Source organism: Vipera berus, assembly GCF_964194415.1.
Source record: "Vipera berus genome assembly, chromosome: 2".
Taxonomy (NCBI): domain Eukaryota; kingdom Metazoa; phylum Chordata; class Lepidosauria; order Squamata; family Viperidae; genus Vipera; species Vipera berus.
Window position 1 is genome coordinate 144,464,629 of NC_138203.1, and position 121,896 is coordinate 144,586,524.

The 121,896-nt window shown below is 41.5% G+C and overlaps 2 protein-coding genes across 3 annotated transcripts; both read left to right on the plus strand.

Moving 5' to 3' along the window:
• Window positions 1–51,279: 51,279 nt before the first annotated feature.
• On the plus strand, window positions 51,280–54,245 carry DNAJC22 (DnaJ heat shock protein family (Hsp40) member C22; the record flags this gene model as incomplete). The annotated part of the gene is made up of 2 exons (XM_081316304.1): window positions 51,280–52,101; window positions 54,066–54,245. 2 exons carry the CDS (start codon window positions 51,280–51,282, stop codon window positions 54,243–54,245), a joined length of 1,002 nt encoding a protein of 333 aa, XP_081172430.1.
• A 2,327-nt stretch (window positions 54,246–56,572) lies between these two features.
• On the plus strand, window positions 56,573–121,246 carry SPATS2 (spermatogenesis associated serine rich 2). 2 transcript variants are annotated; one of them, XM_081320395.1, is made up of 14 exons: window positions 56,573–56,635; window positions 70,621–70,912; window positions 98,764–98,843; window positions 99,619–99,727; window positions 101,290–101,339; window positions 103,085–103,346; window positions 104,307–104,519; window positions 106,123–106,258; window positions 113,016–113,074; window positions 115,377–115,486; window positions 116,465–116,567; window positions 117,427–117,629; window positions 118,588–119,217; window positions 120,970–121,036. In XM_081320395.1, exons 2-13 carry the CDS (start codon window positions 70,873–70,875, stop codon window positions 118,903–118,905), a joined length of 1,683 nt encoding a protein of 560 aa, XP_081176521.1. In that variant the 5' UTR covers window positions 56,573–56,635; window positions 70,621–70,872; the 3' UTR covers window positions 118,906–119,217; window positions 120,970–121,036. The 2 variants fall into 2 exon arrangements, with proteins under 2 accessions (XP_081176521.1, XP_081176522.1); XM_081320396.1 differs by lacking the exon at window positions 118,588–119,217 and having other exon boundaries at window positions 117,427–117,518; window positions 120,970–121,246.
• The last annotated feature ends 650 nt before the right edge of the window (window positions 121,247–121,896 follow it).

The window sequence follows — 121,896 nt, forward strand, 5'->3', positions numbered from 1 at the left end:
TTAAACTCTTGCACTTGGTGGTGGTGGCGGCTTTGATGTTTCCTTCTTCACCCTGTAAATAATAAAGTCATAACTAGCCATAAGTAGAAGGATGATTGCAGGATATAATAGCATTAGCACTTAGACTTATATACCATTTCATGGTGCTTTACAGCTCTCTCTGAGCAGTTTACAGACTCAGCATATTGCCCCCAACAATCTGGGTCCTCATTTTAAATAAAATAATTTCCTGTACCTTCACATTTCTTTGCTGATACCCACATATATGGGGGCCATTAGCAGAGCACTGTGATGGTACAGGAAGGGTCAACAAGTTCATTTAAATATATACACTTTTGTATTGTATTTTTGTAATGGAAGGACCAGGCTTTTGCCATCTTTATCCCCCTTAGCACTTCTCAACTTTACAGAGAACCAAAGGTATTTCTAGAAGCTTACGGACAGTTAAAAGTTCTACAGATTAGAAGGAGAGAAAGCAAGGGAGAATTCCCTTGCTTTCTTCCTTGAACATTTGAATGGTGATTCTGAATAAAGAGGAGACTTATAAGAACTAAAAGTGCTGTAAAGCCTCCTTTGGAGAGCCAGTGTAGTGATTAAGACAATGAGCTAGAAACCGGGAGACTGTGAGTTCTAACTCTGCCTTAGGCTCAAAGCCAGCTAGGAGATCTTGGGCCAGTCACTCTCTCTAAGCCCTAAGAAACATGCAATGGCAAACCACTTCTTAAAAACTTTGCCAAGAAAACTGTAGGGACTACTCCAGGCATTCTCTAGGAGTCAAGGTTGACTCAAAGGCACACACACACAGAGACACACACTCTCACACACAAAGCTGCCTTTGAAGCAGCAGAAAGTACACCATAATAAAACCTCTCTGTTACAGCATCTTTACTCTGCTAGCCTAGTAAGCAATCCTGAAATTTTGAGAGAGTGCCATGGGCTGTGCACTAAAACTGCTGCCATGGGAAGGGAATAGAGTGTTAAGAAAAGTGCCGCCATGCTTGGAATGGTTCATTGTAAAACACCCATTTCACAGAAGGGAAAACAGTCCAAGAAATCTGCAGTACGTAAAGTGGTTTCTCTGAGCCTTTCCCAAGACATTCCTGAGACTGCCTTAAGTTGTCCCTTACTATCCCATTGTTGAAGTGGTGTTTTTCTCCTCACACCAATACAGGTTTTGCTGTGGGTAGCATCTGATGGGCTTCACTGACCAGGTGGCAGGATAGCAGCCACTGGGGGGGGGCGGGGAGGGGAGAAGAATGGCTTCCAGGTGGCTCAAGGATGGCTGGTGAGCACTTTGATTCAACTCTGAGGAGGACTCCACAGACCCTATGTTGGCAACTGACGTTGACCTTCTGATGTATAGTATTGAGCATGTTAAGAACCAAGGATTGATTGATATCTCCAGTTTTGTTTCTCTCTGCTAATATTGGGCATTACCATCCAGCAGAAATGTTTATGACACCCATCACTCCCTTGCCTTAAAGCCCACTGGGTAAACTGTAGTTTTGACAGATGCCTGGACTGTTGACCTTAGCCGCTTATTTAGCCACTTATTAATTTCACTCTGATTTTTTTGCACGTGTTTTACCAGAGTGCCCTCATAGGTAGCCTGGCTATAAGCTGGTGACAGCCTGCTTCTTTTGGGTTTAAGCACTTATTCAAGAACATCAAATCTGCTTTTAGAAACAGCTGAGCACAGATCCCTGGCTACACCCATGTTCAAAACAAGCTGAACAACTGTTCTCAATTCCAAAAGATTGCTCGCCCTATCTTTAAGAGAAGTCTGAAAAGCAGCTGACAAGCCCAGGGAAGATTTGACAGCGAAGCAGCAGAGCGGGAACTGATTCTGAAGTAGCCGAAGGACCACTCGGGACGACAGGCTAATAACAACAGATTTATTTAAGAGCAAGGCAAACAAAGAATAACTTGTCCGGCTTTTATAGCCGGCAGCTGGTAGCGAGGACCAATCAGCGGTGTCCATTTTGGCGCCCTGTCAGGCAGGGACCAATCCGCGTCGTCTTTTGTTGACAGCTCCGGCTTCCGCGTGTCTTAGTGTTTTGACAGCCGCGAGCTGTCAGTGGTTGCGCCTGCGCTGTACGGTGGACGCTTTGACAGCTCAGGCTTCTTCGTAGTCCGGCGTTTGACAGCCGCGAGCTGTCAGTGGTGGCGCCTGCGCGGTGCGGGGAACTTTGACAGCTGTCAAAGTTCCCGCGTGTTTTCCTGTCAGGCTGCGTTTAGTCTATACGCTTGCTGCTGCCGCTTTGATTGAACAGTTAACATATATACATCATATCAAGGGATTGTTTACATATATAACACACCCCTTACCCCTCCCCTGGTGCGTTTCTGCCGTCTTGGATGTTTGAACCTGCCCACTGATAGTCTTTTAGGTAGGTGGGTGGTCTCCGATTCCTGGTTGAGCGGCGAAGGGGTGGAGGGTGCTCAGGTTCCGGGTCTTCGTTTTGGTGTTCTTCTTCCTGGTTTGGAATAGGCAGCATTTCCGGTGGGAGCTGTATGCTGGCATTGGTTGGTTGCCCAGAAGTGTGTGGTGGTTGTCTGGGTCTGAGCTGATCAATATGGCGGCGTATGTTGCCGTGTGCTTGCGTAGCTATAAGGTATGAGATGGGCCCCGTTTGTTTTATTACTGTCCCTTGGACCCACTTGTTTTTATCTGTGTATGATCGCGCCCAAATTAATTGACCTGGGTTGAGTGTGCGGGCGGGGTGGGGGTGCGGTTCTTCTTCTGGATACGTGTCAGGGTGCAGTCTGTCCAGACGTGTTATTAGTCTTCTCCCCCATCTTAATTCGGCTGGTGATTTGCCGGTCGTGGAACAAGGTGTTGTGTGTTGTGCTAAGAGGAACTGGCTGATGCGCCTCTGCCAGTTTCCTTTAACGAATTTTTTTAATGCTTCTTTTGTGGATCGTACCATAATTTCAGCCATCCCGTTTGACGATGGGTGGAACGGCGCCGACGTGACCAACCTAATACAATTCTTCGTAGCGAAGATCTGAAATTCACGAGAGGTGAATTGAGGTCCGTTGTCAGAAACTATGGTGTCAGGTAGGCCGTGCGTAGCGAATATTTTTCGTAAAGCTTGTATAGTGGCTTGGGACGTTGTTTTTCTAAGGGGAGTGACTTCCAGCCATTTTGAGTGGCTGTCTACTACAATTAAGAAACTTTGGCCTTGGATGGGTCCCGCAAAATCTATATGTATACGTGACCAAGGGTTCCTTGTTGTTTCCCATTTATGGATTGGAGCCTGGGGTGGTTCATTCCTGGTCCCTTGACAGGTATAACACCCACCCACGTACTTTTCTATTTGTTTATCTATGCCTGGCCACCACACATAACTTCTAGCCATCGCCTTCATTTTTACAATTCCAGGGTGTCCTTCGTGTAAGATTTGTAATGTTTGGTCTATGTTTCTTTCTGGTATGATGACCCTATTTCCCCACAGCAGGCATCCTCTATGTGTTGAGATCTCATTTTTTCTGTTATAATAGGGTTGGAATTGAGGTTGTGGATTTTGAGCTGGCCATCCTGTTGTGGCCCATTTGTGGATTCTGGCAAGTATTTTATCTTTGGCAGAATTAGTAGCTATGATGTTTGCAGTCAGGGGGCATTCTGGAAGTTGGGAGATTGCTAAAATCTGGCTGGCTGGGGCTGGGTCTGGGTCCCTGGTTTGTATGGGCAGTCTGCTGAGGCAGTCAGCATGACCCAATTCTTTACCTGGTTTATGTATTAGTTGATAGGAATAGGCTGCTAAGAAGGTTGACCATCTTAGCATTCTCGGGGAGAGAATTTGTGGAGTAGTTTTGTTCCACGTGAATATGCCTAGCAGGGGTTTGTGATCTGTAATTATAGTGAATGGTCTTCCATATAGGTAATCATGAAATTTTTTGACCCCTGCTACTATTGCTAGGGCTTCCCTGTCGATTTGGGCGTAGTTTCTTTCAGCTTTGGTTAGAGTGCGTGAATAGAAGGCTATGGGTCTTTGTGTGCCGTCCTTGAATATGTGACTTAAAACAGCCCCGATTCCATAGGGAGAGGCATCGCAAGCGATGCATATTGGGGTGTCCTCCCTGAAAAGGGTGATAGTTGAACTGTGACAGATAATCTTTTTTAATGAATGGAAGCTATTCTCATGTTCTTTGGTCCAGGACCAAGTTGTACCCTTGTCTAGGAGTCTATGCAGAGGCTCCGCAATAGTGGCCTTATGGGGGATGAAGGCATGGTAAAAATTTAACAATCCTAAAAAGGATTGCAGCTCTTGCTTATTCCTAGGACTGGGTGCGGTTTGAATAGCCTGTAGTTTTTCTGAGGTGGGGTGAATGCCCTGGCTATCTATTTTGTACCCTAGGAATTCAGTGGAGGTGACTCCAATAGAGCACTTTTCCCGCTTAAGTTTGAGGCCGGCTTCTCTGAGCCGGCTTAGCACAGCTGACAGCCTGTCAGCTAAGTTCGCTTCGTTTTCTCCGGCGATGAGAACATCGTCAAAGTAGGGGCAGACCCCGGGTATTCCTTTCAGGGTCTTCTCCATGATACCCTGAAATATACCCGGGGCCGCCGATATGCCAAATTGGAGCCTCTTTACCTTAAAGGCGCCGCGGTGGGTAACAATTGTCTGGGCCTCCGCAGTGTCCTCAGTGACAGGTAGCTGTAAGTACGCCTGTGAGAGATCGAGCTTGGCGAAAAGGGTGCCAGAGCGGATGGAAGCAAATACGTCCCTTACCGCTGGCACTGGGTAGGCATGGGGGCTGAGGGCTAAGTTGACTGTCGCCTTATAATCAGCGCACAGTCTCACCTCCCCATTAGGTTTGATTGGGGTGACGATTGGGGTCTCCCAGGTTCCCCCTTCTGTTGGCTCAAGCACCCCTAGTCCTACGAGGCGATCAAGTTCGTTTTCGATTTTTTCTTTAAGGGCAAAAGGTACCCTCCTGGCTCTTATCTTAACTGGTTGGATTGCAGGGTTTAACTGTAAGGAGATGGGGGGACCCGTGTATTTCCCTAAAGTGCCATCGAAAACGTCGGCGAACTTATCGCAAACGGCTTCTAGGCTGGGTGTTAGGATGGTGTTAACCCCTGTTAAAGCGATACCTAGTGGACTGAACCAGTTTAGTCCTATCAAATTGGTGCGGTTCCCTGGCGTAACTAAAACCTCCAGGGGACCCTTGAACCCCTTGTACTGCACTACGACCTTGGCTTTTCCTTCCACCGGAATGGGGGTTTTCTGGAAGTCCGCTAGGTGTACCTGAGTTCGTTTCAGGGAAATTTGTCCTCGGCCCTTCTGACAGATCTCCTGATAGGTTGTTAGAGAAATTAAGGAAACTGCCGACCCGGAATCTACTTCCATGTGGCAGGGCACCCCCTGAATTCTGACCCAGATCTTAACCTTGGAGCTTATGCTGTTTACCCTGTCCACAGTCTCTACCAGGGGCCCTGGGTGGGGTTCTCTGCTGGCCTGGGCGGCTGGCCTACCTGGGGGTTTTGCCTCCACCTCATTGATGTTGTCCCGGCCTTTGCTGCGGCACACCGGCTTGATGTGGCCAGTCTTCCCGCAATTGTGGCATTTCGCGTTCCTAAAACGGCAACTTCCTCGGGCATGATTGCCTCCGCAGCTGGCACAGGCGGCTCGTTGCTCGTAACGCGGTGGTGGCGGTGGAGGGTTCCTGGACCCCCGGCGGTCCGACGTCTTTCCCCTTCTTGGCTGTCTGTGCTCCATTCGGCGTTGTAGGGCTTCTCCGTCGGTGAAATCTACCGACTCTCCGCTGTCGCTGAAGGCTGCGCTTTCCTGGTAGACTGTCGCGGGGGTCTCTGGGGTCGTGTTGGTCGGCTTCTTCTTGTGGCTGTGTTCGTATGCCATGATCTCCCTGGTCAGCTCGGCCAGGTTCATGTCGGGTTTGGACGTCAGTTTTTTTTGTAGCTTCTCGTCCCTCAGACCGATCACCACCTGGTCTCTGATGCGATCTTCCAGGTCGGGGAAGCAGCAGTTCCTTGCGGCATGTCTGACCCCGGCGATGAATTCGTTGGCGGGCTCGTCCTGCCGTTGTTTCTTTTGCGCGAATTGCACCCGCCAGTATAGTTCTGATCGAGCCGGCATGTAGTATTTGCTCAGCTGGTCCACCAAGTCCGCGTATGAGACTTCAGTGATGGGCACTGGGCTGAACAACCCGACGGCTGCATCGTACACCGGGGCCCCGCTGATGTACAGCAGAGCAGCGGCCTTTGCTCGGTCGTCAGTGATCTTACTGACGAGGAGGAATCCCTCGACTTGGCCGAGGTGTGATTGCCATCTCTCGGGATGGCGTGTATCAAACTCCCTCACACGGCCGAAGTTTGCCATGTCGTCCGGTCCTGGGTTGCTCCGATGGAAGTTAAAACTTCCGTGACAGCTCTTGCCGGGAACTCCCTTCCTCGGCCGTGACTTCAGCTCCGGAGCGATCCCACCTTCGTCGCCAGTGAAGTAGCCGAAGGACCACTCGGGACGACAGGCTAATAACAACAGATTTATTTAAGAGCAAGGCAAACAAAGAATAACTTGTCCGGCTTTTATAGCCGGCAGCTGGTAGCGAGGACCAATCAGCGGTGTCCATTTTGGCGCCCTGTCAGGCAGGGACCAATCCGCGTCGTCTTTTGTTGACAGCTCCGGCTTCCGCGTGTCTTAGTGTTTTGACAGCCGCGAGCTGTCAGTGGTTGCGCCTGCGCTGTACGGTGGACGCTTTGACAGCTCAGGCTTCTTCGTAGTCCGGCGTTTGACAGCCGCGAGCTGTCAGTGGTGGCGCCTGCGCGGTGCGGGGAACTTTGACAGCTGTCAAAGTTCCCGCGTGTTTTCCTGTCAGGCTGCGTTTAGTCTATACGCTTGCTGCTGCCGCTTTGATTGAACAGTTAACATATATACATCATATCAAGGGATTGTTTACATATATAACACAGATTCTGTCTTTCCTGCTTCTTCCCCCCCTCCCCCACGGCTACCACGAATGGCTACAAGAGGAGAGCCCTGTTTGAAAGGAGCAACTTTCTTGCTTTTGAGAGCAGAATGATAAAAGTAGCCCTTGATTCATAACCATTTGTTTAGAGACCATTTGAAGTTATAACAGCACTGAAAAAAGTGACTTAGGACTGTTTTTCATGCTTAGGACTGTTGCAGCATCCCCATGGTCACATAATAAAACTCAAATGCTCAGTAATCTGGTTCATATGTATGACAGTTGCAGTGTCCCGGGGTCATGTGATCACCTTTTGCGACCTTCTGACAAGCAAAGTCAATGGGGGAAGCCACATTCACTTTACAACTGTGTTACTAATTTAACAACTGCAGTGATTCACTTAAGAACTGTGGCAAGAAAGGTCGTGAAATGGGGCGAAACTCACTTCACTGTGTCACTTAGAAATTTTGGACTCAGTTGTGGTTGTAAGTCAAGAACTACTTGTACTGGAGAACAACATCCAGAGACCAAAGAGAAGGGAGCATTTTTGCTTCAGCCTAAACCAGGGGTCTCCATTCCCGGGTCATGGACTGATGTCAGTCTGTGCGCCGGAAACCAGGCTGCACAAATGAGAGAGGCCCCGTCTGTGCACATGCGGGATACAGGGAGCACATGAAACCACACCCCCTCTCTCCCTGGAAACAGTCCCTGGCTCCCAAAGGTTTGGGGTCCGCTGGCCTAACGTCATCAACAAGTATCGTCTGAGAGAATGGCAGAGCATTTTATATCTTATAGCTGTGGTGGTGAACCTATGGTATGCGTGCCATAGATGGTATGTAGAGCCCTCTCTGTGGGCATGCGCACCGTCGTCCCAGTCCTAGGCCTTCAGCTGGGTTTTATAAAACCTGTTTGCTTTAGGCCTCCGACACTGTGTGCAAAAAAAAAAGTTTCAATCAATCAATTTCAACTTCTCGCGGGGAAAAAAAAAGATCTCGCAAAGTAGGAATTGGTTGATTGCACTTTTTAGTCCCACCCAGTCTGCCGTTACCACCACAGCCACACCCACCCAATGGGCCATGCCCACTCAATTGGCCACACCCACCCAATGGGCCACACCCACCCAATGGGCTACGCCCCATGGCACCTGAAGATACATAAGTGGGTTTTGGGTTGCAGTTTGGGCACTTGGTCTCTAAAAGGTTTGCCATCACTGTTATAGCATTATAAGATGTTGAGTCATTTTAAACCTAGCACTGTACAGGTAAGTCCTCAACTTACAACTGCTTGTTTAGTGACTGTTCAAAGTTGCAATGGCATTGGGGGGAAAAAAAGACTTATCACCAATATTCAGACTTAGGACTGTTGTAACATCCCTATGGTCACGTGATCAAAATTTGGGCACTTGGGGACTGACATGTATTTAAGGTGGTTTCATCATTTCAGGATCATGTGGTTGCTATTTGCGACCTGCTCAGCTGGCTTCTGACAAGCAAAGTCAGTGGAGGAAGCCAGATTTGTTTCACTCTTGTATGATTCTCTTAACAACTATGTCCAGAAAGGTAGTAAAATCAAACATGACAACTTGACAACTGCTTTGTTTAGCAATGGAAATGTTGGTCCTGACCGTGGTTGTAAGTCAAGGACTACCTGTATATGATGACTAGCCATACCAATCATGGTAAGGCATTTTGTTAGCAGATATACTTTCCCCTTCCCATTTCATTAACTATTATTAACTGGAACTGACCAAGCAACTACATCTTGTAGGGAACATCTGCCATGGGGTCAAGGTGGAGGACAAGTGAAAATTTGCATAGTTTTTATTTAGAGCTATGACAGCCCTTCTGTTTGGGTGTCTGGTGGCTTTTTAGTTTATTAATAAGCAATCAGAAGCTTTTGTAAGCAATAAATTAACTTTAGCCAGAGTTAATAGTTGTGCCTTTGCTTGCTAGAACACCTGCCAGCAAGAGCTAGAAGGGTTGACCACAAATACTCCCTAGGCCAAGGGTGTCAAACTCAATTTCACTGAGGGCCGCATCAGCATTGCAGTTGCCCTCAGGGGGCCGGGTGGGTATGGCCAGGGTGGGTGTGGCCTACTGGGTGGGCGTGGCCAGCTCTACCTCATTTGCATCAAGGGTGTTTATGGGGGCCTGGGCAGGAGTGGGACGGATCTGGGGGTCTCTGGCAGAAGGAGGGTCTCTGGGCCAGGGCCAAAGCAGTGGGGGCCGTTCCCTCACTGTTTCTAGGATGGCTTCGCGGGCCGCACGAAAGCACTTCGCGGGCCGGATCCAGCCCCCCCCCCATGTCTGCCCTAGGCTGACCACAGATGTCTCCTATTTAGATTAGCTTACAGGTTGTGGCTTTGACCCTTGATTAAAAGACCTGGCAAAGTGAACTGGTTACTGGAGTTAAGGAAGATGACTATGATGTTTAACTTAAGCACTGCTTAGGAGTGTCTGGACAAGGATCTGGAGGTGAGCAAAATTTATCATTAATGACATGGTAAAAAACACACCCTGAGGTAGTCAACTTACATAATAAGGAAGTAGAATTAAATAATTTGACTATTAAAGGATGGCTTTGCTTTGTGCGCATGTGGGACCAAGAGGTAAATGTGTAATCAGTCAGCAATTCTTTTTTTTCCCTGTAGAAAATTATATAAAAATAACTGTGCCTGATTTCTGGGGTGCTCCTTGGGTATGAAACCCAGAGGCATCCCCCTTTTTTGCTTCTGTACCAGAAATGACAAAAGAGCTTTGTCATTCCTCGATCCTGGATGGACACTGGCTTCCTCACACTGTGTTCCTGTACCTAGCCAGCCTTCTAGCCAGCCAAAGTCAGGTAATGCTTCTGCTCTGAAATGGCCTCCCTTTTGGAGATCAAAATCACCCTCTTCCCTCCGGCTTTGAGAAAGTGGCCAAAAACCAAACTATTCTTGACATTTTTTTTGTTTTAATGCATGGCAACATTTTTATTATTGTATTTGTTTTATTGTCATTTGTATTGGTATTTTATGGTGGATGTTTTGTTATGAGCTGTATACTTTATAAGCCATTTAGAGTCAGTGTATCGTGGTGCTGTATCAGTTCAATCAGTCAGTTAATCGATCAATTTTATTATTACACCCATGGTATTCTCTCAGAATTTCAAAATTGCCCACTGGCTTGATAAAATTGGAGACCTTTTATTTAGCCAATCCAATATGAAACAATGCCAGTTCACAGCATTGTCTTAAATGTGATGAATATCATTGTCTGAACAATGTAAGGCTATTGAATGTTTTGATTTAGGGATGAAGGACATGTTTGCAGTGTGCATTTTGCCACTTTTTGAATCTTCCCCCCAAATAAGAGCAATTTTTGTAAGACAAGCTCCACAAAATCTATTAGTGAAATTTTCTCCCTCCCCCTACTTCCAAAGTAGCTTAAATCTGCTTGATGGCAATTTGGGCAATATTAGCCAATAGTATTTGGGAATATAGGGTTTAACGCTAACATCACCATCTCTCAAACTTATCTATACCAGCCTTTTCCAACCTCCCAAATGTTTTGAACCAAAGGTATAAGTCTTTCATCAGCCAGTAGGATGTGAATTTGAAGAGACATTTGAAGGAGTGAAGAAGCTGATGTAATCCATAGGCAAGTACAGTATTTGAATCATTTTGTGTTTGTAACTAGCTGCAGATTGTTTTGTTGTTGTTGTTTAAAAAAGGATTTTGAGATTCACAGTGCCTACGGTAGATTGCCTCATGAGGACCCAGATTGTTAGGGGCAATAAGCTGACTTTGTAATAATGCTGCTTGGGGGGGGGGTGAAAGCCCTAATAAGCAGGCATATACATAGAATGAAGGCTATTGCTAAGCACATTGTGCTTTAGATTGTAAGCCGCCCTGAGTCTTTGGAGAAGGGCGGGATATAAATGGGATTAAAATAATAATAAAAAAATCTTCAGGAGTGGGGTGGACATGTTCAGAAGCCCTTGTGTTCATCTGAAAGAAAACATATTCCAAGCCATAATGCTCTGGCCAGTGCTCTATGGCAAAAAAAAATACTGACTTAAGTGATACCTTTCAGAAGCTAAGGCCAATCTTGCTTTGCGGCAATACCTTCTAGTATTTTCCCAGAAGGCCCAACCAAGCCCATAATGTTAACCAGAGCAGAAAAACGCAAGAGCTTTCAATGCAGCCAAGCTAGAAAAGCGGTTGGTTTGAAACAACTTTGGGGACCAAGCTCAGGTCTCCCTGATTAGATGGCCAGTCATTCTGGTCAGTGTGGGGGGGGGGAAAAGACGGTGCTTTCACTCTTGTTCCTGAAACAACAAAATCCAAGGAAGCTATGGGAGAGCCATTTGTCTGGAACGCTACAGTCTCCTGCTTGAGCAGGGGGTTGGACTAGAAGACCTCCAAGGTCCCTTCCAACTCTTGTCATCCAGCTCCAGAGAGTCAGACCAGACCTGCTAAACGTTGCTCGATTCCAGCTCCCATGAAGCCCAGCCGGTTTGCGGGTGATGATGGGTGTTGTAATCGGACACTCGACCCGGGGAGCCAATCTTTCCTTTCTCCCGGAAGGGCTCCCGCCACTCCAGAGTACCTGAAAACTTTTTCTCCCCTCCCTAGAAGCTTCCTCTCGGCCTCTTGCTGGCCTTGGCTTCTTCCCCTCCCCTCGGCCTTCCTCCGCCCCCTCCCGGCGCCCAGACAAACCGAGCAGAAACGCAAACATTTTGGGCCGGGGGCGTCTCTGCCATCGATCATCCCGCGGCCCGGCTCGGCCGAGAGCCGCCCCCCCCCCCGCCCGTCCCGAGACAGGTGCCGTGCTTCATTCCCGATTCGGCTCATGCCCACCTGAGCCGCGCGCTGACAAATAGACATTTAAAACAGACAATTAGCTGGCCTCCACCGCTGACATTTTTAATGTATTAATGTGCATCAACAGCTAATACATAGAAAATTCCCCAAATAACAGGGCTTGGGTAAAAGAGGTTGCTTTGCCGCGCGGGAGCTGGCAGTGATATACGACTCCGGTGGGGCGCCGGGCCCGCAGTTCGCATTAATTACCAGCCGACTGACAGGCCGACGTGACAGCGCGGAGTAGGCAGGAGCCCCCGTTATATTATCTTTAGCCCCCGGGGTGGGCGCGCTGCGCCGGCGAAAGGAGGCCGTCTACAACATTGTGCATCTGTTAACGCCAAATCTTCCTCGCCCGCGCTCGCCTGCCTGTGCGGGTGTGCATATAGTTAGTTGGCAGTCCGTAAACCCTGGACCAGCCACCCCCCACTCACCCCCGCCCGGTCCTGGGGGGTTGAAAAGAATGACATTTGCCCGGGGTGTCAAACGCACGAGGTATTTCCGAGTGGGCCTCTCAGAATTGCAACTGTTGTAACTCGGTTTAGCAAAAAGGAAGAGAGAGAGAGAGAGAGAGAGCGAGAGCCGAGGCAAAGGTGTGTAAAAGTTGTGCCGGAGTGCGTTGGGGGGGGGGGGGCAAAGAAGCATAAAGCAAGCCATCTGGTCTGCAAAAGTGAGAGAGGAATAACTGGAGCTATCTAAGGCATGTTAGGGTCAGCCAAAAGGAACATTGATGAAGGATGTACGTGCAGAGTACCGGTATGTATGAAAGAAAATTATATCGGGTGCATGGGCATAACTGTAAGAATGAAAAATATAAAAAACATATTTCCTCTCCAAAGACAGTTGCCGTGCTCAAAGCTCTCAAACACCAAAAAAGGAGGAGATAAAAACAAACAAACAATGGATCGTTAAAATCACACTAAATTGCACTGTGGTGAAGAAAAGGATCAGGTGTGTACAGAATTTATACTTAAAACTCAAGCATGGATTTTGCATACAAAAGAGGCTGTACATGCACATAAGTGATTTCCACACTGTTGTAAATACATGTTGAAGGAATCGTCAATATTGGCTTAAACTGGAATATGTTTTCATCTGCACAGGTGAATCTGTGGGCTTGGAAGGAGAGAAGCTGTAAATATCTGTGAGACCCTGAGTGTGCTTCAGGCCACACTATCCAAAATAAAATGCATAAATTTAAGGATAATTTCATTCATATAATAAAACAGTGGAAGTAAATGAGACCACATTTGCTAGCTGAGCCTTATCATTCTGGTTAATGTTTGTAAAAGCAAAACTAACAGCTAGAATGAATCTGGGAGTAATCTACAGAATAAAATGTATTTAGAAATTGTTCTTTCAAAGAAATTTATTTTAGAATCATTCTTAGAAAAGAAATAATGTGATCTTTTTGGAAAAAAGACTGGCGGGTGACAGTACAAGGTGGGCAAACCTTATAAAGATCTTTCTTTGTGTGTATATTAAAAATGAAATGGTCCATTTCTAATGCTGCTGCTTTGGTAGTTTCTTCAATTGTTATACGTGTGAGTCTGAAACCATTTGTCTTGAAAATTGCCCTTCCCTTTGGTTTTTGTCTCTTCCAATTTCAATCTTCCATTTTTTTTATCAGTCAGGGAAGATGTTTCCCTCTCAACACTACACAACTCAATATTGGAAAGTAGTTTGTTTGGCTAACAGATGCATGCTGTGGGTTGGCAAACATGGATTGCTTCTGTGCTGTGATATATTGCACATTTAGCTGAGGTTTAATAATTGCAGTACTTTGGGGTTTTCTTCTTTTATCCTATAGATGTCACCTATTGCACCAAACTGGTGGATGAATGTGTAGCTCTGCTCCCATCTCTTCCCAAGGAAATGAATGTCAAGAATGCCTCAGAATTGCTACTCTCTGAAACAGAAAAATATTGAATTTCCTTCTATCCCCTCTGACGTGTTTCTAAGTTCCCAGCAGCAGCAGCCACTGATCAGAAAGAGAGCTTGTACACGGGTGAAACAGTAGCTCAATAGCAGCGATATTTAAGAATGGGGACCCAATGCTACTGTTTTCCCTGAAGCCTTTGAAGCATTGCTGGATTGTAAGAAGTGAAGATTCAATCACAAACCATGCCTTACAGACTCATAAATATATGACCTGCAAGTGGCAGCTTTTCATTTGCGCTCCTTTGCAGAAATACGATACGCGGTAGTAGACACTCATTTGTGTATCAGCTTTCCCGCATATCCATCATGTAGCCTCCTTGTCCTGTTCTGGCCATGAATCATCCACTACTAAGACGTGGCTTGATTTGCGTAACCATAATAACTGAGTACAGAACAATTAGCTTGAATTTTTGCATCGTGCTAAAACACACCCCAGTGATTCAGCTCATAATATGCAAATTGCATTATGACCAAATGCAATGCAGTCATGATGAACTGTGGGGATCATGCCAGGGTTAAGATCTGGGTTCAAATCCTTATTGGGATATGAAAATTACTCGGTGACCTTGGATTAGACACACCGGGAAGGAACATGTATGAGCTCCCTGGAGGAAGGCTGGGAGACCCATGTAATAAATTAACATTGCTCCTAGTAGCTGTTCCACCACTGTTGTAAATTTTCCAGCAGTCGAGTTGGACAGCTTTGATGCTGACCTCGCAGCACTGCAGGGAAAAGATATCCATCACAGCCTAGGCTGGAGGAAATGTTGAGGGTGGGTGGTGGCTTTCTGTGACACTGAGAAATCCAAGTAATTGTATCTCCACAGAGCTGAGTTTAATTTGGCTGAGATCCTGCTTCATAATATGATTAACACAATGATTAATTCTGCTCAGAGACTTTGGTTGACATACCAGAGGCTTCCAGGTCCTGATTGCAAAGATGCAGATGCCACTAGGCTGTAGAAATGAAGAAAGACTTTTCTATAACTATTGGTTATTATTTAGTGGCCCTTTGAATTTTCACAGCCCAGGTCTGATTTAAAAAGTTAGGTTATCTATGTTTTAAAGGAAGTAATGGTTTCTGTATCTCTTTGCGATGGCACCTAATAGTCATCCTGAATTGTGTAGCCCAGGTCGTCTTCCATTTTTAAAAGTAATCTTAACAGAAAAATCCCAAACTAGTTTGTTTGTTTGTTTGTTTTCCACATTTTTTGTAATTAAGTTTCAGTAAAAGATAACATACAAAAAAAGCAAAATAAAAGGGGCTAAGGGAAGAAAGGTTAGATAAAAAGCAAAATCAGGAGTGCAAAACAGAACTGAATTAAAGACTGTTTAGGATACCAGTTAATTATTTACATTTTTAGGCAGTTTTTAGGTCATGTGCACTTCTAAGGCACTACGTCCTTGAGAAATTGAAATACACACACACACACACACACACCCTACCCCTCTGTGGACTTAAAGTTAAAAGAGTTAGAGGAGCAGGAGGATATGGTCAAAGCTGGTCCTGTCAGAAAGTGGAAGATGACTGTTCTGCTGGGCTGATTTTAGTTCGGGGCAGGTTGAGCCTTTATATGCTTTTGCATATCAGATGCTAAAGTTAAAATATTCTAATCAGTTTTGGCTCCTAGGCATTTTGACCTGGAGCACTGATGGTGGGGAGCTGGTTGGTGATAGTTTTCAGGCAACAGATTTTCTTTGGGAAGCTCCTGTTTGGGAGAAGAGGTCCTTCCTTCTTTTCCCTCTCTCTTTCAGCTCTTCATTGACATTGCCCGCTACGAGCAGACATGGTAAAGGTAAAGGTTCCCCCGCACATGCATGCTAGTCGTTTCCGACTCTAGGGGCCAGTGCTCATCTCCGTTTCAAAGCCGAAGAGCCAGCGCTTGTCTGAGGACGTCTCCGTGGTCATGTGGCCGGCATGACTAGACGCCAAAGGCGCACGGAACGCTGTTACCTTCCCACCGTAGTGGTCCCTATTTTTCTACTTGCATTTTTACGTGCTTTCGAACTGCTAGGTTGGCAGAAGCTGGGACGAGTAACAGGCGCTCACTCTGTTACGTGGCACTCGGGATTCGACCCGCCAAAACTGCCGACCTTCTGATTGACAAGCTCAGCGTCCTAATCCACTGAGCCACCGCATCCCTCCTACGACCAGACATAGAAAAGTGAAATTTGAAATATCTTCAGAATGATCATTTTGACAAGACAGTTCATTCTGGAGGAATAACAGGAACACAAGTGGAATAATAACAGCATATTAATCCCCTGTAAAGAAGCTGTGTCGCAGCATAATCAAATAGAACAGGGGATCCGGACATTGGAACATTTTCCCAATAATTATAAAGAAGCTGCCCCTCTTTATAGAACTGTCCAGATTAAAAAGACAGCTATTCTTTTTTTCTCTTCTTCCTGGCTGCCTGCCTTCCATGTGGCCACCCATCTTACCACTGTGACTCTGAGCAGCTAACAGCCCAAAAAATAAAACATAAGTACAATCTGAGATCCATAACATAACTTCACCCCTCAAAAGTGATCAGCCTCTGTGAATGTTTATCCTATCAGTTGCTCAGTCATAACATGTCTATTTTAGTAATTTAAGGGCTAAGCCCATTTTTCCGGGCTTAGGAGCATTTTTAATTTGTCTTAGGAAACAGAACTTGATTCATCTGCAGTCTGGGGATACGGTAGTATTGGGCTTCATGGTAGGAAGAGAAGCATCCTATCCTCCTTAACAATTTTTCCCCCTCTTCAATCAAGGAAAAAGCAAAGGGATCCTTGACTATGATACAAGCCAACCAATGAAGGCTCTCCCATGTCTTCAGCTTTGAAGAAATGCAAAATAAACAACATTCCTATGTTGGGTAGGGCCAGATACATTTCTGCATTGGATGCCTGTTAGGAGGCATAATTGGGAACATTGATCAGACGTGACCATCAGTGCTTCAAGGAATCAATTGGCAAAATCTGCTTACTAACTGAGGCATTTGTCATCTTGTCCTAACTTGGAAAGTGAATGGGAGAGAAAGGTAACGTTTCATGATCATATCACAAGTCTTGGATTCTCTTTCTTGTTGGTTTTCTATGTTATCCCCAGGCAATTCTTCCCCAATAGGTTGCCTTCTACATTATATAAGACCATGACTCCCATTGCCACATCCTGGATAGGCACTGCTCTTTCTACAGGGAATCGTAGGTCCACACACTTCGGAGGTCTCTGATTAGAGAATGCTCTTCTATTCAAGATGTCTCCTTTTCCCACTAACCTCTCCCTTTACATAGTAGCGGTTGGGATTCTTGTGCAACTGTTTGCTAATCCTCACCCTTGGTTTTTTTTTTCAGGCACAGGTTTTGTTTTGGTGGTTCACCCAGCTAGGATTTATATGGAAGTGGACAAATGGTGACTGTGGAGTAAGAGCCAGGATCTGAGGGTGAAAAGCAGTTCTGGCACTCTCCCCTTCCTGTCTTGTTAGCCTTTGCTTAATGTGAGTGTTGACAACCTGAGAGATCGATACAGCTGACCTTTTGCAGGGATGAGGATCTGATGCATGACAGGTCAGATTTGGTAGCAGAATATTGCTGAGGCCTAAAGCTCTGATCCAGAGAGAAGAATGCTGTCATGGTGTGTGGGAATGACCTTGGGAAAAATGAGCTGAGAAATACTGCCTAGGGAATGGCCAGAAAAGAGACAGCATAGCCTGCAACTGGGTAACAGGAGGGGCAAGAGGCTCAGAAGAGACCCTAGTTTCTAGGACTGTAATGGACACAGCGGGAGATTTGCACTTTCAGACTTGCAAGATTCTGACAATGTAGCTTTACAATAAAAAAAGAATTAGCTCATATTGTCATGTTTCCTGTCTGGCCAATCTAGCAAGGCTGACATCAATCTTACAAATACAATTTATAGTTGCATTTGTAGCTAAGGTCAGGTGGAATCAAAACTAGGGATATAGAAAGCGGGCAGTTTTCATTTACAGTGTCCTACCTATCTCAGGCTGCAGCTTCTGGGCACTTGGATAGTTCCCGATCACAAGTAAAGCCTAATAAAAAGGAAGGTTGGGATGAAGATAAACTAAGTCCAAACCCCACCTGACAATGTGGAAAGCACACTAGGATTGGGTTTCCTTTGTTTGCTCAGAGTTTATTCACAAACACAAGAAAGTTTAGTATTCCCTCCTTTAACAGACTAAGACAGGGGTGTCCAACCTTGGCAACTTTTAAGACTTGTAGATTTCAACCCCCAAAATTGCTTAGGCAGCCAGCAAAGCGTGGACACCCCTGGTCTAGGACAGGGGTAGGCAACCTAGGCTCTTTTCTGACTCGTGGACTTCAACTCCCAGAATTCCTGAGCCAGCCATGCTGAGGGGAAAGGGAGAGGTTTCCAAGCTGAGCCATGCTGGCTCAGGAATTCTGGGAGTTGAAGTCCACGAGTCATAAAAGAGCCAAGGTTGCCTACCCCTGGTAGGATAAGATGATAGGCAATATCATAATAAAATGATAGGCTGTCACAATAAGATAAATTAGTCCAGTATTTTCATCTCTAAGCATCCAACATTCCTCAGGTCCTTGCAAACCTACAGGGTCAGGTTGCTGTTTTGAAAGATTGGTTTTCTTTTGATAAACGTATATCTATTTCTTCGTATACTTTGGGAGGCCCAAGTTATACCCTCTAATTTTCAAGTGCACACTGGTGCATTTTTCAGTGCCTGACTTTTATTTCCAAGTTAGCTTGAAGTCATATAAGTTGACTCCATCAAAAATGGGTCTTGAGTTCTGTCAGCACTTCCTTCTTTCAGGATAGCCCATTTCATCTTTCCCATGGCATCCACCAGCTGAATTATGATATGCTCGTTGAATTTAATCAGGTACCTCAAAATGCTTTGCTGACCACCATCACTTTAGTTATATTTCTCCTGAAATATTGTTGGTATTGCCGCAAACCATGAGGCTACTACTGGTATGAGTTTGAATGAAAGGAAAAGCTTTACCTATTTGAGCACAGGCATCTTGTAATAGGGTTACAAATGCCCTTAGAATAGGCATTTAGCACATTGGGACTGGGAATTGTGGGTGACCAACTTAGGTAAACATTCCTTCAAACAAATCCTCCTCTTTTGCCTTTTTCAGGTAACAATATAACTTTTCAAGGACTAAAAATTTCTCAGGTCTACTCTTCCTCTCGTCCGTTTACATATTCTTCATCTGAAGTCTAAAAAGTTGAAGGTGTACGTTCCACAAGTGTCTTTGACTTACCTTTCGTTCATCCTAGTGTCCTTTATAATATTCCTGACAGGAGAAACTTCCTGACAGTTAGAACAATTAACCAGTGGAACAACCTGCCTCCAGAAGTGGTGAATGCTCCAACACTGGAAGTTTTTAAGAAGAGACTGGCCAGCCATTTGTCTGAAATGGTATAGGGTTTCCTGCCTGAGCAGGGGGTTGGACTAGATGACCTCCAAGGTCCCTTCCATCATCATCATCACCTCCTTCTTCTTCTTCTTCTTCTTCTTCTTCTTCTTCTTCTTCTTCTTATTATTATTATTATTATTATTATTATTATTATTATTATTATTATTATTATTCTAAATAATAGAATATTTATTTTCCTCAGATTATAGAGATGGATAGTGACAGGAAGGGGACCTTAAAGAAATGGAGTGACCCAGTTGTTGGAAAAAGCAGATGTTTGAAGCAACTTGAATCCAAAAAGATGAAGAATTTACAAACTCAGCAGAGATATAGACAGGCTGAACAAATTCAGAGTATCCAGGGTTGGCAGCAGATGAAATTGATGTTTTAAATAATTGTGAACGCTACTCATCAGTGCTATGTTATTGAACTTACTCTGATTTTATGTATAAGAAATTCGGGTTATGAAGCAAAACCTCCTGACAGCTCATTTGCTAAACATCCAGAATTATGGACTAAGTCTGCTTTCTAAACCTTTAAAAGGCTAACAGATTGCTCTTTTGTATTTTAGCCTCACACCAAGTACACTTTCAACACCCTGAATAATCAAGTGTGTAGCTGAAAAAGTCTGATCTCTTTCCTCTACAAATAAAGTGCTGTGCCAGCATCTATTAATGACGAAGTAAGAAATAATATATTCAAAATATAATGGGAGTGAAAAGTACTTACTTGTGCAAACAAAAGCAATTTGGATTCTCCTGTCTGTGTGGGATATTTTGTGCTACTGATGAATGGATGGTGCAGAAAGAAGCTAGCACGCAGGCTAAGGGTTCATTAAGTTAAATGCTATATGGGGCACTGTAAAGGTGATGTTTTTATGTATTTTGTCTCTTGTATAAATTATCTTCAACGAGCTAAATCCTTAATCATAGTAATGAAAAATAAGCAGTAGGCCAAGCTTAGGTCAAAAGTCTGAAAACTGCAGTATGTGAGAAGTGGTTCTTTAGTTGCCGCATGACTCAGCCAGTGTTTATGGAGGTGGATGGCAGATATAAAAGGAAGCATTTTTGTTCCTAGCCTCCAAATGATTGATGTTAACCATTGTTTTGATGCTGAGTCCCAAATCAGTGGAATGTGTTGATCTTTATTAAATTGCATATCAAGTAAGATTTCATTCCTATAATTCTAAATTATGTCTTTAGAGTTATAATGATCCTGACTGTAGTCAAACACCAAGCATTTTTTCTCCATAGTAAATCATATTTCCCTGGCCATTTCTCTAGAGCTAAAAACTAAGAGGTCTAAACCTTTTCCTGGTTAATATTCCATAAGGGAGGAACACCTCTTGAGATTCACTGGAGAAATTTTTATTGGGACAGAGCTCATAGTTCCAAATTTGCCTTGATTTTAGCCAGAGACCTCAATGCAGGCAGTCCTGATGATTTTTAATCCTGTGGTATGAGGTGGACCAGATCTGCCTCCACAAGAAGACTAGAATTATATTTTCCCACATCCTTCAGGCCAACACATGCTTCTGCATCTGTTATTATCTTAACACTTTCTGGATGGTTTCACCAAGGTCATCTCCATGGCTCCATGCAATGATGAATCCTTTCCCACTTCAATGCATTTTTTTTATTGAGACAAGCTATTTCAATTTGGCCCTCGGCATTCTAAAGACAAATGCATCATTTCAAGAGGCTTCAGGTTAATTCTTTTGTCTATTAAACATTGCTCACAAATTATAAAGGGCTCAGCCTCTCAAGACTGGAGGGAGAATGCACCTAGTGGGTCCAAAAGAGCATTCCTACCTTTAATTATATAATTGATACGTAACACACTTCTTCTTGGCAGTTATGATCTAGAAATAGTTTTCCACTCTGACTGTAATCCCTTTCCACTATCTGGGGTATTTGTTCTCGTAATGATTTGGCTCAGAAAAAGGAACCAACACCACTTTTAAGCATGAAATTCAACTCAGAATCTTGACACAATATCAGTTTTAGCATTTTGGTGTGAAACATGTTGGACCTTGCCTGCTGCATCCCTTTCCAGATGACATCACAAATTTTTCAAAATTTCGTCACTGGGGATTAAAAATTGTCAATTTTTTTAAAAAAGCAACAAATACAATCTTTAACAGTGAAATTCAGCCTCAGATCTTGAAACAACATCTATTTTAACAATTCTGTTGAAAAGCAATTTGGCCTCTCAACCTCCTGCATCCCATTCCCTGTGGCATCTTGAATCTTGAATTTTTGAATCTGGTATGGAATGTTTGTCAATTTCTTTAAAAATCAACCAATACTCTGTACTATAGAGGAATGGACGCTTAAAGTGTCAAATTTAGCAGAAATGGCTAAGATTTCTGCTTACTTGAAGGATCATTCACAAGAAAGATACATTTCGGTTTGGAGAAGATGGATAGATTATATTCAGAAAAAATATGGGACCAAAAAGTTTTATTTAGCTTATGAGTAAATTTTAGATTGTTATAACTTAAATTTCTTTTATAAGTTGGATATTTTTAGAGTGTTTGTAATTTGTAATTATAATTTATTATACTGGAATTTTTTTATTACTAGTTATAATAATATATATATATTATACGGTATTATTGTATTAGTATAAGTTGGATACTTTTAGATTGTTTGTAATTATGTTATAGGCGGGTTAAAGTGAATTATGTATTTGGTTATTTATATAGTTGGTTAATGTTAGTTAGATTATGATTATTATATATTTGTAACCCTGTAATCAGCTTTGGGGTGGGGGAGGGGGAGGGGGATTTAGGGGTGGGTTGGGGATGGGATAATATTGTAACTTTTATAAAACTTCAATAAAAAAATCAACCAATGCCACTTTTAAGCATGAAATTCAAGTCAGAATCTTGAAGCAATATCAGTTTTAGCTTTTCAGTATGAAACTTGTTGCATCTGGCCTCCTGCATCCCTGTCCAGCTGACAACATGATTTTTTTGAAATTTCATTAGTCGGTATGAAAAATTGACATTTTTTTTAAAAAAGCAACCAATACCATCTTTAAAAATGAAATTCAAATTCAGATCTTGAAAAAACATCTATTTTAGCATTTCGTTTCAAAAGCAGTTTGGCCTATCAGCCTCCTACATACCGTTCCCTATAGTATCATGAATCTTCCGAATTTTCGTATCTGGGAACGAATGTTCGTTTATTTTTTAAAAAACCAACCAATGCCACTTTTAAGTATGAAATTCAACTCCGAATCTTGACACAAATCAATTTTAGCATTTTGGTGTGAAACATGTTGGACGTTGCCTGCTGGATCCCTTTCCAGATAACTCACAAATTTTTCAAAATTTCATAACTGGGGAGGAAAAATTGTCAAATTTTTAGAAAAGCAACCAACACCAACTTTAATAACAAAATTCAACATCGGATCTTGAAACAACATCTATTTTAGCATTTCTGTTGAAAAGCAGTTTGTCCTCTCAGCCTCCTGCATCCCATTCCCTGCAGCATCATGAATCTTCCGAATTTTCGTATATTGGAACGAACGTTTGTCTCCTTTTTAAAGAAGGAACCAACCCCATATTTAAGGATGAAATTCAACACTATATCTTCACACAATATCACTTTAGCATTTTGAATGAAACATTTTTTGCCCTCCCAGGCTCCTGTAACCCATTCCCTTCGGCCTCATGAATTTTTGGAATTTTTGTACCTGGTAACAAAAGTTTCTTGATTTCTTTAAAAAGCACTCAATGCCAATTTTAACTATGAAATTCAACTCTGAATCTGACACAATATCAGTTTTAGCTTTTCAGTATTGATTGATTTGTGCTTTAGATTGTAAGCCGCCCTGAGTCTTCGGAGAAGGGCGGGATATAAATGGGATTAAAAAAAAAAACTCCGAATCTGACACAATATCAGTTTTAGCATTTTGAATGAAACTTTTTTTTGCCCTCCCAGGCTCCTTCAAGCCATTGCCTGTGACATCATGAATTTTCCGGACGGTCATATCTGGTAATGAAAGTTTCTTGATTTGTTCAAAAAGCAATCAATGCCTTTTTTAAGCATGAAATTCAACTCTGAATCTGACACAATATCAGTTTTAGCTTTTCCGTATTAAACTTGGTGGACCTGGCCTCCTGAATCCCTTTCCAGCTGATATCACAAATTTTTCAAAATTTTGTCAGTCGGGGTGAAAAATTGTCAATTTTTTTAAAAAAGCAACCGACACCATCTTTAACAACAAAATTCAACCTCAGAACTTGAAACAACATGTATTTTAGCATTTCTGTTGAAAAGCAGTTTATCCTCTCAGCCTCCTGCATCCCATTTCCTGCGGCATCATGAATCTTCCGAATTTTCATATGTGGGAACGAACGTTTGTCTACTTTTTAAAGAAGGAACCAACCCCATATTTAAAGATGAAATTCAACTCCGAATCTTGACACAATATCAGTTTTAGCATTTTGGTGTGAAACAATTTTTGCCCTCCCAGCCTCCTGTAAGCCATTGCATGCGGCATCATGAATTTTCCAAAGTTTCATATCTGGTAACGAAATTTTGAAAAATTTGGGATGTTATCTGGAAAGGGATTCAGGAGGCCAGGTCCAACAAGTTTCATACCGAAAAGCTAAAACTGATATTGTGTCAGATTCAGAGTTCTAGTTCATGCTTAGAATTGGCATTAATTGCTTTTTAAAGAAATAAGCCACCTGTGAGCCATTCCCTGTGGCCTCATTAATTTTTGGAATTTTCGTACCTAGTAATGAAAGTTTCTCGATTTCTTTAAAAAGCAATCAATGCCAATTTTAACTATGAAATTCAACTTCAAATCTGACACAATATCAGTTTTAGCATTTTGAATGAAACATTTTTTGCCCTCCCAGGCTCCTGCAAGCCATTGCCTGCGACATCATGAATTTTCTGAACTTTCGTATCTGGTAACGAAAGTTTGTCGATTTATGAAAAAAACAATCAATGCCACTTTTAAGCATGAAATTCAAGTTGGAATCTTGATGCAATATCAGTTTTAGCTTTTCGGTATGAAACTTGTTGGACCTGGCCTCCTGCATCCCTGTCCAGTTGACATCACAAATTTTTTGAAATTTCCTCTCTGGGCAGGAAAAATTGTCATTTTTTTAGAAAAGCAACCAACACCATCTTTAATAACGAAATTCAACCTCGGAGCTTGAAACAACATCTATTTTATCATTTCTGTTGAAAAGCAGTTTGGCTTCTCAGCCTCCTGCATCCCGTTCCCTGCGGCATCATGTATATTCTGAATTTTCGTATATTGGAACGAATGTTTGTCTACTTTTTAAAGAAGGAACCAACCCCATATTTAAAGATGAAATTCAACTCCGAATCTTGACACAATATCAGTTTTAGCATTTCGGTGTGAAATATTTTTTGCCGTCCCAGCCTTCTGTAAGCCATTCCCTGCAGCCTCATGAATTTTCTAAAATTTCTTATCTGGTAATGAAACTTTGTTGATTTATTAAAAAAGCAACCAATGCCACTTTTAAGCAAGAAATTCAAGGCAGAATCTTGACGCAATATCAGTTTTAGCTTTTTGGAATGAAACTTTTTGGACTTGGCCTCATGCATCCCTGTCCAGCTCACATCACGGTTTTTTTGAAATTTCGTCAGTCAGGGTGAAAAATTGTCAATTTTTTAAAAAAGTAACCGACACCATCTTTAACAATGAAATTCAACCTCAGAACTTGAAACATGTATATTAGCATTTCTGTTAAAAAGCAGTTTGACTTCTCAGCCTCCTGCAACCGTTCCCTGTGGCATCATGAATCTTCTGAATTTTTGTATCTGGGAACGTACGTTTGTCTCCTTTTTAAAGAAGGAACCAACCCCATATTTAAGGATGAAATTCACACAATATCACTTTAGCATTTTGAATGAAATATATTTTGCCCTCCCAGCCTCCTGTATCCCATTCCCTTAGGCCTCACGAATTTTCCGAATTTCCTAGTAACGAGAGTTTCTCTATTTCTTTAAAAATCAATAAATGCCAAATAATAAATTCAAATCTGAATCTGACACAATATCACTTTTAGCATTTTGAATGAAATATTTTTTGCCCTCCCAGGCTCCTGCAAGCCATTGCCTGCGGCATCATGAATTTTCTGAACTTTGGTATCTGGTAAGAAAAGTTTGTCGATTTATTAAAAAAGCAACCAATTCCACTTTTAATAATGAAATTCAACTCCGAAACATGACACAATATCAGTTTTAGCATCTCGGTGTGAAATATGTTGGACCTTGCCTGCTGAATCCCTTTACAGATAAAATCACGAATTTTTCAAAATTTCGTCACTGGGGATGAAAGATTTTCAATTTTTTGGAAAAGCAACCAACACCATCTTTAAGAACAAAATTCAACCTCAGATCTTGAAACAACATCTATTTTAGGCTTTCTGTTGAAAATCAGTTTGACCTCTCAGCCTCCTGCATCCTGTTCCCTGCGTCACCATGAATCTTCCGAATTTTGGTATTTGGGAACGAAGGTTTGTCTATTTTTTTTTTCAAAAAGCATCTAATGCCACTTTTAAACATGAAATTCAACTCCGAAACTTAACACAATATTAGTTTTAGCATTTTGAATGAAAGATTTTATGCCCTCTCAGGCCCCTGCAAGCCATTGCCTGCGGCATCATGAATTTTCCGAACTTTCGTATCTGGTAACAGAAGTTTGTCGTATTATGAAAAAAACAACCAATGCCACTTATAAGCATGAAATTCAAGTCGGAATCTTGACACAATATCAGTTTTAGCATTTCGGTGTGAAACATATTAGACCTTGCCTGCTGAACCCCTTTCCAGATAACATCACAAATTTTTCAAAATTTCGTCAATGGGAATGAAAAATTATCAATTTTTTAGAAAAGCAGCCAACACCATCTTTAATAATGAAATTGAACCTCGGATATTGAAACAACATCTATTTTAGCATTTCTGTTAAAAAGTAGTTTGTCCTCTCAGCCTCCTGCATCCCATTCCCTGTGGCACCATGAATCTTCCGAATTTTCATGTTTGGAAACGAAAGTTTGTCTATTTTTTAAAAAATCAACCAATGCCACTTTTAAGCATGAAATTCAAGTCGGAATCTTGACGCAATATCAGTTTTAGCTTTTCAGTATGGAACGTGTTGGACCTGGCCTCCTGCATCCCTGTCCAGCTGATATCACAAATTTTTCAAAATTTCGTCAGTCGGGGTGAAAAATTGTCAATTTTTTAAAAAATCAACCAACACAATCTTTAACAACGAAATTCAACCTCAGAACTTGAAACATGTATTTTAGCATTTCTGTTGAAAAGAAGTTTGTCCTCTCAGCCTCCTGCATCCCATTCCCTGGGGCACCATGAATCTTCTGAATTTTCGTATTTGGAAACGAAAGTTTGTCTATTTTTTAAAAAAGCAACCAATGTCACTTTCATGAGTGAAATTCAACTCCGAATCTTTACACAATATCAGTTTTAGCAGTTTGGCGTGAAACATGTTGGACCTTGCCTGCTGAATCCCTTTCCAGATAATATCACAAATTTTTCAAACTTTCATCACTGGACCTTAAAAATTGTCAATTTTTTAATTAAGCAAGCAACACCATCTTTATCAACGAAATTCAACCTTGGATCTTGAAACAACATCTATTTTAGCATTTCTTTTGAAAACCAGTTTGGCCCCTCAGCCTCCTGCATCCCATTCCCTGCGACATCATGAATCTTTTGAATCTTCGTATCTGGGAACGAACGTTTGTCTCCTTTTTATAGAAGGAACCAACCCCATATTTAAGGATGAAATTCAACTCTGTATCTTGATACAATATCACTTTAGCATTTTGAATGAAACATTTTTTGCCCTACCAGGCTCCTGCAACCCATTCTCTGCGGTATCATGAATCTTATTTTATTTATTTATTTATTTGTTTCGATTTATATACTGCCCTTTTCCCGAGGGACTCAGGGCAGTTTACAGGGCAAATTAAAACAGTGCAATGTACAAATTAAAATAAAAGTTAGTTTAGTTTAGTTTTTAGTTTTATTATATTTGTATACCGCCCTTCTCCCGAAGGACTCAGGGCGGTGAACAGGGCACATATAAAAAATACAGGATACAAAAATTAAAAAGAATTAAATAGTAGCCCAGCTAAAACAATCGATAACAATATAAAAATCCCCATTAAAACCCAAACATATCCCCATCAGGCCAGGCCGGCTTGTTCAAATAGATGGGTCTTCAGACCACGTCGGAAGGAGTGAAGGTCAGGTGCCATCCGGAGCTCGACCGGCAGCTGATTCCATAAAGCCGGAGCGCCCACAGAGAAGGCCCTCCCCCTGGGGGCCACCAGCCAACATTCTCTGACCGGAGGCACCCTGAGGAGGCCCTCTCTGTGGGAACGCACAGGGCGGAGGGAAGTTGACGCCGGCAGCAGGTGTAAATTAATAGCCCCAAAAGTAAATTAAGTAAATTAATAGCCCCAAAAGAGTTTGAAATTTAAAATTTAAAGCCATAAAACCCCTCAGTCCAGGCCAGCTAACTCAAATAGCCAGGTTTTTAGGTCCTGGTGAAACGAGCGAAGGTCAGGGGCGATCCGGAGTTCCACATGCAGTTGATTCCATAGGGCAGGCGTGCCCACCGAGAACGCTCTCCCCCTGGGGATCGCCTGTTGGCACTCCCTGACCGGCGGGACCCTGAGGAGGCCCTCCCTGTGGGAGCGCACAGGACGATGGGAAGTTGATGCTGGCAGCAGGTGCTCCCTAAGATAATCCGGACCCATGCCATTTAGCGCTTTATAGGTCATCACCAGCACCTTGAATCTCACCTGGAGGGCAACTGGAAGCCAATGCAGCTCACGGAGAAGAGGCATTACATGGGAGTATCGGGAGACCCCCATCACAACTTGTGCAGCTGCATTCTGCACCAGCTGAAGCCTCCGAGTGGTCCTCAAGGGCAGCCCCATGTAGAGAGCATTACAGTAGTCTATATGGGAGGTCACAAGCGCATGAGTGACTGTGCGTAGGGCATCTCGGTCCAGATAGGGCCGCAACTGGTGCACCAGGCGAACAAGGGCAAACACCCCCCTGGCCACAGTTCCTATATGATCTTCCAAACTGACCCGTGAGTCCAGGAGGACGCCCAAGTTGCGAGCCCTATCTACAGGGGGTAGCACCTCACCCCCCATAGTTAGCGATGGAATAGACTGGTTGATCCGAGATGCCAGTATGCACAGCCACTCAGTCTTGGTGGGATTGAGTCGAAGCCTGTTTCTCCCCATCCAAACCTGGACCGCCTCCAGGCAATGGGACATCACGTTGAGGGCATCACTGGGTTGGTTCGGGGTGGAAAGAAAAAGCTGGGTATCATCAGCGTACTGATGATACACCACCCCGAAACCATGAATGAGCTCACCCAGCGGCTTCATATAGATGTTGAACAAGAGGGGAGAGAGGACCGACCCCTGAGGGACTCCACAAATGAGAGGCCTCAGGGCGGACCTCTGCCCTCCCATCAACACTGACTGCGAGCAGCCCAGGAGGTAGGAGGAGAACCACTGTAAAACAGTGCCATCCACTCCCAACTCCCTGAGATGCTACAGTAGGATACCATGGTCGATGGTATCAAAAGCTGCTGAGAGGTCTAATAGGACTAGGACAGAGGAACAAACCCTGTCCCGAGCCCGCCAGAGATCATTCACCAGTGCAACAAATGTCGTCCCCATGCTGTACCCAGGCCTAAACCCCGATTGGTATGGTTCCAGATAATCAGCTTCCTCCAGGAACAGAGGGAGCTGATGTGCCACCACGCTCTCAACAACCTTCGCAAGAAAGCGAAGGTTGGAGACCAGACGATAGTTGTTCAAAATAGCCGGGTCCAGGGCAGGCATCTTGAGGAGGGGCCTCACCACCACCTCCTTCAAGGTGGCGGGGAAGGTACCCTCCCTCAAAGAAGCAGTTATTACTGCCTGGAACCAGCCTCGTGTCCCCTCCCGAGCTGCATACACAAGCTGCACACACAATATCTTCCAAATTTCCGTATCTGGGAACGAACATTTTTCAATTTATTAAAAAAGCAACCAATGCCACTATTAAGCATGAGATTCCACTCCGAATCTTGACGCAATATCAGTTTTAGCTTTTCAGTATGGAACGTGTTGGACCTGGCCTTCTTTATCGCTGTCCACCTGACATCACGAATTTTTTGAAATTTCATCAGTCAGGATGAAAAATTGTCAATTTTTTAAAAAAGTAATGAACACCATCTTTAACAACAAAATTCAACCTCAGATCTTGAAACATCTATTTTAGCATTTCTGTTGAAAAGCAGTTTGGCAAGTCAGCCTCCTGTATCCCGTTCTCTGCGGTATCATGAATCTTCCAAATTTTTGTATCTGGGAACGAATGTTTGTCTACTTTTTAAAAAGGGAACCAACCCCTTAGTTAAGGATGAAATTCAAGTCTGAATCTTGACACAATGTCACTTTAGCATTTTGAATGAAACAATTTTTGCTTTCCCAGCCTCCTGTAAGCCATTCCCTGCAGCCTCATGAAAAGCAACTAATACCATCTTTAACAACGAAATTCAACTTCAGATCTTGAAGCAACAATCTGGTAACCAAAGTTTGTCCACTTCTTTAAAAAGCAAGCAATGGCACATTTAAACATGAAATTCATCTCCAAATCTTGACACAATACTGTATTTTCCGGCGTATAAGACGACTGGGCGTATAAGACGACCCCCTACATTTCCTGTTAAATTATAGGGTTTGGGCTATACTCGCCGTATAAGACTACCCCTCTTCCAATGCACGCCAAATAAAAATTAAAAAACATCAGATTTGATTTTAATATGGTAATTTTAATTCAAATTCTTATGACATGCAGGTACTTAGTAGGAAAACTGTCACTTATAAACATAAAGCTGTTTGTCATCAAACATGTTAACATAAAACAGTGTAAGTGGATTAAACTTTTCCTAATTCACTCTAAAGCTTTCCCTGCGCAGACCAAATGGGAGATCCGCTCCAGGTTTTCCAGCCAGCCCGCCCAGTTCCTGAGTCAAATGTGTCCTTAGAGCTAAGCAGCTGCTCTGGCTGCTGCATTCCCCACCTGCCTTTCAAGTTGGGATAGACTGCAGCTGCTCTTCAACTTTAGAAGGAAAGACGCCCAGACCCCAGCCTGTAAAAAATCACAGACTGCAGCTTCTTCTTCAATTGGTCCTGCTTTCCCTGCGCAGACCTAATGGGAGATCCACTCCAGGTTTTCCAGCCAGCCCTGTCCCTAAAGTTTCAGCACCCGGCGTATAAGATGACCCCTGACTTTTGAGAAGATTTTCATGGGTTAAAAAGTCATCTTATACACCAGAAAATACGGTATATGTTTTAGTATTCTGAATGAAGCATTTTTTTTGCCCTTCCAGCCTCCAGCTGGAATTCTGAATCTTGACCGAATATCACTTTTAGCATTTTGAATGAAACATTTCTTTGGCCTCCCAGCCTCCTGTATGCCTTCCCTGCGACATCATGAAGTTTCTTAATTTTCGTTGCTGGGGATGATATTTTCTGTATTTTTTAGAAAAACAACCAACAACCATTTTTAAGCATGAAATTCAACTCCGAATTTTGACATATCAGTTTTAACATTAAATGCATCTCATCAATTGCAGAAGCATGTACAAGATAAAGTTACCGCCATCCATATTTGGCTAAAAAAAATTGCAACCATCCCTGCAGTATTTATTAATACACTAATTTATTAATTTAGATTTCTGTGTGTCAGATTACTCTCTACAGAGGACTTCTTGTTTGACAAGTCTGGGTAGCACACAGAATTAAAAACAAAGATCTAAAGACATCCAACAGAACAGAAACAGATGCTGGCACATCTTCTATTATAACAGTAGTAAACAAGTTGGCACATCTTCTATTATAACAGTAGTACTAAAAATCTGTAAACCCCTCCCAGAGGAGGCCCACAGCCCACCTTATATTAAATCTGGTGTGTAAAAGCAGGTCATATTTAAAGGATAGCAGAATTAGGGCCATTTATATCTGGAGGAGCCTCTAGATCACTAAAATTGTTGGCAGCTTTTGGGTTGATCCTTCTTAGGTGATTCTGGCAGAAATTAGCTGAAATTAGCTTCTGTCAGTTGCTGTTTATTGTAGCTATGTTTTATGCTTCATGAGGATACCTCAGTCCTTTTTACCCTGTGCACAAGGAAATATCTTTGTATCTGTTTATTCAACATTCATGTTACAAGAATTGTGTAAGCCTTCTTTAAGTTTAATTTCTACTCCTTCCTTCACTGAAGTACAGTTTAATCTCCTTGCTTGCCTAGTCTCTCTTTAACTCAAGGTGGGCTTCATTGCAGCCTCTGAGCATTAACTGAATAATGCCTTGCTGAGAGACAGGATAAATAAATCAAGTAGGCAAAGGCATTTAGGCATTTACTTTCAGTCCTCTCTTTCTTGGCTGTATCATATTTATGAAGCTACAGTTCTAGGCCAGGGGTGTCAAACTGCTGGCCCATGGGTTGGATGTGTCATACCGAAACTGCTCTTGCCCCAGCTCCGGCAATGGGGGGAAAAAGTCGCAATATGTCATGGCATGTCACATGACATGGCGAGTTTGACACCCCTTGTCTAGGCCCAAAAGGCTACTAAAACAATGATCAAATTTGCCAGCTGCAATGGGAATACTTCTGTTCCTGCTTCTGATTTCACTATGACTCACATAACAGTTATTATGGCAATTCACAGTTTACTCAAGGTTAAGAGATTGTAACAATCAAAGCATGCCAACCAAACAATCTCAGACATTTGCCTGAAGATTGGCTTTTAAATAAGATCCCACAGAAGAATAGTTCCAAATCAGTCCAAGGTGCCAAAAGTCAGGTCAGGATTGTCAGCCAATCTAGGGGTCAAAGGTTCAAGGTTGTTTTTTTCTGCACAAACAGAATTCACAAGAATGCCACATAAGAGCTAGACATCAAACATTGTTTCCAGCAAAAAGAACATGCCTGCCTTTAAAATCAGGCTGCAGCCAGCTGTCACAACTGCTCTGCTCTCCTCTCTACCCACCAGAGGCAGGGGCTAGGAGGGTCTTTACCTCAGGAGTCTTCAAACGTGGCCCTTTTATGACTGTGGACTTCAACTCCCAGAATTCCTCAGCCAGCATGGCTGGCTGAGGAATTCTGCAAGTTGAAGTCTACAAGACCCCTGCTTTACCTCATCCTCATCTGATTGCCCTAGCTGTCCAGTCGATGCCTCATGTGACTCTGGGCTCGATGACTCTTGAAGCCGATATTCCACATTTTCAATTTCTTCAGATACAAAATTTGAATCCTGAACCTGGATCATGACACTTTTAGAACATAATACGTGGCACTGAAGTTATCTGCTTCCCTTTCACAGGCTTTTCAGAGAAAATCTAGAAGAATTTTTATTTATTATTTATTAAATTTCTACACTGCCCATCTCACCTAAATGACTCTGGATGGTTTACAACATCATTTACTATGTAGCATGTAGTAAACGTGTTCAGTCCTTGATTGCCATTAGGTTTGAGGTTTGATCTTTGATAAATAAATAAAAAAGTAATACAATAAATAAACTAACAAAACAAATCAACAAAATAATTATAAGTTATCATCTTATCCCATGGCAAGGGGGTGTTAAATGGAGAAGTACCCACCAACTGGATACTGGACAATTGATCTATTTTTTATTTGAAAGATGCTCAATTTCTTATTGGAATGTTTTTTTTAAAAAAAGATGTTAAATTCCTGTGAATTTATACACATCCCACATAAAAGAATAATAATTTAATAGGCTAAGTATACTTGGAAAATTATTTGGAAGAAGTACTTTAGTTCTTGTGCAGGACCAATACTTAATTCAAGTAGCTTTGACCTTTTCTCAACTTTCTGGAATAGCTTGTTATTTTAAAATCCTTTTTTAAAAAACAATTATCTTAGCAGTGTTTTAAAGTAAGGAACTAAATTAACTCTACAAAAACATCTTTTTTGAGTTTATTGGGTTTCTCAACATTATGTTAAAAAAAGGTTAGTAATTGTTCTTGTTCTGGATTAGAGTACATTAATTGTGGCCCCTGACGAATTATGTGTGACTGTCGGTAGCTGGATTCGTCATTGGTTCTTGTTGTTTCTTCTTATACATTTATGGTATTCCGTTTTCATTCTATTAGTTCTAATTACACCCAGAGTTAGTTGGAGTTGGGTGGCATCTCTATTCAATTCAATTGAATTGAATTAAAATATGCTGCAAGTGTCGTAAATTTGAAGGAGTTTTAAAACATATGCTCTGAAACTGGTACTTCCTTTTGGTCCTTGGGAAAAAGATACAACTAAAAGATATCAATGCAATGTTGAATTGTATTCCAGACATTTTTTGCTTTGGACTTACTTCATCTGTTTCTGAAATGCTCTGGCTATATTGTTTTTGGACAGTTGCAGGAAAAAGTGATTATGTATGCTTGGAAGGATGTGCGTGCACTGGACTCTAAAGGTTGGCTTAATGAAACCTGTCAATGCTCAGCCTTTGAACTGGCTCTTTATTGGCAGAGGGCCAAGATCGGATGATATGATTCCAGTGGTCTAGATTTAATTCATTGTTTACAGTGGTTTATATAATTACTACTTTAGTGGTTCATACAGTTATTTTCTCTGTTGCATAAAAACTGCAATATTCTATAGCATTATTGTAGGGATTTTTTCTCACTTTTTTCCTTTTTGTACTTTTAGTGGGGTTTTTTTTTAAGTGCATCACTATTTTAAAGACATACTTTGGAATGAAAAAAAGATACATTTCACTTTTGATTGTCATTGGTTGTATTATTTATGAAGCTCAAGAAAAATTATACTTAAGAATGGCTTTCTTTGGGCTGATAATGTAAGGAAAGGGGACAGACAGGCAGCAAAACCAGGCTGCTTTCCTTGATGTGCCCTGCACATCCTCAATCAGGACAGTGGCAGGAATCCGAACGGAAGCTATAGAAGCAGCATAGGGATTGGCTGTGGAGACAGCAAGTTTTACACCAGTTTGTTTTCTGCCGCTTTAAGGATGGTAAAGTTTGTGTGTTCAGCTGGAGAGGGCCATCTTGACCTCACTGCCATCTTCAGAGCTGTCTGCTTCCTATAAGTTCCCCTTTTTCTTGCCTGAGGGATGCCTGTCTTCTGCCAGAACACAAATGTCAGCCCCTTTGCTTCTGTGACAATTTGCATCCAAACAAATGTGATTAAGCATTTAGTCTATCTAGAGAGAAAGAGGTTTTGGGAAGGGATGTTAACTCCCCGTTGTGCTGGGCCTCAATAACCTTTGCACAAAGCACTGTTAAGTCTGATTCCATTAACTGGGACAAATGAAACCCCCAGAGCAACAGATGTGAAAGAGGAGGTTTTAGTAAGTGGGGGTGAGAATTGGAGAAACCCCCTTTTTGCATCCAGCCCATCTTTAGAATGGTATATACTGTTGTGGAGTATTTTAAGCTCTTGGACAGAGAAATACAGAATATACCTTACTGTGTCTCCTTCCATTCATGTTCCTAGATGCTATACACAGTATCTATATCCACTTGACATTTACATATGTTGTGCGTAGATCATACCTGCCTATATTTAACTATTTTTTCACTTATTTACAAATATAATAGTCAGCCTTCTAAGTATGCTGCATGGATACATGTGGACAAACACTGGTTGGGCTTTTATGCCCGTGTCTTTGTGTATTGTCTTTTCATGAATGTTTAATTGGCATTAAACTACAATTTTATTTTATTTAAAGGTTTGTATGGCTGGCCAACTCGCAGCATGCAAACCATAAAACCAATCATCATGTCCAGTGGAAAAATCCACAGCAATAAATCAACACAATTGGGGCATAACCTCATATACTTGAACTGCCAGGATGAATCCACCTAACCTCGTAGCCCCAACACCTGGGGGAGCATTCAAGTCTTCAAAGCCTTCTGGAGGGCTAACAGGGTCAGGGCCAGTCAAATCTCACTGCATGTTTATATGAAGCATGCTAATATTTAGGGATCTGGGTGTATTCACAATCCTTTTGGCTGTGTTTCAAGAATAATAGGCAGGCAGTGTGCTTTTATTAATAATATTTAGGCATAAGGTACAGAATTGAAGCTTTATGGCTAAAAATGCTCATTAGAAGATATATCCCATTAAGTAACCTTGGAGAAGCTTGCAGCACGGAATAAAGAAATTTAGTTTAGCTTCTTTAAATCTAAAAGACAGAGGCAACCTTTCAAGCAGCACTTCCCTCTTCTACTCCCAAGTGCTCCCTATTCTGAACCAGACTGACAGCTGGATCACCTGCCTGGGTACCTGTCAGGCATCTGTCTCCTGGCTGTGGAAATGCAGCACCGTATTCCATGACAACACACAAACGGGGAGCTGCAAGGAAAGGTTCCCATCTGCCCCAGTGGAGTGTCTGTATTGAAATGAGAGGGCTGAGATGGAAGCACGCTAAGCCAAGCATCCTTATCTAATTGCTTTAAGAGGGCAAGGGGTGCCTGGGCTCGCCTTACTCAGACGACAAAAAGATGGGCAGGAGTTGAGCATGAAGTGAGGGCGGTGATGAGTTGTGGAGTTCATTCTGAGCAAGGCAGAGCCCCACCAAGTTGGGGTTGCCTGCCCTTCGCAAATGTTGACGTCTCGTCATCCTCTCCCTCCTAATCCGACCCCCAGCAGAAAAAGGCAAATTTGACAGTTTAAAGCCAGATCTTTTACTGAATCGATCAGAGTTGGAAGAGAAAAACCCCCTCCCTCCTTCAACGATTGATCTTATCAAACTAGTAGGGCAGGAAATCTTTAATGGATGTTTAAAAAAAACCCACACACACTGAATTGGGATGTGACTTCATATGTGTTTGTGTTTTCAAAATAACCAGTTGGGATGTGGTGGGTGGGTGGGTGGGTGGGCAGCAGTGCCCCAGCAGTATCTGTGACCTGGCCTCTCTGAGGCTGGAGAAATGAACCTGAGCAATGCCAAAGATTAGCACTGTGAGCCTTTGGAAAAGCTTTGCACTGCAAACCAAGAATCGGGCTGGTTATTGCAGTGCTAAGTTCGCCTCCTCTCCTCTCTCTGAGCGAAAGCCTGATTTGAAGAGCTTTCATAGACTGTCTGCGCTTGGCTGGCTTCCACCCTTGGCTGCTTCCACAAGATCCCCCATGGGACAGTGCAGCTTGAAGCCAACCCAGGATTTGTGCTTTGTGCCGGACTGTTCTTGCTTTGGGTCCCCCCCTGGGATTTCCTGTCTGGAAAGAGACAAGTAGGAATTGGAGCCGAGAAGCTGAGTCTCCACACTAGGCAATAGTTGTGGGGATGGTGGGTTGAAGAGGTGGGGAAGACAGACAGGAAGACCCCCACGCCTCTATCAATGCAGTTCTGGTTTCTTATAATCCCCTAGTCCTTCTCTTATGGATAAGTTTTCTTTGGGTTTCTGATTATATTTTCTTGATGAAAACCAACTTTCAGTTTAGGCTAAAAGAGCAGAGTTTTGGCTCACTTTAAAAGTGAAGATTTTGTGGTGTGGGCTTTTGACACAATAGGTTAGGTTTAGGTTTAGGTTTATTCAATTTCTATACCGCCCTTCTCCCGAAGGACTCAGGGCGGTTAACAGGGCATATATAAATAAATAACAGTACAAAAATTAAAAAGAAATTAAACCAATGCCCAATTAAAATACAATGACAATAAAATAGTAAAAAACCCGTTAAAAAACCCTCCCCATCAGGCCAGACCAGCTAGTTCAAAGAAGTGGGTCTTCAGCCCGCGGCGGAAGGAGCGAAGGTCCGATGCCATCCGGAGCTCAACTGGCAGTTGGTTCCATAGTGCCGGAGCACCCACAGAGAAGGCCCTCCCCCTGGGGGCCACCAGTCAACATTCCCTGACCGGAGGCACCCTGAGGAGACCCTCTCTGTGGGCACGCACAGGGCGGAGGGGAGTTGACGCCGGCAGCAGGTGGTCCTCGCGGTATCCCGGACCCATGCCATGTAAGAACTTAAAGATCATAACCAAAACCTTGAACCTCACCCGGAAGACAACTGGTAACCAATGCAGCTCGCGGAGCAAAGGTGTAACATGGGAGTACCGGGAAACTCCCAAGACAACTCTCGCGGCTGCATTCTGTACCAGTTGGAGCCTCCGAGTGGTCTTCAAGGGAAGCCCCATGTAGAGAGCATTGCAGTAGTCCAGGCGAGAGGTCACAAGCGCATGAGTGACCGTACACAGGGCATCCTGGTCCAGATAGGGCCGCAACTGGCGCACCAGGCGAACCTGGGCGAAAGCCCCCCTAGTCACGGCCACTATATGATCTTCCAAAGTAAGTCGTGAATCTAGGAGGACTCCCAAGTTGCGAGCCCTATCCACGGGGGGTAAGGACTCACCCCCCATAAGAAGAGATGGAATATTTTGAATGTCCCGGGATGCCGGAATGCACAGCCACTCAGTCTTGTCAGGGTTGAGTTGAAGTCTGTTCCTCCCCATCCAGGCCCGCACCACCTCCAGGCAACGGGACATCACATCGAGGGCATCACTGGGGTGGTTTGGGGTCGAAATAAAAAGTTGGGTATCATCGGCATATTGATGATACCCAACTCCAAAACCACGAATGATCTCACCCAGTGGTTTCATGTAGATGTTGAACAGGAGAGGCGAGAGGACCGACCCCTGAGGAACTCCACAAGCGAGGGTCCTAGGGGTCGACCTCTGCCCTCCTGCCAACACCGACTGCGAGTGTCATTTTGTCAGTTATGTTAACCAGTTAACTAAATAGCTAGGTGAGGAAATTTTGCCTGAACTCACAAAAAAGTTGCATGATTTTAGAGCCAAAATAAATCCCAGAGAGGCACATTTACGTTTATTTGAAGAGTCCCAGAATGTCTGGTGGTGCTACTACCCCCGTATAAATGTCTGTACTGAAGTACCTTCTGGATTAAGCTCAGCAGGTAGCAAGCACCTTATCTTGGCTTATGTTAAAAACAGCTAAGCAGGCTCAGATGGTTATTATTTGAAAGGGAGAGCACCAAGCTATCCCATGACTATAGACTGGAATTTTTTTTAAAAAAATGGTAAAAATATGGCAGCTTGCTTCCATACTGCTGCCAAAAACCTACATTAAGCTATCCACGGATTCACCAGTTTCTGTTTCTGACTCAAGCTAGACTTGACTTTTTTTAAACTTTGGAGCCCTTCAGTGCTTTCTTCATGTGGCAGGGTGGTGTTCTTCTGGCTGCCTAAAGATCACTGAACTGCAACTCATAGTATCTCTAGCTAGTGCAGGGGTAGGCAACCACGGCTCTTTTATGACTCATGGACTTCAACTCCCAGAATTCCTGAGTCAGCTAATTCTGGGAGTTGAAGTCCATGAGTCATAAAAGAGCCGAGGTTGCCTACCTCTGAGCTAGTGTGACTAATATGAAGGATGATGGAAAGGCAACAAGTTTCCCATCTTTCATGAGGGCAATTGGATTGATGTTCTGATCTCCAGGGGACGTGGCAGTCAAGCACTTAAAACGCTAGACTTGCCAACCCTAATGTTGGCAGTTCAAGATCTAAGTACTGTATGTCAGAGTGAGTTTATTTATTTTATTTATTTATTAAATTTTTATACCGCCCTTTTCCTGAAGGACTCAGGGCGGTGTACAGGGCAATAAATATAAAAACGAGATACAAAAGTTAAAAAACAATTAAATATTATGCCCGAATATAAACAGTAATTAAAAGCCATATTAAAACCCCAACCCTAACCCATCAAACCAGGTCGGATTGCTCGAATAAATAAGTTTTTAGATCCCGCCGGAAGGAGCGAAGGTCGGGGGCCATCCGGAGCTCGACCGGCAAGCGGTTCCACAGGTCTGGTGCGCCCGCAGAGAACGCCCTCCCCCTAGGGGCCACCAATCGACATTCTTTGATTGGAGGCACCCTGAGGAGGCCCTCTCTGTGGGAGCGCACTGGACGGAGGGAAGTTGACGCCGGCCGCAGGTGTTCCCATTCTTGCCCCAGCTCCTGCCAGCCTGGCAGTTCAAAAGCATACAAATGTCAGTAGATAAATAGGTACCACTTTCGTGGGAAGGTAACAGCGTTCCATGTGCTTTCTGAGTATAGTCATGATGACCATATGACCAAAGAAGCATCTTCAGACAATGCTGGCTCCCTCAGCTAAGAAACTGAGGTGAGCACCCACCCCTCTAGATTTGAACATAACTGGACAGGGGAAGTCGTTACCTTTTTAAAATGTGTTCTCCTAAATTGTTCTAAATAAGTTCTAGGTAGTTCTAAATGATGACCTGCTTGTGAAGATGGGCTTTAGTCTTTTCTATCCTGCAGCAAGACAGCAGGTGGAACTATAATGTCTTTTTCATTATCGAATAAATACCCTACTGTTACATCAAATGTTTAAGAACGGACAGCTTGACTGGAGCTGCGGTTAAGTGCTAGATTACAACAACCTATTGTTATGAGAAATAAATCTCACTTTCTTCTGTGGGATTTACTCACTAACAAAGGTTTTTAAAATTCTGGCTATTCAATGGGGAACACTGATATTTTTAGGCTGAATTGTGTGCATGGCTTATGGCCAACTGCTGGGTGGTGATTTTTTTCCCTTTAAACATATGAATTTGATCATCCCTGAATATACTGTTTCTTATAGTAGTGTCTTCCAGAAGCTTGTAAATGGAGAACTTTACAACAAAAAGGACAGGACTGGCCTCAGCATTCCCTTACACTTAGCCCTAGTCTTTCAAATTGCATTCAAGATGCATCCTTGATTCTTTGCATTAACAGAAAGCCACATGCAGGGTTATTGTACAATGTTTGACAATACAACCTATAATTGCACTATTTCATGCTATTCCAGCTGCCTTTTCAAGCCTCATCTTAATCTTTGGCCCATTCTTCCCTTCCCGAGCTATGGACAGAATTCAGATAGCCTGCTTTATTGCCCTCTTCTTTGACTTCACATCCCTAATGAAGGAGCTTTCAATGCATGAAGAGGCCAGGGCTGGATACCGCCTGAAGGTCTCGAATCCAGGTGACCTGTAAACAGATGATGACCACAAACATCTGAGTCAATCACAAGAGGAGCACCTGCTAATCACTGATGCTGATGCAGAGCCATGCTGCATCCCTGTCTCTTGTGGGGATACAAAGGCAACAAGAGGCACCACTATTTCATTAAAATTCATCAGCATGTTAAATATTTAACATTCTTCCCTAATCTAGCCACCTCTGTTCCCACAAAGGAGCTCAACAACTATCTTTCACGATCATCCTTTAACCTGCTAGTTTTTGGTTAACTTCCTTACTTGGCAATTCTTCTCCCCCCCCCCAATCTAATCAGTTAAAACCTGTTCCTTTCCCAAATGACAATTTCCCCCTTTTTCAGTGACCTCATTGTGTCTCTGCATTCCCATCACTTTTCTAATGGAGATCCGACACTGATGATTCTTGCTAGCAGAGTGGAATTGGGGTTTTGAAGGATGTTCGCAAGTGGTATAGTTTTGGTTCCTAGTCCTCTTGCTCAAAGTGCATGGGTTGAGAGGTTTTTCTCACCTGTCACCGTTAGGCCACTGAACCTAACTATTCAGTCATGTGGTAGAATATACAAATGTTGCAACAACAAAAAAATATCCTGGCCTTAATAGGACTGGGTATTATTTATTTATGCATTTGATTTCTATAGCCGCCCATCTCAATCAAAGACTCTGGGTGGCTTACAATTTCCATTTGGACAAAAGGGGCTGACACAGCACAGTGAAGGCCCAAGATCAGGGGTGGGCAACTACAATCCCTTTACAATCTGTGGATTTCAATTCCCAGAATTCCTGAGCCAGTTGAAGTTCATAGATACTAAAGGAGACATAGTTGCCCACCCCTGTCCAAATTAAGACTAAGTACACTGTACCCTGTGTTAAACAAGAAAGCAGCTGGGGTTTGCTCCAAGTAGATTTGGTCTCACCATTAGAGAAGCAGCTGCTTTATTTATTTTTTCACATTTTTGAGCTGCCCATGTCCCTCAGAGAGGGATTACTTCAAGTAGCAAATGCTGAGATAATATACATGAACCAAGCTGTCTGCCTCACGTGTCTTCCTGTGCCCTGCCAAAACCATCAGAACAGAGATCTAGTTTATTGCTCTTGTTTACTTTCACCTACTGTATATAACCCACTTTCCGCTTAAAATGTAAGATGGTGCCCATGGTATGCGCTAATGGCCCCCAATCTTTGGGCACCAGGGATCAGTTCCATGGACCGAGAGAGGGGGGGAAACCCTGGTATATGCCACTTATTTAATTCTCATAACAAGCATCTTGTGAGATACAGTGAGATGACAGATAATTACTGGACATGGTCAGACACTTGACTCAATGGCTGGGTGGCGACTTGAACCTGGATCTGCCAAGATACCATAATCACTACGAGTAGTTCTCATCTTACAACCATTCATTTAGTGATCATCTGAAGTTACAATGGCATTGAAAAAAGTGACATGACCATTTTTCACACTTATGACCGCTTGCAGCATCCCTGTGGTCACGTGATCAAAATTCAGAAGCTTGGCAACTGACAGTTGCAGTGCTGTGGGGGTCATGTGATCAACTTTTGTGACCTTCTGACAAGCAAAGTCAATGGAGAAGCCAGATTCACTTAACAACCGTGTTATTAATTTAACAGCTGCTATGATTCGCTTCACAGCCGGGGAAAGAAAGTTTGTAAAATGGGGCAAAACTCACTGTCTTGCTTAACAGCGGAAAATTTGGGCTCAATTATGGTCATAAGTAGAGGACTATCTATACACCGCACTGTTGCTAATGTCAAAATAAAATTCAGCTGCCGGGCAGTTGCCAGAGGTGAGGGCACACACCATTTTGTCCTCTGCACAAAATATTAAATTTATTTACCATTTTTTCAACTTTTTTATTTTATTCAGAGAATTAAAATACAAAATACAAAAGAAAAGAAAAAAATTAGAAAGGCAAAACAAAATTAGCCAATAACATTAAAAGAATGTGAGTTAAAAGGACAAAAAACAAAACATGTATTATGCCCAGTGGTGGGATTCAGCCAGTTTGCACCAATTTGGCAGAACCGATGGCTACTTTTTTGTTGCCCAGTCCCAGAATGGACTTCTGGAAGCGGCATCCACACAGAGAACCGGTTGTTCACATATTTGAATCTCACCACTGCTCCTAGTTGTACGCTGATTAAAAAAAATTAAAACAGGCCTGGTTCAAAAAAAACCAACAACAAGCTCAATTCCCAATTTTCTCAGTACATAAAAACAAAGTGGAGATTATTTAGAAAACAATTCAGATCAAGATGCAGCTACTCAGATCTGACTCTTATTTTGGGATTAGGTAGTATCCAAGGTTACATCTTGATATGAAACAGTAGCAGCAAGTGTAACCAATTCCAGATCAAAATCTGCACCTTTAAGCAGAAGGGGGACCAATTTCTGTTTACATCTGCTAATCTTTGGTAAACTAAAAACCAGTTTACCATCTCATGCTTCAGCGCACAACCTTTGGGGTAATAGCCTGGATAGCCGTTTTCTTCTTTCTTTTTTTAAAGTCTCCCAATACATTTCCAAGTTGATGCAAAATTCTCCCAATTTGCGTAGGTCAGGAAGCAGCTGGCTGAGTCAATAACATAGGAGGAGATTGGGTTGATTAATTATGAATTAGGACAAATTGACGGCCTGCTACTCAGCAGTCTATGTAAATAAGGATGATAATGCTATGAGTGCTTGTGCAAATAGAAACTTGCTAAGGAGCAATGGGCAAACTCAGCTCCGCACAGTGGTTTGGGAAGAAGGCTTTGTGGTGCTATTAATTTTTATGGGGTGACGGAATGAAATTTACATGGCCAATCAGATGTTTATCTCTGGGGCTATCTTGTGCTGGAGAAGACTCCTGCGAGTCCCTTGGACTGCAAGGCGATCAAACTGGTCAGTCCTAGAGGAGATCAACCCTGACTGCTCTTTAGAAGGCCAGATCCTGAAGCTGAAACTCCCAATACTTTGGGCTCCTAATGAGAAGGAAGGACTCACTGGAGAAGAACCTAATGCTGGGAAAGATTGAGGGCAATAGAAGAAGGGGTCGACAGAGAATGAGGTGGCTGGATGGAGTCACTGAAGCAGTAGGCATGAGCTTAAATGGACTCCAGAAAATGGTAGAGGACAGGAAGGCCTGGAGGAACGTTGTCCATGGGGTCGCGATGGGTCGGACATGACTTTGCAGCTAACAACAACAACAACAATCTTGTTAAAACTACACGAGATGCATCCATTGCTCAAAGGAAGGAGAGGAAGAAGAGACAGCATGGATACACTGAATACTAGGAAGACCGTTCCCCTAACCTCTGCCTATATGTCCACCCAAGCGTAACCTTGACTCAGTGGCATCTTGCTTTTTAATCTCTTTTTACATGTAGTGCGGTGGGAGGAAAACTAAAAGTATCTTAAATCCAAATAGCCTATTTGTTTTAGTCATCGTGTCCTCTGTAACTTTATAAAAGTTGGAGCTAATAGGGTTACAGTGAATGACATTGTGCAAGAGGTAACTGAAGTGGCAGCTTTAAAAGTCAAGCTCATCAACAGGTGAGGCACTCATCAACAGCAAGTGTGGTTTTTGAACGAGACCCGCATTTCGTTAAAACACATGCATGCACAACGGACAGTGTGTTTTTTTCTCCCCACCCCAATCACAAAAAAAAGGAGAGAATCATCACAATACATTAAAGGAAACAAACCATAGATGTGCTCTATGACCAATCCTAGCTGGTATTTTTATATAGGAAAGTTCTCATTGTTACACAATTATGTTCCTACATTTCTAGTGAGAGACCCTACTTCAAAAAGGTGCCGCTCTGGAATTGGAAAGCCCCAAACCCATGTCCCCATTCAACTGTGAAGTTCACTGGATGACCTTGAGCCATTCTTTCCCCTATTTTAACCAAACCAGCTTGACTAGCTTGCTGTCATGAAAATAAAATGAGGAGACAGCCCCTCCTTGTACACTGACTTGAACTCAAAAGATGACATGGGCATGATAATAAACTTGCTCATCCCCCTGGTGAGTGGACACATACCGCTGTCATTTTGGTTGCAAGAAGTTAAAGCCGCCGTACCTCTAGCAACTTAAATTATACTTGAATCGCACAATATCTCAAAAAAAAAAGCTGCTTCCAACTCCCATCACCCATCTTTCCTTTGGGGTTTGCATCTCTTGATGCTGTGAAGGAAGAAAACTTGCAATAGAGCAGCTTTTATTATGAAGTTGCTACTGCCATCTGGTGTCTTGATGCTGCTTTTTAGGAAAGCCAGGAGTTTTATTGGATTGAAGTGAAAAAGCAAAATACAGGCTGCTTCAGCTATGATGGTTTATTCCAGGGGTAGGCAACCTTGGCTCTTTTGACTCGTGGACTTCAACTCCCAGAATTCCTGAGCCAGCGTGGCTCAGCTTGGAAACCTCTCCCTTTCCCCTCAGCATGGCTGGCTCAGGAATTCTGGGAGTTGAAGTCCACGAGTCATAAAAGAGCCACGGTTGCCTATCCCTGGTTTATTCCATCAAAGGAGACCACCACCAGGCTTCAGAATAACAAGCAGCGCTTTGGATTTGAACGTACAGGTAGTCCTTGATTTACAACTGTTTGTTTAGCGGTTGTTCAAAGTCATCAAAGGCACTGAACAAAGTGACTTCAGACCAGTTTTCACACTTGTGACCATTGCAGCATCCCCATGGTTACGTGATCAAAATTCAGGTGTTTGGCAGCTGGGATGTACTTATGACAGCTGCAGTGTTCCGGGATTATATGATCACTATTTGTGACCTTCCCAGTCAGCTTCTGACAAGCAAAGTCAACGAGGAAGCCAAATTCACTTAACAACTGTGATAAAATGTTGATAGCAGTGTGGGGGGACATGATAGCAGTGTTCTAATATCTCAGGGGCTGCCACAAAGAAGAGGGAGTCAAGCTATTCTCCAAAACACCTGAAGGCAGGACAAGAAGCAACGGATGGAAACTAGTCAAGGAGAGAAGCAACTAGAACTAAGGAGAAACTTCTTGACAGTCAGAACAATTAATCAGTGGAACAACCTGCCTCCAGAAGCTGTGAATGCTCCAACACTGGAAGTCTTTAAGAAGAGACTAGACAGCCATTTGTCTTAAATGGTATAGGGTTTCCTGCCTGAGCAGGGGGTTGGACTAGATGACCTCCAAGGTCCCTTCCGACTTTATTATTATTAAAAAGGTCATAAAATGGGGCAAAACTCACTTAACAACTGTCTTGCTTAGCAAAGGAAATTTTGGGCTCAATTGTGGTCATAAGTTGAAGACTACCTGTACTGAAGACAGAGCTAAGGTGACTGGGGCTTAACTCTGGGATATTAGTTCTGGATGAAACCTGTGGAGCTCTAGTAGGGAAATAAGAGCACCATTGGATTACACTGAGGGTTCTTCTGCTTGGATATCCTGTTTATAGCTAAGTAGGATTAGGTTCAGAGGCTACTGATAGAAACTGCGGATCTCTCTCTGTGTGCTGTTTGGGTCAGATCTTGAGGCTTAAGATTGGGAAAAGGGAATCATTTTTAGCCTGACGGTCTTGTTTCTTCAAAGCTTTCTGAATGGGGTAAGGAAACGTGGCAGTGGTGGTAAGGCTAGAGTTGGCAACACACATGCAGTATCCACATCCTACACATTATGTAATCACACAAATACAATCTTCTGAGCAGGGCAGCAGATTCCAATAAAATTCTCAATGCCCTTTGCATCGGCCAAGTCTCGGTAAAGCAAAAGGAAGGGCCTTGCAAGCTGGCTCCAACCCTGTGAGCCCAACCCTTCCTTGTACAAATTTGGGTATTCAACAAATTTGGCTTTCATCCAAGATCCCAAAGATGTATGTAGCCACAAGCCAGTCCCTGCAGTTGTTCTGCCTAGACTAGAGGCTGGGTGCTTTAATTCTCCTGTTCGTATGCTACCATTCTTTTGGTAAATAAAGCTGCTGAATAATTTCTTTAGAACAGGTGACTTTTCAACCAAAGCTTGGAGTGTTTGTTCTGATCAAGGGCTTCAGCCCTGCATGTGAAAGCCTTGTGGCTTGCATAAACAAAACTGAACCGCTGTTAGAACTTGCACCTGCTCTCTCTGGACAAGTTGACATGTTTTTCTTCAGTCGCTGCTATAAAAACTAAATGCTGATCTTAGATACTAACAGTGCTTTTTTTGTAAAAGAAAAAGGTGCCGGGACTCACACATGTCATACAACCTGCCTTGCCTACCCTACAAGGTTCCATCCAAAAAAGGTGCCAGAACTCCGTTCTGGGCGTTCTATGAGAAAAAAAGCCCTGGATACTGTAAATGTGGAACAAGAAATGAGAATGATTGCTTAAAAAGAAAACTACGGTAAGCAAACATCTTTTCCATCACTTTTTTTCTAAAAAATAAATTTTCGATTTTTTTTTGCTTCTTTGGTTTTCAGAGTTGCAAGGTTCTGTGAATATTTCATTTGCTGTGCTATGCAGACAAACGTTAAAGTATTAATAGTATACAGCATATTTACTTTTAGCCCAGTGAAAACCTCAGTTTTATTTATGGGCTATGGGGCTTGTCACAATAATTTTATTTCATGATATCTCAAACTTTGAGAATCCCTGATTTAGGCAATCTTTGTGCCAAGAAGTCATATATGGACAGGAATTAAGTAGCTAATCATAAATCCTGCAGTAATATTAATTGCCCCTTGTTCTTCTGTGGCAGGGATTAAACTGAAGGGGGGAAAGTTGAAAGGTTATTTAAATACCTGTCCTTTACCCTTCTTGTTAATTTCTATCCACAAGTACTTTGCTGGTGGGTTTTTTTAATACAGTACAATTGTTTTTAATTAATGTGTCTGTCAATAAATACACTGTAGATTTCATCATCTGCTGTAAATCTTTCAGCTATAGATTTATTCATGTTATTAGGGAGATTAAGGATCTAGCCTAAATTCTTTCTATTGTCAATTTCTGGAGTTTTGTGATCAAACAAGGCAACTTGGTAATGATGGGCTTAGCCAGATATTGTTGGCTGACCAAATTAACTGAGGTGAGTGGTCACATTTAAGCCTCACTTGAAACAATAACCAATGTCTCAGCAAGCAGAGAGCCCACCTAGACCAAAGAGAAATCTCCAAAACTATATCAGGGGTGTTCCCTTTATTAGGTTAACTCAAGTCCACAGAACAACATCTAAGCTTTTGAGTTCATAATAACTCTTCATCAGATAAGAAGCCAGTTTGGTCTAGTAGTTAAGACACCAGGCTAAAAAGCGGGAGATTGTGATTTCAAATTCTGCTCTAGCCATGAAAGCTGGCTGGGTGACCTCGGGCCAGTCACTGTCTTTCTGCCCAACTCACCTCACAGGGTTGTTGTTGTTGTTGTGGGAAAAGTAGGAAAAAGAAGGAGCATTAGATATGTTTGCTCCCTTGAGGGTTTTTTTGTAAAAATAACAAAGGCAGGATATAAACAAACAAACAAACAAACAGGAGGGGGGATTTATGACCTAAGGGTCACATGTGCTCTCCAAGTTCCACTTTAGCCTCTACAGCAGGCGTGTCCAACCCACGGCCCATAGGCCGCATGAGGCCTTGGATAGCTAGCTCTACAATAAATAAAATAAAAATAAAAGATTGCTATTTATGTACGTAAACTAGATTATATATTTCATGCAGCCCAAGACAATTCCTCCCCATTCAGTGCAGTCCAGGGAGCCAAAAGGTTGGACACGCTTGCTTTACAGTAATCTCCTATTGAAATCACAAAACAACATACTTTTATTTATATAAAGTTTCACACTGGAAATATATATATATATGTTTCAGCCTAACCCAAGGCCATCCACAGGCAGTAGTCACAACAGTGACAGCTCATATTTGTGTAATTTTTTTTGGATTGCTAACAAAGAATTAAAGGGAAACTGAAATGGCCATTTCAAACTTATTTGTTCTCATCAGTCAGCCATACCCTTCTGAGATTCGAACCTGGGCCGACTGCACATTAGGCAATTGTTCTAACCTTTAGGCCACTGGCTCTTTCTCGCTTTGTTAGTTGACTACTGCCTGTGGATGGCCTTGGGTTAGGCTGAAACAGGAAATAAGATTTGTCCCGTGTCTGGGGCCTAGCAAGGTATTCTAAATACTTAACAAACACTTAACACATATCTCCCTTGCTTCTCAGCTAACAAAAGAGCCTGTGGCCTAAAGGTTAGAACAATTGCCTAATGTGCAATCGGCCCAGGTTTGAATCTCAGAAGGGTATGGCTGACTGATGAGAACAAATAAGTTTAAAATGGCCATTTCAGTCTCCCTCACGTAGAATTGTAGGTATCAGGGCAACGTTTCGACGAAATCTCATCCGTCATCCTCAGGCTGGTGGCTTCAGCTTCGTTCTTCTCCCAGCTTGAATCTGGATCTCCCCCACTCTCGGATTAATACCTTTACATCACATTGGATAAATTAAAAGCAAGGGGAGATATGTGTCAAATGCTTGTTTAACTATTTTAGATTACCTGTGTGTGTGTGTGTGTGCGCGCACACACACACACACACACATATTATATATATATATATATATATATATATATATATATATATATATATATATGTCAAATGCTTGTTAACTATTTTTAGATTACCTTGCTAGGCCCCAAACATGGGACAAATCTTTATTTCCTGTGTCAGCCTAACCTGAAGGCCATCGACAGGCAGTAGTCACACCGGTGACAGCTCATATTTGTGTAAATTTTAAATTGCTAACAAAGAATTAAGGGAGACTGATATGCATTTCAAACTTATTAGTTTTCATCAGTCAGCCATACCCTTCTGAGATTCGAACCAGGTTCGAATCTCAGAAGGGTATGGCTGACTGATGAAAACTAATAAGTTTGAAATGCATATCAGTCTCCCTTAATTCTTTGTTAGCAATTTAAAATTTACATATATATATATATATATATATATATATATATATATATACACACACACACACACACACACACACACACACACACACACACATACATACATGTTAAATGTTTCTTAAGTATTTAGATTACCTTGCTAGGCCCCAAACATGGGACAAATCTTATTTCCTGTTTCAGCCTAACCCAAGGCCATCAACAGGCAGTAGTCACAGTAGTGACAGCTCATATTTTTGTAAATTTATTGCTAACAAAGAATTAAAGGGAGACTGATATGCATTTCAAACTTATTTGATCTTAGAAGGGTATGGCTGACTGATGAGAACAAATAAGTTTGAAATGCATATCAGTCTCCCTTAATTCTTTGTTAGCAATTTAAAATTTACATATATATATATATATATATATATATATATATATATATATATATATATATATATATATATATATATATATATATATATATATATATATATACACACACACACACACACACACACACATACATACATGTTAAATGTTTCTTAAGTATTTAGATTACCTTGCTAGGCCCCAAACATGGGACAAATCTTATTTCCTGTTTCAGCCTAACCCAAGGCCATCAACAGGCAGTAGTCACAGTAGTGACAGCTCATATTTTTGTAAATTTATTGCTAACAAAGAATTAAAGGGAGACTGATATGCATTTCAAACTTATTTGATCTTAGAAGGGTATGGCTGACTGATGAGAACAAATAAGTTTGAAATGCATATCAGTCTCCCTTTAATTCTTTGTTAGTAATAAATTTACACACACACATAAATATATGTATGTGTAAATTTATCAGCCTCCCTAAGTTCTTTATTAGCAATTTGAATAATTTACACAAATAATGAGCTGTCATAAGTTGTGACTATATCCTGTGGATAGCCTTGGGTTAGGCCAAAACAGGAAAGAAAGATTTAATTAGCAAGGTGTATTCAAAAAACTTGACAATACTTAACACACACACACACACATATATATATTTGACTTATAATTTTTAATTTGTTACATTTATATCACGCTTTTCCTTCAAGAAAAGGCAGCTTACGTGGGGCTTCTTCCTTCATTTTATCCCTGTAAGAGAAGAGCTTTGAGAGAGGAGTCACTGACCCGAAAATCACTCAGTCATATATTATCTATCATCAGCTTGAATCTGGATCTCCCCCACTCTCGGATTAATACCTTTACATCACATTGGATAAATTAAAAAATAATAAACAAACATAATCTATCTCCTTAAGTAATTGGATTGATATAAATGAACTCTGAAAAGTGTGGGTAGATTATAATTTTGTCCAAACTCGAGGGCTTAATCCTCCACCATATTCTGGTAAAGATTCTCTGCAGAGCCCTCTCTCTCTGATGTTATCTGTAATACAGAGCATGCTCTGCTGCCCTTTGACCATTCCTCCTCCTCTCCTGATATAGCCATGTGTGCAACGCTCTGCCATACCTCCTCCCCCAGAAGGAGACAAAGTCTATTAGCCTTGTGAGGTCAAAGGCTCTCTGAGGCATTCAAATTGCCTGCGTTTTCCGGATGTTCCCTCTGACAAAGAGCTGAAAGGTAGGTGATTATGATTCTGGAAAATGGTTCAGAGATCTGCCTTAGATCAAAGCAAACATTTTGCACTCTCTCATTCCAAACCATCTACTGAAGGATCTTCAGGGTTTTTAGCAGGAGTCTTTCCTAGTCCTCCTTAAAGATGCTTTTGCTTGAGAAGCAGATCCTCTGCCACTGAAATACTTTGTGGGATTCAGTCAATGAAAGTTTGGAGTGGCTATGGAAGCAATGCTCTGATTAGGAAATGATTCGTTTTTTAGATGATAAATGGTAAGAAAGCATCAAAGGTTCCCTGGATTAGTTGCCAGGAAAATGAAGTTGGCACTAGGTTCTCCTGCATGGTATCATAATGCAGACACCTACATCCAGAAAAAAAGGCAGCCAGTCACTACCAGGGAGGGTGTGGTTAGACAGCAGGAAGAAGTCATGACACTTGGCTAGCCTTGTGCTGCAGATACTGCTATATTTTACTGCTTCTCTCTCTCCCCACAGAACTATTATTTGGCATCCGGGGAGGATGGACTACAAAAAACAGCACTGTCTGCAGTGAGATGTCTGGTGGTGCTATGGCCAAATGAGATGGCCAAACGTCTTGTGGTGGCTATTGCTCTCTGGGCTTTAGGAGGCCCTACTGGGCTTCATCATCTCTACTTGGGCCGAGATAACCATGCCTTACTCTGGATGCTGACTTTGGGTGGATTTGGCATAGGGTGGCTTTGGGAGCTGTGGCTGCTCCCTGGTTGGGTAGCACAGGCAAATGGTACACCAGACTTGCCCAACGGTCAGCTCCCACCTTTAAACCCTGTGCGTTTTCTTGGCCAAGCTTTAGTAGGCATCTATTTTGGGGTAGTGGCTTTGATTGGTCTCTCTACTCTGCCAGGTTTTTACCTTCTGGCCCTTCCTCTGGCTGTGGGTCTTGGAGTTCATTTGGTGTCTGAAGTGGGCAACCAAGCCTCCAACCTTCAAGCAACCTTAATGGCTGCCTTCATAACTGCACCAATCTTCTATGGCCACCCTCTGGGGATCTTGCCCATTACTCTCACCACTAGTGTGACAGCCCAGAATTACCGACGCTATAAAGTCATCAATCACACCGAGAAGCAGCTTAGCGTCCGACTTTACCGACTAGGCCTGGCCTATCTGGCGTTCACAACGCCACTGGCCTACTCTGCCTTCAGCAATACAGCAGCAACTGCCAGCTACATAGCCAGCACGATTGGAGCAGCCCTGGATTATGTCAGCGTGTTTCCATCATTGAGTGGAATATTGGAATCAGTGCTGCTTCTCCCTTACCGTGCCGGGAAGATGTTGGGTTTAAGTGGTGGCTATTTCCAGGAATGGGAGAACATTTTAAAATTTGTACAGTCTTTCCAGGATGAAAGACGTCAGATGGCGTATCAGGTACAGTGGACTTTATTATTTTTCAGCCTTTGGAAACAGTAAGTTTCAAGTTTCCTACAAATTATCCAACAGGATCAGGGTCGTCCTCAACTCTGAGGGAAGAATGTTCCAGAGGACAGGGGCTACAATAGAGAAGATACATCTCCCTGCCAGTTGACATTCCTTAGCTGATGGGGCCCATAGCATATCCAAATCATTTACTACCCATGCAGTCACATTTTGCACCAGTTGAAGCTTCTAAATGTTTTTCAAGGACAGCCCCATGTAGAGTGCATTGTAGTGATCCAATGTTATATAATCAAATATAGGATATGAGAATCTCTGCATGTCATGATACTAAATCTTTCCTTACATTCTGGACTAGCACAGGATCATCTGCAGGAAGGATAAAAAAAGTCAAGCTGATGGTCATTACTACACAATAGAACCCATTCCTTTTATATATGCATCGCAGTGTTTATAAGCTTTGGTTGCACATTTGTGACCACCCTCTTGATTGTTTTACCCTTTCCCAGTCATCCTCGGTTCAGCTTGTCATATTTTTGTCTGTCTGTCTGTGCCTTCAAGTCAGTTTTTGATTCCTGGCGACTACTTGAACTAGTTCCTGCAGTTTTCTAGACAAGATCTTTCAGAAGTGGTTTGCCATTGCTTTCTTCCTAGGGCTGAGAGAAAATGACTGGCCCGAGATCACCCAACTAGCTTTGTATCTAAGGCAGGACTAAAACTCACAGCCTCCCAGTTTCTAGCTGATGCCTTAACCAGTACATCAAACTGGCTTATGTCATCAGAGACTAAAATACTCACTTCAAGCCTTGCATATCAAACAACTAGCTTTGCATACATTAAACAACCACAATTTGTATTAATAGTAAAATGGCATTAAAGGAAGCTCATATAATAGTATTGTATGGTGTACAAGATAAAACAACAAAATGTAAGTCATGTTAAATTTAATTACACAAAAAAAGTAAGTGAAAAATTCTTATTCAATTAGGTAATAAAATCTTCTATTTTAACAGTATTTAAAATAGACAAGCAACTAAACACATCAAACACCCTAGCCAATAATTTTGCACTGACATTCATTTACTAATTTTAAACACCACTTATGAAAATAAGATTATCTGAAACTAGAACTATTTGCTTGTAAGGGAAAGAGTTCAAAGGGCAAAGAAGTAAACAATGTGATAAGTTGTCTGTCACACCTACTTGCTCTGGTATTGACTATTTCTTCCATTTACAGCATATTTCCCTAATATCTTACAATTAAAATTCTCAGAATTCTTAATATATCCCTTGGTTTGAATTCTTTGACTTAACACAAGACCATGTTGATTGTAATGGAATTTTCTGAGATTATCTGAAATATTACATGCCATCTTTAAAGGCTGAAAATTGTATCGTATCTTACTGGCTGAAAGTTTTACCTAAAATATATGACTAGAGATAATAACAAGGCTCTTCAGTTTTGATGTCTTTGGATGTAGAAAGAAAGAAAAGGCAACTGTGTTTTGCAGAATTGCAAGAAAGTACCTTTATGCTTAGCTTTTCAAAGCTCTGCAAATAGATGTGCTCTACTATTAGTTCAAACTCTACAAAAATCATCCTTCATTGGATTTTTGGCTTTTATAGATTTTCCAATAACTTGTAACAGTAAGTGCAAGAAAATTATTCTTTGTTCTCTCCACCTCCGTTCCATCACTGACAAATGACTACCGTAGTTTCTTTCTTTCTTAGATGTTATCCTTCCTTTATTGCTTTATAAGTAACTCAAGACAACAAACATGCCCCTTCCTCCTCGTCCTCCTTTTCCCCACAACAATCCCGTCAGGTGGGTTGGGCTGAGAGAGACTGGCCCAAAGTCACCCAGCCAGCTAATTATCAATTAGATAATTGATAATTAAAATATTAGTGAACTCACAGCTGTGATAGGATGCTAATTCACCTCTCTCCTCTTCTTCTAGATCTTAGGTGTCCCTAATGATGCCACTCCAGAAGAAATTACCAAAAGTTACCGGGAGCTGGTGAAGCTTTGGCATCCTGATCATAATCGACATCAAGTAGCAGAAGCTGAAAGACGTTTTATTGAAGTGCAAACTGCCTACGAACTCCTCATGCAGACAAAGAAGCCAAAATTTGCATGATTGCATTTTAGACAGCACAGAAATTTTATTACCATCAAACAGCTGGGGATTAAACCATTATTATTAAAGTAATAGTTCTCAAAATAATATGAACCAAGATATAAAAAGGGAATCAGTGCCATCAATCTTTGCTGGTTTCTGCCCCTGAAATATATGTACAATATCAAAAAGGTATCTTATTTATGAAATAAATCCTACTATGTTAACAATGGGGAAATGAACCTCATCCTTTCTAACTTCAGAGAAAATAAGAATTGCATAGAATCACCTTGCAGGGGAGATGGGCAACATAGAAATTTAATAAATAAATAAAAATGTTCTAATTCTCTTTGTATTTTATTGCTGGTTTATATTTATGATTAACTTTAATTATAGCGATTGGTTATGACACTGCTTTAACTGTAGTTTTAAGCTACCTTGAAAACTTTTACACTGTAGACATGCATTTCTTAAATTAGAAAAATAAGTGTTTAGCCCAAGGTAACAGTTTAGTATGCAGCCTCATGCTGTGCATGCATAGAAGTCCTACTTTAATCCATTACATCATAGGTTTCCTTAAACTTGTTATTCTCTCTAAATTGCTTGCTTCATTAATACTCCTTTCCATATTTATTTTAAGTTTTAATTGTCCTGATATTCTCTTTGATAGAGCAATAGCATTAAATCTTATAAGTTTCTCTTTTCTCCCAATAACATTTAATTATCCTCAACTTGAGTAAACAGCAGTTTTATTATGATGTAGTATTTGAAAGAGTACTTTTCCTTTACACTGCAGTTTATCTTGCTAATTTTATTTGAGTGCTTGGATGACTGTAGTTGGTAAAACATACACCGATATTTTTATTATATACTTTATTTATTACCTTTTACTGGAAACACAGTATGAATTATTGGTTTGAAATGCTTACATGTTCATCTAAGACCAGCAGGTGACACTACTGAGCTATTAACAGAAAACCTTGATTTTTAAAAAAAAATCAGGTCTGGATGTAGAAAGTTTTATCTACGTATATTTTAGAAGCAGCACCACACCCTAAATATTATGGCTGGGAAGACAACGGGTCTCCAGCCAAATTCAGAAATCATCTTGAGGTTTGAAGTTAAGTGATGCTTTCTTTGCCTAAAAGATTTGGGGAGAATTTAAATCAAATTCAAAGAGAACTGGAATTCATTATAGTATCACTGTGGAACCCTGCAGAGGGGGGGGGGATGTGCCATTGTCTTAATTATGGTACAAACCTGCCGAGATTGATTTCGCCCTACACTAATGTGGCTTGTTACGTTTTCGAGCAATGCGCGCACTCAGCCAACCATTGCCTGTGTGAGCTTGGCAAACCTGCAGGTTTGTTTGTTTTTTCTTTTCTTAAAAAGCGTCAGTATAAAAGGGCCTACACTGAGACAAAACCCTGGCCCAAACCGTGTGTCTAGCATAAAAGTGAAATCACGAACTGATATGCTCGATGAATTCAGAAACGTGAGTCGAGAAGCCATAGGGTAAGCCATCCACGTCGACATCCTCAGGGACAGATATTCGGAATCTCTCGCATAAAACAGGGCAGACGCACAACGAATAACAACGGCTTATACGTAGAGTCGGCATACCGAAAACTTAAAGAAGTGTAAGCGGCGTGCAGGTATTGAGGGGGACGGCGGCGGCGGCGGCGGCGTCGTCCTCCGCCTCCAGCAAAGCTCTGGAGCCCCTTAACGAGAGAACCTGAGCAACCGCCGTCCAAGGTTCTTCCTTCGGCCGTTGCAGGAAAGAACGCGCATCCCCGCACCTCGCTTCAGGATTCGCAAAAAGGCGAGGAAAGAACGGCGAGAGACGTTATTGGGTAGCCAGAGCTCCTCGCGCCCCTCCGTATCGCCTGGATTGGGTCTCCTTCCACGGCTTTGGCCATTGGTCTAAGCGTAGTAACCATCCGGCCGAAAACAACCTCTTTCGTGGTCGCTGATTGGGTCTTTTTCTAACGCCGAAGCCGATTGGACAAAGGGTGAAGCGCTTCGGGGGGCTAGAGCGGTTCCGTTGTCCTCGAGCCGAACTCAATTTTTGGATTTTTAGGCGGGGCGGGGGGAGAGAGAGAGAGAGAGAGAGAGAGAGAGAGAGAGAGAGAGAGAGAGAGAGAGGAAAAAAAGGTGGGAGCGAACTCGGTTCTCCCTTGCTCCTATTGGCCGGTGCTCTGCCGAAGAGAAACCCCTTTCTTATTGGCTGAAGGAAAGAGGGCGCCTGTGTGCGGTTGGCTGTGGGGCTCGCGCAGCCTTCGACGATTTTGCTCTCTCGGTCTCTCCCTTACGGGTGGGCGGGGCTCACTTTCCCCGGCGCTCGGCGGCGGCGGCCTGAGGTGAGAGGGGAGAAGTGGAGCGGCTGAGATTTGATGAGGTTTTCCGCCGAGGTGGGTAGGGCTGTTGGCGCGTGGGAACAAGGCGAAGAGCGGGGATTGGGAGTCGTTGCGGGGGGGGCGAGATGAAAAGCATGTGGGGAAGGGGCTTCGGAGGGAAGAAGCTGGAAGCGGTGATGGGGAGCAAGGAAAGGAGTCACGGCACAGGCAGGCAACTGAGCGAATGGCCTGTGTTGGGGGGAATAAGGGGTGGGCTCAGAGGCAGGCCATTGAGGGGCGGCGGGCTGGAGTGGGCTGGAGAGCGCCGAGGCGATGTGGCGATGTGGCGGTGGAAGGAGGGGTTTCATATGTGGCAGGCAGGACTGAAGAAGCTCAGCCCAGAGCCTTGGCGACTCCTGAACTCCACAGCAGAGGAACAGTATTTGCATCCCACGAAAAATAAAAAGAAAGAGCGCACGCGGAAAAGTAGAGACGCCTTTGGCTTGGTGAAAAAGAGACTCGGGTCCTTTACGGATGAGGACATCCCTTTTCCCATGAGAACTCGCAAAGAACAATTTACGAAACAGGCTGCAGGGCAAGCAGGTCGATTTAGGGAGAACCGTCCATCAAGCAACCTGGTAAACCGCCTTCGGAAGGACACAAAAAAGTCCTGATCTTGTCTAGAGGGATTTCTTTTCTATAGAGGGATTTCTTTTCTATACAGAATGAGAGTGTTCCCACAGGCCCTAAACCTTTAATTCCGCTGTCATCCCCTTCCCCCACCCAGCACTGGGAGAGGGAGAGGGTGAAAGGAGGAAGAAGGCAAAATAACAATGGGGATTAGAAAAAAGCAAGTTGTAGTAGTGCTATAGACTATTGCCTGCTGCTAGAGTATTTGCCATCTGAAGGGCAGCGTTTTGGTATTTGAAAAACATATTTTCAAAGGGAAACAGCAGTAGCTAAAGACTGCAAAAGTGAAATATGTTACTGCTGAAGTGAATTATAGTTATTGGTATTCTGGAAAGATAAAGTAACAGTGCACCAGTGTGCCCTATTGGCAATTGAAAGGTGAAACAGAGAAACTTGTATGTCTATGGAGATTCTGCACCGTCCAGGTCATCGTTGTCCCAAAAGTGCTTTTTCCAAAAGGCAACTGGACTTTCTTTTCACCAAGAAAGTCCAGTTGCCTTTTGGGAAAAGCACCTGTGTGACAGAGGCTTATAGGGAGCATGGCTTTAGCATGAGGCTTATAGGGAGCATGGCTGAATGGAATTACATTAGTTAAGCAGAAAAGATAAATCAAGGCAAAACAGAGAGGAAAAGAATGTCCTAAGATTGGAGGCTGAGTTTTCCTGTTTGATTATACAGTTCCATTCACACAGTGCTAAACTAACTGTAGTTTGTGGCTTAAATGTGAAATGTATTTCCTTTCCAGGAAAGGAAATACATTTATTTGCCTGATTACAAAGATGCATCTAAGTTGGGATAAACAGTTTTGATCCTTAGGGCTTTTGCTATTTGTTGTGACGCTTCTTTCTTAAGATCTTTGAAAGTAATTGAAAGTTCTGGACTGTGAACATCCAGAGCTGTTATGTTCATGATCAACAACCCTAAAATAGCTTGGTAAGGGACTACTGTACTCAAAGCCAATTAGCCAGATGTTGCTGTTTTAACATAGATGTTGTTCAGGCTTTGAAAAGGGTAATTTTTTTTTGTTCAGTAGCACAGAATGAAGCGAAAAACAGACTAGATCTGACTAAGGAGTGCTTGCTGTCTTGGTTCAAAGTACATTGGCCACCAAAAACTTTGGATGTATTGATGTATTGTGTTTCTGAGATTATCAGATACATCATAGACTAATGATGCTACATAAATATATTTCTATATAAATATAGAAAGCATAGTTAGATAAGGTATGCATGGTTCAGAATTATTTAAGGATAGGAAGGAAACTGCAGTTACTTTTAAAACTTTTTTTAGGTATTAAAATTGGACATAGTGGCTAGATGTCTTGTGTTTGTGATAAAATGATGGCTATCTGTTCAATTTTATGTTGAATAGTTGGTTGCATTTGTAATTTGCTCCTCATTTAAAGTGCTAGATTAGAGTGACTTTTATATGATGTCCTGATCTGTGCAATTTAGAAATACTTTCAAATCAAGTTTATTTACTTCAATTATAGATTTGTTGCATCTGCAGTATGTAATATTAAGGAATATCATTAACATTAGTCTTCACTTAATGTATGCCAAAAAATCCTCAATGGTTAAATAAAATGGAGCTTTAAAAACCATAATTTATTCCTTAACAACACTTCTATTAGGCTGTTTTATTTGACATTGGAAGTCAATCCCCTTGACTGTTAGTGGTAAAAATAATTTCTTAGTTTTCTGTAGTGACTAAAGCAGATAGATAGACAGACAGACAGGAACTATACATTGCAACTAATAACAATAACAGGACTTTTATGCTCAGAATATAAAATTTGACAACTCAGGACCATATGTTATTATCAGTACTGTATTTTCTGGCGTATAAGACGACTGGGCGTATAAGACGACCCCCCAACTTTTGAGATGATTTTCATGGGTTAAAAAGTCATCTTATACGCCGGAAAATACGGTAATTTCCGAATGCATTCAAAACTGTTTTTAAATATTCTCTACATTGCTGAATTATGTGCTTTAAATAAAATTTGAATTTATATGCAACTTTTCTATATTGTAGATCTTTCTAGAGCTGTGCAACTCTCTTAGAAGAGAGACGTCTTTCAAGCCAATTTGGTCTAGTGGTTAAGGCACTAAGCTAGAAAGCCAGAGACAGTAAGTTCTAATTCTGCCTTGACAGGCTGCTGGATGTCTTTGGGCTAGTCAGTCTCTCCCAGCCCAACTCACTTCACAGGGTTATTGTTGACATGTCTGGTCTATATTTATAAAGTGTAGTATTTACACTTTATAAAGTATGGTGCCAGATATTGCATTCTGACAGTAAGCATGTGGTTTTGATTTTTTGAGTTCATCTTATTAAGGTACAACCCTATGGAATTCTCTGGGAATGAGTAGCATTGACTTCAGCGTGACTTTTGAATAAGATTGCACTTCAAGAGAAGACGGTCCTAATCGTAGATGGGTTTAACAGATTGGTACAGCCCTGCCAAGGAGGGAGGCTTGCTGTCTACAATTGCAGTTTCAGAAGTACTTCTGCTTTTTCAGTGGCCTTGAAACTGCAGCATTGAAATAATTGTGTGCTGTCTGTTTATTCTTGAGCTCATTTGGTGACTGTAAAGTGTGAATCTTTGAATCTCTTTCAAGAAAGATAGTGAAAAAATTGAGTTTTAAAAAATGCAGGTTAATCCACCCAAAGCACCACTTACTCTTCTGGCTGCCATTATCAATTGTACACGATGAGCACATGTTTAGAAATGCTGTTTCATCAACATGGGATTCTTCAATAGTGTAGCTAAATGGATGCTTAGTATTCTTATGAAACCAATCGTTTTTGACCAAGTTTTGTAACAAGTGCTTTTTTTTGTTCTTATAATTTCAACTAGATGTAGCCTTGAGTATTATGAATGTGTGTTGTTGTTTTTTTGTCAAAGAAGTTACAAAACCAACAATGAATGTTAGGTTTCATAGGACACTATTCAAAATGATTATCTTTTTCTACTCTACAATAGGCAGAAATTCAGATATAAGCAAATACATCACATAGTGCAGGGATAGGCAGTTAGTTTTACCAAGGGGCGACATGAAAAACAGGGACTGTTGTGGAGGGCTGAACAGTAGGACTGTGAAGGTGCATAGGTATGCATCCACACACATGCATAAACTGAAAAAGGAAGCAATCGCCTTCAAAATAAAAACAATCCACTTGGGCCAGACAGGGATAGCTAAAAGATCTGGATGTGACCTGGGGGGCATAAAATGCGCAGTGCCCAGGTCTGATTAGTGTGTATTTGTTTGATGTATTTTAATTGCCACGTGATAACATGCTGAAAGAACTGGTGGCCAGATTGATTACAGAATCTGCACTTAAGTTTCATCATGATTCTCTTCTCCCAATCTGGGCAAAATAGATTTTTTTTCCAATATTTTTGTCACTATCCATTTTTATAGAGCAGGGCTTTTCACCCTTTTCACCCAATGTACCACTTTTAGGACATGGCAACATCCGAGTACCACCAGTCGCCTAGCAAGGTGTCAAAAACTTGATAACCCCCCCCCCAAAAGGGAAAAAGTGATGAAGTACAGGTAGTCCTTGACTTACAATAGTTCGTTTAGTGACTGTTACAATGGCACTGAAAAAAGTGCTCCCCAAGCCACAGCCGACCAAGAGACCTGCCTGCCCGCCCGGCAGTGCTCTTCCTCCTGTCTGAGGTTTTCATTGTTCTGAGCATTTATGTTGAGGATTGGCAGCAGGGGTGGGGTGGGGGGGTGCTTGGTTTTTATTCTCTCCCACCTCTGCTGGGTGGTTGCAGCAGCTTTTGGTCACTTCACATGACTCTGGGACACTCTGACCGTACATTCCAGCTGATTGGAGCTTCTGGGCTCAGCAGAAGTGCCAGGATCAGCGCCGAGCTCCAGCTGGAGCCTGGCACTGATCCTGGCTCTTCTGCTGAGCCCTGACAGCCCTGCAGCTCCAGCCATCTCTCACTCAGGCTTGTGTGATGCTGCCACCGGTTCAGCTCATTCCCCTCCCCCGCTACTTTTCTAGGATGGTCGCGTACCACCTGCCAAGTGCCAATGTACCACAGGTGGTACCCGTACCACTGGTTGAAAAGCCCTGTTATTATTATTATTATTATTATTATTATTATTATTATTATTATTATTATTATTATTAATTTTATTTATATACCGCCCTTCTCCCGAAGGACTCAGGGCGGTGAACAGGGCAGATATATAAAAATACAAACATACAAAAGTTAAAAAAGAATTAAACATGTGCCCAGCTAAAAACAATAAATACATATAATAAAATGAGAATAAAAAACCCAAACCATCCCCCATCAGGCCAGGCCGGCTTGTTCAAATAAGAATGTCTTCAGATCGCGACGGAAGGAGCGAAGATCGGGCGCCATCCGGAGCTCAACCGGCAACCGATTCCATAGCTCCGGGGCGCCCACAGAGAAGGACCTCCCCCTGGGGGCCACCAATTGACATTCTCTGATCAGTGGCACCCTGAGGAGGCACAGGGCGGAGGGAAGTTGATGCCGGCAGCAGGTGCTCCCTAAGGTACTCCGGACCCATGCCATGAGGAGGATATACATCATAATTTTTATTTTCGTATATCTACGTCCAAGCTTCAGTCACAGTAGTTATGAGTGCACCATTGGAAGATTTGAAGTTAGGGATAGATTGTCATGAGAAAATCTGTTTGGTCACTAAGAGTCAACGATTTGATGGCAAATAAATCAAAATCAATGTCCAGTATTGTTCACCAGAAGTCAAACATTGACTCAAAAGGCATATTTTTTAAAAAAGTCTTAGTATATTTTTGTTTTTTCACAGTTTACTGTGTTCTTGATCTTAGTAGCCTCCAGTTGGACAAAGAGTGACCCTTTCTAGCTTGTGAAACCTCATAAAGTATTAATATTGTATAAATATTAATGTAGCTGGTGGCTGGCTACAGATATTATTGAAGCCAGTTTTTTTTGTTTTTTTGTTTTTGAAGTATTCAGGTCTAACTCAGTTTATAAGAAACTGTTACAGTTTTGAGAATTTAAAAATGTTGTGTCATGCAGTCCATATGTGTGATTAGTTTTCTATTAGTATGCTTGGCTTCTAGCTGAATAGATTATTGCCTTTTAGAAAAATAGTTTCATGAAACAGCCCCTGCTTTTATGTAATGCTTCTAGAGTTGCTAGTTGATTTTGGGACAGTTATTCATGAGCAAGGATCAACATGCTTATTCTCACAGCAATTATTTTGTCTTGGGGGAAACAACCATAACAACAGCTCTTTGTATAGCTGGAATAACTGATCTAGCCACTATTTTTAAAGCATAATTCTGTGTTAAAAGTGGAAGCTAATCATCTTGGGCTACAGTCCAAAGCTGCCATTTGGTATATAGACAAATACTGCAGTGATACACCAGATATAGATGTGTCTCTGGTAATGTTTGACAATATACCGTTTAGTTTTTAAAATATGTTCACGGATATATAAACTCTACCAACTACGTACCCCGGGTTCTGTTACCTTCCTATATAATTGATTTCCTTGATTTACAGCTTTATTTATTTCTAAAATTTTAAAAAGTATCTGCCTCCCTCACAGAGGGTCTCTGGACAGTGTACAAATAAAATATTAAAAACATAAAAACAGTATATAAAATTTAAAAGGCAATCAGTGTTAAAAATTAAAAGGCAGAGGGAAAGGGCTTTCAGGGCACTAACCAGCTACTTGTCCCTCTGTCCGCCCCAAGTCAGGCCGCCGATCCATGTTTTCATGCCTTTCCAGAAGCCCAGGACAGTGGGGTCTGCCTCACCACTGGGGGAAAGGTATTCTACGGGGCAGGGGCAAGATCAGAGAAGGCTCTCTTCCTGGACATGGACAGTCAGAATTCTTTAACCAAACATTCCTTCCCTGCCTGACCTGATGGGATGTGACAAGATGAAGACAGTTCCATAGCTAACCTGGCCCCATGCCATCTGGGGCTTAAATCTCAAAACCAACACTTTGAACTGGACCTGGACGCAACCCAGTGCAGCTCGCACAGTAGAGGTGTTACATGTGCTGTTCTTTGGGCACTCAAACTTGCCATACAACCACATTTGGTACCAGCTGAAGCTCCTGGATAACTATTCAGAGGTAGCAGTAGTCCAAATGGGAGATGATCAGGTCATGAGTGAGTCATCTATTCAGATGGTGCCTGTGACTCATTGTTCGCTAATCAAAATTTCTCAAGTAGAATAATCCATTCAGGGAATAAAATGGAATAGCTAGGTTAAATAATGTGTGTTGCTGAAGTACACTCTTTGTAGAAGAAAAAAAAATGAATGGGCTTCAAGATGGGTGGAAATGGCAGCTTTTAAGTGGTTGAAACTTTTAGGATTGTGCATTTCTTTCAGCCGAATTTTTTTCCACTGAAATATTTTTGTATGTGGGAAGCAAAAGAAAGATACTGAAATAGAACACTTCTTAATAGCCAGTATTTTTAATTGCAGTATTGTTAACATTGTTCTCTTATTTGCATCCTTTGCACAGCTGTGATCTTCATTTATTTTTTCCAGATTGAGGGCTCTTGCATGTGATATGGTGATATGATGATATGATGGTATTACTGATGGTATGCAACTACAGTGGGACAAAAAAGTATTTAGTCAGCCACCAATTGTGCAAGTTCTCCCACTTAAAAAGATGAGAGAGGCCTGTAATTTTCATCATAGGTATACCTCATTTTGAGAGACAAAATGGGGGGAAAGAATCCAGGAAATCACATTGTAGGATTTCTAATGAATTAATTCGTACATTCCTCGGTAAAATAAGTATTTGGTCACCTACAAACAAGCAAGATTTCTGGCTCTCACAGACCTGTAACTTCTTCTTTAAGAGGCTCCTCTGTCCTCCACTCGTTACCTGTATGAATAGCACCTGGTTGAACTTCTTGTCAGTATAAAAGACACCAGTCCACAACCTCAAACAGTCACACTCCAAACTCCACTATGGCCAAGACCAAAGAGCTGTCGAAGAACACCAGAAACAAAATTGTAGACCTGCACCATGCTGGGAAGACTGAATTTGCAATAGGCAAGCAGCTTGGTGTGAAGAAATCAACTGTGGGAGCAATTATTAGAAAATGGAAGACATACAAGACCACGGATAGTCTCCCTCGTTCTGGGGCTCCACGCAAGATCTCACCCTGTGGGGTCAAAATGATCACAAGAACAGTGAGCAAAAATCCCAGAACCACACGGGGGGACCTGCAGAGAGCTGGGACCAAAGTAACAAAGGCTACCATCAGTAACACACTACACCGCCAGGGACTCAAATCCTGCAGTGCCAGATGTGTCCCCCTGTTTAAGCCAGTACATGTCCGGGCCCGTCTGAAGTTTGCTAGAGAGCATTTGGATGATCCAGAACAGGATTGGGAGAATGTCATATGGTCAGATGAAACCAAAGTAGAACTTTTTGGTAAAAACTCAACTCGGCGTGTTTGGAGGAGAAAGAATGCTGAGTTGCATCCAAAGAAAACCATACCTACTGTGAAGCATGGGGGTGGAAACATCATGCTTTGGAGCTGTTTTTCTGCAAAGGGACCAGGACGACTGATCCGTGTAAAGGAAAGAATGAATGGGGCCATGTATCGTGAGATTTTGAGTGAAAACCTTCCATCAGCAAGGGCATTGAAGATGAAACGTGGCTGGGTCTTTCAGCATGACAATGATCCCAAACACACCGCCCGGGCAACGAAGGAGTGGCTTCGTAAGAAGCATTTCAAGGTCCTGGAGTGGCCTAGCCAGTCTCCAGATCTCAGCCCCATAGAAAACCTTTGGAGGGAGTTGAAAGTCCGTGTTGCCCAGTGACAGCCCCAAAACATCACTCCTCTAGAGGAGATCTGCATGGAGGAATGGGCCAAAATACCAGCAATAGGGTGTGCAAACCTTGTGAAGACTTACAGAAAACGTTTGACCTCTGTCATTGCCAACAAAGGGTATATAACAAAGTATTGAGATGAACTTTTGTTATTGACCAAATATTTATTTTCCACCATAATTTGCAAATAAATTCGTTAGAAATCCTACAATGTGATTTCCTGGATTCTTTCCCCCCATTTTGTCTCTCATAGTTGAGGTATACCTATGATGAAAATTACAGGCCTCTCTCATCTTTTTAAGTGGGAGAACTTGCACAATTGGTGGCTGACTAAATACTTTTTTGTCCCACTGTAGGTGTGAGATTTTTTTTCATTATTTGGGGTGATTTTTTTATAGGTGTTAACATTGTCAAATGTTTGGAGTGTCTGTTTTCTAATTGAAAAAAAAAGCAGGAAAGGGTGTAGCTGTTGTTGTAAGTTGCACCATTTGGGAGACTATATGTAATTTGAATGTTATAGTTCTTGAGATTGCTTAAAATGCATAATAAACTGAATTCTTCTAAAAGTGTAGTTACCTTCTTCTGGAAATATTGGTCATCTAGTAGAGAACAGGAAGTTATATCTTGAATAAAAACTGAACCTTTAGCATTTTGAAATGGTATTTTTAATTGCCTGACTGATGTTGGATTATATAGTTAACAGAGGTTTTAGATTTATAAGTACTCTAGACCAGACTAAATGAGTAATGTCTGAGTTTCAGAGCTGTTGAATTTACAGTGTTGTTGGCTTTGAGGAATTACAAACTTTTAGAAAACAGTTTCATGATTCTTTGCTTGCCTTAAGTTTATTCTTGAGTTTTAATATGAGGTAAATTATTATTTTTTAAAGTGACGATCTATTACAGAAATAAAAGATTTTTCACATAAAATGTTCTAAGTATATTAAGAGATAAAACATGATTTATTAGTGGATTTGTACATATTGGTTTTAGTTTTAATTATTCAAACTCACCAGGACCTGAAATCTACTCAATAAAGCTTTAACACATACTATTTTACCCATACTGCAACAGTTAGCATAGTTCTGTGTTTTTTAATACATAGTTGCAAGAAATGGATAATTCTACATAGGAAGTTCTCCATTAGAAGACTTTGATGGTGGGGGAAAAAGGGTCAAGAGATCAGTTGATGACTAGGAAGAATTCTTGTTTGATTGCTTTCTTTTCTCGCCCATACAGAGGGGATATAATGTGATTTTCTGTCCTAATTGTTAATTTCAGAAATAGTCTATCATTGGAATTAGAATTACCCGTATATACTTGAGTATAAGCCGACTCGAATATAAGCCGAGACCCCTAATTTTACCCCCAAAAATGGAAAAAGTTAGTGACTCGAGTATAAGCCGAGGCTGGGAAATGCAGCAGCTCACCTTATGCTCCTCTCCAGAGATCTTCCCTCAGCAGCGGCCGGCAAAGTAGCTCGCACGCGAAACAAGCCTGGCAGAGGAGCCGGAGCGGCGAGCAGAGGCGCCCGGCCCAGATCCTGCAAGGCTCCGGCTCCTCTGCCGGGCTTGTTTTGCATGTGAGCTACTTTGCCTGACGCTGCTGGGGTCGCGTCTCGGCCGGGGCCTTGCAGGATCCGGCCCGGGCGCCTCTGCTCGCCCTCAGCAGCACCTGGCCCGGAATCACATGCGAAACAAGCCCGACAGAGGAGCCGGAGCGGTGAGCAAATACGCCCGCCCGGATCCTGCAAGGCCCCGGCCGAGACGCACCCCCAGCAACGGAGCCGCTCCGGCTCCTCTGCCGGGCTTGTTTTGCATGTGAGCTACTTTGCCTGACGCTGAGAAGACCCACTTGGGCACTCGGGTTGGTGTCAGTCTCCGCAGGCCCTTCTCGTTTCCAGGAACGTCAAGCGCGCTTGGCTCCCCACCCCCACGGCAGGGCAGGGCAGGGCAGAGACTTGCTCGCCCTTCTGACGGCCCTGAAGAGAAACGAAGGGCTTGCAAACTCCCCGCGAGAAGCTGGGCGAAGTGCGCGGCTGGGCGAGTGTGTGCCTGCGCGCGTATTTACAAAAGAAACGCACCGAGAGTTCTTCTTTCTCCGCCCCCTTGGGGGGAACTCTAGCGACTGCTGTAGCCGTGCTTCTCTTCTCGGCTCCGAAAATAGGGATTTCTACTCTCTCTCTCTCTCTCTCCCCTCCCCACCCCGCATTCTCCTGCCTCTTCGATTGCGACAATAAAAGGGCGAAGGGTGCGCTGGTTTCTTCCTCCTTCCTCCCCCCCTCCCCTCCCCTCCCCGATTGTCAGGTGTGGCTTCGACTTTAGTTTTTGCCTACGGTGCTAGGGAGTTGCCAGTGGTGGGATCGTTTTCGGAGTTGCGTGCTTGGCCCAGAGGTGCAAACAAAATGTTTGGAAAAAGGGGGGTGAGGTGGGGTGGGGTGGGGTGGAGGAAGCAGTTTGCGAAGCAGCCGAAATGGGGGTATATAGAGGATGGGAGGTTCCCACCGAGAGAGCCAGCAGAGTTGTTGTCGAAGCGCGTTTGCTTGTTCCGGGTAGAAAAAACGCTGTCGACCCCGGCATCTTTTGCGGGGATTTCCCATTTCCCGTTGCGAAACCAGCCGAGCCCAAGTCCACCCTTTCTTTTTTTTCCACGGCACGCTCGGTGCCTTTTCCACGATCGTGTCTCCTTCAGATCTTACGCAAGCTTCCTCGATTTCCTGGTGTGTGTGTCTTTCTTATTCCTCCCTTCTCTGGTGGTTGGAAAGGCGTGTGACGCGCTTCGACAACAACTCTGCTGGCTCTCTCGGTGGGAACCTCCCATCCTCTATATACCCCCATTTCAGCTGCTTCGCAAACTGCTTCCTCCACCCCACCCTACCCCACCTCACCCCTCCCCGCAAAAGATGCCGGGGTCGACAGCGTTTTTTCTACCCGGAACAAGCAAACACGCAGGCAACCCTGCACTATTCAGCTCAGTGAAGTCACGCTTGGTTAAAAAACAGATTTAATAATAATAATAATAATAATAAGTTGGGCTGATCAAATGTTTCAATAATGACTGAAGGAGAGCTGCTTGTACCTTGGTCTTTGTGCTGGTGTCTTGACATGCCAGTGTTTTTATTTATTCCATTTATTCCATTTGATCAGCCCAAAGTACAAAAAAAAAAACCAAAAACAAGGTCTAGTTTCACGGCGATGAGCGACCGGAGTGCCAATCAATTAGTTAACAGACTTCATCAGTTCCAAAATCAAGATCACACCGGCAAGCTTTGTCAGTTGTCACTCGCGGCAGTACAAATACACTAGTATGGAAAGCTGCCGTTCACTTTCGGGGGGAGGAAAAAAAAACACAACACCGCACGCTTTAAAAGATTGGAGTTTTGCAGCCTTTTTTCTCGGGCCCGTCCGCCACCTTTAACTTAAGGCGGCGCTCTCGATTTCCTGGTGTGTGTGTGTGTGTGTGTGTGTGTTTCTTTCTTATTCCTCCCATCTCTGGTGGTTGGAAAGGCGTGTGACGCGCTTCGACAACAACTCTGCTGGCTCTCTCGGTGGGAACCTCCCATCCTCTATATACCCCCATTTCGGCTGCTTCGCAAACTGCTTCCTCCACCCCACCCCACCCCACCTCACCCCCCTTTTTCCAAACATTTTGTTTGCACCTCTGGGCCAAGCACGCAACTCCGAAAACGATCCCACCACTGGCAACTCCCTAGCACCGTAGGCAAAAACTAAAGTCGAAGCCACACCTGACAATCAGGGAGGGGAGGGGAGGGGGGGAGGAAGGAGGAAGAAACCAGCGCACCCTTCGCCCTTTTATTGTCGCAATCGAAGAGGCAGGAGAATGCGGGGTGGGGAGGGGAGAGAGAGAGAGAGAGAGAGTAGAAATCCCTATTTTCGGAGCCGAGAAGAGAAGCGCGGCTACAGCAGTCGCTAGAGTTCCCCCCAAGGGGGCGGAGAAAGAAGAACTCTCGGAGCGTTTCTTTCGTAAATACGCGTGCAGGCACACACTCGCCCAGCCGCGCACTTCGCCCAGCTTCTCGCGGGGAGTTTGCAAGCCCTTCGTTTCTCTTCAGGGCCGTCAGAAGGGCGAGCAAGTCTCTGCCCTGCCCTGCCCTGCCGTGGGGGTGGGGAGCCAAGCGCGCTTGACGTTCCTGGAAACGAGAAGGGCCTGCGGAGACTGACACCAACCCGAGTGCCCAAGCGGGTCTTCTCAGCGTCAGGCAAAGTAGCTCACATGCAAAACAAGCCCGGCAGAGGAGCCGGAGCGGCTCCGTTGCTGGGGGTGCGTCTCGGCTGGGGCCTTGCAGGATCCGGGCGGGCGTCTTTGCTCGCCGCTCCGGCTCCTCTGCCGGGCTTGTTTCGCATGTGATTCCGGGCCAGGTGCTGCTGAGGGCGAGCAGAGGCGCCCGGGCCGGATCCTGCAAGGCCCCGGCCGAGACGCGACCCCAGCAGCGTCAGGCAAAGTAGCTCACATGCAAAACAAGCCCGGCAGAGGAGCCGGAGCAGCTCCGCTGCTGGGGGCGCGTCTCGGCCGGGCCTTGCAGGATCTGGGCCGGGCGCCTCTGCTCGCCGCTCCGGCTCCTCTGCCGGGCTTGTTTCGCATGTGATTCCGGGCCAGGTGCTGCTGAGGGCGAGCAGAGGCGCCCGGGCGACCCCAGCAGCGTCAGGCAAAGTAGCTCGGCCGCACGCAAGTCCTTGGTAAGTTCTTTTTTTTTTCCACTGGAGTATAAGCCGAAGTGGATTTTTCAGCCCAAAAAGTGGGCTGAAAAATTCGGCTTATACTCAAGTATATACGGTAAGCAAAACTGCTATCATCCATAATGCTATATGCTAAAAGCTTAGAACTAAAAAAAATGAAAATGAATGTCTGAGTATTTAAAGTTTGGAATATAGTAAAATACTATTCTTATATGATCCTTTCTTCAGTTTATATGTTTTAAAAATAACTTTCAAGTTCGTGTGGTTTTATACTGAAATTTTAATGCCATTTCTGGTGACACCTAACAATTTCTAATTTAGTTTATTTTCTTTTATCCTGGTGGTAATAGCAACCCTTTTTTCTTATTTTCCCCCCTGTGGCATATATGTAACTTTTTTTAAAAGGAGAACTGCAGTACCTTAAGAACGACAACATTTCATAAATTCTTTTATTGTTGTATGCACTCATAAATATCACTTTGATACCATAAACTCTTTATGCAATGATTCTACTCGTGAGTCAAACCTTCTAGTGTTTTCAAAAGGTTTATATTGTGTAACTGTAAAATACATTAACTTCAGTGTCAGAATGCTAGCTGTTTAAACAGAGGGCAAAGTCTGCCAGATGTTACCCTGGCCTCTATAAGTTTCCCCTGCTCTTTGTTTTACATTTTAGTGAAGAAACATTGAGTTTGGTGAAAATCACCCCATTTTGGGGAATGCTCTTGCATAGTGACTACAACTTATTTATCCCGTGTTATCCTAGATTTTTTTTTGTTAAAATAAATAGAAGTAAATTAATTCCTCCTGTACGTTTTCGTTTTCAGAATCTGTAAAGCAGCAACATGAACTGCTGTGTGGGTGCTTCCTGATGGAAGAAGATTGGTGCTAAAAGAAAGAAGCTACAGTCTTCAGCTAGCAGGATTTTGACAATTCTCCAGTTGCCTTGGGAGCTGGGGAGGTTGCTGTCTCTGAGCAGATACTTGCCATTTCCTGCCTGGATGCAAAGCAGTACTTGAATCACATCTGCTACTTTCATACTTGAGGAACCATATTTTTTGCTGTGTAACAGACATTAAATGAGACAAGCTATTATGTCTAAGAAGCAAAACCAAAAAGGTAAGCTTTAATATAGAGGTAGTATTTTTAAGAAAAAGGACTATATAATAGATTGCTATCAAATATGGGAATTTATTCAGTGTTAATACATTCATCAAAGTCAGGGAGGTTCTCTAATTGTTCTCTTACGTGTTTGTAAAGAAGAGAAATCATGTTCACATCCTGCTAAATAAATATAAGGTTACTTTTCTAAAATATAATCCTTCATCCTTGTCTCAAATCGAAAAAGGAATGTCTTCAACATTTGAAAAAAGCGTGACTTTCTAGTGTTAGGAATTTAAACTAATGGCAGACATAAAAAAATTAGTTTTTCTTCAGAACCATCAGTACTACGGTAACAACGGCAAGACCTGCTATGGCAGAGAGTTGTCTATTCTCTGTGCCTCATTTGAGAAATTGCACCTCTCTAGGGAGAATTTTGTCTTCCTGAGAAGTCAGTATCATTTTAAAGAACTATTACTTCGAAAGCATGCAGTGAGTAGATTAATAGGTACCACTTTGATGGGAAGGTAACAGCATTCAGTGCACTTTTGGTATATAGTCATGTTGGCCACATGACCACGGAAAATGTCTTCAGACAATGCTGGCTCCCTTGGCCAAGAAATGGAGATGACCATTGTGCCCTAGAGTCGGACACAACTAGACAGGGAAGCCTTTACCTTTTTTTTCCTAACTTCAGGAACAATAAATCTTATTGAAAACTGATATCTATATCTGCCTGTTAATATTAAGATTGTATGCGAAGTATGTCTGTCCGCAAAAACATTTTATTTTATGCATGTAGGTTTTGCAAATGAAGGTTGCTGGTGTCTTTTCTTTTCTTGATAAGGCTATGATGTAGTTTTCATTTCCCTGCCCTCTCTTGGATGCTACTGATAATATGTCAAGAATCAAGGTTCACTATGTATGTTTGAGTTAACATGACATTTGGACATGTTTTAAAGATCAAAACTAGCACTTTGAATTAGATTTAAAAAATGACTACGAGTCTATTATGGCTTTTATGAATATGTGGAAGATATCTTTGCAGCATTTTGAGTTTAAAGTGGATTGTTTTAACTTTTCTGGAAGTGCGCTGATCTGAATAAATGGAATGCTTATTGACCAGTCCTATTGAACAACTTTCAGCTAAAATGGCTAGATTGATCAATTATACATTCCAAAACTATAGCTGTTCACAGGTTTCAGAAAGATCCTAGGGCAGAGTATATAATTTGGTTGGTCCTAAAAGGTAAAGGTAAAGGTTCCCCCGCACAATCGTGCTAGTCGTTTCCGACTCTAGGGGCCGGTGCTCATCTCCGTTTCAAAGCCGAAGAGCCAGCGCTTGTCCGAGGACATCTCCGTGGTCATGTGGCCGGCATGACTAGACGCCAAAGGCGCACGGAACGCTGTTACCTTCCCACCGGAGTGGTCCCTATTTTTCTACTTGCATTTTTACGTGCTTTCGAACTGCTAGGTGGGCAGAAGCTGGGACGAGTAACAGGCGCTCACTCTGTTACGCAGCACTCGGGATTCGACCCGCCAAACTGCCGACCTTCTGATCAACAAGCTCAACGTCCTAACCCACTGAGCCACCGCGTCCCTTGGTTGGTCCTACCTCTTCCCAAATTGGCATGAATTGGTTCCCCTCTTATGTTTTGTGCAACCATCTTTCAAAGAGGCTGCAGTGGAATAGCTCGGTTACTTACAACTGGCTTATACTTTATTTTCAAAAATGTGCCTTTTCCCCCCTTTTTCTTGCATATTAGTAAGGATATTTTTCTTTCAGAGTTAAGACATAGCTGATTGATTTTCAAGTGCATAAGAGGTCTTTCTGCATGCTAGGTTTTCTGCTATATCTTACAGAACTGTAGTTAAATTAAAGTATAGATCTGCAAGTTGTATTCAGGTCCCTGAATTCCAAAGGCTGTTCCTTTTAAATGTGTTTGGATTAGTGTATTGAGAACAAGGAAGGCATTTTAAATAAACCTAACTTACTGCTTCTATGTCATTCAATAATTCTAACTATTTCTGTTGCCAGTCCCTTCTGAAATAAAATTTGACAATTGTGAAAGAATAAATTGCTAAGTTGGCTGTGTGCACTATTTCCAGCTGTAAAGTGTTACGCTATTCATCCTGTGGAAAAAAGATTTTTGGCTCTTCTAGACCAGACATTTGGTTCAAATTATTATTTCCACTGTCCTTAAAGCTAAATTATGGTTGGGATAATAATCTGTTTATAAAACTTAGAAACAGAACATATGAATTTTTATATATGGAACCAGCTCCCCCCTGAGCTTCGGATGGCCCCAGATCTCCAGTCCTTTCGCCGCGGCCTCAAAACACTCCTTTTCCACCTGGCTGACCTAGACTGACAGGGATTTTAATTGTGTTTTTAATTTTTAACTCTAATTTTTAATTTATTTTTATTTTTATTTATTCTACAGGGGCCTTTAATTTTAATTTTAATTTTAACTTCTGTATTTATTGTACGTTATTGTTGTTAGCCGCCCTGAGTCCTTCGGGAGATAGGGCGGCATATAAGTCCCAATAATAAATATATATATATATATATATATATATATATATATATATATATATATATATATATATATATATATATATGTGTGTGTGTGTGTGTGTGTGTGTGTGTGTGTGTGTGTGTGTGTGTGTATATATATATATATATATATATATATATATGTCTTGAGTGTTTTAAGCACCTCATCAACCCAAATATAAATAAATATAAAAAGATTTTATTAGATTTTATAGGGTTAAGAATAACATTTTAGAAGGCAATGTGGTAATTGGGTTAAACAGTAGATCAGTAATACAATCATTAGTGAGTTTCTCAGGTTACACCATCAAATATTTCTTCTCAGTTTCCCTTGACATTTGCTATTTCATATTTATGCTAATAAATTTCTAATTATATCAAAATTCAGTAAAAATTTCATTATCACATGTATAAATACAATTTTTTCTTTTTGCTTATACATATCTTAATAGATCTCGATAGACAATGTCCTGTTATAAAATTTTACCAATTTTAATTTTTAATTACAGTATTCCAATTTAACCTTTAACATCCATACTGTAGTATTTAACTTTCAGGTAACCCAAATTTCCTTTATCTCATTTCATAAAAATTATAATATCTAAAATACACCTATTAAAACTTAAATATGTTCTTATTCTATTCCGTTAACATTTTCTACTTCTGATCCGAATAGATCACCGCCTTAATAATAGAGTATCTTTTATTAGTTCAGATCCATCATCTATATACACTCAGCTAATCAATAATTCAAACCTATTTTCTTATAGTTAATTTAAAATTCCCTTGTTAATCTAAACCTTCAATATTCAACCAATTAATCCCCTTTTTACTGTTTTCTAACTATTTTAAATCTAGTACTCAAATTTCCTTTTATTTCAAAATCTCCCTTTAGCCCACTAACTGACAGTTTAGGATCCTCTCTAATAAATCACCCCCCCCCCCCAGTTTTTCAACCTAATTCTAGCTTTCTTCTTTTGCCAGCCAGGTTTCCATATCAGTGCTTTTCAATCATCAGACAGGGCTCTCTTCATTCTTGTGTGTATTATGTGGATTAAAGGAGACCATCTAGTTGCTAGTTTTCTAAGAGGTCTGGCCCATTTATAATCATAAGTTGCCTTGATCTCCCAGATCCCCATGTTTGTTCTGGTATAGTTGTCTTCAATTTGATCTGGTCTTTTTGTTTCTCAGGTTTCTTCTTCTGATTTTCGTCGAAGGTTATTTTCAGTTTTGAAATTATTGTGTCATTATCTAGATTTTCAGTAGATTGTGCTTGTTGTTCTGTAGAGCCCTCTGTGTTGGCGTTCACTTGTTCCACTTCTGTTGTTTTTTGGGTTAGTAGTTTTCTAGCTGCAATCAGGGTTTCGCCTTCTGGAAGTAAGCTGGCGCCTTTATCTTTCAAATTAGCTTTACGTTCCTCAATATTTGCAAGAATAGCTTCAAGTATAGGTTTAAACATATCCCGAATCTGGAAATCGTCCTCCATTTCTGACATAGTTAAGAATGATCTTTCTGATGGAGGCGATTTATTAAGGAAGAGTCAGTAAATGTTCACCTCCACCAGTCTTAAAAGCCAGTTTCACTGCCCAGCTGTTCTCTCAAAGCTAGGTTTGTCGTAGATAAAACCAGGGTCAGACCTGGGCTGTAAACAAGTCTCTTCGTCAGCAGTAATAAAATTGTTGTGCCAAGCTGGCCACAAAATATCCTTGATAACATTTAGAGTTTTTCAAATCCCAAACTAAAAACTTATCCACTTTAAGTTCTTTTTTGAAAACAAAGTGACAGATTCCAATAAGAATAGGAATTTTTTGGGTCGCCAAGTTCCAGACAGAAAATAAATATCCAGTTGTATTAAGTTGATTTTTTCAAAGCTTTGTTTCCTCTAAGTAATCAAACGCTGCCATTTTAGAGGGTGGGGGAAAAATTCCCTTCCCTCTCTCCTCGGCAGGCAATAAATTTCCAAGAAGCTTTTAACAGGAAAAATACCTTGGGATGCAGAAAAGATAAAATCTCACCCAATTTCTTCACATTGCTTTCAAGTCCTTGTTAGTAAGTTTGGCTATAATGATGGGCTATAAATGGCCGATCTTTTCCTTGTCAGTTCCAAGAGCTGCCTGGGATTAAACGGGAGGGCTGCCACCCTTCCTCAATCACTCAGGGGCCCTCTTCACGCTGGTCGCCCCTCCAGGGCGACTTTCGACCCTTTTCAGGGTCCTCCGGCGGGAGAAAACCAGACAGTGGAGGGAACGATCTCCCCACATGTCTACCAATGCCACAATCATAAACCGGAAGCCATGAATTTATGTTTTAATGCATATTCTAGGATATTAGTTCTGATTTGTATTTTCTAATTGCTTTATTTGCTATTTATGTCAGAAGTCCCACTAACAAACCCAGCAAAAGGATTCCTCGAGGTAATTAAGTCCCCACCCATCAATTGTTCACACTGTCCAATAATACTACTCCTTTTTGTTATGGGAATGGCTTACTTCTCCATCAAGCACCTGCGGCAATGACCTTGGCTCTCACGGTCCTTGAACGGCATCTTGGCATTCCATATCCTCCCTTTGGTTTCTACCCCTCCCCGCTTTTCTATGGCAAGTTGATTAGTGATAAAGGCTAACAGGCATCATGGCGATTTGATCTTGACAATTTATTTCTAATTGGTTGTATTTGGTTGTGGGTGCAGAAACCTTAATTTTTATGAACCAACTAAGATTTGGTCTTGTTTCGTACATATCTTTCTGGTAGAAAATGGTCATCTTGTACACAGATGTGATTTCTAATGTTTCAATTATGTATATTATATGTGATGGGAAGCTGTAATAAGTCAGGTTTTCTTAGTAGAATTTTTCATATATACACTTAGTGAATGTTAATAACAAGTACTAGACATTGATTGTAACAGTATGTAACTGAGCACTCTCTTGTTTGTACATGCTCATTTTATTCTTTTGGGAAAGCCTACCCCTCCCACAGAACCATCCCCTCTTTCCTCTCTTCCCCCCCCCTCCTCCAGGCTGCCATCCTGGAAAGGTTGGGGAACTCTGATTTAGGTTCTTGGCTAACAATTCAAAAATTATACATTTACATTCCAAACAACCAATACACTTCGAACATCCCCACTCTATCACACTCTGGGTCTAAATCAACAATTATGCAATAAATGTTCCCTTTTGTACACTTCTAAGCAACCAGAGAACAAATACCTGATGTATAATACATACTACTACCCTGACAGGATTTCCAGATTTTGCTTGTGATCAGAGTTCTGCCCACATCTTTCCAGTTATGTTTGAAGTTAATCCCTCTCTTAATTTTCACATTTACTTTTGTTATTTTTCCTTTTAATTAGAAGAATAACAGTGGATTTTTCAAGTCATTGGGATTTTTCCAATCGTTTTTTTGAGTTCTCACACATGTTAAATAAGTTACACAGCACTCCATGGAAAAAAACAAATCTATACTTTTACATTTTTCCAGGCGTACCATGTACATCTGCAACCTTACCATTACAACTTCACAGTATCCCTTTATACACACACACACACACACACACACACACACACACATATTTCTTAAATGTTAATATTTTTAGCCTTCATTTACTCCTATCAGAACTACTCTGTATTTTTGCTGCTTCTTTTAAATAACTCTATGGTTCTGTGATGACAGAACAAGATTGTTCATAGCTTTTTTTCCGTATATACATTTATAGCATCAGGGCTGAGTCTGAACATTGGAAGTCTTTTCTCAAAATCCCTCCTTCCTGCTTTGGCATAGTTGCTTAGTAGCTACAGCTTATCTTGCCAGAGGACAGAAAAGAATGTAGAACTTCCTTTTCAAATAGTCCCATACAAAACCTTTCCTGTTGGAGAAGAAAATACAGGGATGCTCAAATCACAGATCCCATTTTAAAAGAAACTCCCTTAGAACAACATATGATTCTAAGTCGGGGTCACCAACATGTGGTCTGCTACCGGGCCATGGGCTGTTGGCCACTGGGCCACGTGAGTGGCTGGCCAGTGCACACGCCTGTACACAGTCTCACCCCCCCATTCCTGCAATGTCATGGCGTCATGCAGGTGCTAGCAATGCCGTAAGCATTGGGCAGGCACTGGCATCGCCACAAGCGCACCCTCCCACACTCGTGCTAGCATTGTGGCGTTGTGCTGGTGCTATTGTTGCTGCAAGCGTAACATCTCCACTCACACTAGCATCATTCGAGCATTGTGCAGGTGCTAGTGGCTTTGCATCACACGCGCAATCATAGCCCCGATTGTGTGCACGCAGTCCCATTCATGCGTGCATGTGCTTGCACACATAAAGGCGCCTCCACCCCAATCCCTCGGGCCGCCAGCCCAGAAAGGTTGGAGACCCCTGTTCTAAGTGAATCAAAGATCTGGTTCTAATATGAAGAAGTGCATAAAACAATGTACTGAGCACGTATAAAAAACATAAATATCAGAAACCAGAAAGAATCGACTACCAGGAAATAAACTAAAGATTCTGTTCTTAGTTAATTTTCCTGTATAGCTCTAAAGCACAGGTCTGCAACCCGCGGCTCCGGAGCCGCATGCGGCTCTTTCAGCCGTCTCCTGCGGCTCCCAGTCCTCTGCCATGTGCAGTCCCCCCCCAAAAAAAAAGTGGGAGTAAAAAAGTTCAACCAATCAATTCAAATATGCAGGGTAGGTGCATATCTCGCCTTGGCTCCACTCTTCAGTCAAACCCTGTTCTGCGCATGCGCACATGTACGCGCATGCGCACACATTTTTTGCGGCTCCCAGTTTTTTCTTTTGTGAGGGAACCAGTTCCGAGTGGCTCTTTCACTGTTTCAGGTTGCTGACCCCTGCTCTAAAGAATCAATTAGCCTTGGAATATATCTTATTCTTCAGTAATCCTGCTTCCTGCAAATTCCAGCTTAAATCTGAGACTGGGGGAAGATAGTAAATCTCACTTGTTTTCTGCCTTTTGTCCAGCAACTTCTGCTCAGTTTCTAAAAAGAGAAAACTTTTTTTCCCTAATTTATAAAAAGGATTAGGTTTGGGGGGCATCTGCTTGCTGCATACATGCCATACCCTGCATGTTTCTGCTTGTGACGAAGATGGGCTGATTTGCTGGCCGCTGTGATAGTAAATGTGGGGACAGGGACTTGCCTACACATTGATTACAGTGCTATACAACATCTCTCATTTTTATTTTTTCCAGCAATCATTCTCTCGTAAATCTATCTTTTCTTATCCAGATACTCTTTGACCTCATCATGGCACCAAAACCCAGTAAGAAAGATGATAAATGCAAAATGATAGAGATTAAAAATACAGAATAAAAATGACAGCAGACGTAATCACAGCAGTGCAACAACTGTTGGATTACCAGATGATCTGCGGAAGAGTTTGGCTTGTAGCGTCTCCTGAAAGGCAGTCAGTAATAGGCAATAGTCTTATTTCCAGTGGAATGCTGTTCCAAATAACTGGTCCTGCCCCTGAAAAAAAAACATCTCTGGGCTTCCATCATTTGAGGATCCATCTGACCTTCAAAGCCTCTCATTGCCCCTCGTATCCTTTGCTAAGTCTTAGAGCACAAACGCTGAGATCAATCATTCCTTTAGATTTACGTTAATCTCTTTGCCATACATGCATCTCAATAAACTTAATGCTTAAACTACATACAGTATTCAGAAAAGGCCTTTTTCCAAGCAAGTACAGGTAGCCCTCAACATTGGTTTATGGCCTTTTGCAGTGTCCCGCAGTTGCACGACTGCCATTTATGATTTTTTTTTTACTGGAAACCAGCCTTTACTTCTGGTTTCTGACAAAAAAAACCACCACCCATTGTGAACAATGGGTTCACTTAACAACCAGAGTGTTTACTTAATGAGCGCTACAAAAATGTCGTAAAGTCAATTTGGTCATATGGGTGCCTTGACTTAACCACCGTCATGTTATACAGTAGGAATTCCGGGCTCCATTACTGTTTATAAATTGAAGGCTACCTGTAATCACCATTCTCATTTTTCTTAGATTTCTGAATGGCTTTTTCTGGTCTCCCTCATTCCATTTTCCCTCCCTCCCTCCTCCATTCATGCCACCCAACAGAATAATTTGTTTCCCACACATTACAGTGGTTCATGTAAATTGTGCTACCTTTCTCAAAACTCATTTCTAGTTATTTTCGTTATTGCTATTCTCTGGAGCACAGCATGCCATTGTCATCAAACTATGAATTCTTACTTTAGTATATACATACCGTAACCTAGATTATACCAGTTTGTATTCTCTGACATCTCTATTAGCCCTTTTATAATTAAACATAGATCTTTACTTCCAGTCATGTATTCATCACCTCCACAACATCAGACCAGTTTCATTCAGATCTATTAATGCTTCCACTTTTAGTTAATGTGTATGCTTGTGATTTGTTACGGCACAATACCTTTTTGTTTTATGAGATTTTTTTTAATGGGCTCTTAATTGCATTTTAATTTGTATTATTTTAGATTTTGAATGACTGTCTTGCTGTCTAGTTTACATGCAATAGTGTTTTATAATTTATATGAAGTTTTTATTTTGCATTTTTTATTTAATTCTGTATCTTTGTATTCAGATTGTATTTTTAGTGTATTTCATGGTAAACCACTCAAAGTGCTTCAGCTATTAGGCACTTCAGTTAATACAATTTAAAATTATATAGATATAAAACTAAAACGAATAGAGCATGCCCAAAATCTGTACTTCAATGTGTTTTCTACCATTTTGTTCTCTCATTCTGTAAAATTTATATTCAGCCTTATTAAACATTTTCCAGAGACATATTTAACATTCTTTAAAACATTAACCCGCTTCTTATTTAAAGTAGGGTATTCCCATTTCTCTTGCAAATTATCAGTATCTATCTTCATAACGTTCTTCTGTGATCTGTTTAAAAAAATACATGAGTTTACAATCTTCCCAAACACTTTCCCATAATAATAGTAATTCAGGAGCTACTAACCATTAGTGTCAGAATATGTTTTAATGTGCATATTGCCATCCTGCAATTTTATTCAGATGAATTCATCTTGCTGCATCACAAATGTTTTAAAACATGAATTAATCATGAGCTAATGTAGGATACATTTTTCCCATGAGTTCTAAAAAAAAGGAGAGTTTTACCGTTCTGAAACTGATGTAATCCCAGACTGTCAATTTCTCTTTGGAATATGGTTCAGAATAGGTATCCTTCTAAGTGGTAATCTTTAATGCAAGAAAAGTGAATCTACCAAGGATAGCAAAGGAGCACCTTATTCATAAATAAGGTGAATTGGCCCTTTCACCCTCAGGGAATTATCCTTCCCTCCCTCTATTCCCTTCTGAAAATCCAGTTAGCAAATGATTGGATTAACTTGGTAAATGGAGCAGAATCTGCTTGAACAGAAAGAGGAATTCAATCTTAAATCAGTTTGGTTCCAATAATTCCATGTGGACTGCTGTGATCCTGACACAATGTCCCCCAGTTGTATATTGACCTTGAGCCTGTTGGTTTTTAGAAGGACATTAAAAACCTGATTGTTTCCTCAGGAATTGGGGCCAGGAAGATGGGAGTCTTTATCTGGAAGACAATAATAATTGTGAATTCCTGATATCAAGGGTTGGTTATTTCAATGGAATCATTTTATCTACTCTATTTTACATAGGTTTATTATAAGTTGCATTCAAGTTGGGCAGCCATATATATAAGTAAATAAAACATCAAATTTTATATGTATATGTATGTGTATATGTGTATGTGTATGTATATATATGTATATATATAAAGCATCTCCATGCATCAAATTATCTGTGTAATTCCAAGTAAGCCTGGCACACAGGAAATTGTGAATGATTTCACTAGAACGACCTCTACACTAAAGCCATCTAGGAATGTTTATGTGGAACTGCTGCACGATATTCCTATGGAAAGCGCTGTTCATTTCCACATCCAGACAGAGCATCTTTCAGTTGGACGATGTTGCAGAAAATAATTGCCAATAAGGATTAGAAGCCCTCCAGATGTAAGATCCCATTCCCACAGACAGCCTTAGCATATTCCTATATCAAAGACGCTGACTTTGGTGTAGGCAAAGCATACACTGGAATTACCTGTATGTCATTTTTGTGCAGGAGAAAAGCCCATCATACTTGGATGAGGTCCCTGATACTCTTAGTTATTCCACAATCAATAGTATACAGCAGAGGTCTCCAACCTTTTGGACACTAGGGACCGGTTACGTGGAGAGAGGTTTTTCCACAGACCGAAGGGTGCGTGGTTTCGTGTGCTGCCTGCATCCCACGGATGGGTCTTAGCTTGTTAGTGCGGCTCGGCTGCTGGCATGCTGTGGTCCGGTGCCGGTCCATGGACCGGGGGTTGGGGACCCCTGGTATACAATTTCTGTTACATCTGTACTAGTCCCACCATTCCTGGGTACTTCCTTTTGGGTTTGTTATTACAGATTTGGAGATGGATCTCTTTCTTCCCCAAGAAGCACTGCCTGAATCTTCTGGTCCTGTCTCTGGATTGGGGGTTAGGGGAGATATCCATTGCTAAGTGCTTTCTCTCCAAAGACCCTTTCGTCCAAAATTAATATCTACACCACTACCTTTTCTTACATTCCAAGTAGAAATATTCTGTATGCCACGGGCATCACTGGATAGGGTTAGGGTCAGTCAGAACTGGAGACGTTTCTTGGATGAGAAGCGAAATATTAAAAAAAAAACACCAAGAAAGTCCACTTGCCTTTTGGAAAAGCAACTTTAGGATATCCATGACCTTGATGATTGAAAATCTCCATAGACAACCTACTTGAATATTTTGAGTATACAGTAGTATATTGAACAGAATCTAGAGTAATGTATGAAAGAAAGAAACAATGTGAGTATGGTGGCAAGATACATACAATGTGGATGAGGTTCCAAAAAAATCTGAGGGTGGTTTTTTGTCAAGTTTGACACTTTCATTGGATAAGAAGTTCAAAACTCAAATTTTTTTCATTGACTATTTTAACAAAAGGAACACTTTATCATTTTCACAGTGAATACAGATATGGATATTGTATATCTGCATTTGGAACAATAAATTACATTAAAATAGTTTTTACATTTATTGATAGCAAACTGCCCTTAAAATTACTGAAATTGTAGACCCAGTTGAACAAAATAGTTGTACATTGAAGAATACCTGGGGCTCAGTTTTGACCAAGAATTGCAATCCTTACAAATAATTTCTGTGGGGATTGAACGGACTAGTCACTAGTATCTTTAAGAATTAAATCAGGAGGTGTCTGTATGAAACTTACAAGGGCTACATTTGATCATAGCCAAAAAAAGGCTGAGAAACAAATGAAAATTGAAACAATCCACCTATGTTTAGGTCCTGAGAAAAGTTTTCTGACATGAGTACAGTAAATGTGTTAATATTGGACATTGTTGTCTGAAAAGGCTTTCTGTTTCAGCCTGATATAGTTATTTTGTTTTCCAGGTTATCCTCTTTTTTAAATCTAGTAATAGAATTTGCAGCTCCCTAATGTGTCATATTCCTTTCTGTAATTTGTTATAAGTGGATCCAATTGTAATTTTATGGAATTGGAAACTGTTTTCAAGTATATTTTTGCTCTGAGCTGCAACTGAATAGTCTTGATAAGTGACAAAGACAAGCAGTTTAGATTGTAAAAATACTAATGTTGTATTCTTTGTGATTAACTTAAAAGCATACGTTTATTTATAACTAAAACCAATAATGGTTCCAATCCCATATGCCAGTCAGTAAACACATGGTGCCATTTCACCATCCAAAGGACAATACAAAATAGTTTCAGTTTTAATAGTAAGCAGAAAACCAGTATTTTGAGGTCAATATACCACCAACCCTGCTATTCAACCCACTTTTTTTAAAAAAAAAAATTCCTATCAATGTTCAAAATATCTCTATCGCTTATAGCTTTCTTGTAATAAATTATATTTGGGTAACATAAAACTTCCCTTATTCAACCCCTTTTAGAATTTTCATATTTCCCATCTCATAACAAAGTATAATATTCTGTTTACAAATCCTATCCTTCTAATTATAATAATATTTTTATTTCTAACAGTTATCTATTTTCTTAACCATATTCAAACAACTGTTTAATAGTATAATATCCCATCTAATAGGTCAAAACCTCTATTTTCTTCAGTCTTACTCTAGCTTTCTTCCTTTGCCAAATAACTTTCCAAGTCTGTGCATTTGAATCATCAAGTAATAATTCTGTTTTTGTATATATTGTTTGGAATGAGGAAGAAAATTTGATTGAAGTATTTTTGGAAGAATGCCCAACCCATTTATATTCATTAAACAGCCTCCACCCTTCTCCTTCAGTTTTTCTTTTCATTTCTTTTTTGTCAACATTCAGCATTTCTCCTAACAGGTTTATCATCCATTTGATCAGCTCTTCTTTCTTATCCTCAAATGTGTTCTGAGATCTTGACAAGTAAGAGATCTTTTCCATTTCCGGTGTTATCACTGCATCTTCTAATTTTTCATTTGTCTGTATCTGTTGATTCCTTCCTTTAGGTCCTCCATCTTTGGATCTGTTTCTTCTAATTATCCTTCTGTTTTCTAGGTTAATAGTTCCTTCTTTGTAGTCATTGTCTGGATTTGTAAGTTTAGGTTAGAAAATTGTTCTTTTATCTCATTTGCATTATTTTTAGTTTCATCATGAAATAAAACAATTGTCTCTTAGATTGATTTCAGCATAGAAAGAATTTCTTTCTGAGCTTCATTAACATTTTCTTGTTGGTATATCAAGCTGGGGGCTTCGGAGATGAGTGTTAAAGATGGTTTTTTACCATCTGAGGTTAAGTAAGTATGAGACACCCATTTTGTTTTTGTCTTTATAGTCCAATAGGGTCCCCAATACAGATAAGCAGCCCAAGAGTTTTTTTCCCCCTTTTCCCAGCTGCAGTCTGCAAAAGTGAAAGTTTCCAGGAACAACAAAGAGTCTTATCTATGTCCGGGTTTCAAGCCAAATTTTCCTTTAAGCATAATAAATTGTAGTGCCATGATTCACCACTAGATGTCGTTGACAGCGTCTTCCAGTTTTCCAAATCCAAGCCTATTTTACAGACTTTCAAATATCTTTTCTAAAAGTCTCAAAAGTACTTTTAGTCCCCAAATTTCAAAGCTATGTTGTTGTTAGCTGCGAAGTCGTGTCCGACCCATCGCGACCCTATGGACAATGTTCCTCCAGGCCTTCCTGTCCTCTACCATCTTCTGGAGTCCATTTAAGCTCACGCCTACAGCTTCAGTGACTCCATCCAGCCACCTCATTCTCTGTCGTCCCCTTCTTCTATTGCCCTCCATCTTTCCCAGCATTAGGCTCTTCTCCAGTGAGTCCTTCCTTCTCATTAGGTGGCCAAAGTATTTGAGTTTTAGCTTCAGGATCTGGCCTTCTAAAGAGCAGTCAGGGTTTATTTCCTCTAGGACTGACCGGTTTGATCGCCTTGCAGTCCAAGGGACTCGCAGGAGTCTTCTCCAGCACCATAGTTCAAAGGCCTCAATTCTTTGGCGCTCAGCCTTTCTTATGGTCCAACTTTCACTGCCATACATTGCAACTGGGAAGACCATAGCCTTGACTATACGCACTTTTGTTGACAGGGTGATGTCTCTGCTTTTTAGTGTGCTGTCTAGATTTGCCATGGCTTTCCTCCCCAGGAGCAAGCGTCTTTTAATTTCTTGGCTACAGTCCCCATCTGCAGTGATCTTGGAGCCCAGGAAAATAAAATCTGTCACTACCTCCATTTCTTCCCCATCTATTTGCCAGGAATTGAGAGGGCCAGATGCCATGATCTTGGTTTTCTTAATGTTAAGTTTCAACCCAAGTTTTGCACTCTCCTTCTTCACCCGCAACAAGAGGCTCTTTAGTTCTTCTTCACTTTCTGCCATTAGAGTGGTATCATCTGCGTATCTTAGGTTGTTGATATTTCTTCCGGCAATCTTAATTCCAACTTTTGATTCATCTAGCCCTGCCTTTCTCATGATGTGCTCTGCATATAAGTTAAATAGGCAGGGTGACAGTATACAGCCTTGCCGGACTCCTTTCCCAATTTTGAACCAATCAGTGGTTCCGTGTCCAGTTCTCACTGTTGCTTCTTGACCCGCATATAGGTTTCTCAAGAGACAAATAAGATGGTCTGGTACTCCCATCTCTTTAAGAACTTGCCACAGTTTGTTATGATCCACACAATCAAAGGCTTTAGCATAGTCAATGAAGCAGAAGTAGATGTTTTTCTGGAACTCCCTAGCTTTCTCCATGATCCAGCGTATGTTGGCAATTTGATCTCTAGTTCCTCTGCCTCTTCGAAATCCTGCCTGTACTTCTGGTAGTTCTCGATCCACATACTGCTGAAGTCTAGCTTGTAGGATTTTAAGCATGACTTTACTAGCATGAGAAATGAGTGCAATGGTGCGATAGTTTGAACATTCTTTGGCACTGCCTTTCTTTGGAATTGGAATGTAAACTGATCTTTTCCAATCCTGTGGCCACTGTTGAGTTTTCCAAATTTGCTGGCAAATTGAGTGTAGCACTTTTACTGCACTGTCTTTTAAGATTTTGAATAGCTCAGCTGGAATACTGTCACCTCCACTAGCTTTGTTGTTGCTCAGCTTTTCTAAGGCCCACTTCACTTCACATTCTAGGATGTCTGGCTCGAGGTCAGTGACCAACTCATTGTGATTATCTGGGACATTAAGCTCATTCTTGTATAGTTCTTCTGTGTAATTTTGCCACCTCTTCTTAATCTCTTCTGCCTCTGTTAGGTCCCTGCCATTTTGGTCCTTTATCATGCCCATTTTTGCATTAAACGTTCCCTTCATCTCTCCAATTTTCTTGAAAAGATCTCTGGTCCTCCCTATTCTATTGTTTTCTTCTATTTCTTTGCACTGTTCATTTAAGAAGGCATTCTTATCTCTTCTAGCTATTCTCTGGAATTCTGCATTCAATTGGGCATATCTATGTTTTTCTCCCTTGCCTTTTGCTTCCCTCCTTTCCTCAGCTATTTGCAAAGCTTCCTCAGACAGCCATTTTGCTTTCTTGCATTTCTTTTTCTTTGGGATGGTTTTGGTTGCTACCTGTTGTACAATGTCGCGAACCTCTGTCCATAGTTCTTCAGGCACTCTGTCTATCAGATCTAATTCCTTAAATCTATTTGTCACCTCTACTGTATATTCAACAGGGATATGATTTAATTCATACCTGAGTGGCCTAGTGCTTTTCCCTACTTTCTTCAGTTTAAGCTTAAACTTTGCAAGGAGAAGCTCATGATCTGAGCCACAGTCAGCTCCTGGTCTTGTTTTTACTGACTGTATAGAGCTTCTCCATCTTGGGCTGCAGAGCATATAGTCAATCTGATTTCTGTGTTGACCGTCTGGTGATGTCCATGTGTAGAGCCGTCTCTTGGGTTGTTGGAAAAGAGTGTTTGCTATGACCATCGTATTCTCTTGACAAAATTCTATCAGCCTGTGCCCTGCTTCATTTTGTACTCCAAGGCCAAACTTGCCTGTTATTCCAGTTATCTTTTGGCTTCCTACTTTAGCATTCCAATCCCCCATGATGATAAGGACATCATTTTTTGGTGTTAGTTCTATAAGGTGCTGTAGGGCTTCATAGAACTGGTCAATTTCATCCTCTTCAGCACTGGTGGTTGGGGCATAGACTTGGACTACTGTGATATTGAATGGTTTGCCTTGGATTCGAACTGAGATCATTCTGTCATTTTGAGGATTGTATCCCAGTATTGCTTTTCCTACTCTTTTATTGACTATGAAGGCTACTCCATTTCTTCTGAGGGATTCTTGCCCGCAGTAGTATACCTGATGGTCATCTGAATTAAATTCACCCATTCCTGTCCATTTTAGTTCGCTGATACCTAAGATGTCGATGTTCAGTCTTGTCATCTCTTGTTTGATCACGTCCAGCTTTCCTTGATTCATGGATCTTACATTCCAGGTTCCTATGGAGAAAAAATCTTTACAGCATCGGACTTTCCTTTCACCACCAGACACATCCACAGCTGAGCGTCCTTTCGGCTTTGGCCCAGTCGCTTCATTCTTTCTGGCGCTACTAGTACTAGCCCTCTGCTCTTCCCCAGTAGCATATTGGACGCCTTCCGACCTGAGGGGCTCATCTTCCAGCGTCATATCGTTTTGCCTTTTGGTACTGTATTAATTCCAAATTGATCTTGTAGTTTTCTCTATTTTCCCCCAAAGCAATTAATTCGCTGCTTTTCTTTTCCTGAAGGAGAAGGGCATAAACCTCCCTTCCCTCTCTCATTGGGGAGGATTCTTTGCTTTGGGCATTCTTTTTTCCAGGTTAGTAGTATTAAAGTCATAAAAAAGGATAAAATCTCACCCAATTCCATCCATGTTGCTCAAAAATTGCTACCGTATTTTCCGGCGTATAAGACAACTTTTTAACCCATGAAAATCACCTCAAAAGTTGGGGGGTCGTCTTATACGCCCAGTCGCCTTATACGCCGGAAAATCAGCGTCTGGCGTCTGGCGGGAGCCGGCAGGGCAGTCCTGCGCACGCGCGCACTCCCCGGCTGCTCCTTAGCAGCTGGGCAGTGCGCGCGTGTGCAGGACTGCCCTGCCGGCTCCCGCCCGACGCCCTTCCCTCTTGAGGCAGCATCGCTCCCTGGCTCCTAAGGAGTCCTCGGGGATGCTGCCTCAACTGTCCTGCATTGCCCCCATTCGTCCTCCTTTCCAATTCTCCAAATTCTCCTTTGCTTCATGAATTAAGGCTAAGCAACGTGGAAGGGAAGCGGTATTAATTACACATTAAGGCACCCGGAGTGATGCTCGTCTCTGCCTCATTTTATTTCAACAATCTGTTTGGGGGGGAGGGGTAAGTATCGAAAGGTCATCCCATTCACCAATGGTTTATTTGGACACGAATCTGCGTATAAACATAAACCCACCTTATCCTACAGCAGTTACAAGCACCCAAAGGAGGAATTCAACAACGATTATAGAGATCTCTCCAAGAGGGAAGAGAGCAACATTAACCCCTCCCTCCCTCTCCCCTCGGACGCGCGACTACTCTTCCCCCTCTAGCAAAGAAAGCGCTCCCGCTCAAGTTAGGCCGCCGGCAGTTGGAAAGGGAAGAGTCAGAGGGGCGTCGAAGGCAAACGCGCGTGCAGGCTCTGATTGGTGACTTCTCGCGCAGGCACCCGAAGGCCGGAGCCAAGTAGGCCGCGGGGCTTTTTGTCAAGGAAACGCCTCTGTTTACAGTTGTTGCGTCCTTCTCTGCTTCCACCGCAACCACCTTCTTTTCTCTCCCCTTAGAAGACTTGCACGTTTTCGCTGTCCACGTCTAGTTCCAGGCAGGCGAAGAGTCATGCCTGTACGCTGGAAGGTGAGAGGGCGCTGCCGTCGTGTCCTCGGCGAGAGGCTCTCCTCTCTTTTCCTAAGAAGCTTTAAGCTCTAGACAAACGCTCGGCTTCCGTTCTTTATCTCTCCTCTCCTCTCCTCCCCTCCCCCCGCGCATACTTGGTATTGGCCGTTGTATTATGGTCGTTTCAAGAGAAGCGCCCATTGTTGCCGCTTCGGGGGTTTGTTCTGTCTTCATCAGGAAATAATTCGGGTCGGCAGCTGCTGGTTGTCTCGCAAACCCTCGCAGGACTTCCCTGCCGGCTCCCGTCCGACGCTCTTCCCTCTTGAGGCAGCATCCCCGAGGACTCCTTAGGAGCCAGGGAGCGATGCTGCCTCAAGAGGGAAGAGCGTCTGGCGGGAGCCGGCAGGGCAGTCCTGCACATGCGCGCACTCCCCAGCTGCTAAGGAGCAGGTGGGGAGTGCGCGCGTGCGCAGGACTGCCCTGCTGGCTCCCGCCAGCCTGCCCTGCGATTTTCCGGCGTATAAGACGAAAAATCTTTAAAATCACCTCAAAAGTTGGGGGGTCGTCTTATACGCCCAGTCGTCTTATACGCCGGAAAATACGGTAGTTAGTGCTTATCTTTGGTTTTCAGCAGCTTCTGACTGGCTACATCAAGGGTGTCAAACTGCTGGCCTGCGGGCCGGATGTGTCACGAGGAAACGGCGCCCACCCCATTGCCGGCAATGGGGAAAACGTTCTGATACATTGTGTGACGTTTGCGAGTTTGACATGTCTGCCCTACATTAATGTAGCCAGTCTTTCCCCTGCTGGTTTGGAGGGCTTCCTCGGATCCAGTGGAAGGGCCGCCACCCCTCCGCAATCAACAAGGGTCCGCTCCTTCTTTGTTGCCACTCCAGGGCGACTTTTGACCCTTTTTAGGGTCCTCAGCGGAGCAAAATCAAACATGGAAGATGAAGCCCGTCTTCCTGTGCCCATCACGCTGCAGCGCCTACCGGACGTTATGAATTTTCTAATAACCGTTCTTCCTCTCTCCCAAATCTGCAATATCTATCCAAGGCACTGCTTTACAAAATGCAACTTTACCTCATCCACATTGGCACATTCCACCAGCTCCAGAGAACGTCATTAAAAACCCTCAGATCTATCCAAAATCACCACTCCTATACCTATTCATTCTGTCCACCCCCAACTTACAGTTGCTTTGGGAAATACAGGGAGTGCAGAATTATTAGGCAAATGAGTATTTTGACCACATCATCCTCTTTATGCATGTTGTCTTACTCCAAGCTGTATAGGCTCGAAAGCCTACTACCAATTAAGCATATTAGGTGATGTGCATCTCTGTAATGAGAAGGGGTGTGGTCTAATGACATCAACACCCTGTATCAGGTGTGCATAATTATTAGGCAACTTCCTTTCCTTTGGCAAAATGGGTCAAAAGAAGGACTTGACAGGCTCAGAAAAGTCAAAAATAGTGAGATATCTTGCAGAGGGATGCAGCACTCTTAAAATTGCAAAGCTTCTGAAGCGTGATCATCGAACAATCAAGCGTTTCATTCAAAATAGTCAACAGGGTCGCAAGAAGCGTGTGGAGAAACCAAGGCGCAAAATAACTGCCCATGAACTGAGAAAAGTCAAGCGTGCAGCTGCCAAGATGCCACTTGCCACCAGTTTGGCCATATTTCAGAGCTGCAACATCACTGGAGTGCCCAAAAGCACAAGGTGTGCAATACTCAGAGACATGGCCAAGGTAAGAAAGGCTGAAAGACGACCACCACTGAACAAGACACACAAGCTGAAACGTCAAGACTGGGCCAAGAAATATCTCAAGACTGATTTTTCTAAGGTTTTATGGACTGATGAAATGAGAGTGAGTCTTGATGGGCCAGATGGATGGGCCCGTGGCTGGATTGGTAAAGGGCAGAGAGCTCCAGTCCGACTCAGACACCAGCAAGGTGGAGGTGGAGTACTGGTTTGGGCTGGTATCATCAAAGATGAGCTTGTGGGGCCTTTTCGGGTTGAGGATGGAGTCAAGCTCAACTCCCAGTCCTACTGCCAGTTTCTGGAAGACACCTTCTTCAAGCAGTGGTACAGGAAGAAGTCTGCATCCTTCAAGAAAAACATGATTTTCATGCAGGACAATGCTCCATCACACGCGTCCAAGTACTCCACAGCGTGGCTGGCAAGAAAGGGTATAAAAGAAGGAAATCTAATGACATGGCCTCCTTGTTCACCTGATCTGAACCCCATTGAGAACCTGTGGTCCATCATCAAATGTGAGATTTACAAGGAGGGAAAACAGTACACCTCTCTGAACAGTGTCTGGGAGGCTGTGGTTGCTGCTGCACGCAATGTTGATGGTGAACAGATCAAAACACTGACAGAATCCATGGATGGCAGGCTTTTGAGTGTCCTTGCAAAGAAAGGTGGCTATATTGGTCACTGATTTGTTTTTGTTATGTTTTTGAATGTCAGAAATGTATATTTGTGAATGTTGAGATGTTATATTGGTTTCACTGGTAAAAATAAATAATTGAAATGGGTATATATTTGTTTTTTGTTAAGTTGCCTAATAATTATGCACAGTAATAGTCACCTGCACACACAGATATCCCCCTAAAATAGCTATAACTAAAAACAAACTAAAAACTACTTCCAAAAATATTCAGCTTTGATATTAATGAGTTTTTTGGGTTCATTGAGAACATGGTTGTTGTTCAATAATAAAATTAATCCTCAAAAATACAACTTGCCTAATAATTCTGCACTCCCTGTATTTTGAAAGATGCCATTTAGTAAAAATTCAATGGTGAAAAAAGTAAGGTTTTACATTTAGACAAGAAAAACTAAATGCACAACTACAGTATAGATAGGTACCTCACTCAATAGTAGTAACTGTGAGAGGGATCTTGGAGTCCTAGTGGACAGTCACTTAAATATGAGTTAGCAGTGTGCTGCAGCTGCCAAAAAAGCCAACAACACAGTGCTAGGTTGCATTAACAGAGGAATAGAATCAAGATCACGTAAAGTGTTAATACCACTTTATAAAACCTTGCTTGGTAAGGCCACACTTGAAATACTGCATCCAGTTTTGGTCACCACGATGTAAAAAAGATGTCGAGACTCTAGAAAGAGTACAGAGAAGAGCAACAAAGATGATTAGGGGCCTGGAGGCTAAAACACAGAAGGAACCGTTGCTGGAATTGGGTATGTCTAGTTTAATGGTGAGAAGGGCGAGGGGGGACATGATAGCAGTGTTCCAATATCTCAGGGGCTGACACAAAGAAGAGGGAGCCAAGTTATTCTCCAAAGTGCCTGAAGGCAGGACAAGAAGCAACGGATGGAAAGTAATCAAGGAGAGAAGCAACCTAGAACTAAGGAGAAACTTCCTGACAGTTAGAACAACTAACCAGTGGAACAACCTGCCTCCAGAAGCTGTGAATGCTCCAACACTGGAAGTCTTTAAGAAGAGACTGGACAGCCATTGGTCTGAAATGGTATAGGGCACAGGTCTGCAACCCGCGGCTCCAGAGCCGCATGCGGCTCTTTCAGCCGTCTCCTGTGGCTCCCAGTCCTCTGCCATGTGCAGTCCCAAAAAAAAAAGGGTGGGACTGAAAAAGTTCAACCAATCAATTCAAATATGCAGGGTAGGTGCATATCTCGCCTTGGCTCCACTCTTCAGTCAAACCCTGTTCTGCGCATGCGTGCATGTACGCACATGCGCACACATTTTTTGCGGCTCCCAGTTTTTCCTTTTGTGAGGGAACCAGTTCCGAGTGGCTCTTTCACTGTTTCAGGTTGCTGACCCCTGGTATAGGGTTTCCTGCCTGAGCAGGGGGTTGGACTAGATGACCTCCAAAGTCCCTGCCAGCTCTGTTGTTGTCGTAGTTGTTATTGCCATCTTTAAAAAAATACTCCAAAATAACTTTATTCCAACCTCTGCCAAAAGGATTTTATGTAACTTTATGTAATCTTATTTTCCTAGAGCAATTGTGTTTTAAATTATGTTATTAGCTGTAATTAATTTGCCTATTCCACAGTTGTTTTATGGAACAACAGCTTTGGTTACATTTAGTTTTTTATCTTCCCTTGTTGAAAAAAAATGCGTTTACGGAACAAGCACCTGCAAAAATCACACCATGATGTTGACTTAGTAATGACTATAATTCATGGAACAATGAAAATTATGTTCCATCTTTTAAAAAGGAATATGCAGCTATACTTTCTGTTTTTATTAGCAATAACTCTTTTGTGTTGCATCAGAATTTCTCACTTAGAAGAGTTTCAGTATTTGTTTTCAGCTGTATAGGAAAGCTGCTACAAAGAAAAATAGCTGTCCATCTTGCAGTTCTTGTTGAATTTAGGGCTGCATAAATGTTTATCTATAAATATTGCTTATAAGATTATTCTCCCTGAATTAAAATTTCTAGAATTCTAAACAAACGTAACTCCATACACTCAAATTCACTCATTTTTTTCCTTTCTAAAAAGGGAATGTATTTGCACATAAGTTGCAGAATTCGATAGAGGAACAAAAAGACAGCAAATGCAAGTCCATGTTATATAAGTGATTTATACTGGATTTACTTTCAGTCAGAATATTGTTTCCTTGGCAGTTAAAGTAAGTCTTAAGAATCTCTGTTTATTGAGAAAAATGTCATTTTTTCATGCTACAGATTATTGTATAAAGGCAGTTGGCAATGGCAATTATATCATTGCTGGGAGCAGTCTCGTAGTTCCAAAGGGTCCCTGAAGTTCAGTATGACGGCCAAGATGCCTCGCTTGTCTCTTGAATCTTTCATGCCATTAACAATAGTTAATCATATAGACAGCTAACGTTATATGGGTGTCTTGGCATAGAATGTAAAATTTATAGATTACTATGAGAGAATGAATCCCTCAAGGCCTCTAGTACCTAAGTTGTATATAGGAAATAAATTGGACAAGGCCACATGTCAAACCTTATGCCCTATGAAAGGCTTATATTAACAAGACTATCTGCTCTCCACAAGGGGAACCAGAAAGCTGTTTAAAAGATAAAGGATGCAAACCAAATTACAGGTGGTCCTCGACGTACAGACTTTCCTTTAGTAACCATTCAAAATTACAGTGGCACTGAAAAAAGTGATTTATGATCATTTTTCACACTTAGAACCGTCGCAGCATCCCTGTGGTCACATGATCAAAATGTGGACACTTGTCAACTGGCATGTATTTATGACAGTCGCAGTGTCCCCGAGGTCATGCGGTCACCTTTTGCGATCTTTTGACAAACAACGTCAACGGGGAAGCCAGATTCACTTAACAACCATGTTACTAATTTAACCACTGCAGTGATTCACTTAACATCCCTGGCAACAAAAGTCGTAAAATAGAGCAAAACTCCCTTAACAACTGTCTTGCTTAGTAAAGAAAATTTTGGGTGCAGATGTCGTAAGTCAAGGACTACCCATATACATTTATACTTGGACATAGTTAAGCAAATTTGGGGAGTAAAGTTTTTATTATTGTTATCACGCTGAAAAGTCCACTTTCTTAAAAACTGAATTTGTAAATCAGGAATGGAGCTCTTCTGGGTCCAATTCACCCTACCTGCCTGCTAAATTAATTGACCTTGCAAACCCTAATATTAATAGCTTTGTCTTGCTTAACTGTTTCTTTTAATACATTTAAGGGGTTCATTTGGCCCATTCCCCTACTTCTGCCATTGGAAAAGCCACGACTTGGCAGCACATTTGCTCAAAAATGTATCTTTCTCCATTCATAGAATACAAATCAATTTTTTTGAGTGGTTTTCTCAGTCTGCCTTGATGATGAAATGGGTGACATTTGGAGGTGCAGCTTTAATAAGATTCCAGAACGATGATACCATTTGGGAAACCAAATCCAATCCCTTCAGCAAATCTAGTTACTCAACTCATACTGTTTCTTGAATGTTATAATGTTACAAGACATTAACCAGTCCTAGTTAAAAATTGTTGCTTTACCATCTTGAAGAGTACAATAACAAGAATGAGGCTTTGTGCATTTTTCCCAAAATTGAAAACCTTACTCAAACCCACACCTGTAGCTGCTACTCTAGCCTACCCAAAAATCTTTATAGAAACCTTCACACTACTATACAGATTTTAATAAACTTTCCTGAACAGCAAAGAAATAGATTAGTTAATATTAGAGTCTTTGTACCCAATGCAATTGGGAAATTCTGGACGTAGTGCATTAGCTGTAATTCCAACTAATGAATACTGATGTTTCCCATTTTCCTTATATTTCGCCTCAGAACCATAGAGGAGTGAGAGTAGAGTGTGGTTGGGAGCCTCCTAAGAGATGATTATAATCAGCAGGCTAATTCTGCTGATTCTCAATTCAACCTTCCATCCTTCCGAGGTCGGTAAAATGAGGACCCAGATTGGGGGCAATATGTTGACTCAGTAAATTTCTTAGAGAGGGCTGTAAAGCACTGAAGCGGTATATACGTTTAAGTGCTACTGCTATTTTCCTCTTAAAGTATTATATATAAAACAATAAGTCTTATCAGTTAGTTCTTGAAGAGTTTGTTGAATAATAAACTGAAGAGAAGGTGTTTGAATTTCTGGCAGTTCCTAGTTAGATATGACTAATTAAGTAAATTTTCTCTTCTGTGGTATAAAATTTCCCCCAAGGATTATTTCTTTAATATTTTTTGTTATGATGATAACAACAATTTTCCTCCGTAGTTCAGTCTTTGATCCGTTGTTTTCTGTGGTTTCTGCTACTGAGTAATTGGGGAATAAATAGGATGACTAAATAGTCATCCTGTTTGGCAAGCATCTCTTGGCAAGCCAAGCGGGCTTTCTTCACTTTGTCAGGTTGTTTTGTCTTTTATGAAAGTGTCACCAGGGAGCAAAGGTTTAGTTCATGCTTGACCTGATAGAGGTACATGGTTAGTTTGTCATGGTCATTTTGAAGTCTCAGAAGTAGATATGCATCAAAAAGTCCACAGGAATATGCAGGACAGACAAGATTTTAAATCCTGATAGCTCACTATGTAGGACAAGACATTGTGCACATCTCCACATCTCCTGAATCTTCCTATGTATTACAGGTTTATATTATGAACAAATTCTGTGTAACCTACAGCAGAGGTTTTCAAGCTACAATCTTTGAAGAAAAATGCTAAGGGACATTTTAAACACTTTAGCTTTTCCGGTATTCTATCCATTCTTCTCAGAACAGAGAAAATGGCATAAGTTATGGAACAAGGAAGAGCTCGCTGTTTCCTTCCCCCCCCCCCGCATGCTCTTTCTTATAGACAGAAATTCCAACTTCACCACCACCACCCTTGCAATTCTCATCTTGAGATCTGCACCTTGGCAATCACATATGGAAAGTTATATAAATGGTTTGCCAGATACAATGTTGTCTTTTGCAGTTTTTGACATGGTAGATTGGTGGGATCACCTGTAATCATAGTTTATGTTTAATTTATAAGACGTGACTATACTATGTCTTACAAATTTATCATGAACCGTGATCACAAATTAATGTGCAGTCTGTTTTCTAGCATACTAAATTAGAAGTAAGCAAAAATGCCCCTAATGTTACCTTGATGGCATTATTATTGATAGAAGATTCCATTTTGGGGTTTCATCTTAATGAGGAGCTTGGGAAAAAGGCTTGGGAACAACTGACTGAACTCTTGCTAAAACCAATTATTTCTTAAGGTTTATTTATTAAAATAGTGTCAGGGTAATTGGTTACTTGAATGCAGTCAGCAAGTAACAAACATACTGTTGCTATGGTGAATAGGATGCTTCCAGTATTTTAGTTATTTTAATAATTTTTTTAGTATTTATGAAATATGATTTAATGATAATCTGAATGTGAATTACTTGTGGCAACTGCCTGCATATGCTTATTTAATAACAAAGTGTTATGCCTGGCTGGGGAATTCTGGGAGCTGAAGTCCACAAGTCTTAAAGTTGCCAAGGTTAACACCCCTGTTTTAGAGCAACAAAATACAAGCTTGACCTCTTAATTTTGCCCTCATTATGGTGCAAATGTATTCTTGTGAAAAGAGGACTGTTAAATCATTGTTAACAAACAAGTTGAGATTTTTCTAATGATCTAAGACACGGGTGTCAAACTCACCACATGACGTGACGTGTCGCCACGTATCGTGACTTCGCATTACCGATGCTGGGGTGGGCGTGGCTTCTGCATGATGCAACAGGCTCGTGGGCTGGCAGTTTGACACCCCTGATCTAAGAGGAACAAGTAATTGATTTCCGTAAAGGAAAAAGACCTCAAGTCGTTATTGGAGAGAATAAAGGCATTAATGCAAATTAATACTCCATTATTCCTCATGCAATGTTTTATTGAATTCCTCATGCAATTCAAAAGACAGAGCAATGTCTGTTAAAACTAAAAGAGACATCAAACTAATGCATCTCTGAATCATCATTGAAAGAAAGGTGAATATTACATGTTTATTTCCTGGTTGAACTTTGAATTTCAGGTCTAGAGACTTTAAAGAATTTTCAGATAAAATATCTCAACTTCCATTTGTTGTACTACTGATTTCTGCATCACCAACTAGATATTTAAGGCATCAACTCATTTGCTGCTAGGTCTGAAACTGATAAAAGGATAGACCTCATTTGGTGGCATGTATAAAAACAGAATATCTAATCATTTTTCATGAAAATGATGATAACTAGTAGACCTAATAATGCATTACAAAAATCATGCAGTTTATATATCCTGAAGAGAGAGGCAATATTCAGTATTAAGTAATGTCTTGGAGCTGAAGTGGATTCTAATATGTAGATTTGATACCTTATTTTTTGTATTAGTAAAGAGCAGAAAAAAATATATGGTTAAAATTGATCCAGTTGCCGTAATCGATATTGCCAATTTGAGAAAGGTTTCATTCGTTCATTGCTTTTGTGATCTTTCTGGATATTTTTCTTTTAAGACAAACTTGCTAATGTAGAAGAATTTCAACATATTCTCAAAAATAAATGGGTTAGGAAAGAAAGAGAACTAGCGTGTCTCTTGATAAACTACACAGTCAATCTGGTATTCCTGCTGTGACTTTCAATCAAAGATAGTGCATTCCAGGTGATTTTTACACATCCCACTGCTTTAAATGTTGAATTCTGATCTGAGTTGGGTGGCCCAATGCCACTGTTGAGGTAGAGAAGTGTATTTTTACCTCAGGGATAAAATTTGTACTTCTGCTAAGTAACTTATTATTTTTTGTGAGCTGGGTATAGTGGACCTGGGCATGGAATCAGTAGAGGTTAGTTAAGCCCAGTCACTTTTCTCCAGCAACCCTGAAAGTAAGAACTGATTCTTCATCATTATTACAATGACCTCAGCTATATCTACATTGGAACATGTGTTTTCTCCAAATAATCAGCTAATGACTAATCAGCAGTGCTGCCTTGAAACATAGAATAGCCATGAAATTTTACAGCTAGCAGGAAACACAACTTGCTGTAATTCTAGAATTACCTTGAAAATTATATAGAATTTAGTGATAAACATTAAGAAGAACTCCAATATGCAGTTGGGTGTAGGAGTCTGAATGTCTGTCTTTGAAAATTATTCAGCTAAAAACTTTTCTAGCACATGTTTTAATATTTGACTAGTTTTGCAATATTGCCAGAACCGTTTGTTTCAGAAGCCTGCTGTAAGAAAGTACGCACTAATGCTGTGGTGTTCAACAGGTGAAACTGATACGCTTTCTGCCTCTCCCAGGGGGGGGGTGTGCCTGTAAATTATTGCTTCCAGGGATTGGATGAGTTATTCTAGCATAATTTCCAGCCTATATTTATATGATTCTGCACAGAACAATCTATAACTACAGCTACTCTCTGAACTTAAATTTCTTCCTGGTGGCTGCCTCTCATTCTGAACATTCATCTCTTTCTGATTCTTCAGATTTGTCAGGATTTATATTTGATGTGCAGTCAAATACTGTGATGGCCCAAGGAGGTACCTTTGAAAATATGAAAGAGAAGGTAAGTAATATCTTAACAGACCATTAAGAGATGAAAATAATATAGTATTGTTTTGAAAGTCAGAAAGTATGATGACACCCCTTGAAGTATGAATAGAACATATATGGAAATTTACAATAAGTTCTTAACTTTTCTTGTGGCCCTTTTACTGTGGGAAGTGGTGTCTTGCTTCTTCCACAATCTTAACTATTCATTGACAGATAGCTTGTCTTAGAATAACAGAACAGAGTTGGAAGGGACCAGTCCAACCCCCTGCCTTATACCATTTCAGACAAATCGTTGTCCAATCTTTTCTTCAAAAACTTCTGGAGGCAAGTTGTTCCACTGATCAATTGTTTTAACTGTCAGGAAATTTATCCTTAGTTATAGGTTGCTTCTCTTCTTGATTAATTTCCATCATTGGCGTCTATTCCTGCCTCCTGTTGTCTCATGGCTGAACATTTATTTTCCTCTTCTTTTTTTAGCTGCTATTGATTTGGGGACAAGCTTTTCTGGTCAGACTGTTTCAGAGCATATTGAGTCATAACATTTGCTTTTCAGTGACACCTTAACCAGTGGCAGCTGGATGGCTTTACTCAAGCTGTGGGCTCATATTGCTTGCAACTCTATTGTAAGGCTGCCAGAGGAAAAGTGAATGGGCTGTTCCCAGAGTAAAAATGAAACTGACATCAATTTAGGAGAAAAGAAACTTAATTTTTCTCCTGTGTTTGTGGTTGCACATATTTGTCTGGGAAGTAAGGGGCTAACATGTGACCTGCATATCTCATTTTTCCAGATTAGTGCTGTGAGAGCGATAGTCCCTAACCGCAGCAACAATGAGATTATCCTAGTGCTGCAACACTTTGATAATTGTGTAGATCGAACTGTACAGGCTTTCATGGAAGGTAAGTTCTTAGTTCCTATCTGAGATATTTTCTGGCAGGCCTCAAAAACTAAATATGATGGGGGGAGGGGGAAAGCAGTGGGTTGTCATTTAACATGCAATCTTAGTATAATGCAATTACAGAATGCTAAATAATTATTAAGATATATACATTTCTTCATTTTCTGATACTATGGTGTTTCAAGTTATGTAACTAAGGCATAGGATGTACATGTTTTGCATGATACCTGGAGTATATTTTACAAGACACTCTACTTCAAAGTTAATTATGAAAGAAATATAAAATGCCTGCCCTTTTTATCAGAAAGATTTCTAAGTTCTATTTTCATTGTTGAAAACTAGAAATGGCTGCCTAGAGATGGAGAAAAATGAGCAGTGTGCTCAGTTAAAATTCTGCTTTAGATATTGAGTACTATGTTCTCCAGTAGCAAAGCACATTCACAAATTTTCTCCCTAACTCATTTATGCACGTTCATGGGAAGTGAAATTTTTCTTGCCTATTAAGAGACTCAGCAGGAACTACTTAGGAAGTTTATATGCTACCTTTGGAAGCTCTGAGTACTGCCCCAGAGGCACCAAAGATTGTTATCAGATTGTCATTTTAATTGTGACAGAGGGGGAAAACAATAAAATTGAAATTAATGTTTTTGAGGTGATTTAACACAGTGCTTTTTAGCTTGTGCTGTTAGCCCAGAAAGTGCTGTGCATCTCTTTTTCTAAACAATGTAATCCTTTTTCATAGCTTTTTTAAAAAAAGGTTTCATTCTTAATTTTAAATATGGCTTTATCCTATGACTTCTTTCACAATCTATTTCAGACTTCTGAAAACAAGGCTTTCTGGTTGAGCCTAGAATTGTACATTTCAGGGCCCAGATTAGGGAAACATTTTTTCTGAGATTGTTCTTTACTGAAATGGATTAATGCTTTTCATTAGGTACTAAAATTAATTGGAAAATATGATTTCAGAAACTCTGTATGGACGCTGCCATTTATTGGCTTTTGACTTAAATAAATTGGTCTTAATGAGGCTTCTGTTAAGCAAAGAAATCCTAAAACCTTATCACTATGATACAGAACTACTTTGTCTAAACAGTGTCCTAAAAATACCTATTTAGCAACTTAGCTTTTACTCAATGTCATATAGACCAGTATTCTTAAGCTTTTGTGTTTTAAATTCCAACAATTATTCTGGAAAACAATTCAGGTGTCACCATGATAGAAAGCAAACTCTTCTCAAGAATACATTACATATTTATAGGCCTTTTGTTATTATATTTATTTTTAAGGTAAATTTTAAATAATTTACACTTCAGTAGCATATTCTGGTCTTTCCTTGAGAACCACAATCATTCTTTTTTTTTGATAACAAAAACAAAATACACTGTCTTCTATCTTCTGACCAGAAAATAAAATTCATATATTTTCTGTCTGTATGGCATATTTTAATATCAGCGATGTAAGCTTACTGTTTTCTATTCTTGTATCTTTATGTTTTGTTATTGTTGTTTTGTTTAGCTAAGGAGCATGTGAATCTTAATAATTATGTGCACTTTTTCTTAATAGGTAGTGCTGCTGCAGTGTTGAAAGAATGGACGGTAACTGGCAAGAAAAAGGTTAGTCTTGGTTTGGACTTGAACTTGCTTTGGTAGAGCATTTTACTCAATTGTGGCTGTAAATTATTATCTCTGATCTTCATGACAGATATTCTTGAACAGACATGTCAAACCCGCGACGTCACGTGATGTCGTGGAACATATCGGGACGGTTTTGCCATTGCCGGCAATGGGGTGGGCGCGACTTCCAGATGACGCGTCCGGCCCGCGGGCCAGCAGTTTGACACCCCTGTTCTAGAGGCTTTAGTTCCTCATTCATAGGTCCTTCCTTCCCCACCAAGGATATAGAGTTGGCATCTCCAGTAAAGCATTTATAAGTTCCAAAGCACCTATAGGACCTTCACTTTGAGGTTCCATGCCCACTTTTACCACTTTTTAAATAGTGAGTCTGCTATATAAACAGAGTACTTGCATGATCTAAATTTACCAATGGATACTGCACATCTTAAAAGATGAAAACTGTTTGTGGCTATAGTCCACTGCTTTGGTTAGAATTGTGCCCACATAATTAAAAAAACACCTACAAAAGTAAATTAGGGTGTAAAAAGAGTTATGAAGGACCATTCTCAACTGTTTGTCTTCTGATAAATGATGTTTTGTGGCTGGATGCTCCTCCTCTTGCAATCATTTTGGAAACAGAAGAGTATTCTGTTTTATTTTTATTTAATACTATGATCAGGGATCTCCACCCTGCTGTTAACAATCTTGAAATTCCAACAGTACCTGCTAGTCCCAAAAGTCTGACTACCCCAATGAAAAAGAGACACATAGCCCTTGAAGGGGAAAACTTAAACTCATTGCCAGCCTTTATGAAAACATTTGTAGCTTTTCCTTTATTAATTCTCACTTTGGCAGCATTAAAAATAATTTATGCTGAAGGTCGGCCTTAGAGCAGGGATCCATAGCCAATCCAGAGTCATGGCCCATTAGCTCCTGTTCTCATGTGGCATAACTGAGGTGGTGCAACTAGTTTAAGTAAGAGGGAGTGACTTTTTAAAAATACCTCTGGGGAAGGAAGAGAGAAGCAAAAAAAATTCCAGTACTTGCTTGGGGATATTAGAACATTCTGTAACGTCAGGTGAGATTTCCCAGAAACACTGAATATATGGTATGTGTCCTAATCTGCCGGATTAGAACAAGGTCTAGCCTGACCAGCATTTTCCATCCTTGTCCTTGTCTGTGGAAAACCCAGGTAAATGCAGGAACATTCACCACCACCTATATAAATTCTGTGTGCAAAGATTAGTATGGATATATATCCATGATAAAAATCAAGCATACACTAATTCATTCTGCTTCTTTTAGTAATGTAGAAGCCTTAAGGAGATGTGTAATTATAAGGTCTCACCCATTAATTCTTTGAAACCTGACTCTGAAATTGTCCTGTCTTCTAAGATTTCACAAGGCGTATTTTTTCTGTATTTGTATGGAACTGTGGAATTGCATATTTCTGAGAATAGTCAGCCCTTCTGACTAATTTGGGGTAAAATGCAGCATTTTTAACATCCCTTGGATCCACTCTATATATGGCTACTACACACTGCCCACATGAATTTCATTAATATCACAATCTTATCAGTTCTGGCTGTTAAATAAATCCACCCCACATTTAAGGGACCATCCTTAAGACCTATCTGCTTAAGAGTTTTAATTCTTTAACATTCAGGCAATAGTAATAACGTTCCATTTCATATCAGGAGTTGAGCTTAGTTTCTTCTCCCACAATGTCGACATCTTAATTCTAGAACAAAAAGAAGAAGACCAAATCAAAAACCCCAGCAGAATCAAGTGTCAACGTTCCTGATTCTGGCAAGCCAGCGGCCACTGAAGAAGAACAGTCTGCAGCTTCGTCAGAGAAGGGTGGGATTAACGGCTACCATATCAATGGTTCGGCCAATGACACAGAGTCAGTGGACTCACTCAGTGAAGGCTTGGAGACGCTTTCCATTGATGCAAGAGAGTTAGAGGAGAGTGAGCCTGCTGTGCCTGAGGCTCCTGATGGGGCAGGTTAGTTTTTTGTTGGATTATTATGAAAACCAGAAAGTCTGTATAAGTAGGAAGGCTTCCTTCTTCCATTCTACTTGTGTAGTGCCTTCTGCCACATTTCATTATTTAATAACCAAACAGTTACAATTTCCCTTCCACTATTCAGTAGTTGCTACAGAAGGAGATGAACCATTCTTTTTCAAATTGCATTGACTTCCCAGTTTCCAAAGAGGGGGAGAGAGGTAGAAATGGAAGCAACATGACAGTAATTATTGTAGGTAACTGGAATTCGTACTAAATTATATGGCTCAGTGGGTTAGGACGCTGAGCTTGTCGATCAGAAGGTCGGCAATTTGGCGGGTTGAATCCCGAGTGCCGCATAACAGAGTGAGCGCCTGTTACTCGTCCCAGCTTCTGCCAACCTAGCAGTTCGAAAGCATGTAAAAATGCAAGTAGAAAAATAGGGACCACTACAGTGGGAAGATAACAGCGTTCCATGCGCCTTTAGTGTCTAGTCATGCCGGCCACATGACCACGGAGACGTCCTCAGACAAGCGCTGGCTCTTCGGCTTTGAAACGGAGATGAGCATCGGCCCCTAGAGTCAGAAACGACTAGCACGCATGTGCGGGGGAACCTTTACCTTTTATATATAATCTGATTTGGAAATCCATAGATTGCATGGGCAGTGAATGTACTGAAGTGGAAAATTGGGTACTGTGTAAATTAGGGGTGGGGAACTATGGCTACTTTACAACTGTCTGCTTCATCTCCCAGAATTCCTGAAGTTTATAGGCTGTAAAGTTGCCCTAGTTGACAAGCCCTGATGTAAACTTTAGTTAGGCTTATGGCCACCATACAGAGACACCCTAGATAAATAATTTGGGATTCCAGTCTACCTAACATTCCTTATCCTATTGTTCTTTTTTATGTTATTTTATGGTTATGGGATGTTTAGAGTAACCTTTTTCCCCCTTCCTCAGCATTGTTACAGTTTGAAAATGGAATAACCAACTTGAGTCCAAAATCTGCAAGCACACGGACTTTCCAGAATACCCAGCCCCTCAGAGCGCAACCTGAATTGAGAAACGCTGGCAAGCCACTTTCCAGACCTGCTTCCAGCACCCAATCTCCAGCTCCTTCATCCCTAGCAATGCTGGATGACGTCCCTGTGCCCCCTGGAAACAAAAAACTAGGTAGAATTTACAGATCTATGACATGATTCTGTTCTCTTTTTAGTTTTTCTAAGACGTTCTTTGTTGCAAAGTAATTATAGGGTGCCAGTTGACATTTGTTTTAACTCTAAAGCTTGTAATTCTTAGTGTATATCTCATTAGTTGTTGTGCTGTGGTGGGTAGTACAGGACTTTGATCCCGTTCAAATCTTGCTGAGTCATAAAGTTCATTGGGTAACCGTGTACCAGGTCAGCCTAACCTTCAGCAGTGGCTTCAAAGATAAGCGAAAAGAGTCTAATCTAGCATTTCAGATATTCCTTGGGAAACAGTAAGATTAAATTAAATGGAATGTAAAATTGCAGTTATTTTCATTCTGGATACTTAATGTGCAAATATATGAATATATTTTACTTAAATTTTAAGATGAAGATAAATATTCAGGACATCTCAGTATGATTATCCTTGTTCTGTCTTGACATGCTTATTGATAGCCTTTTAATATAATCTGAACAACAGATCATTGCTTTTTTAACATAAGTAATATGTTAGCTGCTGCACTGGGACTGGTAAATGCAGAGTGGATTCCTGTGGAAGTTGATTGCCATATTCTCTCCTCTCTGATTTTGATCAATCACTTCATCTTTCCTATTTCAGGGTTAAATTGCTGCCACTGTATAATTCTCATTTAGCTTTATGGTGACTTTGCAAGGGATTCTTAGATTCAAATTCAAAAGTGGTACAGATCTGTTCAAGCCTGCTTGCTCTGGGAATAAATGCATTCACTCGGCACAATATCTCTTTCCAGTTCTACCTGAATTTCTTTATCTATTTCTGTTTGGGTTGCAGAGAGCTCGTACATAATACATTGTATTAAAAGTGGGGAGTAATATTCAGAGCACATTAGCTCTAGCAGCTAGAGTTACTTGAAACTGGTTTTAACTGACTTAACAAGGAGCACTGAAAGATTGTAAATTATTTAATATAAATAATGCAGCCTTTGAGGCAAGTTGTAGACGACATTTTTGCCTCATCTGGATATACAAATAAAATGAGAATTAATTGATAATATTTTTTCCTCATTTGGATAAACAAATAAAATGAGAATTAGTTGACTTAGATTATTTAATTAGCTGACATTGCTCAATGATTCACTCTGTATACGTGGTGTGCAACGTAGTTTTAGGAAAGTGCATTCTCCCTCGTAATCATTATATTTCTGTGCACACTTTTTTTTTCATGGTGTGAGCCAAGTTTCCAATATAACCTCAGTGGATAAATGAGAAGCCACAGACCCCTTGCTGTTCCCTCTTTTAGTTTCTTGTTCTTCCCTTCTATGCCTGTCAGCAAATGAGACCTTCAAAATCTTGATTCTAAACATGGTCGTTATCCATAGTTTTGGGGAGGCAGGAATATCTGTCTCTTGGCAGCATATATATATATATAATAAATAGTTAGCAGAAATATTTGGACGAAATGGCACTCAGAGCAGCATTCAAGTTTCTTTGGAGTCCCTTTTTCTTGCAGTGAACAAATACTTTATGTCAAGCAATTTGTAGTTTTGATAACTGTTGGAAAATTTACAAGGAGTACTGACACTTTAGTATATTGTGTTCTTTTTGGATAGGTTCCAATATTGAAAAATCGGTAAAAGACCTCCAGCGATGCACCGTGTCACTGTCCCGATATCGGGTTGTGGTTAAAGAAGAGATGGATGCTTCTATTAAGAAAATGAAGCAGGTCTTTGCAGAGCTGCAGAGTTGGTATGCTAATACTTTGAAATCTGGTGTGAGCATGATTTTAAAGGATTTAATTAAGAATAATGCCTTCCAGATTTCCTTTTTTCATTCACCAAACTAGTCCTTGCCTGAAGGTGTATATACAACATGATTAGTTGGAGTCATACTAGCGCATGGGTTCATGATCACGTTTTCTGTAAAAAATCTAGGGATTCTGGTGGTACTGTATGTAGTCAGGGTACAAACTGCTTCCAAATAACAACTTTATCCCCAAATAAAACAACTATGTATATGGGTGACTTTATGTAGGGAACTCATGGACTTAGCAATACAAAGTTACTAAGAGTAGATGCCTTAAAGATAATCTATACTATAGCATTGCAACATACGATAAGTCACTTATGTTTTCCTATTTTTTTAGAAACTGGCTCATGATTTTGACTGTGGTTTTTTCTACAAGCTTGTTTCCATATAGTTTCTGAACGTTTCATTACCAAACTAGGTAACATCAGGATTTCCTTGTCCTATTCTCCTTAGCTTATAAATGTCTTGTGTGCCAGTATGGTCAGCTGGTCATGCAATTGGTCGTTTGTTTGGAGCTAGTTTTAAATTCTTAGTGGCTGATTGGTTCTCACTGGCTTAGGATAGAAATGGAACAGAGTTTGGAAACAAATGTCCTGTATGTATATGCAGGAGTTCACTGGCCATTTAACTTTTTAATAATGAATCCTCATTATGGTTGAGAAATCTATTGCATTTGCATTTCAAATGAACAGGTGATTAAAATAATTTGATTCCCAATTTTCACAAAGCTACAGAATGAACAATACAAATAACAATTTCTGCTTAATACCAAGTGAGTTTAAAAAGTTAGTTTAATCTGACCAAATAAATAGAAATTTTGAGAACAGAATCATTTCCCATGTCAAAAAGCATTTTCATTTTCAAATCTTAACAATCTGAGATCAAGAGACTTGAGGGGGTTTGTAGGCTGACCTAATCTATCACATTTCTTGCTTATCAAATCCACCATTAAGTACTGATGTAAAATTAATGCTCTGAATCGCTGAGATTTGTACATAGCTAAACTAAAATCTTTGCTATTTATCCTACATACAGCCTTAAGAAAAATAATGAAAGCATTTTTTTCTTAGTTTGGGTTACTTGCATCTGACTTATTTCTCCAAGGATACATATTGGGATTGTAGGCAAAGAAGAATCTTGAAAGATTCCTCAAACGAACGCTAGCAGCCTCTGCTTGACTTAATATTTAGAACCGATTGCGGATTTTACCAGCAGATTTATCATTCAGCATTATCCAGCATTCATGTGGATGGTGCGTTTCCCTACAGATATCTCTTCCTTCAGCATAAAAAAACTAGTGCTTCTTATAAATCATAACCTCCTGGGTCACTCCTCTAATCTTTGCCTCATCATGCGTCATGTTTTAAAAGGTTAAAGACCTTGTTTCAATAATTCTGCTTGCTGTGGGGCAGAGAAAGGGCAGAAAACAGGAAGTGCAGTTCCGTGACACAGGGAAATGCATGGCTAGTTTGGAAGGAAGCCAGCAGAACCTCCTTTAATAAATTCCAGATAAAGAATCAAGGGTTTGTTATTTGTTCTTTCCTGAAAACGGGGTGATTGCCATTCTGCAAACGAGGCTGTGTACCTTCAAACCACAGCATACAAATCCCTTGCTAGTCACTTCTGAGGAAACTTATTTACATCATCACATAAATGCAGCATTGCCAGTTCAAATTAGGAAGTCTATCAAGAGAACTGGTCTGGCAACTGTTGGTATTATGAATATTATGTTCTCTTAATATACGTTGGCTGTAGTCACTTGGTGGAAGAGGTCTCGAAGGAATTACCACAATTTTGTAAACTAAAATTGAACAAGTAATATTTTTATAGCATCCCTTGAAAACTTGATTGTTTTGCTTTAGAAATTCATAATGTGCTCATTAGGCAGGCTGTATTTCTTTTTAAACATAAGTGATGAATTTATAATATTTGGCATAAAGAGGAAGATCCATTTAGGAACACCTTGCCGTGTAACAGACTGAAGTGTTCAGGTTTCTGAAGATCAAACCTGTTCTGTTCCAGCCTACGACCGGCCCTGTTTGAATGTCAGGGACAACCCCTTTTTATAGTCAACAGGCTGGAAAAAAAACCAACCAAATTTATTTACAAAGAGTTCAAACAAAAGTTAAATGAAAAGTTCAAGAGTTAAACCAAAAGTTCAAACAAGAGTTAAACAAGAATAACAGACCAGGACTCTAGCAGAAGATCTTCAAACGGTTACCTTCAGCAACCAGCACCTCCCACACCTTCCCCTTTTATCAGCAGTCCCAAGGCGTGGCTTCTCATTGCGTTCTCCTGAGTTGCCTCATTGCCTTCCTCTGTTCTGCTCTGCTAGATTGCCTCCTGCTCCTAGCGTCCCTGAACAGAGCCAGCTGTGGATTGTCTTCTTCCAATCCCTCGTGCTCACACAGCTGAGTCTGATGAAGAACAAGATGGGAGGGGCCAGGCTGAAAGTCCTGCAGTGCATCAGAACCTTCCTCTGACACCAAAGGCTCTCCAAACCCCTCCTCCTCCTCTTCAGAATCATCCGACTCAGCTGCCGGAACCACAGGCACTGAATCACAACAAAACCCTCATGTTAAATATTCTCTGCATTACTCTTTTGCTGTTTTCAACATTAGCTGTTCTATAGTAATGTTTAATAACTCTGCAGTTGAAACTGTATTTTCAGTTTTTTATTTGACTTGTCATCACATACTATCACCTTTTGTTTTATATTTGTATTTTCATCAGTTAGGCACTGTTCACCCACAATAGATCTTTTAGGGGGGCCCTGCATTCTAGATGCTATTTTGTAATTGAGAAAATATGGCAATAAATCATTGACCTGATGGGAATCTCTCTTTGCCACTTTTAAAAGGAAGGAATGTGCTGTGAACCCCTGAAGTTATTGCCAGGAATGAAGATTTTCAGGTTTTGGATATCACTGCTCAAGTTGCTCAAACTTTTAAATATATTAGTTCAGTCTATAATTTCTGAATTTTTATGAAATTCCTATTGAAGGACAAATCATCCGTCTGTTGGAGCCCATCACAAATGCAGCCTAATTTGTCCTCTGAACTTTCTGATCAGATTCTGTGATTGCCTTAAACCAGGGGTCAGCAACCTGAAACAGTGAAAGAGCCACTCTGAACCTTTTCCCTCACAAAAGGAAAAACTGGGAGCCGCAAAAAATGTGTGCACATGTGTGTACATGTGCACATGCGCAGAACAGGGTTTGAGTGAAGCCAAGGCGAGATATGCACCTACCCTGCATATTTGAATTGATTGGTTGAACTTTTTTAGTCCCACTTTTTTTTTTGGACTGCACATGGCAGAGGACTGGGAGCCGCAGGAGATGGCTGAAAGAGCCGCATGTGGCTCCAGAGCCGCGGGTTGCAGACCTGTGCCTTAAACCATGGGTCGGCAACCTGTGGCTCTGGAGCCACATGTGACTCAGTCTTCTCCTGCGGCTCCCAGTCATCCTCCGCCATTTGCAGAGAGACAGAGAGAGGGGTGTGTGTGTGTGTGTGTGTGTGTGTGTGTGTGTGTGTGTGTGTGTGTGTAAAAAAGAGAGTGGCCTCACGCTGTTCTCAAGCTGACAAGCTTATTGGGTGGGGCTCCTGCCTTTGCTGCGTCTCTGCAGGAAGCAGCAGAAACCAGCAGAAAGCAGCAGCTCAGGAGAGCTAGCCCAATAAGAATGTGTGTCAGCTTGTCGGAGAACAGCGTGAAGCCATCTTGCCAGGTGAGCAGAGAAAGGAAGAGAGGGAGGGGGAGAGAGAGACAGAGAGAATTCATGCCCAGCAGCCTCTATTTCTTTTTAATTAAACTCTTCAATCAAGCTGCCCCCCTCGCGTGTGCCCGCATTCGCGCACGAGAGTTTTGCGGCTCCCAATGTTTTATCTGGGAAACAGGTCCAAGTGGCTCTTTGAGTGTTTAAAGTTGCCGACCCCTGCCTTAAACATTAGAATTATGTGTATGTAGCACAAACAATTAAGCAGGCATACGATATCTGATATTGAAGATATAATAAAAGAATAAAATACAAAGTACATAGGCAGTTCAGCCCTTCAGGCCTACTTCCACCTAATATTGGTCTGAGAAACAAATCCATTGCTTGTGACTTCATCAGCCTTGCCATCAGGATTGCTTTCAAACACAAATTCTCTGGTTCCCCTGTACAGATAGCTCTTGTTTAACAACCACTCGTTCAGCGACCATTCAGAGTTACGGTGGCACTGAACCAGGAGACTTACAAGCAGTCCTCGTAGTTAGAGCTGTTGTAGCATCCTTGTGGTCATGTGATTGCAATTTGGGCACTTAGCAACCAGCATTTATTTATGATGGTTGCAGTGGTACATGGTCATTATTTGTGACCTTCCCCACTGGCTTCCCACAAGCACTGGGGAAGCCAGCAGGAAGTCTCAAATGGCAATCATGTGATGTTCTGCTTAATGACTACACGGCATTTACTTAATGATGGGAACTAGAACTGCCAGAACTACTGATGTAAGTTGGCATGGTCATGTGAGGTTGCACTTCACAACCACATCACAGTGGAGTTGCCAGTCCCAATTAAGTGAGGACTACTTCTCTTTCATTCATAAAGGCAAGCAATAGAACTCAACTTTGTAGCTGGTTTAATAGCAGCATAAAGCCTGATATCTATCAGGTTTTCATTCTCCTCACTGTAAGGATTTTATTGGCTTTCCTTGGCTTGTTGCCCCGAATAGAAGCTGGAACATATTTACGGATGGTTACTAGGATTTACAATTGCATCATCATCCATGGCCTTTATTATCACAACCCCTGAATCATTGCTGGGATTGTTCAACCTCTGAGATGCAAGCTTTCAGTTATTATGTTTTATCCTTTACCAGTTGTTCATCTGGATGCATCTAAACTGAAACCTATTCACGCAGATACTCAAAATCTGTTATCACCCATCTCTGCATGATTTAGTAGTACTGTGTGATAGATAACTGCTCTGAATTATCCTCAACCTTGGAGGAGTTAAAACTGAAATATCAGATGGTTCCTTTATCTCTTTCTCAGATTCATGACCCAGCCATCCTCCTTAGGAAACCTCTTGAGCTTTTCCAGATTCCATTAAAATTGCCTTATTTGGGGGCAGAATTTTTATTAAAACATCCCAAGGGACAAAAATAAAACAGCTACAAAAAAAGAAGATAGAGATATGGTGGATAAACAATAAAATATCAACAGATAATGTTTTATTTATTTCCTTGTTCCTTGTTATTGAGGGTGGTAGTGAAGATCAGAGAAGCAGCTGTATGGCGAACAGCTCTTGGTAGCCATGCCAACCTCTGCTGAGACTCAGAGACTTTCGGAGGTTCTAATGATGCCCATAAATAATCTCTGTGCATTTACTATCCTGCATTTATTAGACCATTTTTTTTCTCACGAGTATTACAGCATGGAGTGTGAATGAGCTTTGCCCCCTATAAACAAATTCCTGGCATTCCATAGGAATAAACTGATGCTGGCAAAGCCTGTTCTCTTGCATATCAACCAAGAATTTATTCTCTCTATTTTCTTTCCAAATCTGTCTTCCTCTTTGGAATATGCTAGGGATGCCTAAGAGGCTAGAAGCCCTTCATAAGGAACAGTATATTCTCCTCTACTCTGAACAGATTAAGGAAGTGGTACCTGTGTCATTCAAAACATTGCTATTTTCATATGCTGTGAGCTGGCAAAGGAGCCCAGTCCATACTAGATCATTCCACTTCAGCTACGTATGTGCCTGTATATACTGATTCTTGTATTGTACAGATCTGTACTAGTACCATCAGTGTTTATTCTCAATCAGCAGTTTTGTCTGAATGGTTCTTTGGTGATAACCCAGAGGAAATCACAGCGAAAAAGAAGAGATTAACTTTTAACCTGAAACTCTGGTTCTTCAAGTGGTCACCAGTATGTAACAAGCCCTCAGGTTAAGAGTGCCCCGGTTTAGGGACAACCCAGAGTTCAGTCTAGAACCTGTTCTATCAAAATCTGAGTTAAATACACCATGGTTCAAGTTAATTACACAATACTATTTACACAGTATTATATAATAATACTGTTCTGGCTTTACATACAAATTTGACTTGGGAACGGAACTTGTTCTTAAACTGGAGATTATCTGGGCTCACAAAATGGACACTGATCCCCTCCCCCATATCAGATATTTCAGGGGTCCCCAACCGATGGTCTGTAGACCAGTACCGGGCCGCAGCATGCCAGCAACCAGGCCGCACAAACAAGCAGAGCCCCATCTGTGAGATGTAGGCAGCACACACAACCACGCACCCTCCGGTCCACAGAAAAACCTCTCTCTCTGGTCCCCAAAAGGTTGGGGACCTCTTGAGATACTTGATTCTGCTTTATCAGTTCCAGTCATTACTATAGCCGTTGTTAATCTGAGGAGAAAAACAAGAGTCACTACTTGTAGGCGACATGTTATAATGAGGCTCAACTTCCTGCAAAGAATAGTTCTGGTATGTTTCAAATTGGGTCTCAGAAAAAGAGTTGTTAGTGATATTTATCCATTCCATCTTTGAAAGCTTAATGTATACAAAGACACTGTTTTTTATCAGGGAGGCAGAGATTTGTCCCAATTTAATGACCTGATTGATTGTCGAGTTGGGTTCTAAAAGTTATAGCCTCTGAATATAAGAGAATTTTAATCTTTATTTCCTTTCTTTTCTTCCTTTAGCCTCATGGATCGAGAAGTAGCCCTACTTGGTGAAATGGACAAAGTAAAAGCGGAAGCAAGTAAGTTTTATAAAACACAGCTATGTTAATATCTTTGTCCTGAAACTATAAGACTACCAGATTTTTAAAGTAAGCAGTCCAAGACAAAATACAAAGGACTTCAATTTCTGGTGTTTCCAGATATGTAAACCATACTATATATGTACAGGTCGGCTATTTTTTGTATCACATCTAGTTGTATAGGTTCACGTTTCAAATATCTTGTAATTACATATACATGGATAAGATCTGGTTTTGCTCTTGACTTAACCATTCATTTAGTGACTGCACAAAGCTACGGTGGCACTGGAAAAAGTGACTTATGACTATTTTTCTCACTTAACGACTGTTGCAGCATCCCCATGGTCACGTGGTCAGAATTCGGGTGCTTGGCAACAGGCATGCATTTCCGCCACTGCATTGTGTGGTCACCTTTTGTAACCTTCCCAGCTGGTCACCTTCTGTGAATGTTTGACGAAGCAAAGCCAGTGGGGGAAGCCAGATTTGCTTACCAACTGCATAATTCTCTTAACAACTTCAGTGATTTGCTTAACAACTGTGGGGGGGGGAATCAAAATGGGGTGCAACTCACTTCATTGTCTTGCTTAGCAATGGAAATTTTGGGGTCAATTGTGGTCATAAGTCAAGGACTACATGCATTTATTTCCAAGTATAGTGCCATGGTTAATCCTAGTTGCCATTACACCAGAAAAGCATGTGGGGTTTCCTCATACCAAGCGCAGTGTTTAAACAGAGTGCTCCTAAGGCTTCTGTGTGTGCATTTATATGCTGATTTACTTATCCTGGATGAAAACTATCACTCTCTCATTCTCTGTTACCATTCCAATGGGTATGAAACTTAAGAGTCCAAATATACAGGAAAGTGCAAGAATAAAATATGTACCCAGCCAGCCCGATTGTCTGAATTGAGACTTGTATCACCGGTTGTTGTATCACTCTAATCTTCATATCTAAATAAACCTGTGGCTACCATTACTGCTACTACTACTGTAGTATGAACTTTGTAGGTGCCATGAAAAATTCCCCAGAACAAGGCAACGAGAATACATACCCCTTGAAGACTCTTAATTGATATGCAACTTGATTAATATGGCTCATAGCGCTAGTCCTCACTTAAATTTGCTCAGCGACTAGTTGAAGGTGCTGAATAAGCGCTACGTATGACCGATCCTCAAAGTTCCAGCTGTCCCCGCCTCCCATCCAGTCTGGGTGCTTGGCAACCAGCTCACACAGCAGGTGCATCCTCCCACAGTCACATGACCACCATCTGGGACCTTCGCTGCTGGCTTCTCAAAAGCAAAGTCAACGGAGAAGCCAGCCGCAAAGGTTGAAGCTGGCTCTTGTAAGTAAGTCGCTCGCACTCTCTGCCACCTGGCGGCAGCCATCCTTGGTCCCGACAAGCTTGCTCTTCATCTTGCTGGCCACCCATGCACCTTACCACACCTGCCAGCAGCCCCACTTGCCTGCCTGCCAGGCAGCCTGCCTGCCTGCATGCAGATCACCTTGGACTCACTTAAGGATGCATGAACCTGGCTTAACAACAGCAGTGGGAAGCACTGGGATTGCTGTCACTAAGCAGTACGGGCAGGTCACGTCACATTTTAGGATTGCATCGCTTAGTAACAGAGGTTCCAGTCCCGATTACTGTGGTTAAGTGAAGACTACCTGTATATCAAAGAAGCAATTCCCATGACCTCTCAGAAACTGCAGCTTTTTCTGCTCCTGTTCCCCAGGGTTTGATTGTGGTATCTATTGTGCTTTTCTGCTTCCAAGACAAAAGAGCTACTTTGATGTGCCATCATTCATTGGCAAAAAAAAAAGTACAGGAGAAAAGAGTTATAAACTGCACCCTGCCCAAAGCATTGCAATCAAGTAAACAGCCAATTTGACTTGGTAACTTCTTCCATATTTTTTTTATTATTATTAAAAAGGGAGACAGAGAAAGAAAGCAAAGGGCCCTATATTCACAGATTTCATGTGTTGAGCTTGAGCTACATAAGAATCTTGTCAGTTGGGGGAATTTAAGAGTTCTCGCCCTGTTGCCTAGGTAATTATCCCCTGGCATTTAACTTCCAGTCTTCTTAGGTATTTTCCAAGGCCTCAAGCATTTTTCAGATGTATTGCAGAGCTGAAGCTGACCTTTGAAGGATAAACTTAAAATGTTGGGGAAAGGGGAGAATAGGGGCTGGCAAGAATTAGATGTGTAGCAACTGGACATTCTGTTTTGTGCTTTAATTGCTTAATTGTTCTATTTATTATAAATGTGATTGCCTTTGGGGGGGTTTTCTGTTTTACATTATAGTGGAAATCCTAAGTGGCCGCCAAAAGAAGGCAGAGGCACTGAAGAAACTAACAGATGTAGCAGTCCGAATGTCAGAAGAACAGCTGGTAGAACTTAGAGCTGATATAAAGGTGAATCTCCAGACTGCTTTGGGCTACGTACACCTTTTTCTAATCTACATAGATTGGGCAGCTGGGGCAGAGATCTTATAAAAGTACAGCCACAATATGCACAGGGAAATTGCACTTCCCCGGGTTCTGTTGATGTAATTACATTTCCTTATATTCCTCTTATGCAGAAGAGCTCTATTGAACAGTAGAGCAGAGGTCCCCAACCTTTTGGGCACCAGGGAACGGTTCCGTGGAGAGAGGTTTTTCCATGGACCGGAGGGGGCGTGGTTTTGTGTGCTGCCTGCATCTCGCGGATGGGGCTTCGCTTGTTTGTGCGGACCAGTTGCTGGCATGCCGTGGCCCGGTACCGATCCACGGACCGGGGGTTGGGGACCCCTGCAGTAGAGGATATGCTTAGGAAGAGTCAATCTTAGTCTGTAGCATTTGAAGCAGGCAATTTCAATAACTGACCTGGCAACAACATTTGCTTAAGCTTAGGATTGACTGAAAAATCGAAGCATTTTTTAAAAAAAATTATTTTTGAAAAGAACAAACTTGAAGACTTTGCCTGAAACATTTTCACACTTATTAACTCTCCGCAAAGCTGATGGATTATTTGATCGTGGCTGCGAAATTTGATCTCAGTGTGTTGTGTTGTCTGAACCAGCAACTGACAAATGCTTCCCTTGCTTACCACTAGAGGCCAGAATGAAGTTACGTTCAAATCCCCACAAAAATCTCACCACATGGAAAAATTCACCCTGGTAATTGCTGTTCTATCAGCAGTGCCAACTTTAAACTGTTTATTATTTTTCTCATGGGGTCTTCCTGCAAAATAAATCCAATTGTTTATTTTTCTGCAATTGTGTAGAAGCAGAGAGAAGGGTATGTAGCTTGTGCCTCGGTTGACCCCCGCCATTCACCTGACAGCTCCTCTCCCAAAACCTGAACGTGCTTTGTGCATAATGCTAACATGCCTACATTTTTATTTCTCTGCAGCACTTTGTGAGTGAGCGCAAATATGATGAGGATCTCGGCAGGGTGGCTCGCTTCACTTGTGACCTGGATGCCCTAAAGAAAAGCATTGAATCCTTTGGACAAGGTGAGCTGGTCTTAAACGTTGTGTATCCTGGGTATGTACACAAAACAAAAACACAGCAGCGATGGGGCAAAGCTAAGCTGAACTAAACACCCCTGGCTGATAAAAGCACTTCTAAAATTCTGTAAATACATTTTTCTGTGGCTTTCAGCTGAAAAGGCCCTTCTCAGAATTTTATCAGCTCAGAAAATGATCGAGGTCCCTTCTGTGTTTCACTGTTAGTCTTCATATTATTACAATTCCTGAGCTGAGTTGTTTACCTACATTTATTACTTTATCCTGCTTATTTTATGCATAATATGTATTTATATGTTATATATCCTTTGGATATGGGCGTACTGTAAATATTTCAAATTAATACATGTGGAACGGGGCCTCTCTTAGGAAGCCTCCATTTGACATAGCCCAATGCTGTGGGTTTTAAGAAAAAATTTAAAAAAATGTTCAAAGCCCTGTTGCAGTACTAGTAAAGTGAAAGCCATTAGCTTGTCTAAAAATGCATTTGCAAGCTTCTTCTCTCCGCTCGCCAGTTCTGTTTTTTTATTTTCCAATTTTACCCTACTTTTAGGCCTACTGTTTCTATACATCAGGGTATTTCTCAGCAGGCACATGGCTCCCCCAACAGTTAGCTCACAACTTCTGAGGAGTATTTGTAAAGTGGTGGCAATGGCTGCTACAAGAACATTATAGGAGCAGACTAGAAGCATTTTTTTTCTTTTTATTGCAATTTGATTATGTAAGGATTTGGAAAATGTATCATCACTGGTTGCCGATGGGGTGAGGAGTAAATTCATCTTTCCACTGTAAAAAAAAAGTGTGAAATAAGTTTTTTTTCTTTTTCTTTTTGTCATTCTTGTTTCAGTTTCACATCCAAAGAACAGTTATTCAACCAGATCACGGTGCAGCTCTATTACCTCCGTGGCGATGAGCAGTCCGAATGAGTCCACTACCACAGTGTGTGCCTCTATCTCTTCTCCTAGCCTCACAATGGCCAATAAGAAACCATCATCCCCTATAGAAACTTCCACAAATGCAACAAGCCGCCCATCTCAGTCCCACCGGGAGGTAATGATTTAATGTTGTTTCTGTGGTTGAGAGTCTCCTGGAGATTGTCCAGGCTTGGATCTTTTTTACAGTAGAGTTTTTCACTTAGAAGGGGAAAGCAAAGGGCCCACATTTTGACATGTAGGCTGTCATGCCGCACAGTTAATCTCACAGTTGCTTGTCTTAAGCCAACGCTTGGAATGATAATTCAACTCTAATAGAATATGCACCAAATTTAAAATAACTTCCCATTTTTAAAGACTGCATTGACAGCATTCAAATGAAGCATTCTAGGCTGGTGGTGGCGGCGAACCTATGGCACGCATGCCAGAGGCGGCACTCAGAGCCCTCTCTGTGGGCACGCACACCGTTGCCCCAGCCCCGCCTCCCCCCGCGGCCCCCTCCTCGCCAGCAGACCCCTCGGGGAAGAGTTGCTCCCGGGCATGGCCTACGTGGGGCAGCGTAGCCAAGGACATGGCAGCCAGGCAGCAGGGACAAGACTCCGCCCTCATGCCCTATCGCGCGCATGTGATGCTGCAGGGCATGGATGGAGGGTGCAGCCGCCGTGGTGCTGCTGGGCCGCTATGGCGATCTGCTGCAGGCCAGGGAGGCAGTGGGTGGCCCCGCGGGTGGGGCAGGGCGTGGAGTCGGGACGGGGGTGCAGGGTGGGTTTGGGGCACTTGGTCTCTCAAAGATTTGCCATCACTGTTCTAGGCCATTGCATCTTCTTGTGTATTAAAGAATATTAATGTGCATTAATATAAGGTTAAAAATGCAGCCTATATTCTAATTGTGTATAGTTAGGCAATGGATGGAGTGCTATATTTTCAGACCCTCTTAGAAACCGGCTTTACTGATTTTGATTGTAAAACAATCTCTTTGGCATCTATGGATCTTTATCCTATTCTGAGTATGGAAACGAGTGCTCAGGTAATACTGGTACCAATCGCTCTGATTTCCCCCTTTCTTTCTGTTCCAGGGGTTCCAGGGAAATAGAAGGTCTGGTCAAGGTTACCGGTCCCAAGGACAACGCCAAAATGGCTCATCGCATTTCAATTCAAATCGCTATAGAAATGGGTCTTGGTACCAGTCCAACTACAAATCCCGACCACCCTCTGGAAACTCAAACCACCTCAACCAGACTTGCCCCACCGGAATCAATGGAACTAGGCCTGGTCCTGAGCCCGGCCCACCAGCCCCGTCCCTACAGACACATTTGGTCCCACTCAGCCCAGAAGCCAAGGCTCTGCCACAGAGGAAACCTAGATCAAGCCAATACGAGGCATCCAATTCCTGAGGACCGCAAACCCGGCCACTTTCCAAAATTGGAGAACAAGATTCTGGGACACACTTAGCTAGAGATATTAATGAGAAAGAAAATTTACACTTTGCTATCCCTGTGCTTTCTCTTTTTCCCAATCATTCCATTCCGGGAAAGCAGCTTCTTAGCATTTCTCTTGCCCCTGCTTCCTACAATGTGGAATGGGTCAGATTTTAATGGGAAGACATATTCTTGCCGTTCAGGAGTGGCCTTGGCACATCTTACCGATGCCCGTCCTTATGTCCAATGGCTCCTTTTAACATTACAGCCTTTTTAAAATATTGGCAGGTCTGTATCCTAAAAGTGGGGGGGGGCGTGGGGGGGTGGGAATGTCTTCCAGTAGTTCTAATCCAAAATTTTCTGATCCCTGCTCCTCCCAGAATGCCAGTAGCCAGGCCTTATTTTTAACAGCAAAAGCTATTGGTGCTGACAGTGAAACAGGTTGCTGTGAATTGTGGGTTGAAGATGAAAAATTTGAAGGGGAAAAGCTGCAAGAGATTGCTGAAATACTATATTCTTTTTTTGCAACTTATCCTAAAGTCTACACTTGGGAACACTGGGGAATATCTCTTCCAGTAATGGTTGAGCAAGTTCCATTCTTCCTGAGAGAATTAACATTCTGTCTATATGTCATGTATAAATTTAGATATTCCCTGGTTTTAATGTTTGGTGTGGGATGGGAGGTTTCATTTTTTTTCCACTTCCCGGCCAAAATCCCATTATCTGATTCTAAACTAAATTTCTAGCAATTTATTAGTAATGCTAAGCCTAAACGATCGCAAGTAAAAGCAAAGATTGCTACAGTCTCTCTATCCTTGTATAAATAAAAGCAACGTACATGTTTAAAAGATAGTAGCCTTCACTTTGTGCCCTTATTTCTTCTCTTTAAAAAGAGTTCATAGTAAATGGGTTTCTTACAGATGTGGGTTAGATTAATTTAGGATTAGTTTAATTTCAAGGAGCAAAAAAAAATGTCTGGACTATTTCGAATATAGTTAGTTTGGGTATCTAGTTTGCTGCTGCCGCTGATAAATGAGGTAGGAAAAATAAGACGTTTAGCGATAACAGTAGATAATTCAGAATGTTCAATTTGGGCTTCAGGCTTGGACTCACAAGAGTAAAGGAAAAGAAAAAAAATCAGTCTTTGGATAAATAATGGATCTCAAAATATTTTGTGTAGGATGATAGAGTGTTTAAGAAACTTCAAAGAATCTGAGGATTTCACACAGTCATGCTGTGTGTTAGCACCTATATTGCAGATTACTGAAAATGGTGATTTGCTTGAGACCAATCAATCACTTTATTGCAGAAGTGAAGTTCGGATCAGTTTCTTAGCACACTATTTATATTAAATACAAGTGGAGTACCAAAATACTAGATCATAGAGAATGATTAGAATGTTTTACTGTGATTGGTCCTAGATGATAGGCAGTAATAAATGGTTAATTTAAAAGCATATAGTAGAAGTATTCAGGTTAATAAAATCTTTCTCAGTAAAAGGTTTGCCTAAGGTGCAGTTTCTCAAACCTGATACTAAGTTATGGAAATGAATAGTCAAAGCATCTAATTGATCATCCAGAAGACTTGATGTCTGGGGGGGGAAAAACTACATGGCCAAAGCTTTGGCAGTAGGAAAACAAGTGAGAATCACACTCATCTTTCTATTTTGCATTGAAGCTAACTTGAATCTGGCTACTGAATATCAGCCTGAGATTGTTTAGGTATAAGTTAGAGGTACAATTATAGAACTGAGCTTTAAATTAAATTAGGAAGCTTTTCAACCAGCCTTAAAAAAGACAAAATTGGTTTGAAAAGGAAAATTGGAGAAGTAGGTAAGATTTAAGAAACAATTGCAGTAATGGTTGTATGTGTTACTACCTCAGATGATAACTAGCAAGAACCAGAAATCCCTTGCTGTCCCATTTAACACTTTAAAAAGTATTTCCCTCTCCCAACTCCATATGTATGCCTGAATGGATTGTAATGTCTTCACTGGCTGTTGCATCAAGCCCTAAAAGTCTTTTCCTTTTGAAATTTCAGCTAGCAAAAGGCCATCATGTGGCTAAGACGAGGCATATGAAGATGAGTCATAAATTCACTATGGGAGTCAATATGGTTATTGTGTGGCCAGAAGCTTTTCTCAAGCCTTTTATACAACCTAAACATGAAGACAATAACCAATCTACCTGATAAATGTGTTTAGGTTTGCTGAAATAATATATATGAACTAATTTGGATAACTGAAGTATGTTATTGATGTGTAATCTTATTCAAAATGATGCAATTTTATCTTCTCATTATATCAATAAAAGCATTTTCTTCACTGGCATGGTAATTTAATGTGAAGATGACACACTAATGCAACTACAGCCTCAAGGCAGCAATGATGCACTTGAGGGACAATAGGCAGATTTGGGACCTGCTGGGGATAATATGAAACCAGCGGGAACCTAGCATGGATCCAGCCTTTCTCCAGAATAAAGGTCTTAATTATATGTCACATAAAAGTGCACAAATGATTGTTGTATATAAATATAAATGATGGTCTTAAGAATACCGTAACTGCACGTGGTCTCATCTTGCACAGAACTAAAGTCCAGGAACACTAACAAAGGAGTCTTTCTTTGCACACTATGCTTACCCCTGATTTATGTAACTGTGGTTGACTCAACTGGATGCTATTTGTCTGGTTTTGTACAGAATATAAACTAACTGCATGCTTCAGCATGAGTTTACATAAAATCATAGCTAGAGTAGGCCAGATTAAACTTGGCTCATTTGTAGCTTCTGTACGATGTCATTTGAACATAGCCAGTAAGAGACTTGGCTTCATATTCCAACATTCTGTCCTATTTACAATTTCTGAGCTTGAACTTGGTGCTCCATGCAAAAGACTCTTCCAAACAGTCAAGAGAAACTTAAGGACAGGAAACCCTAATGCTTCTCAATATGTTTATAGCTGTGCTG

What these genes read in the sequence shown, in the direction of transcription:
- SPATS2 (XM_081320395.1), top strand. Translation starts at nt 70,873, where the DNA reads ATGAGACAAGCTATTATGTCTAAGAAGCAAAACCAAAAAG. An exon ending in CGGTAACTGGCAAGAAAAAG is followed by an intron (nt 101,340 to 103,084) that starts GTTAGTCTTGGT and finishes TCTTAATTCTAG; the next exon opens with AACAAAAAGAAGAAGACCAA. An exon ending in TTTGCAGAGCTGCAGAGTTG is followed by an intron (nt 106,259 to 113,015) that starts GTATGCTAATAC and finishes TTCTTCCTTTAG; the next exon opens with CCTCATGGATCGAGAAGTAG.